A 112500-nucleotide genomic window follows, 5' to 3' on the forward strand; every position below is an offset into this window, starting at 1 on the left:
TCTTGTTAGTGCACCACTCTGTTTACATATATCCTCTGTGATGCAATATTTTATTGAGCTGGAGAAATCAGTGGGGGGAACAAGTTGGAAATTTCTGTTATGCATTCAGTGAGAAAAGATTAGCTTAATGCTAGCTAACACTCTTATGTCACTTTGTGAAAATACTGTCTCTGTACTCCACTGCCCCTGGTTAGAGAGGACGTGGGGAAGAGGGAAGGGTGGGGAGAGAAGAGGAAGGAGTGGAGAGTGAACTCTATGATAGTCTTTCTGCAAAGACCAAACCGTTACAGGGGGAAGAGAAGTGCTGTCAGGTCGTCATCATGAGTCCATCCATGCCTGAAAAATGTAATGAGATTATTGACTTGTTACAGCTGAGTAGTCTGAGGTAACAGGAAATGGTAACAAGCCTTTGAGCTGCAGTACAGAGAGAGCCAAAATTCCGGTGAGCCTCCCATGCTCAACAAAATAAATCCACTTTTCTTGCCTATATGTTCCTTTACTCTGTATCCAGTTCTTCCTCACATATGAACAGCTGAAGAAGATCAATGTGTGACTCAGAGAACGAGCCGGGGAAGAAGAGACGAGTATGTGCTCACGCTCCGAGACGAGCTAAGAGGACCAAAATCGCGACTGGCTGGATGGCGATGGATCCACTGAACGTGGGAAGGGGGTTGATGTAGACCCTTGTATGAGGGGTGGCGTGAAAAGTTGCCTAATTCCTGTTTGGGCTACATGTCTCCTAAATCCTGTGGCAAGTGTGGAAGACACTTAGTTTAGCTCATCCACACGCTATGTGATGCTTAACTGCTCATTTAAATCTGATAATGACCCCTTAGGTTCATGTCACCTAATTTATGGGTCTGTATATTGGAAAGAATAACAGTCCAAGACTCTTGTTTATGACAATTTTCTTCAGCCAGAAACTGCTTTTAAAATGGCTCTAATATCACAAGGGGTTTCAATCTTCTACACTAAAAAGTGGTCCCCAAATTGAGTGCCTTAGTTTGTGATACAGGTAGTCTGCAGTAGGTCCGAGAATGTGGGACAACAGCTGACAATCGCAGTGATCATTCCGTGTGTGTGTGTGTGTGTGTGTGTGTGTGTGTGTGTGTGTGTGTGTGTGTGTGTGTGTGTGTGGAATTATGTATTAGTTTCCCTTGAGTATTGACAGAGTTAAGAGCCAAAAATACATCACAGTGTACTGTAATAAATAACATCATATAAAACAGTCTGCCTACAATTGAGAATATGTGGCGAGACTAGTGGTCCCTCATGCCAGCAACTGCAGACAGAAAAAATAACCTGGGGCAGCTGGGGGTCCACTCCATATGTTCTTGTTATCATATGTTGCTGAAGCCTGCATATGATTTCCCTCACTGCTTTAGGTATAGACCATTGAGACAGATTAGGGTATCCAAAGTGCATAATTTGACAATGTTTGTTGCTCGAAGGCACTGAAACAACTGCACATGTTCCACAGTTAACTATTTTCATCTGCTGTATTTGCACGCTGTGTGCTTATCTGTGAGCTTTCTTTGTAAAGAATGAATAGGCTATCGTGTGTGTGTGTGACGTGCCATTGCTGCCAAAGTGTACTTTTGATGTTGGTGTACAAGGCTGCTGTCGGCCTGTATATTTGAAATAAAAGAGAAAACCCCAGTATGTCAGTGTTATGCTTTTTTTTCACCACAGTGTGGCACTGTGGAGCTTTACACTGGCCCACCACAACCCGACCCAGTTGAAACTAATAGCTGTTTATGAGTCTTCTTAAATTCCCAACCCTCAACTTTGAGGCCACAAATCTAGCACAGTTGTGTTGTTTCTGAGGGATTGCCCAGTTTCTTTATAACACACGCAACATCCCACAAACAATGACTTATGAATTATTTAGAGGAATCAAAGATGTAATTGATCTCTTATTTCTGTGGGTAAATTCCCAGTTTTCCTTCATCAGAGCTGTTTTGATGAGGACGTGAGCTCAGGGGTGTGCAGTGGGAAATGTTGCAGTGAACCCGCTGTGTGTGTGTGTGCGCGCCTTGTTCTTTTATTTAGGGAGCATCACAATGGGACTTATTACTTGTGTGAGAACTGTTATTGTTGGATCTGCCTCATCTAAGCCACCATGAGTTGCACTGCCATGTTATTGTTGGTGGATCTGCCTCATCTAAGCCACCATGAGTTGCACTGCCATGTTATTGTTGGTGTGACAGGCATGGCTGCGTTAAATAACTTAATTTTTAACAATGCCACAGAGCCTGATGGAGAACACGAAGGTCTGTATGCTGGTTTAAACACTTGTGTACAGTACATACACTATGGACATTTAAGGGCACTTTGCGTCACAAGTCCGGCTGACATTTATGTTGAATCAAGACACAAAACCCCCCCCCTCACTGTCCAAAAGGCTAGTTGAATGAGAGAATAAGAATAATGTGTGGTGTGTGCCAGGATTTGGCATCTATAAATTGGCATTATAGGCTGCTGCCTGGCATCACAGCTCTGGCATAGTCCTCTACAAGCTGGACAAGTATGGCCACGGGGGATTCCGGCAGTCACAGACATGCTGCATTATGGGTATTATTTGCTGCATGGCCCAAGGGTGCAGGGGGCTGGCTCTGTTGTGTTCCATGGATCAGAGAGTGAGCTTTTGTGTCAGAGAAATAAGGCTCTGCTCTGCTCCAAACACCCTGCCCTTTTTTTCCTCTTTTTTTGTTCTTTCAGACGTTTCTCAGATGAGAACATTGCTCGCTGCAACACGCGGATAAATAAATGGATGGATAAATGGGCGAGCGGATGGAAATGTAGACAAGGAGACAAATCTATCGTAGTCCGTTGATCCATCTGTAACAAGGAGCATGCTGCTTCTGGACTGCACAGTGCTGACAAATAAAAACAAATCACAGGTCTATTTCTTTTTGCTCAATATTGCAGTTGAGATATGGACTGAAATAACACAGAATAGGTTTTTTTCTCAGCATTTGAAAGATGCTCAGAAAATGCCTGAGTGCCTGGTTTTCCCTTCCTGAAAATACATTGTTTACACAGATTTTGCATAACATCAAAATACCTTGCTTAGGAAGCTGTCTGAAACATCTTTAAAAAAAATGTGCCGCCTCCTGCAATTTGAAATTGTGCCTGTAGTGAACATTGTGATCAATTGTAGGCTACAGCTACGTCTGGTCTGTGAACAACAAGCTGACAAAATGAGGATTTCAAACAAGGGTTGGCAATAGATCCTGCAAAATCTTTCCCTGAAAAACATCACAGGTAATTCTATAATAATTGCTTTAAGCTTTCTAGAAAACCAGCAAAAGAAAATGCTAATTAATTAGCATTTTCATTCACCACTGTTATGTGAATATTAGAGTTCATTGATGCTACCGTGCAGAAGAATAGAGAGAACGAGTTGACTGAAACGTACAATATGCCATTTTCTAGGGGTCTTTATAGGGGTCTCTTAATTGAAACACAGACTTGTTTATGACCTTGTGAAGTTGATGAATGATACACCAGCTTCTCCAACTCCAACAAGCCTAAAAATGTTTTTTTTTTGATATTTCAACTACGTTTTCGAATTTCTGATGTTTACAAACTAAAAATGTGCATAAAAACTGTTGGCTGGAAGTGCGCCTAATGAGTCTCCACTACTACAGTGTAGCATCTTGTCAGCTGGCTGTCTATCATCATTAATAAGAGACAGATTTGAGAAAGGTGCCTCCAGTTCTCGTCTGTTACACCCATAAACATGCACAGATGCCTGAGTCGACGATTCTTCTCGACTAAAACTCCTGATCCAAACAAACAACAGGCCTGCTAAATCACAGCTCAGCCGACCTACATTTACACTACACCACTGGAAGGGGACCGGGACCCCAGGGAGACAGGATCACAAGGATGAGCCGCTGGTAATGCTGCTGCATTGTTCCATTAAGACGGGAACAGGCCAACAGAGTGAATGTTAAAGGAGATAAAGGGATGGGAGATTTATTCAATGTGTTGGCTTGTTTGACTCTGTGACTCCAATAGTTAAGGAAAAGTTACGTTGTATCACTTTTGAAGACACTTTAATGTTATTGTGACATCTGTATGGTTTAAATGACCTTTTTGGTTCTTTTTAAGAAATGGTTCAACACTGTTGGTTTTGTTTACAATAACTTCCGGGTAGAAAACTCCTGTGTCAGACCGTTCTCATGAAGTGGCGTATGTATGACACGCCAATTCGTATGCCATTTTTGGCATGTTATCAAGACGCATACTGCTTTTTAGCATGTTTATCAACGCCGTTTGGCCTCCATTGACTTACATGACCTTGCGATTGCGTGTGCATTTACGCCGTAGCGAGTAGTATGAAAGGGTGAAAATCCACGTAGGAAGGTTGGCTGGGGTGGAGGATGGGTCAAACACAGGACTTTCACCCAGGAGACCGGGGATCGTGTCCCGCGTGTCACGTTTCCTAAACTCAACCGTCGCTTTCTTCTTTTCCTAAACCCAACCGGTTCTTCTTTTCCTAAACCCAACCCGCATGTCACGTTTCCTAAACCCAACCGTAGCGTTCTTCTTTTACTAAACCCAACCGGTTCTTCTTTTTCTAAACCCAACCTGTCCGCTGTATACAGCGCTCAAAATGCGTACAGATAACACACCACTTGGCTTTAGAAAGTGGGCGTGTATATTTACATGAAGTCATGATGTCATGTTGCCAGCGTCCCATACATACAACTAACGGTGCTGAGCAAACACTCTTAAAATGCATGTTTCATGCTTTCATATTTCGATACTGCCACTAACATTAGGTTGGAGACCTAGCTAATTTACCTGTTGGGCTACAGACTAAAGAAAATGACACCACCCAAAACTAGCAGTTTGCTAGATGTTGCTGTTTGGTTTATCAAAGACGCTAGCAAAGCAACACAGTACAGAATATAAGCACAGCAGAAACGTCAGGTGGACCCCCGTGTTTAAGAATATATCTTTATATCTTTAATGTTACAGTTACAGCTGAAAATAACAGAAATAAACAAGTGTGCCAGGGCGGCCTTTAGCTCACCCAGTAAGAGCGTTCGCCCCATGTTGGCTGAGTCCTGCAGAGAAATAATCCAAAAAAACAAAACAAGTGTGCCACTTTGCTAACACAGCCAAACATCAAGCAAGTGCAACAACACAAGCCAGCTAATATTACTTACTAGTCCAACAGCAAGATGACTAGCCCGCCACCTGTCGTGCAGCCTTTTATTTTGTTAAGCTAACGACTAAAAGCCAGTGCGAGATTTACTGTTGCTCTGTCACTCTCTCCTTAGCTTTTTTTTTTCTTAGCTTCTTCTGTCAACGTCCTCTTCGGTCTCTTTTCCTCTGCTATTATGTCCGTAGCGGCAGCATGACGCTGGCGCTCCCAGTATCCCCCCACCCCCGGGTCTGAACACCTCCTCCAAAGCTCCTGCAGCTAGCGATGTAAACACCAACTCTGCCACTGCTCAGCAGCATGGCTAACTAAGCTAACTAGCTGACGGCAGCTACAGTTGGCAGCAGTTAGCCTGAGCACAAACCACTTTAGCAAACGTTTTAGCAATGTAGTGGCAATTTCTACCTATATATAGTATAGTTGTGACATCACAACCTTACGGAAGTCCTGACGGCTCGTGTTAAAGGCACGTTTCTGATTATAGGCTGTGTGCTTTTCTTTGTGAATTGAGCATTTTGATACTTTCACAGTATTTATATAACACCTCAAACTGCTTTATAATAAAAAAAAGACATGGAAATCTCACGTTTTACAATATGGAACCTTTAAGGTAAAATAGTTACATTATGTTACTTTAACTAAAATAAACTTATACTCTCAACATGAGAGTGGTGTCAATCTTCTCATTTAACTCTACAGGAAAGTGAATAGGTGTTTTTCCCAAAATATCCTTATACACCTACAGGGATTCATGGTATGTCTCTGGTGATTTTTATCTCTGTAACACAGCATTATTTTCATAGCTCTTTCTAAAACATTGTTGTAGGAATGTACAGCAGGTTTTCCCTTATTGTTCTTGGGTTATCCTCTGCATCCAAAAACAGCAAAAAGCAAAAAAATAACTGCAGATGAGCAGGGAATACTGCTATCACCACGTCCTTGTTAGACGTGTTCAGTCTTATGTAATTCTAGAGGATAAACACTAGGCAGAGCTCATGTGCTGTCTTCCAGCTTAACATGAAAACAGAGGAGTAAACACACCATCTGCCTGTCCCCAACCACCAGTCTCTCTCTGCATAACCCGCTCAGTCACAGCTACCCTCATTAATATCCCAGCTTCTGATAAGGAATAAATATGCAAATATTCAGTGGTATCAGTTTCCTTGGACGCCTGATTTAAAATTCCCTACCCTCAGGCACAGCATGCACAATTCATACAAACACACACAAACAAACAAACACACACACACACACACACACACACGCACACACACACACACACACACACACACACACACACACACACACACACACACACACACACACACACACAGGGGCCTCTGATGTGTGTTGGTGGCGTTAGTGGGATTGCTCACTGACACCGGAGCCCTTCCACATACACAGTCAAAAGCTGCTGTTCTTTGGGTCATGATTCAAAACGAAAAGAAAACTTTATTGGAAATGGGAGAAAGAGTGCCTGAAGAAAAAGAATAGAAGATGACGAGAAGAGAAGACATCAGTAGGAGAGAGGAGGGGATGCAACACATGAGTCCTAATTCTCTGCTGCGCTCCAATTAGCATCCATATGAAGTGTTTAAGACAGTGGTTGTCAACCACTGTGCTAAGGACTCAACACAAATGGGCTGCGAGTCAAAGAGTTATTGGAACTGACATTTCTTTACTTGAGAACCAAGTGTTTTTTTTGTGATGCCAGCAAATATTAGCTAGTGCAATATTTACTCTTAGTCACTCAAACTAAAACCAGAATCTGACTCTCAAGCATATCCTAACAGTGAATGCAAAGATGTTTCTACAATAAGATGGTGAGTTTGGCTTTTATGATTAGGCTTGAAACTAACGATACGTTATTATGCAAGTTGATAATTTATAGAGAAAATAAGGTAAAGAGTGAAAGGGGATGTCCACTAATTTTACTCATGAAGGTCAGTTTACTTAGCCATGATGCTGTTAAAACATTTGAAAACTGCTCTGGAGGAGCTTTGTTTAGTCTGAGAAAATAATCCCAATGATGTCATAGTGATGTCATCAGGGTGAAACAAATCTATCACAAGCTGCATTCTGTTTCACAGCGTACATAAACAGTACTCCCTACTCCAACTGAGAATGTCAGTTAAGGGAACTTCCCTCGACAAAATTCCTCCATTTGGAACAACTTGCAACGTCACCAACGTAGATATCACTTCCTCCGTGTGTTACCCTGGTAATGTAAACACCTTGGATACGTTGCTGCTACTGTGGAAATTTCACACAACTGAAATAAAATATTGAATATGTATATATGTATAACAGGCAGCACGGTGGCTCAGTGGTTAGCACTTCTGCCTCACAGCAAGTTGACACTGCAGAGTTTGATCCCCATTCTGGGCAGGGCCTGTCTGTGTGGAGTTTGCATGTTCTCCCCGTGTTTGCGTGGGTTTCCTCCGGGTGCTCCGGTTTCCTCCTACCATAAAGACATGCATGCTAGGTAACTAGGACTACCGTTTAAAATTAGCCGACTGGCTAACAGTGGCGCATTTACAAAAATGTTGATTAATGTGCATTTTCCTAATCATGATCAAAAACTGATACCATTACAAAGTTAATTCTGTTGAAACAAACACTCGAACACTCTTAAATAATGTGGGAGTTGAAAGCATATATTCACAAAAAATATTTAAAATTAGGAGTATATTTGTGCCACTTTAACAATTTCCTTGCAGTCAAGAAGACATTTTCACACTGAGTGGCTTCATAGGTTCGACCATGAGTTCACCGTGGCAAATTAGCCAAACAGGCAAGACACTGTAGAGTTTCACAGATCAATAATACACACACACACACACACACACACTCTCTCTCTCTCTCTGAAGGAGAAAGAGAGATAGACACAGTATAACTCTTCTCCTATCTCAACCAAAGAAGAGTCACATGTCTTGTGAAGGCATGAGGCTTCATATCACGCAATAATCTGCTGAGGGAACAATCGCACCACTGTTGCTGCAGACTGTCAGAGGTGAGAAGTCTATCACAACTCTCTTCATATCTCTCTTTCTCTTAAAAGACACACCCCACTTCACAGGTGCAGTCTGACACAGTCATTGGCTGTGTGGCAGGAAGCTCACATGCCAAAATGTGATCATAAACAAACTTCTTCTGATCACACCATAGATAACCAACTTATTCCATTCAGACTGTGTTAAGTAAACATTTCTGAGTAAATACCAGCAGTCATGTGAACTAAAAAACTACTAATGATGTGACAACAGAAGACAAGAGTTGCGCTGATCAATAGGGAGCATTAATAATTGATATTTTCTTGCCTTTCAAAAATGATGATCTGTAAAAATTGCAAACAAGCCTCCTCCCTCAGAACTGTGCAGCTCTAAAATCCTCAATTCAGACACACAGAAACTCATACAAATGCATCGCAACACAAGTCACACAATTATGTCTTATTGAGCTTTTTTGACATCTGTTCATACAGAGGGGCCAGTGTATTTTTTAAAGAGGTTACTCTTTCATGGTTGAGACTCACACACTCTGTGTGTGTGTGTGTGTGTGTGTGTGTGTGTGTGTGTGTGTGTGTGTGTGTGTGTGTGTGTGTGTGTGTGTGTGACAGGTTTCCTACAAATTCTCAATTTACCCTACAAAATTTCCAAATTTAAATTGCTTGATTTGGTCTCTGTTTGATAAGTTGATGCCTTATGTACAACATAATTATTAACAATCAAAATGACTTAAGAGTCATGTCTCTTATTTAAAAAAAAAAAGCACATATAGTCAGAAATTAGCAGATAAAGAACTGACCAGCTAAGCATAAGCAGCATTAGGGAAATGGAATAATTAAATTAAAGTAAATGCTTTAGATGTGAAAGTCTAGAGCCATGCTAGCAGCTGTTAGGCACAGCTGTGCTTTTAGCTAAATGCTAACATTGGCATGCTAACATGCTCACAAAGACCAATGCTAAAGTTTGGCAGGTATAATGTTGACCTTGTTCACCATCTTGCCTGTTAGCATGCTAACATTGGCTAATTAGCACCAAATACAAATTTGAGCTAAGATTTCATTAGTTTTACAGATATTTGGTTTGAGTGTTGAACAAACAGACATTACGACCTAATAATGACAATTTTAAGGTATCACCAAAGTTATTACAATTCCTCCTGAGGGGGACATGATTGTGTGTCCAAAAATTCATGGCAACTATCTACTCCTTACTCTTACGGAATTGTTTATCACATCAGGGATCAATTTATCTTTTCATCGTATGAGTATATTGAAATTAGCATAAGGATTTCTCCTATTTTGGACTTAATGGTTGGTGAGTTTGATGCTCAATGAAAACCTGTTTGTCTTGGATTAACATGTGCAGACTCTGGCCATGATGGCAAAACAAACTCTGTTTTGCCTTCTCATATTACATTTGTAGTCATCTCCATGGATATTCAGCCTGTTCAGTATACCCACCACATTCCTAATTTTTTCCAATTGTAATGTTGTTGTTGATATTGAACATAGGAGATAATATCAGGGACACACACTGTACTAATATTTCCATTTTCAATTAAAACAATCCCCAAGGAGGAGATGCAGAAAAAGAAAACCACACTGGTCAAAGAAGGATTTTTAAGAGATGCAGCTGTTTTTGCACAAGCAAATCAGTATCAGAAGGTTAGTGCTGACACTTTTTGCATTCAATATAATAAACTCTACCAAAAGGAATGCAGAAAGCACACTTACATTTGGTTTGTATTTCTCTATTATCACGTGATAACCATCTGTGGATTTGAGTTATTCTCAATATCTCTGCTCTTCACCCAGGCTTGAAGTTGAAACCAGAACAGTGCAAGGACAGTTTATATATATATATATATATATATATATATATATATATATGATCAAAAATATATATGTGATCAAAAATCGCACCCTGTATATATATATATATATAAAAATATATGATATATGTGATCAAAAATCGCACCCTGTATATATATATATATATATATATATATATATATATATATATATATATATATATATTTGTGAAAAAAGCAGAGGGGTGGATGTTTTTTGATCATGCACAACAAAACAAAACGCGCAAGAATTATGTAAATCACCCTTCCAAATACCATGGATATAGGGCCACTCGGCCAGCCATGCCAAAACACTTATTTATGAACTTCAATATGAAAAATATTTATTTGTTTCGTGACAAAACCAAAATACTTTCACCCAGGAAACACTTGTTTGCTGCTCTGGAGTGTTTTAATCCAAACCACGATCTTTTCCCTAAACTGAACTAGTCATTTTGGTGCCTAAACCTAACTGTCACCGCCGCATGACGCTCAACCTTCTGGCTAAACTCAACTACCATGGCCCCTGAAAGGACTGCCATCTGGCAGTGCCTGTACCTGGCTCACAGTCACCTTTTGGCGGCTAAACAACTGCTGCTGATAGCCAGCATCCCAGAGCTCTTTAGCGGCTAAATACAACCAGCAACTGTCGCTCGGATTTTATCGTTCTATTAGCGAGCTGTACCCAGCATGCCGTTTGGCGGTGTAACAGTTAATAGATGTCCCCTCTCATACAGAAAATCGAAGGACAGACAGACAGAAAGTCAGTCAGACAGACAGACAGGCAGACAGACAGACACTGCTTCCATTTTAGTTAGATAACACACTTTGGCTATCCATTTCTAGAACATCCTTTATTAAATTAATGTGCTCAGTTTTGCTTTGGGTGGGTTTAATTCGAGAATAAAAGCAAATAATGGACTAACGATGTGTTTGTTTGTTTTTACCATTGTCAAAACATCATATATACAGTATTTGACAGATAAGAAGAATGGGTCAGTCATGAGATAGAGAGAAAGCTGTGCTGTTTGTGTGAAAAACCAGCAAATATGTTGTGTTTTTTTTCTGGGGAAGGTGATAGCCTGATGACTGTCTGAAATCAATGTGTGAGAAACAGAAAGAGAGTGTGACAGACCAGAGAGAAAGAGAGCCACCTTTGTGGCATATTACATGCAGTAAGCTGCTCTACACCATGTGAAGACTATTATGCGTTAAGTTTCACTGCTTGGGGGATGAATACTGTAATAATTCTTTTTGAACCGGTTTAATTACTGTGAGGGTTTCACTAAAGGACAAGAGACAGAGGGAGATACAGTAGAGGGAGAAATTGAATTAGGAAAAGTCACATTCCCCCATAGCGAATCCTTTATAACTCTCACAGTCTCAAGTCCAAAAGACATTGACACTGAAGCAAAATTACTGTTACACTGTTTTCTCCCACCGGGTGAGACTACATTATATCTTTTGCAAAGATAAGCACGGCTTCGGTGGTGATCCCAAACGTGTCCAAGGTGAAAGTGTGTCTTTAACCGATTCACACACTGCTGCTGCTGGTGGTTGTTGTTGTTATTTGTGTGTGAGTGAGTGAGTGAGTTCAATATTGGGCCTGTTGTTACTGGCTTCATGCGTTTCGTGACTGTATTTGGTCACAATTGCTTATCTTCATCTGACTCCTTACCTTTTTTTTTTATTAAAAAAAGTAAATAAATACAATAAATAAGGAACTAGTTACTTGTGTATTTGTTTGTTAAGAAACGCATACATTTTCAAGCAATTATCTGTTCAGACACACGGTCAAAATCATTTACGACTGTAAATGTTGTAGATTTGGCCATTATCGTGGCCTGACTCTGTGTGTGTGTGTGTGTGGCTACATGTAAAATGAACACAGCAGCTATTGTGGGAGGAGGAAGGAGAGCAACAGAGACAGGAAAGATGGATCTTTCCTTTAAGAAGGGAGGGAGTGAAAAAGAAATAAGGAACGAAGAAGGGAGGCCGGCGGTGTGATATCTTTATGGTGAGACAGTTCAAAGGATGGTTGAAGAAATGCATGAAGTGCATGAGATAATGTGTGGAGAAGTGATCTAAGAAGAAGGAGAACCACTGTGGAAAAAAAAACCTGCAGACAGTTTGAATCACTGCAGACAGATTGTGTTTAGACATGGACATTTAACATGTATTACTCAAAGCACATACAGTATACATGCATGCAAAACACACATCATGTAAAAGCTGATAATATCATATCATAGCTTTCTATCAAAGAAACATCAGCAGGTTTTGTGTGTTCTGTTACTCATGCACATTTGCTCTTTTGAAACATTGGGGAAGTCCTTTAGACTGAAGACACACACATAAGAGTGTATTGTGTTGATGTCAAGAAGGGCTCAGTGTTAATGGGCTATTATCACAGTAAGACAACCACACAGAGGGAAAGAGAGAAAAGAAGATGCCCTAAGGGGGAATAAACATGCACAATGACATACGCACGCACACACACACAAGCGCATGCAGTGTTGCCTCCTGGGAGCAGGGGTAGCCCCAGGGCTGCAGTTTAGTCATTTCATCGGTGCCTAATGTTGATGTGAGGGTCACAACGTCTTTTTTTCATCTCTCAACAGAGGAGAAAGTCAATCTCTGGAAATGGTTGGGGGTGGGGGGGGGGAGGTAAAGGACACAGACTGGACACTTTTTACAACAGGTTCCTACCTGTGTAACAAGGCTATTCTGTAATGACAACTACCCCAGCACCTCTCATTGTGGAAGAGCCTTGTAATTACAATATGTCTGCTTGCCTTTTAGTCATTTCGAGTGGTGGTTCTCAACCTTTTCGAGTTATGACCCCCCAGAATAATCAGGTTGGTGTTTGCGACTCTCCAACCCGCCTCAACGACGCCGAGAGAGAGACAGAGAGAGAGAGAGAGAGAGAGAGAGAGAGAGAGAGAGAGAGAGAGAGAGAGAGCTGCAAACTCTGATTTATAAAATGTAAATAAATAATGCAGTTTTGTTTGCAATTTAGTTTAGACTAGCACCTATTGTCCAATTTGCTCCAGGCACTTTTAGATGCATTCCGTGACTTTTTCTCTCCCCCTGACCTCCCGGAACAGCACCCTTTCTCTGTTCCAGGACCTCGTAATTTACAAATTAATAATAATAAGAATACATTTTTTGTTTAGCACTTTTCAAGCTGAGAGCACAACGTGCTTTCCATAGACAACATAAAAAGCTGTCCCAAATACAGAGAGTAAAAAACCTCAAGAACAGAAAAATAAAAGCACACAGTCAAAAAACCTTGTTAATAATAATTTACAAATAAATCCTCCAAAGGTAGAACCAGTCAGACTATTAAAATGAGCTTCAAATCAGGTTGTTGCACAACACAGCTCTAATATGTAAAGAAATTGACTAGTTGTCAGGCGAAAAGGCAAGTGTGTAAAATTGTGTCTTAAGACAGGATTTAAAAGTAGAAACAGTGCCAGCTGATCGAATACTAACTGGAAGACTGAGGTGCCAGTTCAGGAAACACTTGATCACCGTTTGACCTTAACCTGGACTCCGGAACAACTAGCGGGCCTAACCCTGCAGATCTGAGAGGTCTTTTTGGACAGTTAGGGGTTAAGACATTCTCACTCCAAACTCGTAAAATATGGACATTTGGACAGTGGCTGTCAGCGTCTGCAGCAACGAAAAAAGCGCCCTTCAGCGTGTTTGTAGAACGTACCAGGGAGCAGCATCTACACGGGGTTTAGCGGGGGAAATTCCACGTAGGGAGTTTGGTCGGGGTGGTGGATGGGTCAAAACACAGGACTTTCACCCAGGAGACCGGGGTTAGTGTCCCGCGTGTGTCTTTAACCCGTTATTGCTGCGTGTCGGAAGCCGCTTTCTTCTTTAAAGGAACACGCCGGCTTATTGGGACTTTAGCTTATTCACCGTAACCCCCAGAGTAAGACAAGTCGATACATACCCTTCTCGTGTCCGTGCGTGTTGTAATGCTGTCTGACAGTTCCATCGGTAGCTTAGCCTAGCACAGAACCTGCAGGTAACTGGTTCCAACTAGCCTACTAGAGGCGAAGCTCTGCTACTTCTGCTACTTGGGCGGAGTGATTTGCTTTGCAGCAAGCCTTTCTGAGAATATAGTTCACGGTTTGTTTACGGTTAGAAGATGGCTGTGTCTCATGTTACGTTGTTTTTTGTACACGCTGTGACTCTACAAATCACAACATGTAAATAGGAACATGTTGGCGTTATTTTGTCACTTATTCGGAGCAGTAAGCTAGTTGGAACCAGTTACCTACAGGTTCTGTGCTAGGCTAAGCTACCGATGGAACCATCAGACAGCGTTACAACCAAGGGGGTAAGCTTCGCTTCAGAGCTCAAACCTCCTATGGCGCCATTTTGATGCTACAAAGCGATCACCTGAGGTTAGCATTCCATTGACTGCCATTCATTTTGACGTCACTTTGACAGCGAATAACTTTACATCTAAAGCTTTTAAAGACTTTATTTGTCCGTTGTTTATTTCTAAAGAAACACGACAATGTATAAAAGGCTCCATTACCTTGTACCTCACGTTATGGCTCCGTAGCAGAGGTTTTTGTAAAAATAGGCTAACGATTGTGTCATAACCACGGGACTTACTGTCGCATAGTAAAGGAATTACCGTATAGTACAGGAGAAGTTCGCAGGCAGTTTCGACTTACATTCGCTGTTTAAGTTTAATTACTAATGTTAACTAGCATTTTAGTTAGCAATAATTAGCCTGTGTCTATGTTATCTCCTAACATATACCTACGCTCTCCGTCTCTGCAAGATTGGGAATGATTGAGATTTCTCTTGGCACAGCTACCAGAAGACTTACAACTTTCAGACACGTCACATTTACGTCGTCTCTCTCAGTTGGAGGCTGCGCAGTAACGCTCAGCACTCACCGGAAAAGTGCTTCTAATGGCCTTCACTGGTCTCCGTCCAGAGCAACGGATCTGTTGGTCCAGTTTATATAATGTCTATGGTTACAACACGCGCAGACACGAGAGGGGTATGTATCGACTTGTCTTACTCTGGGGGTTACGGTGAATAAGCTAAAGTCCCAATAAGTCGGCGTGTTCCTTTAACCGGCCTGTTCTTCCCGCGAGTCACGGAAACGTAAGCCCACCCACGAGCTTTTCCATAACCTAACTGCGTCAAAAGGCGTTTAGTTAAAACACGTTATATGACGCTAAAGGAGACTTTTAGCATCAATAACAATGACAAAGGCACCTGACCAAGCGTCCGTATTTTACATGGTTGCTGATGTAGCTACTATGGCGCCTGACCATGTAGAGCCTTGTAAGTGAAGAGTAAGATCTTAAAATGGATTCTTTTTTTAAGATTTCTTTTGGGGGCTTTTTCACCTTTATTAGACTGGACAGCTAGGTGAGAAAGGGGAGAGAGAGGGGGAAGACATGCAGGAAATTGTCACAGGTCGGATCTGAACCCTGGACCTCTGCATCGAGGCATAAACCTCCAATTATATGTGCACCCGCTCTACCCACCGAGCCAACCCGGCCACTTAAAATGGATTCTAAAATAAATTGGTAATCAGTCCAAGGGGTCTAAAACTGGGGTGATGAGACGAGAGCCAAGCACAAGGCACAAAGGACTGATAGTGTTAAGATAGGACTCAACTAGGAAATTCTTCTTTTATAGGTCTAATAAAACAGCAGCTAATTACCCTATTAACCCACCACCCAGATCACAAGGCAGAGGCCAGCCTGTTCTGCCTCTTGGGGACAAGGACACACAGGATTTACACACACAAGATTTATGCATACACACCGGCAGGCATACTTCAGCTGTAAAATGAGTATGTCCTGCTTCTAACAGAGTAAGCTCAGAGGGCGTATTGTGTGTTAGGTAAGGTTCCCTCTTGTTGACACTGAGGGCAATGAATCACTGCTTGTTCAAAACAAGTCAGCCCTTTGTCCTTGTTGGATCTGGTATATCGGAAGATGATTTTCTGCTGGGGTGGGGGCGGCTGGGGGCACGTGAAAAACATAGCCAATGCTGAAAAGAAATGCTGCTTTGCTTTTAATTGTAAGTCTGTTCATTGGGACATCAGTCACTGTCAGACCAACCCAGTGACTGCATGAAGTCCCATCCCTCACCCTTCAATTGTGAAGTGAACCAGGTGATTCCAAAATGTTGCGTTATCCGTGCGTAATGTTAGCAAGCCAGCTAAGAGAAAACACGTTTTCCACACTTCAGCCCATGTAGTGTACCAAGCTAGCAGATATCTACTGAACAAATCTGTCTTCTGTTCACTGAACGCACTGGGACCAAACTGATATCTACCCTCCTTACTAACAGTAAGATGGAAAACAAGTTAACCTACAAATTGTCGAAGTGACAGAGCATCACCGGGATTAGTAACTGTAACTACTGAATTTCAAATTGTAATCCCCTTACACATTACTAAATTACTAAAAAATTACTAAAATTACTGTAACACATTTTACTGTTAAGTTTGCCCAAACTTTATTAAACCCCTCTCACTCAAAGTCAATATTCCTTTTATGTGGAATTTTTCAACATGAAATGTTTTTTCCTTTTAAATCAAATGTTAATGATCCCCAAGCGAGAACACTTCCGTCTACAGACCAAAGTTACGGAGTCACGTAGGGTTTCAGTGTTCGATGCTTGTTGCCATTGGGACTTGAACCTGAGCCAGAGGAGTGTCTCCCTACTTAAAAGGCTCGCCTACTGCTCCTCACATCTTAGCCGTGATATTGGGATAGCTTTGCCATCACGTGGCATGTAGAATTTTTCACACTTTCAAACATAGCTGCAAGCAGTGGCAAACTGGAAAAGAAGCAACAAACAAAAAGTGATAATGTTGTTAAAGGGTGAAAGGGCATATGAGGTAAAATTTGTGATTAGCTGTGAGATCTAGATATTCTACAAATCTTAAAAACTGGTGGGATAAATAAACGTATAATATAATTAATGCCTAATAAAGTGAAAAGGATTTGCACTCAGCTAAAAGTACTTTAGAATTTGTTTTAGAAAAATGCACTTTTGAATGTAACTTACATAATGCTTACATGGCACAAATAATGCTCAAGTGACAAAGTAATAAGGCAAACAACTCAGTCATCATCATGTCTTTTACCAAACTCAATTCTTTAGAGGCGGAAGAGCCTTGATGAACTCAGTTCATCTCTCTGGACAAGTTTAATATTCTGGCATCCAACCTAATCCCTAAAGAAACGTCCAATATTGACCTTGGAAGTAGTAGTTTGACAAAATATTTTTTTTAGCAGAAGTTCCACTCAGTTAACCTTTTTTGGAGCTTTCAGGCACATCTCAGGTCTTCATCAGTGTATGGAGTTTGCCAAGCAGTCATTGTGCTGAACAGTGTCTGATGAAGGCCCTTCTGATAACAATACACACACACATACACACACACACACACACACACAAATGCACGCACGCACACACACACACACACACACACACACACACACACACTGTATATAGCCAATGTATACGACATACAGCCCAGCCCCGGTGAGTGTTAAATTATATATTATATAAAAATGTACTAATGTATTAATGTGGAAGTACTGTAGTATTTTAATGTTGTTTAGGCGGTGCTAAATTTGACTAGTTTATATACTGTTGGGTAATTTAATCTATAACATACTCAATGCATGCATATTTTATAACATTATTATATGTTGTGTGTATGCAAAATCTTAATTTGTAAAGTAACTAGTAAAGCAAAGTATAACATTTCCCTCTGAATTATAATAGAGTACAAGAACAAGGTATCATAAAATGGTATCATATATACGCATTTTAGTATATGTACTTAGTTACATTCTGCCACTGGTTCACATCACATGCAAGGCTGCATTATACAATCTATACAGGCTTATACTGTACAGTATATGCTGAGTCACTTTACATGATGAATTGTCGAGATAGCTTCTAGGAAGGTCATCTACTGAAAATCGGTTAACAATATTTCATTATCCACATCCACACATCTTTATGGTTTACAATTCAGCTGTATAAATGAAGTAAAGATTTGCAAATAAAACTTTAAGATTAGTCATCTTTCCGTGAACTTTGGTGAATTGATTTAATCAATATTACAATACCCTTCCTTATTTCTGACCCCTCTAACCCCCTAATAATTTTCATACAGTGCCTAAATTTACCACTTTAGCTAAAGAGGGAAAAAAGTAAAGCAGACTATGCAGTGTTAGTAAGTGGAACACTACAACAAGGATAAGCATCTCTTTCTTTGAACTCTATTGCTGAAGTGCACATGCAGTAGTCAAAACGTAGAAAAACACAGTCTATCTAATAGAAGTTCTTAAGGCTCCGTTGAGATGGTAATCTATCATCAGAAAAACACATCTGGTGCTGATGGCCGTCTGGCCTGTGAGTAACTCTTCTCAGAAAATCTGAGCCTCACAGGGAGGATCAACACAGGGCCAATACAGGTGTAGTCTAGACCAGAGATTCTCAAAGTTTATCATTTAAATTATGCAGGCTTTTCTCGTTCACTGTTCATACTTATTCCTACTTACTTATGTACTTAACTTACATAACAAACCTACTTATTTTAACCCAAACCACAATCTTTTTCTAAACCTAACCAAGTAGTTTTGTTGCCTAAACAGGTTCTTCACTGCAGGGGCTTGCGCAGGCACACTGATTGCTCACATTGCTGGACATTCCTAGGATAAGGCACGAAAAATTGTGCATGACTTTTCGTACGATATCATACAGAAAGCCTTCGTAGTTCAACGAATTATATATGTTTTTATTTTTAAATCTATAATAGTTCATAGATTACTTTTTAATCTATCAAATCTATTAATCTTAGAATCTGCAAATCTGTTTAATAAATGTCTAATACATTTCTCTTGTGTTGTCCTTTCACATAACTGAGACTAAAGAAGTGTAAAAAATAGTATATATTCTCTATCCTGCAAGGGACTTTGGCTGAAAAAAGATTGAGAACCTCTGGTCTATAAAGTACAAGAGACACACCTCAGGTCATTAATGTACAGTAATAAAAATGATACCTCGACCGTAAACAGATACATTTTGATTGCAATGGTGGTTAACAGTGAAGACAACAACTCCCATGATCCCACGCAACTTCACGACATCATCAAAAAGTCCTTGTTTCGATTGAGAGATCCCTATGGTGACCCCATAGCGGCAGAAAATTACGTATTGTACGTTATGCTGTGTGGCTTCCATTCCAGGTTAACAGGTTAAATACATACTGATAACATTAACAGCAAATGGAGCTCAGCACAAATTCTTTCAGGAAGACTTCTAAATAACTTCAATCACCACTAGCTCATCCTAAAACTATTCAGCTGTTAAGAGGTGTTTTCAGTAAACCAACCAAAATTGGCCACGAAATTCATTCACAGCATGACATCCTGCTTTAAATGTCTTCTTTCCTTGCTATCAGCTGTCTTTTCAGGCAAACGTGCAACCCTCCTCCTCCCCTTCCACCTCTGGTCATCGTCAACCACGGCAACCTGAGTCCCTTTCCGGCAGATAGCTCCTTTGTTCGGTCTCCGGGTTCCTTCTCCACCATCACCAGTGTCTAGGCTCCATCGGGGGGAATAATCCTCCAAAGACTCTGTACATTTACATTATACTTATGTACAATAAATCTTTGCATATCTGCAACAAAGTCTCTCCTGATTGAAATACTACAGAGAAAAAGTTCTAATGTGAAGACTCGTGTGTCCTTTGCATCTTTCTTTTTTTCTTTTTTCTTTTTTTTTGTATTTCCGCCTTTAATGGATAGGACAGCTAGATATGAAAGGGGAGAGAGAGGGGGAAGACATGCAGGAAATCGTCACAGGTCGGACTCGAACCCTAGACCTTCTGCGTCGAGGAATACACCTCTATGTATGTGCCCGGCCACCTCTGAATCTTTCTTGATGTAATTTCTCATTACTATGAGAAACAGCTTTGCGAACATGGTGCAGTTATTTACAATGTGACTACACATTGACAGCCTGATAAAACCCAAGTGATAGGGTTGTTGTGGATGTAGATTAAATGAAATGGCAAATAAATAAATACCAAATACTGGTTTTGTTTCACAGTATGTCTTATGAAAAAGAACAATGGCAGTGCAAAACTGAAACACTTTAATATGACAATTGAAATAGCAATGATCAATCCCTGTCAGAATATTAATAGTTAATGCAAAAAATGTACCATAAAAATAAAGTAAGGCACTAAAAACTCAACACTGAGTACCAACCACACACTATAAATCCTCATTAACTGATTTATGATTTAACCCTGTTTCTTGCATTAAAACGAGGGCACTTTGATGAACACAATAACTTATGAACATCCTGCCTGCCTTCCTCTGTCTTCCTCCACCCACTCCTCTCCATAAGAAGAGGAGGGGTTGGAGGGCAGGGATCAACTCAGCAGACTCTTGACAGTGTGTAAACTGAGACTCAGCAGCCAGTACTGGAGAAGAGTGAACTACCAAGAGGAGCGGACTGGAGCACAGAGTTGGAGCTTTTTCACTTTGACACCAGTGACGGAGAGAGAAGCTGCTGTTGGAGATGACTGGACTGTCACTTCAGGAACAGCATCCCTCCAATTTGGGAACTTTTCTCTGTCCTGAGAGCTTGAGAGTTACTGGAACAGTTTGATCTAAGAGGCACAAATACTGGAAGATTTCTACCTCAGCTGGGAGTTAGGTAAGTAAGAGCTTAAACAGCACTGACTGGAGAACAATAATTGACTGATTTAAGGGCTGTATAAAAAGTATTGGGGCGGTAAGGGGGGTTTTACTTTGTAAATGAAAGTATAAGTATATTAGTTGGTTCGACTTGTTTAATCATTTACCTAATTTAAACCTTATTATCTTAATAGAATATCTAATGAGCGTCACCAATATACACATTCGTAAAAACCCTGATACAGAGAGAAGTGTTGTCCCCTGATTGTGGGAAAGTGCACATTCATGAACCACGTGAAAGTGCAAGTTGTCTTTTGACGTTAATATTTATGGAACTATTAATATTGGGAAAAAAAAGATTTAAATAATGATGATCAACCCCTGCTCTCCCAAAGGTCAAACTACCCTATCTTTTTTTTTTTTTTTAAGATTTGTTTTTTGGCATTTCAGCCTTTAATGGAAAGGACAGCTAGATATGAAAGGGTAGAGAGAGGGGGAAGACATGCAGGAAATCGTCCAGGTTGAAATCGAACCCTGGATCTTCTGCGTCAAGGCATAGACCTCTATATATGTGCGCCTGCTCTACCAACTGAGCTAACCCGGCCACAGACTACCCTATCTTTAGCTAAAATAAAAATAACAATATTTTCCCCTTTCTAACTACCTCTCTTCCCCCTAATCATGTATGTACAGTCCCTAAACTAAAAATGACTTAAGTGTTTCTGCAGGGTGTGTCTGTAGATTTTAGTTGTGAGTTTTAGTGAGTTTGTATAGAGATGGCAGTGAGCTAAAGTCACATAATAAACCCTGGAGCCTAATATACCTAGTAAACAGTGAGGTTATTTTTTCATAAAGTATAATAATATTCCTGTTGTCAGATAACAGGGCTGAATACATTACTTGCTTGCCATTTTTGTTCCAGGCACACTCAGGATCAGTTGCAACCTTGTTGTATAAAAGCCATAGCTGCAACCAAACTCCAGGATGAAGATTCATCTCTTCTGCTTGGAGTTATTCCTCTTGGCGGGTCACGTCCTTGTGGCCAGTGGGCAGTTGGAGCCAAAGAAACAAGCACCCCAGGACCTTCTCACTGTTACCCAGAGACTTGGGCTCGTAGAGAGAGATGTGCAGGGTCCAGTGAGGCCCAACATCACCATGCCCCGCCGCCGGCTACCCCCCATGTGCACTGGACCCACAGAAATCCGAGACACCTTCAAGTACATCAATACAGTGGTGTCATGCCTGGTGTTTGTTGTGGGTATTATTGGTAATTCCACTCTGCTGAGAATCATCTATAAGAATAAGTGCATGCGTAACGGGCCGAACATCCTAATTGGCAGCTTGGCACTTGGAGACTTGCTGCACATCATCATCGCCATTCCCATTAATGTTTACAAGGTGAGCAATACCCTATAGGTTTACATTGATCTTTTTGGCCTGAACAGTATTTTTTTTCAGTCAATTCAAAACTCCCCTAGATATTGAATGAATTTTTGTTGCACTCTAGTTAAAGGTCATATGCAAATATTTTGCTGCATATTGGATTTTAAATCCTTTACACAAAAGCACATGCGAGCAGACACATACACACTCTTGAAAGGGGGCTTTTCCCATGTTATTACTTTACTAGATGCTGAGCCTCTCTATATCCCCTTATGTCTCTGGCATGTTATTGTCTGTTGGGCTCATTTTGCGTGTATGTATGTGTGTGTGTGTGTGTGTGTGTGTGTGTGTGTGTGTGTGTGTGTGTGTGTGTGTGTGTGTGTGTGTGTGTGTGTGTGTGTGTGTGTGTGTAAAGTGTCTGTATATTTGGGTAAGGGGGAGAGCATGTTAAAACAACTGGCTGCTGTTGCATACCAGAGCAAGGACAGTAGAGACAGGGTGGTATGTGGATATACAGGGCTACATATGATTCCAATTCATCCACACTTACATTCCAGTCACTCATCCAAAGCAGACATGAAAAGTCTTAATTGTTTTTATTGTTAAGGTTTAGCAAGGTTTTGTTGTTCTCCAAGAGCTACTGTACCTGTCTGGGTTACGGTGCCTTTTCAAGAAAAGACCAAAATATTTTTGACTTGTAAAGGAGAGAGAAAAAAGCTTCACAGAAACCGATAAGTTCAGGTTCACGCATATCTGGTCAACACTGGATGCCTGAGGCTATGGAGAACAACTTGGAGCCAGACGATTTGCTTCACTCCCTCTCATGGTTTAACTCTGTCATCAACTCTTTCTGTCTCTCTCTCCAGCTCCTGGCAGAGGACTGGCCTTTCGGAGTGACTCTGTGCAAGCTGGTGCCGTTTGTCCAGAAAGCCTCAGTGGGCATCACAGTGCTGAGTCTGTGCGCTTTGAGTATTGACAGGTAATTATGGCCACAGCCAATGGACAACACAAACTCACCCTTCCTTTCACGTTAGGTCCTGTTTTCATTTCCTAACGTGACATCAACAGTCAGGGATTAATTGCTGCTCTAGACATATTTACCGTACAGACATGAGAGTGGTATCATTCTTTTCAGCTAACCCTCAGCAAGAAAGTGAATGTGTATTTCCCAAAACGTCAAACTATTCCTTTCACTAATGTTAGTTTGTTGGTTGACTGACTGTACATGTTTGATCTTCCAGGTATCGTGCCGTGGCATCTTGGAGCCGTATAAAAGGGATCGGAGTTCCAAAGTGGATGGCTATCGAGATAGCGCTCATTTGGATATTATCCATTGTCCTGGCTGTGCCAGAGGCAATAGCCTTCGACATGATCACCATGGACTACAAAGGAGAACACCTGAGGATCTGTTTGCTTCACCCCATGCAGAAAACCGACTTTATGAGGGTGAGCTGCGGCATACAGACTTTGAGACATATAACTAAAAAATAGTGTGTTGACACAGCTGTACACTATGTTAACCTGCACATGCACATATATTACATACTGAAACATATAGACACACAAGGAGACGCAGATGTGCATGTTGGCATGCATGCTGACTTGTGTATGACTTACCATACAGTGAAAGAGTTCCTGGCTAGATTGGGGTTAGAGAGAGTTTACAGACAGTGAAGCGTCGTCAAATAGAAAAAACTGTATATCCCAGGAGTTATCGCTTTCTTGGCTGCAGACAAAAATGCAGCGCCTGCGTGTGTGTGTGTGTGTGTGTGTGTGTGTATATGTGTGTGTTCACGTCTTTTATTAATCATAAAATAACAGCAATGAACAGTCTTTATTCCACTGAGGTACTTTGATAAATGGATTTCAAGTCAACAAGTGAATTTGAGACACACCCTTGAGTCCCTCACTCCTGTCCAGAGTGGGGATACACTCCATTAAATTTACTTCTGACATGTTTCACCTTTAACTTTAAACTCTCTCATGCAGATGCTCATTCGTAATTCAGTGCTGTTTTCCTATTTTCTCTGTGTAGTTTTATAAATCAGCGAAGGACTGGTGGCTGTTCAGTGCATATTTCTGCCTGCCATTGGTCTGCACTGCTATTTTCTACACCCTGATGACCTGTGAGATGCTGAGGAAGAAGAATGGAGTCCAGATTGCTCTCAGTGACCACCTCAAGCAGGTTTGCTGATGGCTGACACAAGACATCATTGGAAATTTCTACTTTTTGTATAAAAGATTTCTTTGTATCCAAATTTTACCATGTCCCTATCTGGGCCAAACCTGTCATGATAAACTATACGGTGATTTATGTGTGTTTGTGTGTTCAGCGAAGGGAGGTGGCTAAGACTGTGTTTTGTCTGGTTCTGGTCTTCGCTCTGTGCTGGCTGCCTCTCCACCTCAGCCGTATCCTGAAGCTCACCATCTACGATGAGAAAGATCCAAACCGCTGCGAACTGCTCAGGTATGGAAGAAAATATGTTCCGCAGTCCACAAAAGAAATAAAGGACAGAGGAGACTAGATAATTTAGTAGAATAATAAATCACCCTCCAGGAAGGGAGAAGTTGACAACTAATGTGTCTATGTAACCTTTTTAGTTTCTTTTTGGTGTTGGACTACATTGGCATCAACATGGCATCTATCAACTCCTGCATCAACCCAATCGCCCTCTACATGGTCAGCAAGCGCTTCAAGAACTGCTTCAGGGTAAGGTGCAACTTAGTAACATATACCACGTGCAGAGTGAAAATATCTTTAAGAATTAAAGACATTTTGGGGAACACATTTATTTGCTTTCTTGCAGAGAGTTAAATGAGAAGATTGATACCACTCTCATTTTCATACGATTAATATGAAGCCGCCGGTTAGCGTAGCTTAGCATAAAAACTGAAAACAGAGGAAAACAGCTAGCCTGGCTCTGTTCGACAGAAAAACCATATACACCTACCAGCACCTATGAAGCTCACTAATTAACATGTTAAATCTCAATTGTATAATCTGTATAAAAAGCTAAAGACAACATTGTGGTTGTGTGACTGTTTCTTGGCCGGGTGCATTAACTTCCTGTGCTAAGCTAAGCTAACCAGCTGCTGGCTCCAGCGTCATTTGAACGGACAAACATGAGAGGGATATTGATCTTTTTTATCTAACTCTAGGGCAGAAAGCAAATAAGATTTCAAATTATTTCAAACTACCTTCAAGGCAATCTCTGAACCCATCGGCTATTGGTCTGATCACGATTTAGCCTCTGAGGGCAACAGCGAAATTTAGGGGGTTCCTGTGGAGCCAGCGGATATCCAGATAACGGATATCTGTGCCAAAACTTCCTCTTCCGTGCGCTGGTCATTGTTTACAGTTCGAGTTGATACTTTTTGTAGGCCTTTGTGTTTTAGGTCCAGACGATATATCGGCTAATCTCTTTCAACAGATATCTGCATATGAATGCAGATGAATAAATAAATAAAAAGCTAATAAAAAGCTAAATCGTCTTCAGACGATAGGTTCGAGAGATTGCATTTCAACCAAAGCGTTCTGCCTCTTTTACTCTACACACGGACTCTTTACCTGCATGCAACCAAAGCCTGCCCAAACGTGATTGGTTGATACTACTCAGACAACAAAACGAAAACCAGAACGCTTCCGATACTAAAATCTTGTCCTGTCCTGTTCCTCTAGTCCTGCCTGTGCTGCTGGTGCCTACCAGCTGAGATGTTGATGGATGAGAAGCAGTCATGCATGAAGCTGAAAGTCACAGAACGAGCCTCTGACCAGAGCAACTCCCGCACGACCAACAAGTCCACTTCAGCCTGAGGATGCGCATAGAGGTGAGAAAGGAGGAAATATGATGGCAAAAAAACCCCGAAATATTCAAGTATGTCTGACTGAATGAGGATAGGTGTTCATTTTGACCTTATCTACAACATCATATGATGTCTCCTTTAACTTCAACAGACAGTATTTGGAAATTAATGAGATGAAACGCTTCTATCCTAAAACTCTGAACACTTGCCATAATGGATCGCTGCACACTCACCCTGTCCAAGAAGAAATAAGCATCAGTGCATTCCAAAAAATGTATTCCTGCATAACAAGGTCGAGATGCCTGTGAAGCAGGCAAACTGGTGTTCAAAACACCAAATATTGAGAACTAAGCAGGGGCTAAGTTTAGCACAAGTGTTATGTAAAATTGGGGGTCAAGGGTCGATTATCAAAGACAGCCCATCGGGCTCGCAGCCTGGATAGTGAATGTTACTTTGACGCTATGAATCTTGCAATCATTTCTGCATTGTACGGACTACATTTGAGTGTGCCGCTGTGTTGCGTGTTGTTACCACACACTAAAGCAACTTGGAAGAGTTTAAACAGTGAATGTAATGCTCTTGCTTGAGATTGTTTACGTTATTTTGTTACGCATTTCATTTATAATATATGTATGTATTGAGCATTTTGCATTCTTTATCGCTTGTTACATTAGTGCCTTTACATGTATCATCTTGGTGTCATTTTCCCACTAGTTATTCGACTACTGATGTTTGATTTCAGCTGTGTGACCATTCAGCTATTGTATTATACGGTTCAATATTGGGCCTGTTGTTAAGGCTTCATGCGTTTCATGACTGTATTTGGTCACAATTGCTTATCTTAATCTGACTCCTTACCTTTTTTTAAGTAAATAAATACAATAAATAAGGAACTAGTTACTTGTGTATTTGTTTGTTAAGAAACATACATTTTCAAGCAATTATCTGTTCAGACACGGTCAAAATCATTTATGATTGTAAATGTTCTAGATTTGGCCATTTTTGTGGCCTGACTCTGTGTGTGTGTGTGTGTGTGTGTGTGTGTGTTTGATTTAAGCGTGACGGCAGGCGCCATCATGTGATGGTGAATGCCAACAGAACATTACTGTGATCTCTAATTTTCTTCCCACTTTTTCACTCTAAACACACACACACATACACACACACACACACACACACACACACACACACACACCTCTGACCTGGGAATGTTCCTTCAGGCTAAACCAGTGTCACGCATGTCATGTTAGTTGTCAAAGAAGCTCTCTGTCCTGTGATCTCTCACCACCCCTCCTCGACTCATCTCTTCATCTGCTCTCCTTGCCTTCACTCACTGTCTCACTCTTCTTTTTCTGCCTTTATTTCCTTGTTTATACCTCTTCTCTGTCCTCCACCCTCATTTTCCTCTCTGCATTCCTGTCTCCACTTCTCCAAATAACCCCTCTGCCTCTGTTCTTCCATTATGCGTTGAAACAATTCAGTGTGGTTTGACATTAAATCAAACCCAGTGCTCTAAGCAGCTGTAAGTGAAAGAAATCACATTAGGACATTCCTCCCTAAATTAACTCCTTTTCTACTCTCAGCAGAGTTAAACTGATATACTGTATCTGCTTGTGGATACTGGCATCGGCCCTCTAGTACTGATGTGATTGATTGTCCTCCAAGATCACTGCTAAAAGAAACAGAAAGTTGCAAAAGAAAGTAAATTTTGTGCAGTGAGCTACTTACTAAACAGTTTATAAATCCAAGTGTAATTAGCTCAGGGTCAATTTAGAATATCTCATCTTGCTCTACAAAACTTGTTTGAAATTGAAAGGATGTATTGGCCCAAGCAGCCCTGGTTTATGGTAATTTAGGAAGCAGTTGTAATCTATCACAGAGTTTATGCTAAGTAAGTCAACTTGATTTTAAAGGAATGGTTTGACACTTTGGGAAATACGCTTATCTGATTTCTGGATAAAAAATGACATGAGAAGATTGATACCAATGTATGTATGATGAGTGCGCTACCGCAAGTAGCCGGTTAGCCTAGCTTAGCATAAATACTCTCTTTTGCTACTCAACGTAACAAAATCTGCCCATCAGCATCTATTTAATCTGTTTTAACCCTGTTTAATCTGTACAAAAGACAACAGGTTGTGGTTTTACGAGGGGTTATTGGGCCATTTCTTGGACGGGCACAGTAACTTTCTATTCTAAGCTAAGCTAACTGGCTGCTAGCCCTGCCTTTTTACCAATCACGTACATACTCTGAAAAAAGATTGGAAACAGCTAGCCTGGCTCCATCCAAAATCTGCCTCCCGGCACCTCTGAAGCTTCCTGATTAACACATATCTAGTTTATTTAATCCCTACAAAAGGTGAAGTAAACAAATAAGATATAGTGGTAATTGCCAGTGCTGGTAGGTAGTTTTTTTTAACCTCTGGATGGAGCCTGGCTAGCCGTTTATCCCTTCTTCCAATCTTTATGCTAATAGTGCGTTTCATTTACCTCCGAAGCCAAAGCTGGGAATGACGTCACACCCGAGTTGAATGCGTTCCATTTACAAGTCAGATTTTCATTGTTTTCATTAGCTCTAGCCAGGTTAGCCATTGTTAGCAATGTCAATTTATAATAACGCATTACGCTGTTTTTGTGCATACAAACAGCACGGAGCATCAACGGTTGTCGGAAAATCCGAGTTCCGAGTACAAATGGAACACACTATAATGCTGTGTTCTATTATTCTCAACGAACCGACTTGGACCTCGGATATGACGTCACTTCCACACTTCAAGCGTTCTGGTATGTTTTGCGTGTCCGAGTTGGAGAAAAACATGGACGCCACCCAGAAAGCTGTTGTTGCGGTAGCACTGGCTGAGTACCAGGCCAATCGTACAAGTTTCTAGCACTTACATTACATTGTTTGATTATGATTATGACTATTACCCCACCTTATCAAAACGCAGTCATTTTGACTTTATTACTATTATTAAAATGTTCACTTTATTTCATGTTTTAGTTTATCTTCTATTAGCAACGCTAGCCATGTTTAGCAACACCCGTCATTCAATATTGCACTCACAACAAGACCGATTCCCATACCCACAGGCAGTGATATGGACGCAGTAAGGTATTGCAGTAATACGAGTGATTAAAATAGTCATTTAAACAACCAAAGCGGTCCAAAAACAATGAAAACAATTCATATTTCAAGTCACACAGTGCGCAGCCATCTTGGATTCCGTATCGGAATTCTTGCTCGGTGTCCTCAAGGGTTGTCCGAGTTCCGAGCTCGAAAATCCGAGGAAAGGGGGCGTGTTGGTGCGTGTTGCTAGGCAAAGTCTATCTTTCTAGTCGGAACTCCGACTCGGATAAATAATCGAACGCAGCATAAGTGTCTCCTGGCTGTAGCTTCATTAGCATACAAACATGAGAGTAGTATCAATCTTTACATCTAATTCTTGACAATATTTCTACATTTTTTAAGTTTATCCCAACTTTACTCTCACTGCTCCTGTGTATACAGACAAGATTCAGTTTTACAGTCTCTCAAATCTTTCTTCTTACAGCTGTAACTTTCTATTTCGACTTCAGCAAAGTTAACAGGAAAAACACTCCATAGTTCTGCCAAAACTGACATAATGCTACAGCAGTCTACTGTAGTGAGTTCATTTATCTTTTATTGCTTATAGGAGCCGGAGAATAGAGATGAAAACCTGCAGCAGATTGATGCCAAAAGGTTAATGAGAGATAGCACCTCATTTAGCAATAAAAACTACTGTAAACTTTTCATAGACTTATAATGTTAGCTTGGCCGAGAGGTTCTTTATAGTCAAAAAACGTTGTGGACTTTTCCTTTATTAACTGCATGTCCTTCTCAATACATACAGACACACACTGTCTCTCCATACACAAACACATACATGCAGTACATTTGGACACCACATACGCACAAACAGACCACATACCAGTACACACAGTGTGTTTTCTCCTCCCCACAGTTTTAGAAGCCAGCATAAAGTGCTGGAACATGGCAGGATTGGAGGGTTGATAGCTTTGGGTTGTGGGTCTCAGGGGTTGGGGTGTGAACAGACCTGGTTTGGCCCCTCTCTGCTCTCTCTTTCTCCAAACATTCTTTCATGTTTTTCTACCCCAACAATCTACCATTTTGCATATTTACACAGCATGTTCTGCAGACTTGCCAGCGAACTGCATTCAAAAACAATTTTCAGCAGTCGTATGAACATGATGTTTGACTTAATTTTTCAAATATTTGACAGGCCGAACTTGCTCCTTTTCTTAACATTTTGGTGCTTATGGAATAATCCTGCGTGGCAGAGCTAGCTATGCAATCAGCTTTCATCTGTTATCCAGATAAAGCTCTCACTCCTGTATTTTTGTGTGTGTGTGTGTGTGTGTGTGTGTGTGTGTGTGTGTGTGTGTGTGTGTCTAATTTGATATGCTGTTTTTGGTCACATTCCATTAATTTCACACTTCAAGGAATGGTTGATAAATGACACAAAAATGCAACTCATCACTCACTTTCCCAGATGTATAAATGTCACACACTTGAACACATGCACACAAACAAACACACACACACACACACACACAGTACAGCAGAAGCAGCAGAAGGTGAGCAGACGTGGCCAGCAGAAGGAATTCATCAGATTGACGTACCATGGCATTTCTTTCATCTATTTCCCACTCAGTTCTACATGCAAGTCTTGTGCCACAGTCCTGCCTCCCCTTTATTTCCTGTCATTGTCTGTGACAAAGTGACAAATCTATGAGACCAGAGGTGTGCAGGTCGGTCAGAGATAAATGCTGCAAACATGACAATTGTCAAAATGTAGCTTACATCAGGTAAATGTGTCGATATTTGCAGTTTGTCAGTAAGGTCAAAAGCCATCTTGTATAAGAGACACATGCCTACAAATACTGCCAATTGTTTTCACAATTCATTGTTGATTCTATAAAATGTATTAAAAAGTGAATAATGCCTGTCATAGTTTACGAAACAACATTTTCAAATTGCTTGTTTCATCTGACCCAAACCCAAAGATATTTAGTTTCCTATCATAGAAGACTAAGAAAACAACCAAATATTTAATTAATTTGATAAGCTGTACCCAGATACATTTTAACATTTTTCTCATACAAAATGACAATTAATTTTTTATCAAAATTGTTGACGATCAACTAATCAATTAATCGAATAAGGGACTGAATGAAAATTGTTTGGATGTTAAGGGGGGCTTAACTTTCAACCCAGTCTCACGGTAGTTTGTGAAATGGTCACGTTATTTAACCTATTGATTCGTGTTCACGGGGACGTTTTTCTCGTTTTTTCGTGGTGGCCAGCACGAAAATGTAAAATCACGTATTTCAATGGGAAGCATATTTTGTGATGTGTCGTTTTGGGTCCGTGTACTTGGTGGCCAACGGATTTTCGTTTTGAAAGGAAAAAAACAAAAACGAAAAATGGCCAGTTTCCCAATTACCATTAGTAAATAGGAAAACAAAAAACGGAAAACAACCCATTATTCGTTTTTTGTTTTGATATTAAAAAACGGAAAACGACAAACAATCTCGTTATCCGATTTTCTTTGATGTATTTGTAGATGGAACTCGGAAATTAAAATGTGTGTATAAATCTTATTCCTTTGTCAGTACCCGATCCGTACCGCCTGTAAAATCCGTTCTGTGCACTGCCTGATCAGTTCTACGCTTGCGCGAACACCGGCAAACTTCACAGCTCTATGCACGCATTGGCATAAGGATGTTTGGACATTCCCGGTTACCGGAAGAAAACATTAGACAGTGACAGTAGACCGTTATGATGGCAAAGATGAAGTTTACAAGGTGTTTGCTGGAGTTGCCTAAAGTATCTGTTAATGATATACGGAGCGTCGTCTGGCCATCCAGTACAACACCATGTAGCAAATTAAATAAAGGCTTCAAATTTTACGTTTCGTCATTTCTTTGCAACTTTGAAGGTAATTTGTTAACGCTAGCTAGCCTGAGCTAGAAGCCTTGCTTTGGTGTTTTAAGTCATGACTCCGTCCTGCTTCTGGTTAACCATGTTTTAAATAAAGTTTAAGCATGTGTATACCTCTCACTGTGTTTGTACTTTTATGAAAGTATCAGGTAAAAACAGGGCTACAAATGAGATCTCTGTGAGAGACCAGCATACTTCTAGCAAACTATTATGTAGCTCAATGCTGGACATTTCACCCCTAATTCCGGTCACTTTACTGTATTTGTATTTGTTTAGTATTTGGTTTAGAAGCCTTTATTGGTGATTTTTTACGGTACAAAGTCCTGCTACATACGTACATAGCTAGCTATATATGCTCCGCTATGTCGCGTTAGCATGCAGCTACAATAGTTAGCTATGAGTATGCTAACGTTAGATTGTAGTGGAACGAAGCAGCACTTTCTAACGTCAAAAATCGCGGACCAAACAATACACAATCGGACATGTTTCAGCAGGAATGTGACCCGGAATTGGGGAGAATTTAACAACATTGCCAGCTAAGATGACCGTTAGCATGTAGCTACTATAGTGTTTACTGCCGTTAGCATGTAGCTACTATAGTGGTATACAGCAGTGGTGGCTGGGAGAGCTGTCATCCCATCTTCAAAAGGACACTTATGTACGTTTACACTTCATCGCATTAATAATAGACAGTCTATGGTTATTAGTCAAGACGAAGTATTAGGTAAAAACATTAACGTAAACAACACAACAACGATGTCGCTACACGGTTTTGGATCAGTGACAAGTTTTGAATGTTTGTAGCTATGACTATTGTATAATAAAGATTTAATAAAAAAAGATTTAATAAAAAAGTTGTAATGTTTGGTCGTAAAGTGTTGACACATGTTACTTATATACAGTCTATCGTGCAGGCAGAACGGATCGTGTACCGACAGTTACAAATCGCACAGGGACATTGTTAGTTTTCTACTACGTAATTATGCGCATCCACAGAACGGATCTTACAGGCGGTACTGGCCAATAAATGCTATTGAAGGGCGGGTCTTGGCGTGGCGGGAGTAACTTCCGGGTCACGAAAAAAATACCAATGCAAAATTAAGGAATACGACTTATACACACGTATTTTAATTTCCGAGTTCCATCTACAAATACATCAAAGACAATCGGATAACGAGATTGTTTTTCGTTTTCCGTTTTTTAATATCAAAACAAAAAACGAATAATGGGTTGTTTTCCGTTTTTTGTTTTCCTATTTACTAATGGTAATTGGGAAACTGGCCGTTTTTCGTTTTTGTTTTTTTCCTTTCAAAACGAAAATCCGTTGGCCACCAAGTACACGAACCCGTTTTGTTTCCCCGTTGTTTTCCTAATCACAACCGTCCCGTTATTGTCGCACGTTCCCCGCGGCCGCCTCCCGGCGTGTGAGGCGTCCTTTCCCCGTTGTTTTTTTTCCGAAACCCAACCTCTGAATAGATGGTTCCCATTTGGTGCTGGCCACCATGAAAAAAACGAGATAAACGTGTTGTTGTACACGAATCAATAGATTAAAAATAACATGACAATTACACGAACTGCCGTGAGACTGTGTTGAAACTTTATGTTTCACTTTCTAAAAAAGCAAAATCTTTTTGATGTAACAATTATGTAACTAAAAAGGGACGGAAACAAAATAATTCAAGATGAGAAAAATAAAAGACCCTCCTTAGCTAAAGTCAGAATAGCCACCTTCAGCCAAAAGAAAATTACTAACCCATCCTACCTTTCTGACCCCTTCTCCCCCTATAATCATTTTCATACAGTCCCTCGTAATTTCAGCTTTTCACACTATGCATGTGAATTCAGCGTTTAAAGCTGAATAAAAACAAACTTATCAGAATTATGACTTCTTTGTATTACGTAAACTGAAAATAATGGCTGTAATTTGGGGTCCTTGGATCACTTGCAGTATGCACCCAGACACACACACACACACACACACACACACACACACACACACTGTAAAAACAAAATCCTGCCCTTTACTACTTTATAAAAAAAAATAATGGGAGTTAACCTTATTTTTTATGCCAAACCAGCAACATTCTTGAACCTGCCTGTTGTTGCAGAAGTGGGGGGAAAATGATGTAAAATGAAGGAATGAAGGGTAGGCTTGATTTTTTTCTGCCTTATCAGTCCATCTCCACCCACAGATATTGGATGTATATGGAAGAGATTAAAGGTAGACTAATATTTTCAAAAATGCTGTCCCTTCCACATATTTGAAAGATGCAGATGTTAAAATTCTCAAAACCTATTTTTGTAATAAACAAGGCACTCTATTGCATTTACAACTACAACACGTCCGTTATAGATCACCTCCCGCTCTTCAGTGTGGCTAAATAAAGCTCTTACGACAGCAAAGAACATATTAAATTGTGATTTTTGTCAAAAAATGTATCACACTACACGTTCCATTTGTATCTATGTATTTGTGATCATATGACGGTTATGCACGGCAAGCTAGTTTCTCTTATGTGAAGTTCACAGACAGGGTAGTTATGCGACCGTTACAACAGTGACTATACAGAGACAACATGGCTGTCTACAGAGGGCCCTGTTCTCATGAGAGAGCTGATGATTTCTAAGAAACAGTGGTGACAGTGATCACACAGCCTGTACCAGACCCCTGAGTATCACTGAGCCACACTCTGCGATGGGTGTTCATATAAGCTTTTGCCATTTCTCGTTTATAAAAAAAAAAGAGAGAGAGGAAGTAGAGGACATGAAAAGATTGCTCACGCAACAACCTTTGTTCTCAAGGGTGTTGGTGCAGAATTTTGCCACTAGGGAGCATCAGGAACTGAAAAAAGACAGATGTCTTTTTTACTTTATGCATCTATCTTCCTTTTTAGTCTTTTTGTCCATATTGTTTTGTCTCTATTTTTCAGTCTATACCTACATTTTCCATATAGGTTAACATTAACTGTACAAGTCATCAAAAAGCATGTTATAATATTGGAAATCTATTTAGTTTAGTTGAAGTCGACCTGCTGATTTTATTTGATATGTAGTGAGATCAACACACACACCCGCTGGCTATCCACCATCATATAAACCACTGGGCTGTTTGGAGATCAGTTGCTTGTCTCTCTGCTGCTTTACATTGCAAATACGCCCGTGTTTACATTTGCTCCACACTGACAATGGTCACTATGGGTTACCTTGACTCACAACACAGGTAACCAATCAGACCTCACAGGGGGGGAGTTCGCTGGAAAAAAAAGAGGAAGCAATAACTGGTAAGGTCTGAAGGGAAGAAGAAGAAGAAGAAGAAGAAGAAAAAATCTACTTCTACACTGATCTAAAGCCTGTATGGTACTCTCCTTGGTGACTGTAAATTCACAAGAGGAAACTGATCCCAGGTCTGTAAGCAGATTGTTCTCTGTTTGCCAAAAGGGATAAGAACAATTTCCGTTCCTCTTCTGGATCCTGCAGGCAGCTGCTGCTCTGCCACATACAGACACAAGCTATAAACACAAGGTAAGCCCACTGCTTCTTATTCTATATAACAGACCCACAACTCTGACAAATACTCAAAACAGCAAAAGAAAGTGCTAATAGCTCTTCGGGTGACTGTACGTGCATGACATGTGCTGAAGGGAAAGTGAAAGTATATTTCAGAGTGTGTGTGTGAGTTTCTGAGCATGGCTGTTTGACGCAGTTTAAACACCCTGCCAGAAATGTTCAGTAAAAAATAGTATACATAAATGACAGCTAAACCACAACCAAATGTGGACACGAAGGTTGCCACCTCCACCATTCCCTGATTCCCAATCTTTCCCCACACACACACACACACACACACCATATTTCACTGTGTTCATTTAACAAGGCCCGGTTACTGCAAGCAACATGAGGGGCTTATCAGCTGCTCCCTCACTTGCCATACTGTTATCAGCCTGGCCTAGTTCACACACACACACACACACACACACACACACACACACACACACACTCTCTGACCCTTTCTGTCAAACACAGCCGCACTCTTTCTATCTCTGACTCGTTCTTATACACACACACACACACACACACACACACACGCAAACTGGGGAATGAATGTTATGGGGGCTTATCAGTGTCCTTAAGGGCCTGGTAACCACTTCACAGGCTCAGATCCCAGTGCCGAGGCCACAGAGACAAACCTATGTGACCAGAGTACTGATGAACAAAGGCTCTGTACAGTGAGTGACTCCTCTATAGAAGCAGCAGGCTGCAGGGCACGCTGACAATGAACATAGGCCTAAATACACATGCCAAAATGGCAGGCAGTGGTGGCTATCACTCAAAGAAAGAAAAACAGCACAAAACACAAATTGCAAGCAGCATTCTTTATGTCTTGTTCTACATTTATTGATACTAAAAAAAAGCATGGCAGCTTACCATTCTGTACATACAGAGCCAGATTTTCAGGTAAGGAAGTGGAGAGTAGCTGATAGTTAATTATGTTTAACCTGCATTACAACTCAACATGAAAAGAGAGTCAGAATATGCATAATTTCCGTGTTAGTTAATTTTTTTTAAAGTCTGTGATTAAGATTAAATATCTCTCTCCTTGGGATGCAACTGCTTTTTATTTAAGACTAAGAAACCAGCAAATGTTCACATTTAAGAAGCTGGAACCAGAGAATTCCTGATATGTTTTGCTTAAAAACTGATTAAAACAATGAATCAATTATGAAAACTGTTACAAATGCTGTTAACTTTTCGGTTCAGCTCTAATCTCTCTTCTAATCAAGCTATGCATACTGCATATAGAACATTATCAAGGACTCCTCACTAACTATAAACCACTGCTCAGAAAAGTAAATTATCCTCCATTTTACTTGTGTCCTAAATCTTTGAGCAGCAAACAACTGCACACATCAGAGGAAGTCGAAAATGAGAAGGCCATTGCTGGCAGATGATGTTGGCAGCGGTTTGGCACTGGAACTCAGGAAACGGTGCCTCCTAACTGAGCTGTGCTTCCTGTGTGATAACTGACCCAAACATGTTGTGCCTCTATCACACACATACACATAAAGACAAAGAAGCGTGCTCAGGAACTGTGATACTACCAAGACTTTTCAAACAAACTGAGGATTAATGGGATTAAAATGTACTGTAGGAGCTCAATGATTATCAATATTACCTTGGAAGCAATTTGTTCACAGTGGGAGATCTATTGTACACAAAACCTAAATGCTGGCGTGATCTTCAACAGAGGAGGGCTGACGGTAAGTGCAGGGGTGCCAACAGTGTTTACAACTTAAATTTGACAGTTGGGAGGGGGAGGCCGCTGTACAGCAGCAACAGAAGAGACTGAATTCCCTCAACTGTTAACTTTAACCTCAGTAGAACGGACAGAGGAGCAGGGATGGCCAGGGCACTGGGACTGAGCGATTAAAAGGAATTAATAGCAGAGAAAAACAAGTGACAAGGAGAGAATAATGGGGAGTAGAGAAGAGGAGATGACTTTGTAGTTTTGTTCTGAATGTCTCCTTTACAGTCATGTTGTAAGGAAACCTTGAACATTGTGCAAAGACATGATCATTTACGTCAACACCAGTCACCTCCCCCCTACTCATACCACACACACACTCACACTGCCCGGGCACATATTGCAGTGCAAACGCTTCCTTCCTGTTGCTGGTTTAGCCTCTTTTATAAGCAAGATAAGAGCAAAAACATGAGATATATGAAAGAGGGAAGCAAACTGTGTTGTTTTTTTCTGCCTCTCAGATTAGAGTGACCACATTTCTTAATTTGGACATTTTATTTAAAAAGTCTGACTACCGGATATTCACTGCAGGTGTGGTACTCTCACTTTGTGTTTTACCTTCAACGGCTTACACATTTGCTCGTTTCTCTCTGTTCTTATCTGGCAGATTAAGTCAGACCACAGGACAGTTTAGCAGCCCCCACTTCCTCATCGAGAGTCGAAGCATCGAAGCAGAGCAAGTGAACACGAGTTTCCTGTGACGCCTCTGTGTCTCTGGTCAATACGTTTACTCACATCACTCTTCCACTGTTGAATTGTGCTGTTTGGTGGGAGCTCTCTGGTAGATCTACACTGACAGTCAATTGCTGTTCATCTGAAGATTTTCTCCAAAAACTGGATCTGTCAGGACGCAAAAACACATCAGACCTGTCAGTTATTAATAGTCGTCAGAGGAAAGCTGTGATGCTATTTTCAAGCAAGTAAAGGTCGTGTGTGGGTTTGGGATATTCAGCCATGCAGTCAGAGCTCATCTTTGACTTTGCCAGTGACCATGTCAACATGTCACAGGTAAGTAAATTTAAGCAGTGATGATTTTCTTTGTGTGTTGAAACAGGGCTGGTATGTGAAGCACACATTTCTATCTGACAAATTGTGATCTGATTTAATCTAATCTAAAAAAAATTGTGTTGCAGTTAGGGGGTTACTCGGATTACCCTGCAGTAATTGTGGAGCAGGTTCCCCATCCCCACCTGTTCTCATATACAGGTCTAACGTGTGAACAGTCACAGACAAAGCATCACCAGCAGCTGCTCAAAGGTCAGCACGCACGCACGCACACACGCACGCACGCACGCACGCACACACACACACACACACACACACACACACACACACACACACACACACAAGTCATATTAAATTAAAAGTCCCACCAGAGTCATGCAAAAGAAAGCCTGGAACTGCACATGCGCAGTCTCAACCCTCGCACATGGACCACCCTTCGCAAAAATTCAGGAAGTGAAACAAAACATTCCTGGCTTGGCTTGTGCCTGGGAAGACCGTTAATGAATCATATTAGGATGTAGACGTGGTCAGTTCGGGCTACAGCACACATGCTATGGCTTGTTCCTCACCAGTGCTGGGAATTAAAAGTAAGTTATATCACTGTATCGGGTTGTTTTCCAGACTTATTCTGGTTGGAGCGAGCAGTTGCAGTTGGGCATGGCGAGGCTCGTTTAACCTAGCTAACGGTAACGTCAACTGACAACGCTCGCAGACAGTCATGGGCAATTTACTTTACAATTACAGAAGTTTTGGGACAGCCACTTACCAGCCGTGTTTCTTTAAACGTGGATATTTGTTTTGACATGTCGTTTGCTGGTTTTCTCGACGGCAGAAAGTATTAGAGTCATTTGAGTTCACGACAACCAGCTGTTAGCTAGCTACAGTAGCAGATGTTTTCTAGCTCACTGCTTCACAGCGTGCTCACGTCACATAAATAAATGCGTACAAAACAACCCCCTTTTGATAATATTTTGCCTCAACGACATAAATGTGGCAAGATGTATGCTAATAGATGTGATAATTACAGAAGGCCAAAGCTGCCCATATTGTTTGTGTGGAAGTAAAAGCACTGAACAGTGAAACATCAGACTCGGATATTAGTTGGTATTATTTATCTAACTGTGCACTGTAGGAAAGTTTAGTGGACAAAATAAAAAGTAGGTCCATCTGTAGGGCCATCTGTGCACGCTGAGAAAGCGTGTCCAAACTTTTGACTGTGGTACCACAGATCCATCTCAGCCACAGTTTTCTCAATGGTGACTTGTAAAGGAAGCCCATCCTATCTATTTGGTACAATGAAGGGGTACTTGAACCCATCTGATAGGGTTGTGGTGGCACGTCAGACAACAAAAAAGGTTGGGAACCACTGCCCCTTATCCCTTAAATATCTGCCATTTCAGAGGCAGCTGATGTGATTTTCATTTGTGGTGGTCACAACTACTTTACCTTTTTTTTTTTTTAGATCAATTTTTTAATATTTTTATATTTTTTAACATAAGAACAGACAAACACAATTGAACAAGAACAAAAACCATCTCCCACCCCCCCACCCTCTGCGGTCTCGAGGAAAACAAAAACAAACAAATAAGCAAAAACAAAAACAGAAATCACACCTTGCCTAGTCACTCTCCTCTAATTCTTGTGATGCTGAGGTCATTAGGTCTGATACTTGTGCTGCTGCGTTTTTCCATATATCTATAGTCGATGATTTGGCTTTGTTAATCCTTGCTGTAGAGAGCTCAAGCATACCTATGTCTAGAAAATACGCCAACCACTGTTTTATACAACATCCTATCACATCGGATATTACTGATGTTGTTTTTTTCCAGAACTCGTGCACCTGTTCACACTCCCAGACCATGTGCAGGAAAGTTCCAGTTTGTTCAGGTTGACAGAACATGCAATAGGGAGTGGGAATGACTTTAGAGACGTATCTCTTCTGAGGAGTCCAGTATGTCCTATATATATCTATATATATATATATAGATATATATATATATATATATATATATATATATATGTATGTATGTATGTATGTATGTATGTATGTATGTATATATATATATATATATATATATATATGTATGTTGAAGTGGATCTGCTGGTGATTTGGGTTCTTGAAACAATGGAAAATGTCCCAAACTGTCTCCCAATTAATATTTTTACTCCCTTTTTTTTTTTTGAGTAAAATTCTCATCACACACACAGCCATTATACTTCCAGAGCTCGCCTCCCTACATGCACACATTCCACCAAGTTCCTTCCCTAGGCTATTTTGCAGAGGCACTGTACCTACGCCCGGCGCGTAGCGCCGCCCAAGACGATTGTGATTTGTTTAAAGAAATGGCAATAAACCAGAGCGTGTTATTCTCCTATCCGGGAATGTTGTGTGGACCAGCCAGACCTTCCTCCGCAGCACTGTGGAGATAGGTCTGGCAATGCGAGACTACGGCATCTGTAATCAGGCTTATCCAGCAAATGAAATACCTGACATATTAAGGTGATTCATCACATTGATGTTGCTGTCAGCTTTTTAATGAAATTCCTTTCCCCCCAATTGTACTGGCATGGCAGCAGAAAGTTCAGAGGCACATATCTTACAATGTTAAATAAAACCACCTGCGTGGTAGGGGTGGGGGGGGGAATCGATACATTATAGTATCGCAATATTGTGGCAATACTGTATCGATAAACAGACGTCAAGTACCAATCTATTATTATATATGTGTCGGTCAGTTTGTCTGCTTGACAATCGCATTTTGCAGCAATAAGTGAGATGAACAAATGGAGATAAAATCTTTTTAGATAAAACAGGTAGGGCTCGGCGATACGGAGAAAATCAAATATCACGATATTGTTGACCAAATACCTCAATATCAAGATTGCGGCGATATTGTAGGGTTGACATTTGGTGCTTTCACAAAATATTTTTACAATGAGAATTTTGATAAATCATCATTAATGTGGATTTGATGACTACGTGTGTAAAGGCAAATAATAGAACAGCTAGAACAGTCTGGTAAGTTCAGAAAATGACATCATTTTACTGTAATGCAGCCTTTAAAACCAGGAGAGACAACACTTGTGTCATATTACAATATTCAAAATCTAAGACAATATCTAGTCTCATATCACGATATCGATATAATATTGATATATTGCCCAGCCCTAAAAACAGATGTTGACAACGTTTCCTTTTGGGGACATAATTTGAAATTGGGAAAAATTTGAAGTTGGAAAAAATTTAATAAATTGCAATATATCGCAGAATATTGCAAAATGTTTAAAATCGCAATAATATCGTATCATGACATAACTATCGTGATGATATCATATTGTGATGCTTCTGGTGATTCCCACCCCTACTGCATGGCTAGATATCTCTAGCAGTGAGAGAATGATTTTCGTAATTTGGCTCAACCGTCATGCTTTTGATTATCATGTTTAATTTTCCTTTTACTAAATGCCACCTTATTCACCTGTTAAATTTTTTTTGTATGTTACTCCCTTTTCTGTGGTCTGCAGTGGAGCAATGTGAAAGTGGAGAGGAAGAGACCATGGAGACACTTGTTGCTGCTGATTCCCTTCTCAACATGGACTACCCTGACACCCTCTCTCTGGAACACTACTGTAAGCACACACACAAATAGACACACTCCTGTCTGAGTTAACACTACTCACATGCACACTAACAGAGTGAAGATGCCCTAATAAAACCTCACTGCTGCTTTTTGATGTAGTACATGTCTGACTGCAAGATGTTATTTTTAGACTTGGTGGTCACAGTGCTGTTCTCTTTCATTAAATCTGTTTATGCCCCCCTACAGCCCAGACCTTCTTACCATCACTGGGTGACATCATCACTACTCCTGTTACCCAGGTGACTGTGTCTGCAGAGGGGATTGTCGGAGCTTTTGACCAGCCACAATGGCACTCGTTGCACACAAAGAAGCCTGCCGCACAGCTGCAGTCCAAAAAGAGAGGTCAGTCACTTTCTGGGTTATCAGTTTATCTGAATCTAAATAACGGTATAATTGTAAATAATTGTGTGATTATATTAAATAGCTTGTAAATTAACTGGTTTTATTCTTCAACTACTCAGGAAGAAAACCTCGACATAGAAGGGCAGAGTCTCCCACACCAGACATTATAGTGAAAAAGGACAAATACAACAAAGGTATTCTCACACATAACAAAATTAGTTAAGCGCCTTTCAGACATGTGTCATACGTGAATGTCATGGCAAATGTACATGTTGGTCTCATGTCTGAATAAGCGCCAGAGTCACCTTTACATAAAAGTCACAACAGCAATCTCACTAGGTCTGACCTGGTAACGTTTCCATAACACTTTTAGTCTGAATTAAAGTCAGAGTAATGTAAAGGCTTCAGCGGTACGTGCACAGAGAGATCAGAGAGACCAATGTGGATCACAGGGGATCAGTCACTTGCAAGACAGCTTTTACAACAGTCATTTCCTATGTTGTTTCTTTGTCTTTCCTTTTCCATCGTGTTTTTTTGTGTTTGTGCTTCAGGAGGAAACACACTGTACCTGTGGCAGTTCCTGATGGAGTTGCTGCAGGACCGACAGGTCTGCCCCCGCTACATTAAATGGACTAATCCCCAAGCAGGAATCTTCAAGTTGGTCAACTCAAAAGCAGTGGCCAGACTCTGGGGCAAACACAAGAACAAGCCAGATATGAATTACGAGACAATGGGCAGAGCACTCAGGTACACTACCAAAAGAGGGCTAAAGCTAATTAAAAAAAATTCACTATTAAATTAATCGGTTTGAGTAATTTTTTATGAAAAAGTTTCCCTAATTCCAGCTCCTTAAATGTGAATAACTTCTAGTTCATTTTCTCCTCTATGACAGTAAACTGAATATCTTTGAGTTGGGGACAAAACTAAGCATTTGAGGATGTTTTTTTATTGGACTGATTAAAACTTTTCACCATTTTATAGACCAAACAATTAATCGATTAATCAAGAAAATAATCAACATATTAATCTACAATGAAAATAATCCTTAGTTGCATCCCTAATCCTAACATGGTCATGTTTTTGCATTAAGGAAAATGTGTGTGTGTGTGTGTGTGTGTGTGTGTGTGTGTGTGTGTGTGTGTGTGTGTGGATGTTGGGTTTGTTTTGTTAATGCTAAATCTCTGTCTTCCTCTAGGTACTACTACCAGAGAGGCATACTGAATAAGGTTGAAGGCCAGCGTCTGGTCTACCAGTTCACCTCTCTGCCCAAAGATATGATTTATATCACAGATGGAGATGGTATCAAAGAGGAAGAAGATTACGATCACAACGAAAATAGTGGTAATGATGAGGGTGTGAGTGATGACTCCGATGACAGCACTATACCTTCTAGTGACCAATCAGTGGAGGAGGAAGATTCCCACCCACCACAGAAGAAACCGTCATTCAGCTCTGTTCGATCCCCAGCTACCCAGCGGACCAGGCCAGCTCCCAGGCCCTCAGGCCAGCGTGACACAGTCCTGCGGTCTGCCAGCACCAGCTTGATCCAGGAGCAGCATTTGCCTATTGTGTCCGCTGAGATGCTGCGGACCCTCCAGAACCTGCAGAAGGTCCAGTCTCTGCAGCCTGCAGGTCACGCCTCTGTCTTCAAAACCGCTCAGCTGCTGGGGAGTCTGTGTGAGCGACAGGCTGCTGCTGAGGTGGCTGTAGACAGTGATGAAAAGTCACACCCAAGACTCAAAACTTCACAAGTGGAGACGCCACAGCTGGTGCCCCTAACTAGCTCTGACCAATAGAAAAGACCAATCGCCCCTAAACACACACACATATGCACACACATGCATATACACTCCACTGACTCAGGACCTGTTACAGAGCTGCATTTTGCTGTAGCAATGTCCTGCGCACCAGGGCCTATATTTCTTAAGTGTGAAAGAGTGGGTGTACTGATCTAAGCTTATTTTGTGTATTTTAGATTATATTGTTAATTGGTAACTAAAGTAATTCTAGATCACTGCTTCCTCCCTGACACCTGATTAGGCAGGAAACTGTCAGGAACCAAAATCTCACAACAAAGCAGTACTTTCTAAGAGACTTTAAAAGCGCATGTGCTGTATCTCAGCCTTCTGTCATTCTCTGAAACCGTTGACTATACAAGATACCAAAGACAGACATGCACTGCAATCTACGGCCTCTCTGCACCTTCTGCAGACACACCCTCTGCTTGCACTTCACCTCCAGCATCATGGATCAAATGATCTGATCAGCACACTGTGCCCTCCTTCTCTGCCTTTACTCTCACTCTTTCCCACTCTTTTTTTATCATCACATGCTGAATCATTCCTTTGCCTTAAAAATGGCTTTGCACTAGTGTTTACCCCTGCTGTATATTTCTTCTTTAATAGTGCCTGACGATCCATCCTGTCCCTGCTTCCTGTGTTCCTGGTAATCGTGAGGTTATTGAGGGAAAACATTCCATATTATTATTAATTTTTTTTTAAGATTACTGAATTATGTTTGTATTGTGAAATGTTGAAAATAAGGGAACACTGTTATTTCTAGAATAGTAATTTAGCACTGCTGCTGTTTGTAGTTAATGTGTCTACACAGTTGACCTTCTTTTTGTTGACAATCACCAGTGAAATGACCTTTTATTTAGCTACATTGCCTCTATAGAGTCATACTGCTACTATTTAGCCTTTCTGCTATGTACACATTCTGTTTAGTTATTACACGTATGCATATATGGACATCTAAAGCCTTGATATCTTTATGTATTGTGTGTTATATACTGTATGTCTGTGAACATGCTTGACTTTGTGCCTTGTTGCCATTTTCTCCCTCAGGTTCGTACAAAATTAGTTTTACTTCACAGACTGTATACTCTATGCAAGGAGTAAAACGCCTGGCCCTTTTATAATGAAGTAATGCTAAGTTCAATGTTTTCACTTTAGTTGATCTTAGTTTAGCCTCACATGCCTCACTCCAATGAAAACTGAGTTTGTAAGATTTAGGCTGGCTTCTGTGAGGCTAAACTTGGCTTAGAAGATGCTTGTAACTGTGCCTTTACCCCCAGGGAACCCTATGCAAAACTGTTTTCACTGTATTACAGAGTAAACCATTTCTTTGGAATCTCCTCACTTTATCTGGAGGTCTCTTGATACTGTAAGTTTTACTGATATTGATATGTAAGCTTGTAGCACAGGGAGAGGTGGAGTTTCTGTTGCCTTATTTTGGTGTGTTTGCTTTCATGCAGGCTGGCCGTGTTGAAAAGATAATATTCTATTATATGAAATAAACTTAATTTTGTCATTGTCTGTAAAATTCATTTCCACTCATTTATTCACCCACATATAGTTTACCAGCATCGGTGGTTAAAAGTACTTCAGGACAATTTTGAGGTAGTTGTACTTTACTTGAGTTTTTCCGTTTTCTGCTACTTTATACTTCTACTCCACTACAATTCACAGTGATATATTGTACTTTTTATGCCTCCGCGCCAGCGACAGCTGTGGCCGAAGGCATTATGTTTTTGGGTTCTCTGTGCATACTGTACGTCCCATTCTTGTGAACGCGACATCTCAGGACCCCCCCCCGGAGGGAATTTCTTCAAATTTAGCTTAAACATCCACTTGGACTCAAGGATGAAGTGATTGGATTTGTGAGGTCAAATGTTAAAGGTCACTGTGACTGTGATGTCTGTCTATTCCATTCTGGTGAATGGGATATCTCAACAACACCTTGACGAAATGTCTTCAAATTTGGCACAAACGTCCACTCACAGATACATTTATTGTATTTTGAAGATGAAAGATCAAGGTCACTGTGACCTCAAAAAAATGCTTGTTTGGCCATAACTCAAAGATGTATACCCCAATTATGAAACCATTTAACATAAGTCTCTAAATAGGATAAAATGACAAGTGATGACATTTTATATCCAAAAGGTCATAGGTCAACTTCACTGTGACATACAAGCAAAAATGCTTTTTTTTGGCCAATATTCATCGCCATAACTCAGAACAGAAAGGGCAGATATTTGGTCGGATACTGAATTGGTGACACTAATCTTGAAACGCTGGTGACTGTATAGCTCTTCTGTGCTGTCGGGTTGAATATTTGTGTGAAGCATCCATGTTTGCCAAAACCCTTTTTATTAAATGTCTTCAAAGTCTTCACTACATATATGATTTTGGACAGACACGGATGTAAACTGCTACTTGACTGGCTGGCGGAAGCATACAGCCGCATGGCGGTAATTGTAGTTACTGCATGTCATTAATTTTACAGGTTTAGTTACTAGTTACTTTGCAGATACATAATACAATAATACAAAATATGATGTTTTATTAAGATAAGATTTTATTGATGGCTGAGGGAAAATTCACTAGCAGTATATAAAGTAAGTCAAATTACCAGCACCTTTATCATCTGCACCATTAAAGTGATGTACACATTAATGCGTCAATAATTATAATCCAATTATATAATATATTATTATGAAATGGGCCATTCTGCAACATAAGTAATTTCACTTTTGGTACTTTATTTAAATGCAATACTTGATCTGATCTGAGTGCTTACCCCACTACATTTCAAAAATATTGTATTTTTTACTACTTATTAAGATTAAAATGTTACTTACAAAACAGGAATCAGCTTATAAAATCTGTATCATAAATTAAACTGTGTATGTAACAATGTATGTATTAGGATACAAAGTAGGTCACATTAGCCTCCTCTCTTGCACATTAAGTTTATCTATATCTAGTTTATCTATATCTATTGAAACAGTTGTACATTTTATTTCCAAATTGTATATATTTTAAATATTGCTTGTGTAGTATTCTATTATTATTTCATGTATATTGTTTTCCTATTATTTAATGTTTACTCTGTATGTGTGCTGTGTGTCTGATATTTTTTGCTGCTGTAACACCGTTATTTCCCATTTTTTGGGATCAATAAAAATCTATCTATCTATCTATCTATCTATCTATCTATCTATCTATCTATCTATCTATCTCTCTTCCCCAAGCTACATTAAAATGCTCAAATAGTTTAATAGTCCAATAATTTAATATATACAATTAACGGTATATAATTATTATTGTAATATGTTTAAGAAATACAGCATTTAAAGGCATACTATGTAACTTTTCCAGCTTCGGTCCTCCTACAGGTTGTCTGGAAAAGTTGCATAATATGCCTTTAAGGAATGGTAGCCCAAAGTTTGCTGTTAGAACGCTGTCATGTCATGACTCCTCCAGGACGTTAGGTGGAGGTGTGAGGGGTGTGCAGTTCGATGCCTGCTCCTGGGGCTCGAGCATAGGGCTCGAGCTGTGGCTGCTGCCTACCGCTATCACGTTTCCTCTTCAAGTCTCTCCATATTTTACTAGAACTTTCCTGTCACTCCTGAAACACTGTCCACATTCTTAGCAATTCCATGGCAACCGAACGGCAAGTGCAACTTAACATAATGAATTAGCTTTTCCCATTAATTTGTTTCTCTGCAGCCGATTAACTAATAGTCTTTCCTTTTGCTTTAGCAGCTTCCCCGATAGCTTCATTGACGAAGATCCACAGAAAGCTCTGGAGGTAAATATCAACGTTAGCTAGCTAGCCATAAACCACACAATATAGCAGGTGGCTCTTTCTAATCATATTCACCTTAACTTCCTCTGACTAATGTAAGTTGTTTTACAAAGGAAATTTGGTGTGGCGTCGGTGATAATATTGTATCTGGTGTTAGCACATATTTTGACTCTTAACTAGCTAGCTAGCCAAGTCAGCTAACGTTTCATGTTAGTATCACTTTGCAATAAGAGCAGGGAATAATTGACGTGACAACTTTAAGTAACGTTAACAGTGCCATTTCGACGGTAGCAGGACATGTTATGTTCTGTTGTACTTTACCGCCATTGCAAATGCAACATTTCTTAGTCATAAGGCGTTATTACTAGAAAACATTTGTAAGAGTCTTTAGATATGTCAGGCTATCAGCATGATAAGCATGCACTGTAATCGTCTAGTCAGTAACTAGCTAATTCTATTCACTAGTTTTATTAAAATGTTAACATGTAAAACATTTCATTTTTAGTTATTCCTTAGTTTATTATGTAAATAATGGAGACTGCTCTATGATGTCTCATTAATGGTACTCAGAACCAGCACTTCCAGTCCTACAATATTTGCCGAATAATAAAATAATATATCCTTTATTTGCCAAGTACATTGAACACACCCTTTGCATTTTTTTTAAATTATTTTTTGGGGGGCTTTTATGGCCTTTAATTGATAGGATAGCTTGAAGACAGGAAAGGGAAGAGAGAGGGGGGACTACATGCAGCAAAGGGCCACGGGTTGGATTCGAACCTGGGCCACTGCCAAGGACTTAGCCTACATGCATTGCCTTTGCATTTAACCTATCCTAAGTAAGAGCAGTGGGCAGCCATAGTCTGGACCAACTCCAGCTGTAATGCCAGTACCCATGTCAGGGGCAATGGCAGGAGTTCTTGGCATGCATGTTTATGGTAGGACTCAGAGGAACCATAACTACTTAAATTTCATCTCTTTCCTTGTAGGAACTTAATGAGGCCTTGCAAGGAGACTCTAACAACGCTGACTGGTGTTGCCAGCGTGCCTATGCCCATATACTTCTCAAAAACTACAGCTGTAAGTCTGTAAACTACATGCGTTGACAGACATATTAGTTATAACACAATCTTCTTCTTTTTTATGATTAACGTTTTTGATTTTGTTTTCAAAACAAAACATACAACTCACAACATGAACACATCCCCTCCCCCCTGAACCCCTACCACCCCCCCAACAAACAAAGATAAGATGAAATAATAAGCATAATATGCAAGACAATATATTGTCTATATAATAGACAACTGTAAACCAAATAAACATATGTATAGTGATGAAACAATAAGCACATAGTATACGGCTCTCCACAGTACATGGCTTCTTAGGAGCCCTCCAGAAGCGTAAGTACTTTCCCCATTTTCTAGTGTAGACATCCAGTCTTGCAAATGCTGCCACTCTAGCCATCTCACATATAACACAATCTTTTTGAATCAATATGGATGATTGTACTTGTTTGCAGGAAATATAAATGTCTTCAAATTCTATTGAAAACTGTGTTGTGTTTTTGGTAACTGCCTATGTTATGAGTATATTTTGGTATTGTCCCTCAAACACTGGAGTAGCCGTTGTGGTCTAGACTGCAGAAAAGAACATTTCCTATGGGAGACTTGAATTAATAATCTGGTACCAGTCATCAATCACTAGAGGAAATTTGGGTGGCATGAATGTTCATTTTCTAAGTGATACAGGCTGGGTGAATGTATATGTACGGTAAACATAGTGTTGTTTTCTCTCCGCAGGTGCTGTTGATGATGCCAAAAAAGCACAGCAGCTAAAACCCAGCCTTCCCCTTGCTTTCATGCGAACAGGGTGTGTACTGTAATATGATAAAGAAAATGAGAGAAGACCATACTTATAGGTGTTTGGTGTATGTGCTTAACTAAAGCTACTGTTCAAGGACCCAATGACTATGTATTATTTTGCAAAATCTGTACTATATAGTTGATTGGGAAACATGAGCCGTTCCATTGAAGTTTTTCACAATCACATCTGCTATGAAAGTTAAACACATTATTCCTGTTGCGAAAGTTTGGAGTCATGTTAAAAGCTAATATCAAGAGTTATGTAATGAGAAGTTCAACTTTTCTCTCCAGCCAGCCATACAGTTTATGTACGAGAATTGTTTAGTTATTTAATTTCTTTAACAAGGTACATGATCCAAATTTTGTGTGTGAGAAGACGTCACTTATGTTTTTCCAAGACTGTCTGATCTAAGTATATGTGGCATGTTTTTGTCTCCCAACTGCAGAATAGCAGAATACCACCTTAACCACTATGAGTCAGCACATGCAGCTTTCACTCAGGGACACCAACTGGATGGTGAGTACAGCCTATTTTGGCCTCGAGTACAAACTTTCCATCATCCCACTCTCTACCAACCACTGTTTGCAGCAGCATCCTGTCTGTTTCACTCTCCTCATTGAATACAAAGTGATTAACCTGTGTCCTTTAGCTTTAGGGATAAAATACAGTACAGTATTCTTAAAGTACAGATCGTATTTATTTCTTACACTATGGCCTTGAAAATACTCCTTTCTAATTGTCTAAGTGTATTACAGAACACTTCAAACATAGTTCTGGTCAGCAGTTTAACCACTATCTGAAATCAGTCCTTGATGTACTGTATATTAAACTGCAGGTAACATAGCAACAGCATTTTTCACTGACTGACTGTGGGTCAAACTGATTACAATGATCAGACATGCAGTCTTTCCCTGAAATGTGCAGGAATAATTCCTGCATGGGGTCATAGGTGAATGGGAACAGGATTCGGTATTCACAGAAATCCGTACCTCTAATTGCCCACCTCAAGACCTAGTAACGTTCCAGAAATTAAAACGGCTTTGTTGTGAATGCAAGCAGAAAGATCGCAGGGATAAGCACGGTTGGACTGTCCCTTCTCCCATCTATTCTGGCATTGCCATGGCAAGTGTAAAAAGGTGGAAATGTTCCTGGATGTGGCTGCATGTGTGAATAGTGAAAATCTCCAGCAGTGCCTGAAAGGTTTACTGGGAACTATGTGTGAAAGAACATTTTTCATATTTTCCTGTGGTATCTGCCCATGCTAACCTGAAGCATACTCTTCAGGTTATTCTGATCCACCTCGTCCATTATGTCTGTATATCAGGAGACCATGTTGTGTATTATTATTTACATATTTGATTCTGTAGTTGATGCTAACGGTCTTCATCTTCTCTACTGTCTTTTTTTTTTGGCACATTGCTGCATATCTTGGTGTGTTAACACCAGCTGTAGATCAGTGGAATAATGCCTGTGCGTGCAAAATCCATACCGCTACAAAAAAACATTTAAAAAGAGAACCAGTGTATATTTCTAGAGCCTAAAGCGTTAAGACCACATATTTATTTATATTTATTATGATTACATTGGAATAAGTTAAGCAGGTATAGCAAGAGTTTTTTTTTCTTCCTGTGCATTTAACTCCATATGATCACATGGTGTCGAGCCAGATGCACCTGAATGTTGGCCATAATACTGTAATATTTCAATTTGAGTTCACAAACATTGAGCTTCAGTTGATCTTCTATACAGTATTAGGGCTGCAACTAACAATGATGTTCATTATCAATCAATCTGCAGATTATTTTCTTAAGTTACTGATTTATCATTTGGTCCAAAAATAGTTAAAAATGACAAGAAAGATGTTAATAGCAGTTTGCAAATATCTTCTGGGATAGTTTCTAGTATAGCCTTATACAATAATTATCAAAAGGTTGCTTTTTTTTCTAGGTGGAAGTATTGCATCACATCCTTCAGTACGGCTGAATATGTTGATGGTTTAGTTTGTTTTCAGTTAAGTAATATCTGGCCACATGATGATGTTACAAAAGAGCTGTTGTGCATTTTGGGCTTTAAGGGCCCTGACACCCCAACCCGATTATCGGCTGTAGGACAGTCTGGTGAGGTCAGTGACTCGAGTCTGTTCGGTGTGTTCCGTGCCGTCGTCCGTCGGAGGAGCTGTCGGCCTTTATTTTGGCCGATTTGACATGTTCAGTCGGAGACAGGGCAGTCGGGACTCACCCGGAAATGGGGAGTGGATGAGCCTCTCAAAATCTGACGAAAATCTTTTAAACTGACCTTTGTCGATCTGAAATTAAGACAGATTCAGCAACTGCATGGCCTATTTCTCGCTTAAAATGTTTTCAAAAACACGTTTAGGTGAATTATTTTAGTACAATATGAGATCGTATTCTGAACAAGCCGCCCGCTTTCCCACGTGGGAAAAAAGACCCACGTGACGCGTTCGTCCTATCAGCTGCCGGTTTTCATTTTCTGGGAAACAATACAGAGAAGCGCCGCCTGCTGCTATGGAGACGTATTACATTTTGCGCACGCAGAGCGTACGCTCAAGTCGGTGTCGCCTCAGTGTGTTTTGAGGCATTTTTTTGGACCTCGGGGACCCGACTGATCAGTCCGACTGCCTTTTCTGCCAACGGTCGGCCGTCTGATTGGTGTATAACAGCTCTAAGACCCAGAGTAGCCCGGATTGGGTTTGGCTCGAGGGATCCCTCCAAGATGTAAGATAAGGACTAAAATATTTTAAACCAGAAACTACACAATTGTTAGTACACGTCCAGATCATGCGAGCTAGTGAAGCCAGTGTCTGTCCAAATTGTTCACCACTGTAGCCATTGTCAACCTAGACGCTATTACCATTTTCAATATACAGTATCAGTGACCATCATCTCATTAATGTCTTTTACTACAGCTATCTCCAATTCTGTTCATCAAACGGATGGTCCCCCAAAACCACACAAAACATTATTAACAACACATGGATTCTCACTTCATTATATTTGTATATACTTAATTTTCTATTTATCAATTAGCTAGACACTTGCACTATTTGTGTAACACTTAAAGCAGCTTTGCTATTGAAAAGACAGCTGGAGCTGGCCAGCAGAAGGCGACAAGGAAACACTACAGTAATGGCTGTAACGTCGTAGATATCATCAAGGTGCATGAATTGATTTTTATGGCCAAGTCATTACAGAACAAACTGTTATGTTAAAAAAGACTAGTGCTGCCACTAACGACTAATTTTCTAACGACTAATCTTTCGACAAATTTTTCGATTAGTCGACTAATCTAAACGACTAAAAAAAAAAAATCAAGTGTTTGTTATTTCGTCCATTTTATTTTGAACTCAACTGAAGGGCCAAAACATAAAATGTCACATGTGCCATAACTTAAATGTTACCAAATAAAAAAATGACATAAATGCAGTTATAAATGTAATTTAAAAAAAATAATAAATAATTATAGATTTTCAAATATTGCACCTGTCAATACAGAACAAAATATTCTGTAGCCTATTTTGCCGTCAATACTGCCAACGTTGTCTTTGCTGTAATCAAATCAGTATATGTTTATGTTTAACATGAAGTATACTACTGCTTGAGTGCAGTAATCAATGGGAAACATACATGTGTACAGACAAGACTAGCAGCAGAAGCGCAGCGTCAGACACGTTTCTGGTGTGTAAAGACAGAAAAATTCACGCAGCAGCCACGCAGCTGACACACAACATAAACACCACGCTCACACCACGCAGGCGGTGTGTAGCTGAAAGCAGGCAGACACACAGCTATGCTGCTCACGTTTACACTTGTGTGTATGGCGGGGTTTAAAACATTACTGCCAAAGTCTAAGTGGCCTGTTTAACATCCAAAGACAGTCATTGTACTTGTCAAGAGTTAATAAACAGTACAGACTTGCTTGCCGTTTCATTAATAATCATATACTTACGTTCAGAGGCGGAGTGGCAATCAGGAGAGTCGGGACTTTTCCCGGTGGGCCGCTAGTAGTAGTAGCCGCTCTGATAATAGTTATACATTGCAAATTCTTAGCAACACCATCCGGCAGCCTGGTGTGCCGCGGCCGCACCCGCTGCCCGCTGGTCAAACTGTGCATCCTCTGCACCACCCGTACGGCCTGTCTCCGCCATTTTTCAAATCAAAGCAGTGAAGGCGGGGTGGAGGGGGAAGAAAGAGGATAGCAGATTAACCAGCAGGGCGTGCACAGCGCACAGACTGGTGTGGAGGTGAATTACAATGAGCCGTTTGAGACGGGAGACCAAAAATAAATAGGCGGTCAATAGTAAAACGACGTTGACTAAAAAAATTGCCGTCTACTTATTTTAATGGTCGACTAATCGCGGCAGCACTAAAAAAGACATGCTGTGGGTCTTATTTGGAGTAAGTGGTCAGAATTAAGTCAATGGGATAGTGGAAAAAGATTTAAAAATCTCAGGCAAATCATTAGCACTTTCAAAAGAGCTGTGAAGCCATTTTTTAACAAATTTTGAGTTGAACAAATTTTGCTTATAAAATGTGCTTCCTTGGGCTGCTTATATAACCCATGGTAATTTATTAAACACATTTTCTGTAGGTCCTAAATGTATGACTTTAGCCTTCTACAGCACTTAGTCAAACCACTTTAGACTTCATTAACATCTAACTGACCTCCTTAAAAGTTTACACAATATTCTCTAATTGCCTTTTTGTATCAACATATATCACTTAACAAAGCAATGTAGGAAATTATTCTTTTTTGTGATTTCCACAGTTTCTGACAAATCTTTTGAGATCTGGATCAAGCGGTGTGAGGAGATGATGGGTGGTAAGTAGCTGAACAGAAACTTCTATAATGTGTATTGTAATGTATTTTTATTATTATTTTAGAGCTGATGTTGGTCTTTGATTTTAGGTTTATTAGAATATTAAATAGTCTTTATTTAAAGGTCCTATGACATGGTGCTTTTTGGATGCTTTTATATAGGCCTTAGTGGTCTCCTAATAATTTATCTGAAGTCTCTTTCCTGAAATTCAGCCTTGGTGCAGAATTACAGCCACTAGAGCCAGTCCCACAATGAGCTTTCCTTGGATGTGCCATTTCTGTGTCTGTAGCTTTAAATGCTATTCAGGAGGAGAGGGGGGGGCAAGGTAGAGGGTGGGGGTGTGGCCTTGATCAACTGCCACTTTGCTTGTTTGCAAGCCATGATGTCTCTCTCTTTCTCATGGGCGGGCCAAATTCTCTGGGCGGGCAAAGCAGAGAAAGGGGAGGTAATCTTGCTCCTTATGACATCAGAATGAGGAGATTCCAGATCGGCCCATCTGAGCTTTCATTTTGTCAAAGGCAGAGCAGGATACCCAGAGCTTGGTTTACAGCTATCACCATTTCTAGCCACTGGGGGACCATAGGCAGGCTGGGAGAACTCATATTAATGTTAAAAAAAAACTCATAAAGTGACATTTTCATGCCATGGGACCTTTAATTGTTTTAATGTATTTAAAATCTTCAAAGGTATTAAATATTGGTACACAATATTGCCTATGGCGGTTTTAGTTTAAAAAATAGTTTCAGACCTCCAAATCCATTACCAGTTGCACTCTAACTTCTATATGCTATTTACTGCTTGCTATCAAACACTAAGCTAAATGGCATATAGCTGAGCGCTGATCAGCCCATCTGATCAAACAAATGAGCTTTTCACACATTCATGAATCTACAGTGTGAGTGTTTAGGCAGAGCTGCTCAGTCCAATAAAAGATGCATGCCATGTCTGGGTGGTGTGTTTCTGTTTGCTGGTGATGCCTGGGCCCTCTGGATGATCTCAAGTAAACAAGAGCATGAGTTTTGACAAACACGCTTCACACCCGCTTGCACACATACTCCTGTGAGGGGTATGATTCATCAGAGTTAACGTTACTGATGTTTGAAAGCCCCCGATGAGACCCAAACTCCTTCATAAGCCTGCTCACAGACAGCACGCGCACACAGACAAATGCACACCAGGGTGTACATCACCCCAAAACTTAAAAGTACCCTACTTGCACTCGCTCACACTCACACCAGCAGCAGTTGTTTCTTCTAGTGACAGTGTGTTTACCACCAGCCAACCCATACGCGGCACCTAGTTATTCCATCACATGTGGCACCCTGCTTGTTTAAAAATACACAAACTCTGACACACAGTCTTTTTCTCCAAACACCCCCCTCCTCACCATTTCAAACGCGACCTCATTAAGACAACATTAACACGCCTCTCATCATCTTGTCTCTCTCTTCCCCCTCTGTACTCTCTTTCTTTAATGAATTCAGTGAATAATGTATGATAGCATACTGGTAAACGGTGATCAGGCTTGCTTGGGCTCACAGGGCTTTTAATGGGCGTGGATGGACCAGTAAACAAAACTGGTGGAGGATGGGAGAGTGTCTGTGTGGGCATATCTGTCTGCTAGTATTTATCTGCAGACAAAAGTGTGTTAAAAGTTGTTCTTATTTCATCGTCATAGATACTTGAGTTAGATTTAGGCAACTTAAGGGGTGTATTAAATGTTTTCGCCTGCCACTCACCCAAATTTTCCTTCTCTCTTTCCAGAGCAGACACAGATCGGCAGCATCGACAGGGTGAGTTTCTCTGCACGGCCACCTGGGGGCATTGTTGCTCTCAGCATTGACAGAGAGCTTCAGCCTTGTGTATGCTCATCATGTTCAAAGAAAGGAGCCTCACTAAGCTTCTTTTCTTATGTTTTCTCTCATTTTTATCCTTTTTGTTTCATCCCCCTGCCTTATCACCACATCCTCCTCTCAAATTGTCATTCTCTCTCGGGGGGGTGAATGACCCAGCAGACACCAGCGGTTCCACATGTGAAGTAAGTACATAAATGTAGATTATGTCTTATCTAGGCATCTGTTTTTATGTGTTTAATGTTTGTTTTATTATTGATGGCCTAATCAGTAATAAGTATGATTAACCAAGCCTTAGTGTGTTAAAGCAGTCCCATTCTGTATAATTGTGGAAACAGCGTACATAGACGAGACTTGTTAATGACGAGTTGCTTTTTGAAGTTTTTGTTGAAAGGTCTTCAGACTTGTTAATTCCTTTTCTGTGTGTGTTTTTTGCAGACATGACTGGTACCAAACAGAGTCTCAAGTCATTGTCACAGTCATGGCAAAAAACGTACCCAAGGATGGTGTGTGTGTAGACTTCATGGAAAAAGAGGTATAAACACACACTTAAATGCAGTTTCAAATGAAGAGAGTCTGTGTTTTCTCTGTGTGTGTGTGTGTGTGTGTGTGTGTGTGTGTGTGTGTGTGTGTGTGTGTGGGGAACAGAGATGGGTTAGCTTTTGGTTATTTCCTCAGGGGGGCCCATTAGATGGGTCTCATACACACTCACACACACACTCCCCATGGACCCAACTATGCCTCCAGTGGTGCCTTGTTAACATTGCCCCCAAAGTACAGATCTAAGAACAATTTACCCTCCCCAGCTTCTCCAACCTCCTAATTGTCTGTAGATAGAAGGCATAACTGATCTAGGATCAGCTGCAGTGCCCTCCAGGGACAACCCTCTTTCTTTCTCGTTTTCTCTTTTCCTTTGCATCTTTCCACTTCTTTCTTTCTCTCGGAGGGGAAACTGCAGGGCACCCCAGGGAATGGCTTTGTCTTTCCTAATAGAATAACAAACTGAGTTTACCCCAATTTTAAATGAAATAGTTCACTCGCTGCGGATCCCACAGTCACTTGTTACACTGCCTCTGTGGTGTGAAGTACAGATAAGTTCATATATTTTTTACTAGGTCAGTATATACAAAATAAATTAAAGATGAAAGGCAGTGTTTCCAGTTCTTTTCCCTGGTGACTGAGTATGCAGCAGCTGTATACCTACAGACAGTGCAGGAATTTAAATGGGAATTAATATTAAGGCTTTGATAGTTTTGTGAAAACTGCCCAAAAGCTACTTTAGCTAACTTTCTAAGCTTTTATCCCCGATGAACTACTTCTTACATACATTTGGTCCCAAATCAGAAAGTCCACTTTTAGTTAAATGGTAGGTGTTGAATTGCTGTTCCTCCGCTAAAAAAAAAAATGGATGATGAGATGATAACAGTCGAGTGCTTTTCTATATGTGGGCATCATTTGCAAAGGGACAAGTGTGTAAGGAGTGTGAGGATTTGTGCCACAGCCGAGTCCATGTCCCTCCTAAACCAACAAGCCACCCACCCACCCAGTCCCAGTGAGTGACAGGCAGGAGCTGTCTGCGCACACCCCCCCACCCCAATCATCACTGGTCACTCTGTGGCTGAAGGGGACAGGGTGAGGATACTCTTGGCTGACAAACCAGCCACATCAGATGATTATTCTCATGGACAAGCTGACCCCTCCACCCCTCTTACTTCTTTTCTATCTTTTTGTTTCATGTGTTTCCAAGAATTTAATTTATACATAAAAAAAGGAACCAAAAAAGCGAGGCAAGCTCTCACCTTTGACATTTCTTTTGAGACAATTATATAGTTGAGATGTGAGACATCAATTAAGTGAAATGAAATATTGGTGCTACAATTTCAACACGGGGATCGTTAAATTATATGTCTGGTGTCTGTGGTCTCTTCAGCTCTCTGCCAAGATACAGCTGGCATCAGGGGAGACCTATAACCTCAACCTCCACCTCCTGCACCCCATCATCCCTCAACAGAGCAGCTTCAAGATCCTCACCACTAAGGTATCCCATTCACTTTGACTTTAGCTAGTCCAGTTAGTGTGTTGTTGAAACCTAAATCAACAAGGAGCCCACTTTTTATGAAGAAAATGTTGATTTTTTTTTTAACCTCAGCAGCTCTGCATATTGAACATTCTGGCATACGTTTTTGATGATTTTGACGTGTTTTGACATACATTTTGCTGTGACAGATGACATGCTCATGAAGCAGAAACAAACTTTCTGACCTGCATGCTTTCAACAATACCAATTGTGTTTAATGGTCCATTGTGCACATCAAAGCTTTGCGATTTTTCTGATGTAGGAAACCACAGGACAAAAAACTGAATTGTTTTGTCCTTTCTGGGGTCAATATGAACACAACTGACCAACATTCAATGTCTTGAGATAATAAGACGGCCTCAAACTAAGCAGATGACGTAGCTGCCAGGATACAATTGGTCATGGTAATTTCATTTCTGGAATATCTGAGATTTCAGAGGTGTATTTAATTTGAGGGAAAGTCAATAAGTATGGTATTTTCTCTGTGGTGAGTCATAAAATAACACAGAATTTAACAAATAGATCATTTCACAGATTATACCACATAACCTGCTTCACACATACAGTAGTATGAGATGGTGGTTTTCAGATGTTTTTGTCCACAGCAAGCCGAGGTGTAGTGGAATATAAAAGTTTACCACTTTTATGAACTAAAAAAAACATAACCACACAAAGTAGAAACAGCATTTTTAGGTCATGGAAGCACTTTTGAAAGTCAACAAAAAGTTATTACATTTTACTCAGAATCAGTGAGAACGTCCCCGTAGTTACTCTCAACAGTAAAGAAGCAGACTATTAAACATGTCAGGGAACATTGTTTTACGTCCCTATAAAGAATATATGATAGTAGGTAGGTAGTCACACACTGGTGAAATGAGGGCCCTTCTCTGACTATGCTTTAAATCTCTGAATTGCAGTTTTGCCAGTGAGCATCAAATGATATTATCTGTATTCAGGCTTTTATTATCTAAATAGCTGATAATTAATTATAGTCGTGTTTTTGTTACAACTGTTAATGACTTAAATGTCAGATAACAGTAAATAAATCAAAGTAAAAGAAACCCATGCCGATGCGAGTTTAAGCAGCTCACTGAAATTGTGACTGATCCATTACTTGTGTAACCACTCTGAGATTAACATCTTAATCTCTTCAATAATTTAAAGCAGTGTAAAGTAGGCTGTCACTACCTATAATGCCTTAATGCTAGTAAAGCTTACTGTAGCTGGAGTAGAAATGAGAAAATCCAATCTCGCTGTATACAGTGCGGCTCCTGTGGAGACTTTGGCGCAGTTCATCTGAGCAGCTAACAGGAGATTCACACATATGCACAAATCCTCACTCCTACACACACACACACACACACACACACACACACACACACACACACCGTTAGGGCTGTACTCGCTGAGAGTTCCTCAGCACTGTTTAAGTTGATTATAGACCTAATGAGTAGGAAGGGCACTTTTTACCATAGACTAATTAGTGTGTATTATAGAGGATGTGGGCTAATGACTGTGCTGACTGAGTGTGTGCTGATTCAGGGTTTAGACCACTGTCAGGTTTTAGCCTGAGGATCAAGACACAGGTTTTGTGTGAGTTGTTTTGATTGTTTTTGTAATCGTTAAGGAGGAGGAAATCGTCTTTTAGGCCATTGATCGATACAACATTAAGCTCTGCTTTCTTCCTTGGGACTCTGTGTAGAACTATTATTCTGATGGTGGTGGTGATGATCTTTCCACAGTTTTTGGACACAGCATCTTCCAAAGCACATCCTATTATACAGACCCTTTCCAAAAAATTAGAATATCATGGAAAAGTTTATTTATTTCCATAATTCCATTCAAAACGTTAAACTTCCATAGATTATAGATTCAGGGCCCACAACTTAAACGATTTCAAGTATTTAGTTGTTTATTTGTACATAATTTGGGCTTCCAGCTCATAAAACCCACGAAAACAGGATTTCAAAAAATTAGAATACTGTGAAGAAATCACCATTTACTTCTCAGTTTTTGCAGAAAAAAAAGAAATTAGGATCACATCAAAGCAATCAAAATATGTCACTTTCAAAACGATAGGTCAATCTTCAATACTTGGTAGGGAATCCCTTTGCCTTAATCACTGCCTCGATGCGCCGTGGCATTGAGGCAATCAGCCTGTGGCATTGCCTGGGAGTTATGGAAGCCCAGATTTCCTTGATGCTTGCTGTCAGCTCTTCTTTGTTTTTGGGTCTGGTGCCCCTCATTTTCCTCTTGATAATACCCCATAGATTCTCAATGGGGTTTAGGTCCGGCGAGTTGGCTGGCCAGTCAAGCACTGTGATGGCATGGGCATCAAACCAGGTTTTGGTGCTTCTGGCGGTATGGGCAGGGCCAGGTCCTGCTGGAAGATGAAATCTGCATCTCCATACAGATCCTCAGCAGAAGGAATCATGAAGTCCTCTAAAACATTCTGGTAGACTGATGCGATGACCTTGGATTTAAGAAAGCAGAGTTTACCAACACCTGCACTGGACATTGCACCCCAAATCATGACTGACTGTGGATATTTCACACTGGACCTCAAGCAGCTTGGGTTCTGTTCCTCACCCGTCTTCCTCCAAACCCTTGGCCCTTGATTCCCGAATGAAAGGCACACTTTACTTTCATCGGAAAAGAGGACCTTGGACCACTGGCCAACAGTCCAGTCCTTCTTCTCCTTGGCCCAGTTGAGACGCTTCCTACGTTGGCTCAGGCTCAGAAGCGGTTTGACCCGAGGAACCCGACAGTTGTAGCCCATCTCCCGGATGCGTCTGAATGTGGTGGTTTTTGAAGCTGTGACTCCCGCCTCATTCCACTCTTTCTGGATCTCTGCCAGATTCATGAATCTTCTGTTTGATAATCCGCTGAAGCCCACGGTCAGCTCTTCTGCTGGTGCATCTTCTCCTGCCACATTTTGCCCTTCCACTAGACTTTCCATTGATATGCTTGGACACAGCACTCTGTGAACAGCCAGCCTCCTTAGCTATGAACTTTTGTGGCTTACCCATCCTATGGAGGGTATCAATGATGGTCTTCTGGCCAGTTGTCAAGTTTGCAGTCTTCCCCATATTGATCCTAACTGAGACAATTGAACCAAAGTGAAGCAATTTAATGACACCTGGGAAAACCTGTGCAGGTGCTTTGAGTTTAGTAGATGAGTAGTGTGTGACACTCAGTTTAAAACATTCATGCCCTGTAAAATTTGGGCTGATTTCTTCACAGTATTCTAATTTTTTGAAATCCTGTTTCCGTGGGTTTTATGAGCTGGAAGCCCAAATTATGTACAAATAAACAACTAAATACTTGAAATCGTTTAAGTTGTGGGCCCCGAATCTATAATCTATGGAAGTTTAACGTTTTGAATGGAATTATGGAAATAAATAAACTTTTCCATGATATTCTAATTTTTTGGAAAGGGTCTGTAAGTAACTCAACAAAAACTCAAAGGTTGTAATTTATAGTTAGTAAAGGGCTAATTACCCAGTTAATCACTTATTGTTGCTTCCCACAGGTGGCCTACTCATAACTAATTATACAGTATTACATAAGTACTATTGAATGTCAGAGCAAAACTGTAATCTGGTTTCCTCATGTAAATGACATTTTGACAATATTAGGCCAGATTTACTGAGAGAATGTGAGCTTATTTTTTTAATGAATTTGTTGATGCATTTGCATATTTTTAACTTTACTAAGGCAGCATCTCATCACACATTCAGTTGCTGGACTGATCCTCCAGATGCAGTTCAACCGTGGGATTCCTATACACCAAGTCTAGAAAATAAAATGATAATGTAGTTATCTTAACTCTACAAAGTTTACTTCTACTAAAGTTGAATCCCACATGAGGAAGTGTATACAATCTTAAGTAGTTAATCCAATAGTAAGCAGACGACCTTTATGTAAATGAAAAAGAGATATAATAAGACAAAATATTCACAAGCCACCTACATGAGTAGAGCGGAGTGAAGATGATATTGATACAGCTGATGATTCTCTAGAATACTAAGGGCCCTGACACACCAGCCAGAAGGGCCGACCGTCGGCAGAAAAGCCAGTCGGACTGATCAGTCGGGTCCCGAGGTCCAAAAAATGCCTCAGAACACACTGAGGCGACGCCGACTTGAGCGTACGCTCTGCGCGTGCGCGAAACATAATACGTCTCCATAGCAGCAGGCGGCGCTGCTCTGTATTGTTTCCATTAACAGTCTGATTATTTCCCAGAAAATGAAAACCGGCAGCTGATTGGACGAACGCGTCACGTGGTTCTTTTTTCTCCGGAAATACACAGCCAGACTGTCATGGCGGCTTGTTCAGAATACGATCTCATATTGTACTAAAATAGTTCACCGAAACGTGTTTCTGAAAACATTTTAAGCGAGAAATAGGCCGTGCAGTTGCTGAATCTGTCTTCATTTCAGATCGACAAAGGTCAGTTTAAAAGATTTTCGTCAGATTTTGAGCGGCTCATCCGCTCCCCATTTCCGGGTGAGTCCCGACTGCCCTGTCCCCGACTGAACATGTCGGGTCGGCCCAAATGAATGCCGACGGCTCCTCGGACGACCGACGGCACGGTACACACCGAACAGACTCGAGTCACGGACCTCGCCAGATGGTCCGACGCCCGATTATCGGGCTGGTGTGTCTTCTCTCTGAGGTAAATGCAGTCAAATGCGTTTACCTCTGGTACCTCAGGTCTGTTTCCAGACTGGGGGCATGCCAACTGCCATCTACTGTAGGTAATACACTCACTATGGATAAGTACCTCATACATAGGCCTGTAACAATAATTTTATAATTGTCTAATCGCATTTTTTTTTCATAATTATGGTTTCTTTGTTTAACCGTAATTAATTGCCAACATTAGCTAAGGTCCGGAAAACTATTTAGTACTGTATTATTGTAAATTTTATGTTCATTTAAGAAAGAAAATACAATGTTTTTATGATAATAAAGATGCATGGTTTACTTCATAGGCTGTGTACCTGTGTTATTACATTATCCTGGTCGCATAACAGTGATATAATCAAAACATTTATCCTGGAATTCATTAAAAAATGTGTTTGAAAAAGTAATATATAAAGAATTTTTTTTATTTTTTACTTGACTGAAAGAGAGACAATCTATATTGTGTGCATTATATCCACCGTCTACACTGTGCTGAGTGGAAACTGACCTGCACAGAAACTGCCCCCTCTCAAAAAAACATGCACTCTTAATCACTAACTCACTTTTCCATGGCAACAGCAGACACTGCATTCCAGAGGTGCACGTGGGTTGCAGCTTAAACAAGGGCTCAGTCTTAGAGAGAGCACAGCTGAAGATGGTCTTACACTCTCTCTCATATCTTTCTACTGTCTCTGTCTTTTTTTCCTCTTTCTTCCTCATTTATTTTCTTTGTCTTTGTTTTGTCTATCTCTCCATGTCCCCTCACAGACACCCACACCTTATGTCTTTCGCACATACAAACACATGCACACAGACTCACACACACACCTCTACCTCTAGGATAACGAAAAAGAGTGTTCAAAACCTCCTCCTCTCCCACAAAGCCCTGACTGTTCCCTGGTCCACTGGGCTCCTCCGGTACACATGGCCCCTACACACACACACACACACACACACACACACACACACACACACACACACACACACACACACACACACACACACACTGGCAATTGCATTGGCAATTGCAATTCAAGACGGCATAACAGCACCTAAGTCTTTTAAAACTCTACAGGTGAAATGTGTGTGCACACATGCACGACAATGTGAGAGACCCCAACAAACTGAGCAACTGTCTCAATGCATGTCTCATTTAAATATTTTGGAGCCGTTTCATTTTTCTGAAGCCAAGGAGCCACTGGGGGGGAAAACACATTCAAATGAACAACAGCATCAGCAAATCAAGTTTCTCCAGATTGGCATGCATCCCTAATGAGCGTTTGGAGGGGAAAAAAATGCATTGCCCTCGGAGCCTGTCGGCCTGTCTGTCTCTGTAATAGGCTGCCCTGCACTCTTTGCTCCACAATGTTTACGCTTCATCTCCTCGCTGTCTTTAAAGACAACTTAGCAGGGGGAGGCTAAGCCGGGTGTGAGTGTGCAAGCACGTACACACAAGCTCTCTCTCACACACACGCACACACACATACAAATACAAATACAGAGGCTGAATAGTAATCTTTCAACACAAAATATTTGCTGTGTGTGTGTGCGGGAGTGTCGTCTGTAGCACATTGTCGTCTATGCGACCTCCTCCTGTCCTCCACCACGACAGACATTCCAACCGCAGGGGTCACCGCGACAACGGGGAGCCAATTACACACCAGTGTGTTTGATCAGAACAGACGGCTGACGCACACACACTAAATGCAATTTCAAATCCACACTCGATCGTTCATTCACTTCCAAACTCATCTCTTTTGGGCAAATAGCTAAAGTGGCATCTCCGCTCTTTAATTTGCATGCCTGTCAACGTCTAAGAATGTTTATATTTATTTCATTTATGCGGCTTTCTTGCAGAGTTTGTTTTGAAATCTGCGGGGATCTGGAAAAAGAGGGAGACGATGCTGGGTGAGGAGTCGTGACAGGGAGGAGGGTGGGGTGGATGGTTACAAACACATGTGACAAGCCACATGGGAACCCAGTGCCCCTCTGTAAATAGCGTGTGTGTGTGTGTGTGTATGTGTAGCAGTGCAGTGCACGTGTGTAGCAGTGCACTTTTGTATAGTCCAGCCCATGGGGTCCTGTGGGTGGTGGCCCCTGTATGTGGCTCTGCTGTCACATCCCTTTACGAGCCATCTTTTCGCCTGTCACACACACACTAAAACGCACACAGAAAGACTCACACATGGCGCCTGGCCTGCCATGTCCCTTAAAAGCCAGGAAACACAGATGTGGCAGCAGATTAATGTTGTATGGCCCATGAGCACGCATAGAAGCACACACACACACACACACACACACACAGAGAGCTGTTGCTTGAGTCCTGCTGCCCTTCACACTATAGAAACATTGAAGACAAGAATGGCACCTGCAACACTGAATGGTAATTTTAAGATGGTAACGTTTAATTTACTTGGTCTATAGTCCTTTTCTGTTCTAAGACTTTGTCTCTGCCTCTATGATCATTAACAGATCAATTAACTAGAGACCATCTTGCGATGGGATCACAGCCACCACAACACCAAATCAGGCCAGGGGCGTAAAGTGTTGGTGGGGGGTTAATGGCCCCTTCCCTACTTCCCATCCCCCTACTACCTCCACCCTTGCTTAGACCACACCCATCTTCGAACTTGACCTACATTTTGATCTCAACTACACACCTGTAGCGTGTAGTTTCGTGACTGTATCTTGCACGGTTGCTATGCTATCGCGGTGACAAAATCTGTCCACAGACAGACATATAAACACCTAAGTACCCCAAACCAATAGGTGTTTCCAGGACCACATTTTCCATGACCCACACACACAGACTCACAAGGTGAGCCAGGCTGTTGAGTTGCTGCCTTGTTAAAATTGAAAACATGAACTATTCTGCCTAGATAGCTTGACTAAGATTATTTTAGAGTTAATATCAAAAACAAAATACAAAAAACAAATGAAAATGATTTATTATGCCAAGAGGAGCTGTCTCAAAAAGCGATTGAAATCAGTTTATCAAACACAAACAGTCACAACTGATGAACAGGGTTTAATAAATCAACATTGCAACACTGATGTATCCTGGATAATTTACCAATTCTATTGAGAAGCTGAAACCAGAGAATGTTAAGCATTTTTTGCTTGAAAAAAAACCTGATAAATAGATTGTCAAAATAGCTGCTGATTAGCTTTCTGTTGATCGACTAATTGAATAATCATCTAATCGTTGCAGCTCTACGCAATACATCACTGCTGCACAGAGTGAGTAAAAGGCATGTTGTCACCACAAGCTGGCAGGGCAAGCCAGAGGGGTGTACTATGAAGCGAGATTAGTGGGTTACCGAGATATGTTGAGCCTAGAGCCAGTGTTTAACTATGTTACGAAGGTGGCTCTCTTTTAATCTGACTAGATCGCCATAGCAATTTATGCTGCAGACCTAGTCCTGACCAGTTTATGATCAGTTTCACACTGAAATCAGCTGAAAAGCGCCTTTCACTAATCCACTCTTTTGGAAATAGCGTCACTCTATAGTTAGTCTGTATCCACGACGTTCCACTTCTCGGATTGCTCTGGTGCTGCCGCTACTCTTTTCGCCCGGATGTCCATTACCTACTTCTTTCTTTGTGTTGGAATATTAAACTCTGGTTGATTTATGAGGACTATGGTTAACTACTCCTCAGATCTCTGCACGGTAAATCCAGACAGCTAGCTAGACTATCTGTCAAATCTGAGTTTTCTATTGCAGGACTAAAACAACTTTTAATCAGACACGTTCCACCAAAACAAGTTAGCGTCCGAAGACAATTGTGATTGTGAGCACGTTTTTCTCCCATCCCGGAATGCTGTGTGGAGTAGCCAGACCCTCCTCCGCAGCGCTGTAGAGGAAGGTCTGGCAATGCGAGACTACTCTATAGTTTATCGTCAATCTATATGCGATACAGATTTTCGTTATATATGTTATAAATGCAAACTTGTTGAGCTGTAACGTTACATTAGTAATGCCACCGAACGAAGCTGTGCGATTACGGTAGCACAAACTGTGCATCTTTGTGGTACACGTTATCTTTAAACGAGACGTTGGGCTTTGTCAAGCCAACTAATGCATAAAGAAAGCGTGGCTCTGTCAAACGTGCTTCATAGTACACCCCTCAGATTAGACTAGGATAAGTTCATCTTTGAGTTGCATTTTTGTCGAAGCCAAACACAGCACCATAGTTGTCAAATTAACCCGCAATTGACCCAAAATCCGAAAGTGAACTGATTTAAGCTGCTGAATGTGTAAACTCTGCTTTCTACTCGCCGTATCGAAATGCCCCTTGGAAATTTTAGTTAACTTCTTTCCTTACATTTTTGTGCACACAGGCTTGTATCTTTTTGAATTTTTATTAAAGAACCAGATATTTTGTAAAACGGTAGCTGGTCTTTTGTATTGATGATTCAGCCAGGAGAGTTTCATGCAAATCCAAGCTTTTGAAGTGCTCCAACAGATGGTAACCTAACATTGTCTATGCATGAAATGAATTCACTGAACGAACCCTGGACGCCCAAAATAACTTCTTTCACTTCAAAACTCTATAGGGGATGACTAATTTGACACACCTTTGGAGCAGTTTGATTTAGTTACTTCAAAATCAAATTCATTTTCCATTCTATCTTTTATCATTTACTCCCTGTATGTACAGTATGATTACTGTAAGGGGTGGGTTATCCTCAAAAGAACTTCTTCCTACAAAGTGTTGTCCAACCTCATCGGAAGGCAAAAGTGTTTATAACTGATCCAAGCGGCCACATTTGAAGGTGGGTTGAAATGAGGGGCAAGATGTAATGAATTATTTAAATATGGATATAATGATGCACATTTTCAGGCGGTCTCTTCTGAAAGGCATTCAGAGTGTTGAGCTCTGTTCTACAGTTCAAAACCTGCTTACTTTCTCACCTCTTTACACCCTGGGGGGGGAGGGGGGTCCGAATTTAGATGAACTCACAGAATCGGATTGTATGCATAAACTTGCAAAATGTAAGATGTCCTATTCTTTTGAAGGATGAATATGATCTATTTGGGCAGTGACCTGTATTCTCAGCAGAGATGTTCTTTTTTTAGTTTCTCAGCCCTGCACAGGTGAGCCAAAAAGTTAATTTCGGACACTGCACAGACGCCTCCCTGTGCACGAGGCCCTTTGTGGGGCAGAAAGCGCTGACACATACCAAAGTGATCTATCAGTGTACCGAGTTCGCACTAGCTCATCACCCCGGTGGAGGAGGTAGCAGCGATCATCTTATTTCCCCTCAATCTGCTCCCCTCACTCACGCTTGTCTCGGTGCCAGTCAGCCTCTCTGCCTCCTCCTCTCCAACCTTGTCTACCTCTTGGTTCCCTCTTCTCCTCTGGCACCCTCATAAATGAATCATCACATCGACCAGCAGAGCAGAAATGTTCCTTAATTGCACCTACATAACCAGCGCTGTCTTTCACATGCACACATATCAAACGCACGCACCGTTAATGAGTGTTGGGGTGGGGGGGCTTGCGTGTCTCGCTGGTATGTGCCCTGTCAATGCAGCTCAGTGTTAAAAGCGTGTGTCCATGTCCTCTCTCCCCTCATTGTTTTCCTCCTCTCCCATGTTCTCCTGGTGTAATGATTTGGATCAGATGCTGCTGTGTGGAATTAGGATCTCCCCCTCCTCCTCACCCCCCTCTCCATCTCTTCCTCCCGCCCGCTCCGTCTCTCACACTGGCCCTCTGGCTGACAGGCATCTCGTTAGTGCAGTATGTCTGTCAGTGAGGTTCGAGATTGAGCTGTGCCCCCGCATATCCCTGATGTCTCTCTCTCTCTCACACACACACACATTCATATACACTTGCAGGCTGAGTTGACGGCGGCTTCAAACAGACAGCCTCTCTGGCCTCAATAATGATCTGAAGTCCTGTACTTCTAAGATGTCGCTCTAATGGAAGCACTATTTTTGTGCAGCGCACCAAAGACAATCATTTTGTTTAACGTTGTATCTCCCTTGTTCCCTTTTCTTCTTCTCCCCGCTCCTTGTCACCCTTCTCTTTTGGCAGGTGGAGTTCAAGATGAAGAAGACAGATGCCATGAGATGGGAGAAGCTGGAGGGAGAAGGACAGGAGTCCAACATCAAACATTTCAATCCAAGTCAGTCCACAGCTTCTGCATTTACAGAACTATCCTTGTCTCTGCTCTCATCTCTCTTCCTCTTCCTTTCACCCTTACCCTCTTCTTATTTCTCTCTCTCTCTCTCTCTCTCTCTCTCTCTCTCTCTCTCTCTCTCTCTCTCTCTCTCTCTCTGCAAAGATCGATATAAGCTCCTGTGTTTGTCCGTTCTGCACTAAAAGGAGAGTGGGCAGTCAAGCCCTGCTAGTCTTTGATTAGTCTGACAGCGAAAGTTTACAGGGAGAGGGAAAGGTATGACAGCAAAATATGACTCAGTATTTTAGCCCACACATTCACATTACTGACAGGATTAATTGCTTATGTAAGTGTCTGTGTGTGTATGTGTGGAAGGGGGAGTAGAAGTTAAGTGGGCAACCAAACCATCCTCTCCATGCAACCAGATCAGCCTCTTGGACGCCCTGTGTATAAGTGCCTGCTTATAACTTGGACTACTGTTACATTTAAACATGATATTTGACATCTGACTTTATGGGATCATATTGCCGCATGTCCACAATTGGCCTGAATATGTCTACTGTGCGTCTGGTGCTGTATTTATGTAAATCTGCATCTGGATTTAATTTCCCGCTCTCTATCTCTTGTTGGGATTACAGTGGGCGTATTTCATCCTGAAAATATAGAAATCAAATCACAATGTGATCCTTCAGCTTCTGAGTTGGATGATTCAGTAGCAAAGTGAGCAAAATGAATTCAGTCAATACACCTTGGTGTGATTAGGTGATAAAAGTCAATTCAAATCTCATTGAAAAAACTTTATTAACACGGTACTGTTTCACAAAAGCATTAAGCAGTTTGTTTCAGGGTGATTAAAGAGCTCTGCTTAACGTCTTGCCAAATGCCTCTCAGCTGGTTTAAAATCCCTCTGACTTGGTCTTATCTGAAACTATATGAAGTGTAGCCTTTTAAACACAGTTTCCCTTTTCCATCAGATCAGTACCCATCATCGTCCCTCCACGCCTGCAAATGGGACAAGGTGGTGTTGGACATCCATGAGGAGGAGAAAAATGAGAAGCTGGAGGGAGACGCAGCCCTTAACACGCTCTTCCAGCAGATTTACTGCGATGGCTCAGACGAGGTCAAGAGAGCCATGAACAAGTCCTTTGTAAGTATTATACTTTAGTGACGAGCCTTTTTCGCTAGTTATCACTTAAACCACCGAGCAATAGTAGCCAACTATATTTTGCACACAAGGATCCATGCTTCATCCTCTGGGGACCATGAATGTCTGTGCATAATTTCATGGCGATTGATCCCATAGTAGTTGTTGTGGTGGACCGGCAGGAAGACATTGCCATCCATAGATGGAAGATGTCATGAAGCACTTTAAAGGCTTTGTAGGAGTTGTAAACACTGTTGCTTACTGTATTGAGGGCTGGAATACAACATATTTGTGTATTTATGTGTACAGAAAGATATGCGTATGATGATTGCAACTAAATGTTTGATTGAGGATTGGGGTGAATCAGCATTCTGTTACTAAAAGTATGATTTTGGGACCCTGGAGCCCAACGGTAAACTTGAAAAAGGATTTGCTGTCATTTCCAACATACAGCCTAAAGATGATGGTGTTTTAACGTTCATGTCATTTCTGCATTTGGTTTCAACAACCTAGAGCAGAGGACTAGAGAATAAAGGTCAGTTTATGGGGAAATCAGCATTTTGAATTAGCTTATTGTGAAATAATGAGAACATTTAAATAAAACTGAGTTACTGGTCAAAAAGTCCACCTTGTGGAATCAATAATGCTGCCATGAAGTTATATAAGCCCTAAGCCTTGTTAAGCAGAGAGCAGGTGTTGCGTAACTACAGTACTGCCTCTCTTCCCTGTGCAGATGGAGTCCGGTGGTACAGTCCTGAGCACCAACTGGATGGATGTTGCAAAGAGAAAAGTGGAGATGAACCCACCGGACGATGTAGAGTTCAAGAAGTACTGAGCACCTGCCTGTCCCTCTCCCCACTGTTTGACATCATCTTTTTTCACATTTGTCCATCTGAACTCCAGCGGGACTCCTTGTTGCCCTGCAGTCTCCGTAGCCGCCCACCTCCTCCTCTTCCCAACCCCTCAGTTGTGCTGCTGCTCTGGTGTTTTCCCTAAGTGCAGGGAGCCTCAGTGTTCCCACTTTCACTCACCCAAACCGCTCATAGCCTATTCTCTGCAATAACCTACTACCTGATGGGGTCAGTTAATTTGAATAATCTGTTGAACAGATTGATATCTGATTTTTAAAGGCCAATGAACTCAAAAGGGAAGTCTGGATTAAAATGTGACTTGACAGACCTGAAATCAGATCATTCTTCTTTCTTCTCTCCTTTGCTTCTGCTGGTTTTCTCAAAAAAATGCCCACATCCTTTCTATTTGGGAGCCTTTTATGACTTTCTATTATCATCACTTGTATAAAACTTTAAAGTTGTTGAAAATAAGAACCAATTGAGATGTTTAAATTATAGCTATGATTGCATTTATTGGCTCATGCAGTCTTTTTTTCTGTACCCTCAGTAAAAAGTCAACAGCAATACTCTGCAAACTGACTTGTCTGGAATGTGTGCCACATTTCAGTCAGTGGCTTCGCACCAGTCGTTCCCTCAGTGTGATTCAAGCTTCAGTGTAAATAAAAGATTTGTTTGGCTCACACACCTTGTCTCCTGTTTTAGGAGTTTGTTGTCTCTGGAAACTGCTTTGGACAGGTTGGAAAGTCTAGGAAGGGATCCACCAGATGCCAAAACAGCAATATATTATGACCAAGAGCCATGCTCTGTGATTATGTGCTAGGAGGAATGAAATGTGGCATTACTGATATGAGTGCAGGCAGTCCAGATATGGCTGACAGCTTGAGGATGTGGTTTACGTATCATGGTTCGATTGGTATCAAAACGGAGAGCCCCGAGTTGTTTGGCCAGCAGGGGAGGATGCAGCCCTGAGGTGGAGTGGTGATTTACAGTCAGATGTGGGAGAGCAGGAACCTTCCCCGTTCTGTAACCACATATATGCGGCAGCATTAACAGTGAGGGGGCGTCCTGCCGCGGCAAGAGAGCATTAATATGGATCAGCCTCCTAACCGCATCATCAAGCCTCTCACACGGAGTTAAGTGTTAAATTCATCACACATCGTTTCATCTCTTGTGATGATCAAACGCCCATTTGTGGCTCTCGATGGAACTCTGAGCTTCATAACACACAAACACACACACACACACACACTCCTTTACTATCCCTGACACACACAAACACACCGCCCCCATCCTTACCCCCTACCCCTGCCTAAGGCGGCTCTGTGACATCAAAAGGAGCTAAGCGCTTTGCATCGTGGGTAAGATCTGGGAGCGTGACGGCTACAGAGTCTTTAGTCTCATTAAAGACTTCTAGAGCTGCAACTCTCATATTTAAGAACTCTGGAAACTTCATTCTGCTCATCTCTTTGGAGTAGCTACCAGATGTGACACGTCTCAAACTGAAAAGTGGGGGGGTGTGCTGTTCCCAAATAAACCCAATGATAAGTTACAAGCAATATGTATTTACAAATAGGATATTAAGTCATCAGGTCAATACAAAAAAAGAGGGATGACTTTAATGTTTACTTAAAAAAAGTTTATTCAGTGATATTGCACTTTGAGATAGCTTCTTCAATGCAGGTGGAAGCACATTTAGATGAAAGCTTGCGAGAGAGTGTACAGTACATTGTTTTAATGAGAGCAACTCATGAAAATAAAATAGAGTGATGAAAAGTAAAACAAACAATAGGTGCTATTTAAGCCAGCTGACTGCTATTGAAATACTTGCACCCTATACATTTATTTACATCAAAGAATGAAAGAAAAAGAATGATTACCAGCTCTATAAATACAAGCCTACATGCTGCATGTTGTGCTGTAGTCCAGAAGGATCTAAATCCAAATGTTTTTTTAATAAGACAAGCTGTGCAGCCACTCCGTACCTTTACATGTGAGAACATGTCTGTCCTAGATTCTGTACCATGCATTTGTAATGTGTGGGCACAGTTAACTGATGCTGTTCGTTTCGTACGAATCTGCTCAGACCGACGGGTAATAAGATTACAATAAGAAGCCACCATCTTCCTTTCCTACAATGTTCCCTTCATCTCCCCTCCCATGGAACCCCGTCCCTCCCTAGTTTCTTCCCTCCTGGACTCCACCATCTCCTAGGAGGATGGGGGGTGTTTACACCAGACCCATAATGCGTGCCACCCACCAGTTGCAGGGCATGATAACTCTACAGACCACCCTGCAGCCCCTGTAGTGGTAGGGCCACGGGTGGTACCCTCCCAGCGGCTCACAGATCCTCTGGCAGTGGGTGTAGCTGCGACGGCACTCGTTGCAGCACACGCCCTGGTGGTCCAGCATGGGGTCGATGTTCATGGTTTCCTGCTCGCCCTCAAGGCCTCTCTGAGAGGAGACAGACAGGACAGTAGTCAGAGTGTACACAGTGTTTGTGTGATGTGATACTGTACGTCTTTAGCGGCAGAGAAGACTTGTTTCAAACCAATTAAAAATGGATTTTCGACAGGCGGGATGGGTAGGGTGGGATGTTGTCAGATGTTGGTTTTTTGTTGTCAAATATTTTCTTTTTCAACGTGTTTACCCCCCTCTGTGGTTGTCAGGAGTGTGTAGCAGGGGTTGGGGGATGCTTAGAAAGGGAAGGGAGAGGGATTAGGAAAAATGGGGCCCAACATAAGGGGTGAGGATGGAGGGCATGGGTGGGGGGGGGGGGTTAGGCCATGTATGGGAGTCTGTGTGTGCTCAGCAGGGCAATGGGGCCAGAGCGGAGGAGGGGGGGATGTTGTGGAATTATTCATACAGCCTCAAAGCTGAAAGGAAAGCTTTGGACAGGCTCACACAGAAAACACAGCCACGCATACACTCAGATTTGCAGTGACAATCCGGGTCCCTCTGCTGTGACCCCGGCATCTGCTGCTGCCCGCACAGCTGTGAGAAACTCTCATCAGCGAAAGCCTTCTCAGGTAGTCCTCCGATCTGAACGGACAGTCGTGAACGCTGCAGCGGGATGTAAACTTAACAGAAGAAGAAGAGTGTGTGAGTTTGTCTGTGTGACTCACCTGATAGGGGTTCTCCGGGTTGAACTCTGCCTCCACGTCCTCTTCCTCCTCCCCGGCTGCCTGGCGCCGCTGGCGGGGGGCAGCCCTCCTCTTCCTCTGTCTGCCTGCACACACATCACAGTCTCAGTATCTGACAGCAGACCAAACTTAGGAACGGAGTGGCACTAATGTGGCACTGCTCCTGATTGCACAGCCGTTTCTCTGGCAGCATTTTGAAGTCCTCAGATGAAGTCGAATATAATTGTGTTTTGAGAACTTTTGACCCCACAGCATGCTAAAAATTGTACACTCTGTAGCTCTGAAACTTCAAAAGAACGTCTGCTGTTCTTTTTAACTTGTTTTTCTTCCTGTGGCTTAAACAACTGCAATGTTAAATGGAAATTCTACAGACCGTTTGACCCATATCCTCTTTGTTTTGTGAAAAATCACAGCCATGAAATTGGAGTGTTTAACTTTCAGTTTTCTTTGGATTTACATTTTCATATCTTTACCACGAGCTGTCTGATTGCTTACTGGTTGAGTAGGTGGGACGGAGCCAGAAGATTGGCAGGTCTCCACACAAGTCCTTTATCTTGCTGCTGAGGAAGGCGGAGTCCGAGAGTGGGGTGTCAGCCGCCACCCAGATCAGATCATCCTCAAATTTGGCCGGCATCACCTCATCCTCCTTTAGGGGTGAAGAAGGTAAGGAGAAGTGAGTACTAGATACCCAGTGCGAATGCAAACAAACATCACAACAAAGCATCTGAGGATGTCACTGGCTGCTGGAGGCGTAATATCACACTTTTTACTAGCCTTCCCCTTTAAATATTTGCATCCTGTCCGAGTCTAATCTGCATTAATGCCGTACTGTTAATGCTCCTTTTAACAACATAAAATCAAGTAGTAAAAGGAATCCCTTGAGGCTTCAGTAGACAGATTCCCTTTGTGCTAACATGTAGCTGTATACACAATGTCAGGATTCATCAAGATCTGAAGGGAAGAAGGGATTGGATGGCCTAAATTTGCAGGTTTCTGCAGATAAACTAATGAGTTTTCCAGAGAAGAGGCTATGTAAACATATATACTCTGTATCCACGGCCTGCAGGTAAAAGGGGAATTCTGTGGGGATGAGGGGATGATTTTGCTTAGAGGCATTTGTTCCTGATGGCTGCGTACTGCACTAGCCACAGCCATGTTTAGGGAACATTATCCTCCAACCTTTCAGAAATGCTCAAATGATTTGCTGGAGGGACAAATAAAAGCTGGGGTCCTTCCCCACTGCTCCACTGATAAGAGTTTATCTGACCCACTCTCTCTGTGTGTGTGTGTGTGTGTGTGTGTGTGTGTGTGTGCTCATCTAACCCATATTTGCCATCACTCTAAATTATAGCAAATGACCAGCCTGCAGCAACCATTACAACAACATCTCTCTGTCTCCACACACACTCATACACAAACGTGAGCCAAACGATCCTTTATGAGGCAAAGAGAGCCAATAACACAAACACACACAAAAGAACAAACGTGAAATAAATGATCTGTTATGAGGCAGAGAGAGGCAATAAGAGCAGCCCTGCGTGATAATTAATTGTGTGTGTGTGTGTGTGTGTGTGTGTGTGTGTGTGTGTGTGTGTGTGTGTGTGCGTGCGTTTATGCACATTCATAAGGGCAATTCTGGTGATGTGGATTTATGTGGATGTGAGGCTTATACAGAGCTAAATGATTATAATTATCAGACAGCCACACACAAGCACACACACACACACACACACACACACACACAAAGTGTATTCAGTGTAGTCCTCTGTTGGGTTTGTGAGTCCACCAAGCTGTTACATGATGGAAAGAACCCACATAAAAATCGCCCATGTGTTCCTGGTTTATCATTGGCTTTGGTGATTCATGCTAATACCTCAGCTAGCTATATATCAGAAGTGGGAACTTGTAGGGTAAAGGGTTTATAAGTTGTAACTCCTGGTTTTATACATTTATAAATGATTAAAGAAGTATTAAGTAATAAGGCATTTTTGAAAACAATGTTTGGGTTGCCAGCTTTGAAAATATCCCTTGATGATGACTTCTATTGTCCTTTTAGCTGTCTTGTTCTTAACAAGTGAAGAAAACTCATGACCATTTATTAATGACCTACTAACATTTGTATCTTCAGATTTGATGGTTTATTAGAAAGTGAATTAGTTGGTAAAGGGTGATCATATCTGCAGTTGTAACTGTTGTTAGTAGAGATAGAGATTCTCTGCAGCGCTTTCTAAGGAAGGTAAGTGATCAAACTGTCCAATCCATTCCTGATTAATCAAAGAGCTAAAATAACTACTTAGCCACAGCAGCGCATTGAGCTAAATGCTAACATGCTGATGTTTAATGTTTACCATGTTCACCATCTTAGATTGGAGTGTTAGCATTATAACATTCTCTTATTAGCACTAAACACAAAGTTAGCTAACCTATAAGTTCATTCACTTCAGATAAGCATTGGACAAATTTGGGCTTGATGATGGCGCTAAAGGAAAAGTTTAGGGATCACTTACGTGATTGCAATTCATCCTGTGTGTGACGTGATGTGTGTAATATAAAAAAAGTAACGCACACCAAGGGCTGTCGTGAGGTGCTGATCACTGAAAGTAAACTTGAAAGTAAGAAAAAAAGTGTTGCACCCTCTGGCTCCATTTGCATATCTCTATTTATTATGACGACGTTTTGACCCCTAGGCCTTCTTCAAATCAACAATCCTGACATGAATGTGTGTACCATATTTTGTGCCAATCCATCTAGTAGATGTTGAGATATTTCCCTGGATAAGTAAAAAAGAAAAATTACACTCTGGTGGTGCCAGAGGGAAAAAGGTCTGGGGGATCAACCAGGTCCGTATGATTCATCCTCTGGGGAGCAAAAATGTCTCAACATAATTTCACGTCAATCTATTTATTTCTTTTTCAGACCAAAGAGGAGAACCAACAGACATTGCCATCCTTTGGAGCCATGATGAAAATACAAAGTATGTTATGCTTTTAATCTCTTATTACTTGTCTATAAGAAATAAGTGTATCGCTCTTTTAAAAAGTATTCCTTATTAGATAGTGGTACCAAAAGGTCAGTCTTAATTTGAATAATGCTGGTTGATTAATGATCAGTGTCATTTCGTATTTTAACATTGAACTCTGGAACCAATGATTTACCACATGCAGATGGTGTTGGTGTTCATGTTTATGTTGTGATCACTTAAGAAATAAGTTAATAAAGGATCTCAATGTGCGCAGCAGAGTGGATTACAAAAACTAGGTCCTGTTTGTAAAACATATTGGAAACACAAGGAAGAACTTAGTACCAAAGCCTTACAGTTTGTTAAGTTCCTGCAGTGGAAATGGGCTATTGATAAATTCACTGAAAAACCATAGACTGTATAATATTATTACATTAAAAGCATCTTACAGCGTGGAGAAAACAAGCTTTCTCAGGACATACAAGACAGACAGGACCAACCCACCAGGGCGAATGTCATCGAGTCCTTGTTGAGAGTCTCCACATCAGGCAGACGAGCCTTCACTTGGGTCTTGATGTAGCACTTCTCTCCTCCTGAAAACCGGATCCCTGTGATCCCCTGGAGAGGTCAGGAAGGAGAGGGCACAAGCAAATATCTGGAAATTAGAACTCATTACACCTTCAGTTGTTGTGTCATCCTCAGCACTCTGCAGGTGTCTGGCACTATAGACATCACATGTAATATCACAGCTGATTTTGATGACATTATGTTCTAGCTTAAAAAGCATTACACTCACAGGGACACTATGATTAAAGGTCAAAATTGTAATAATTAAAAGGCCAAAACTGCTGCTTCACTAGTCTGATTGGCCTGGTTGGGGTACTTTAATTAAAGGTCAAAAACCACCAGTCCGCATTTAATGGAAATTGGAGGGAAGATGCATGTTGACACAGATTGGCCCAAAGGGAGACAACGTGTCTGTTTGCTGCAGTGAGCCAATCTCCCCACACATTTAGTTTCAACCAATCTGATTGACTTGCTCTGAATTGCTCGGTTAGCGATGATCAGTGTGTTGATGAGTCTGGTTTTCTGCACTAGAACCTCCTGATATTTTAGATTCTTTTAGGTCCAACTTACAATCTCAAAGTCATGGACCTCCACGGCCTCATCCGCCCCACTGCCGGTGCTGAATTTCTCCATGTTATTCGCCGTATCAATCTCCATTGTACCCTCCTCCACTTTGCCATTGATGCTCATGCTGTAATGGACATTGTAGACCTACACACACACACACACACACACACACACTAGGTTTCAGACTGGCATGTAAGGTATGAGAGTCCTGAGAGTCACCCCACCCCCAGCCCCCTCTCTTTCAACACTCTTCCTAACCCTCCCTCTGCAATCTTTTGCAAGACTTTTCCTCACACAAAAACCTTCTCATTTCTGGATTCTCTTTCAGACACACACACACACACACACACACACACACACACACACACACACACACATTCATTCAAACTTGGTGAGAGGAACAAATCTGTAAAAGCTCTGGGTTATAGTGACCCTTCTACAGAGGTGTTTCATCATGTCTTAATAGCATTTTTTCTAACTTCATAGTGGAAGAAAAACACTCAGAAAGCTACATTTTCCCTCTCATGTCCTCCACCTCTTGCCCCTGGAGCATCAGCCGGACCAAAGAAGCCCCCCACCACCCCTCTCCACCCTGTCAGGATCCTCTACACACCGCACACCACACACACCACACACACACACACACACACACACACACACACACACACACACACACACACACACACACACACACACACAACGCCTCCATTCACCAAGCTGACTGCACCATGGAACTGGAGTGTTTAATTTACATTTTACTGTTTGCCTACACTGCAAAAAAAAAAAGCCATCTTGGTAAAACGACTTTACTCTCGAGTCTCCTTTTAATTCAAACAAGTTAAAAATGTTTCCACTGGCAACTTAATTGCACTTGTCTCCAATTCAAAACAGCTTGTTTCAAGAATTTCTTCAATCAAGTGACATTATTTTCACAGGGTACGAGTTTCCTTCGGGTAGTACCACTCATTGTAGAAACGTTTTGAAAGTAGAGTGAAAAGGAATTATTTAACAGATCAGAGTGCATTTGATTTGACTTTTGATTGAAATCCCTCAGGGACTGTAGGCTACGAAGGTTACTGTGGTGGTGAGCGGGGCTGAACCTTATTTTTCACTTTGTAAAAAAAAAAAAAGAAAAAAAGAAAAGTCTTTCACAAGGTTATTATTGTTGTCTTTGAATATCTTATTTGTAATATTTTAATAGAATTTCTAATGTGTGTCACCACTAATGTATACAGTATGTCAATAAAAGCTGACACAGAGACCCCCCCCCCAACTCCCTCCCTAATAATTTCCGTACAGTCCTTAAACAAATGTAACAGTGTAAGTAAAAGCAACAACAACATATTAGACGTACGTGTTTTTCGTTGTTGTTCCAGAAGTAGAACGCTCCGACTGCCCCCAGTAGCAGTAGGAGGGCCCCGGCGATGAGCACCGCGATCCCGGCCTTCAGGAGGCGGCCGGTGGCGGCGGGCTTCACGGCCACGGCGGAGTAGGCCTACCGTAAAACAAACAATCCAAGAAAATGACAGCATGTCCATAAACACGACATCAAAAATAACAACATGCTTAAAGCAAGCAGCTTCTGCCAACCCAATTACCATTAGTTGTATCTGACTACAGGTTTTTGGTCAACTGTCCAGCATAAGGTCAATAACCGAACATGACTGGCCCCCACAGATGTATCTACAGTAGGCTACCCGTTATTATATTCCGGGATAATCCCAGCACACTGAGCTGTACTGGTTTGTGTGAAAACTCACCGGGGGCATGAAGTTATGCAGGTCCTCTGGTCCCGCCGAGGCGATCGGTACTTTCTCTGAGTTCCCGGCCATGACTGGAGCCAAACACCTGAGGGAACCCCAGTCCACTACTAACTTCTCTCTCTCTCTCTCTCTCTCTCTCTCTCTCTCTCTCTCTCTCTCTCTCTCTCTCTCTCTCTCTCTCTCTCTCTCTCTCTCTCTCTCTCGCAGGAGGAGGATGGGCACTTCTGCTCCTCCACAGGTCGTGTTTAATAACGCTGTGTTGAAACTGCGCACAACCTTTCCAAGTTTTGTGACTGCAAATAGAAAAGGTGTAGGCTAAAATATAACCGTGGTGATTATGAGCAACCACTAATTTAAGCCAAAAGTTCTGCTTTCTTTCAGAAAAGCATTCATCATGTTTTCCCTTTGAAGATGCATATAGCTGCTCCTGTAACTTACATGAGTTTGATTCCGGCTATGATCCTCAGAATATCATATCATTAAGCTGTATGGCAACCTCGATGGGTAGACATAAGATCTGTTCGGCAATTAAGAAGATGATGAAGGAAGAGTTGTCTCCTTCGCACACACCCCTCCTCGCTCCCTCCTCTCTCTCTCTCAAAGCCTCCACCGACTGCTGCAGGTCAGAGGTGACTGGCGGAATGTCGCGTGTTTTCTCCAGCTTGGAGACAGTATATTTTTGCATGACAGTGTGCAAAAGCAGCTTGTTGGACAGACGTGGGCCTTATTTTAAACATATCTTCTTTATCCGAGTCCAGAACTGCGTTGCTGTTATACAAAATGCCCTGAAGTCACGAATGATAATGGGGAGATTATGTAAGTGGCGCAGCGTGAGCGCGCATTTGGCAGATTGACAAAAAACATCGGGACAGGATAGCAGGAGGATTTGCTCACAAGGACTTCTTGTTCTTTGACAAAAAAAAAAAAAAAATCAGCTGTGTTTTGATGCCCATCAAACTTGGGTTGTTAGGCTGTTAGACTTTTATTTTATACATGCGAACTTGGTTTGGACACGAATAGTAAATGCACCTTTACGCATTTAGTCAACCTCATTATGAACATATCTTCTATGCGCGCATTTAAGGTGGTAATGATTTATGTAACGGAAGGTCTTCGCCAGTAAAATGCAGTTATGCCATCCATGTAAATGAGAAAGAATAACTCTGAAGGTGTTCGCTTTGATATGCATGAGGTGTGAGAGTGATTTGCTAGAAAACCTTGGCATTGCTCTGGCATCTCACCAGCAAAATCGTATTCACAAAAGAAAAAACTAAACTGACCTTCGTCGGTGGGATGCAAGGACAGTGGCTCACTACTGCAATAACAGCGACGCCTGTTGGCTTTATAGTGACTGGCCTGACTGATGTTCCTGCAAGGCATTCACAAACACCCTGCTCACCTCGCCTGGGTCTTCATCTTTTAGAACAAACACATCACTCACATGTTCAGAACAAATTATTTCAAAGTTTATTTTTCTCTCAGAATATTGTGATGATAAAAAACATTCTGTACAATTACTTATTATTGCATTCAAATAATTCCATACATCGTTATCAACTTGATACATTGTGGGTCACCGGCCATCCAACAGCACAGTTTCTGGGGCCATTTTAAATAGTCAGCGTGCTTAAAGATCAATAATTACAATTTATATGTACATATCTTTGCTTAATTATTACTTTTTATAAAAAATAAAATCTCTGTATGTACAAAACTTGCATATGATACACTTCATGTCAACAAAACAAAATGTATCAATTGATTGATTGAATGGCCATCAAATGTGGCTTTTACAATAAAACAGAAACACACGAATATTAGGATATAAACTTATATATGCACTCTCCACAGCAACGAATAACTTCAAAAAGTTACAGTATTCTCATTGTCAATGAATCATAAATTAAAACTTTGAATACACTATACATTTCTTTGAGAGTGAGCTTAATTGTGTGTGTGTATGTGCAATGTCTGTTTTAGACGTCATTGTTGGGACAGTGTGTTGGGGTGGGGGTGTAAACAGGGATGGTTATATCACTGATCTCCTGCACCCGCACAGGTCTGGGTGGGGTGACCAGAACGTAGTCGTACTCTCTGTGCAGCACCTTCTCGTACACGCTCTGTAGACCCACGGTTTTGGGGATGTGCGCCTGGTAGTAGTTGTCCCGGCGGTGGGGGTCCCGGGGCAGGGAGGCTGTCTTGGAGAGGCTGCTGAAAGAGGAGAGGGTGGGGGCTGGAGAGGGCGCTGCGTTGGCTCTTACTGCTGAGGGGCTCCAGCAGCGATCTGAGTGACCCAGGACCTTACATTCACTGGTGCAAGCCCACAGAGCTAGACGAGAGGGAGAAAAGAAAGTTAGATTGAGAACCAAAGCATGACAGCTATTTGACATCATTTTATATAGCCATTCAAATTAGCCATTGTTCTTACCATTTTGGCCACCCATGGGAGGAACCACTGCCCCATCTTTCTTCAGGCCAGTGTCCCCACTGACATCACTGTCACTGTCATTGAAGTCACTGTCTCCCTTGCCACTGTCTTTGCCACTGAAGGCCGGGTCCCTGGCAGAGATGGTGGTGTAAGAGTTCCCCTTCCAGATAGTGATGGGCCTCACAGCCTCTTTGGCGTTCCCATAGCCAGGCAGAGTGGAGTAGCCCTGCAGGAGGAGAGAAGAGAAAGCAAACAGAGGTCAGTGTCTGCTGGATGAACACATTGCAGATTACTCATTGTTGTGTGCCTCCACACCTCCCCTCCCCACCCGAAGGTGCATCTCACCTCGTGTTTATTCCCTCTAGGCTTGCTGTTGCTGTCTGAGTCATACACACAGGGCACTTCGCTGCCGTCCTCTGAGGCCGAGCACATGTCGCTGCCCCCGGGGTGAGCCGAGGTGAACCCACCGGGCTGGCTGCTGTAGGAGTGTCCATCAAAGCCCGCTCCTCCCCCGGTCTCGTGGAGTGGCAGAAGCGGGTTGTCCCCCACGTGGTTCCTGCCCCGCTCGAGCGTGCCCTTCTCCCCATACGAGTCGCTGTCTTCTCCGCTTTTGTCTCGCTTGCGCCGGTTGCAGGTGGTGGCGATGAGGATGATGGCGAGCAGCAGGAGCGTGCAGCTCCCCGCGAGGACAACGATAATCACCACGGACAGGTCCCATTGCGCGTACACCTCGTCCCCGCTGCCTGAATGGTACACTGTCCTGTCGCTCGGCGGGGAGCCCGCGATGATGAGGAAGTTGAGCGTGGCGGTGGAGGTGAGCGCGGGCCTCCCGTTGTCGCTCACCGTCACGGTCACGCTCAGAGTTTCGTCCACGTCATGGCTGAGCACCTGGTTGAGGTAGATCTCCCCGGTGGCTTTGTTAACAGAGAACACGGAGGGTTCACCGGTGGCCAGCCCGTAGGACACTTCTGCGTTCACGCCCTCATCCGCGTCCCGCGCCTCCACCCGTGTGATGACGTAGCCGCTCGGTGCGTCCCGGGGCAGGAGGACTTCAGCGGAGCCGTTATTGAGAGGCGGCTGAGTGATGACCGGTGTGTTATCATTCTGGTCCACTATCCTCACATAGACGTTAGCGCTGCCAGACAGAGGCGGGGAGCCGCCGTCGCTGGCCGTGATACGGAGCTCCAGCTGTTTCATCATCTCATAGTTGAAGCTCCGGAGCGCGTAAAGCGACCCGCTGGCGGGGTCCAGTGACACGAAGGTGGAAATGGGGGAGCCCATGAAATATGTGTCTGCCAGTTTGTAGCTGACCTTCCCGTTTGACCCCATGTCCATGTCCCGCGCCACCACAGTGGTGATGTATGCGCCAGGAGCATTGTTCTCCACCACGGCCACTTCATACACCGGTTTACTGAACACCGGAGCGTTGTCGTTCTCGTCAGTCAGTCTGATTGTGTACTGAGTGATGGTCCTGAAGGGAGGGGAGCCCAGATCCTCCGCCACTACTGTGAGGTTATATTCGGGGATTTTCTCCCGGTCTAACGGGCTGGTACTCACAATCATGAAGCTGTCCTCGTACGCCTGCTGTAGTCTGAAGTGATCGTGTCCGTAGAGCGTGCAGTGCACCTGCCCGTTAGCGCCGGAGTCTCTGTCCGAGGTGCTGACCAGAGCCACGAAACTCTCTCTGGCCGCCGCCTCGGTAATGTACGCTATCCCCGCCGTTATGGACGTCATAGGAGTGATGGAGATCTCCGGTGCGTTGTCGTTAACATCCTGCACCTGCACTACAATTTTGCAGATGGCCGGGCTCGGGTTCGGACCCAGATCGGTTGCCTGAACGTCAAACTCGTACGTGTTCTTACTTTCAAAGTCAATCGGGCTCTCGACGGTGAGCCGTCCGGTCTTCCTGTCCACTCTGAAGAGTTGCCGTATTTCTGTGGGCACCTGGTTACCGAACCCGTACACCACCTCACCGTTCAGCCCCTCGTCTGGATCCTCCGCGTTCAGGTCCAGCAAGAGAAAGCCCACCGGTGCGTCCTCGGGCAGGTCCACGGAGAAGCTGTTCCTGTCGAACACCGGGCTGTTGTCGTTATAGTCTTTCACCTTGACGTTGATGCGCGTTGTTCCGGTGCGGGACGGGTTGCCACCGTCCATAGCGACCAGCTCCAGCGCGTAAGAAGCCTGCGTCTCCCGATCCAGCTCCTTCATGAGCACCAGCTCCGCATATTTAACCCCGTCGGCCCTGCTGAGCACGTCGATTGAAAAGTGGCTGTTGACGGAGATCTGGTAGCTTTGGATGTAGTTCGCCCCAACATCCTCATCCACGGCAAAGTCTAGCGGTATCCGCGTGCCCACCGCTGTGTTCTCGGAGATCTCCAGACTCGACTCTTTCCGGGGGAACTCGGGGGAGTTGTCGTTGATGTCCTTGACCTCCACCTCGACGTGGATGAGTTTGAACTGCTCTTTGGAGAAGCTGACCACGTCAAAAGCGATGAGGCATTGCAGCATGTGTTTGCAGGTGCGCTCCCTGTCTATCCTCTCTCCGATGGTCAGCTGCCCGTCGCTCTCCCTCAGCCGGATGAAAGAGGAGTTGAACTGTTTCATCATCCTGAAATTGGTCCTGGAGCCCCCCGAGGAAGAGGCAGTGGAGGAGATGTCCTTGGCCAAGTTTCCAATCACTGTCCCTGGTGCGTCTTCCTCGAATGTCTGATATTTCACCGTCTTTCCTTGTGTGACAGCAGCCAGGCTTGCCCAAGAGACGCACGCTAGCACCAACAGCCCGTTCCACCCTATTTCTCCCATCTTGACACCTTCACTCCGAAATAATCTGAAATTCAGCAAACTGCCCGCACTAAATCCGATTTAAAGTTAAAACAAAACGCACCTACAAAAAGCTATTCTTTCCCCGCTCTCCTCGACTCTCTGGGGTTGTTTATTCTTTTTATAAAGCCAGTAATATATATTCCATATGTCTTTCAATGCGCACTCTGGATGCGCTCCGCTCTCTCTCTCCCTCTCTCTCTCTCTCTCTCTCTTCTGGAGGTGTGCTGCTCTTTCAGCGCAAGAGGGCTGCAGTGTCTGCAGGAGGGTTTATACGGCGAGCCATGCAAATGAGCCGCACTGTGGCCAATCCGGGCTTTGATAGGGGGGGAAAGAGGGACTTCTGAAAGACCTCTAAACCCTGTTTAGAGATTCCTGGACTGTGCGGAGAAACTTGGCACCCAATATGTGGGCTAAACGCGGGGCTTGATTTAATACAGCTATAGTTTCCGTTGCTTGTTTATCTTCCTCGGGCTGTTAAATGAGTCTGCGCACCGACACAGACTCATTGGGGGGGGGGGGGGAGAACAGAGATGCGCAGTGTCCCTGAGCTAGAGGACAAAGCATTTGAATAGGAGTGTCTGTTCAGGATGCTATAGCTATACCATAGGCGTACTTTTAGAATAAAGAGATTTATGCTTAAACACTGTTGGATAGCCACGCACGTGTCCTGTGTAACCCAGTCAAAGCAGTCACTGGCAGGCTGAGGTGTCCCAGTGACCTCTCCACCTCTGATAGGAGAATAACTTCATGCATTCAAGATAAGAATATGACGTGATTTGTCCTTTCCTCCAACATCAGAGTGCCCTGATCCACTCACCCAGACAGATAATATTTCATATAATGCACTTCTGATAGACCCATAATGCTGAGACAGCTTAACATGCTTAATAATGGCTAGGCCGGGGATTCAAAAGAATGTGGTGTAACTGGTGGTAATAGCATCATTTTATTGCTCATTTTATTCTCATTAATAAATTCCATACATTTGCTCTGTCTTCTATTATTCATTCCCTAGTGTGTTGTACTCCAATTGTTTGCCTATCAGATCATATCTGAGAGGACTATATCCTCTCAAACATTGATTTTTTTTCTAATTCCGTCTCAGCTCAGATCGGCTCACGAGATGTCTTGTGCGCGAGAGAGGGGATTTTTAATTAAAGCCGGTGTAACGGCCCGGTTTAACATGCGACTCTGCTTGGCCTCGCCTGCCAGAACAGAACAGAGCAGAGAGACGCAGGTGAAGACGAGACACACACACACACACACACACACACACACACACACACACACACACACACACACACACACACACACAGTCTTCCACAAACCCGTTACAAATGGGATTTGGCTGTAAACGCAGGGGGGATTTATCTGGATTTCAATAGTGAGATTATATCAAAGGCGTATGAAGCCCTCGTTAGTAGCGGCGGGATAATGGCATGGCAGGGTCTCCCTTTGCAGCCGTCCATGCCGGTATTGTGGGCCCTGAGCTGGTCTGTGGGGACCCTAACCCCCGCTGCCTCCATGCAGCCCTCCGTCTAACTGCAGCATAATGAGGCAGAGCCACATGCAGCCTTTGTACCATCCCTCCATCCCCATTCTCCCTCCCCTTCCCCAGACCTGCCCCGGTCCGGCCACGACTCCTTTCATTACAGGGAGATGGGAGATGAATTGCCCTGGACATCAGGGTCCCTCCTATTAAAATACATTTAGAGAGCGACTGGGGCCCTGTCACGGCTCTTTAAGAGATTTTCTTATTCTTCCCATTGGAATCAGTCTCTCTTTCACTCTTTCCCTCTCTTCCTTTCTCACCCCTCCGCCCCCTCCCCCCCTCTCTCTCACAGACACACACACACACACACACACACACACACACACACACACACACACACACACACACACACACAGCTTTTCAGGGGCAACACTTGCCTTGCAGTAGAAGCTAATATCAGTTGGCATGTTCTATAAAGAACCCATCTGCCACAGAAAGTCAAATAGAAGACACCTGAATGGATAACATCTAGTCAAGCAGCTTGCCTAGTTAGACACAGTCAGGCCTGTCCTTAACGATAAGGAGACATGTTCTGTGATTAATTAAGGACATCAGAGCAAAACTATCAGCCCTTATAGGGGTGTTATATAAACATTGGTAACACTTTCCAATCAGGCGCCTTTATAAAGAGTTTGTAAGTTGTGTCTAATGGGATTAATAATTAATAATAAATCATACAGCTTTATAGATCAGCTATGATCCATTAGAGCAGACGAGTGTCTTTTTTCTCTCTTAAATTTACATTTTGTTCCAGCTTTCCCTTGCAATATCAAAAAGACAGTTTGCACTTGCAGTATGACTCGTAATGTTCCACTTTGCCACATGCAGAAGACAGCAGTTCTGTCTTCTATCAGGTTTTCATTAATATATACAATGGCGTTGCACATTACAAGTTCTATTAAGACATTAAGCTTTAAATTGAGGTATGATTAAGTTGTACCAATTTAATACTGTTATTATTTTGACATGTTGTGGGAGAGTGTTACAGTTCTAAGTCAAGAGCAGAGTTAAAAAAAACAAAACATTAATAACCCTGGGGAGGACCTTTCTATTTAAAATTTCCATACAGTCCCTTAATAAGTTGTTAATGCAGGTTTTTGTCCAGATCCTCTGCAACCCGAAAGGTATTACCTTGCAGACGGCCTGGACAAAATACATTTATAAACAACTTACAGTGATTTTATTGATGCATTGCCAATATTTATAACTGCATTATTACCAAATAGAGGATACTTACCAGTCAAAGGCATTTTTCACAGCCTGATAACACTGAATGTGTTCCTAAAGGTTATTATAACTGATACATAAAGCATTAGTAAATTATTTATAAAAGGTGTAAAGCAGTGATCATATAAAGATAAGGTAACTGATGAATTTGTGTCAGCAGCAGCAACATTAAGTCTGATCCAAAAGATCCCTCTTTCACTCTCAAGCTTTGTGAAGAGCCCATTCTGTCCCATTCTATTGAACCACAGTAATAATAATGTGCTCACTGCGGGGCTGTTTTTTATTCCGCCGTGTGAGAACCGTCGTGTTTACTCTCATTTCTTTCTGTGTTTAGAGTACACAGGGCTCTAATACCGCTCAGCATTCTCTCACACACAGAAAGACCGAGCAATCAAAAGCAAATCAGCCTATGTTGAGTCTCGCCTCGCGGATTAAACTCCCTGCACGTGCATGTGCGCGTGCATTAGACGGACAGGGAGACTTTTGTCCTTACAATGAAAGCAAAGCTGCCATTTAAAGGACATACACATCTAAAAAAAAAAAAAAAAAAAAAATCATCATTCTCTCACGTGACCACCGTGTCGATCTCGCCCGTCTGCACGCGAGTTCAACAATAACAGAATTAGAGAGTCTCCGAAAGCCCCTCTATTCTTCATGAGACATATTAGCATTTTCTTTAACGTAGGCTATATAAATATGTCTTTAGAGGACCCCTCCCTCCCCTCGCACCCTCTCCTACTTTCTTTCTTTTCTTAAGCATTGTGGTCCCATTTGCTCTATTGATCGTCGGGTATTTGGGGTCTGAAGCTGCTCGCCCGATCCCTATGCCTCTCGTTGGGGCTTAACTCATTGAGATGGAAATAGGCGATTTGCGGTCTTTTGTCCATCAGATAAGCGGTGGAAGGAGAAAGTGGGGGGAGAGAGCAGGAGGGGGAGAAAGGAGAGATGTATGTATGCGTGTGTGGGGAGGGGGGTGTCTAAGATAATCGATCAGAGAGTTGACCCCCCCCCCCCCTCTCTCAGCTAACCTTTGCTTAACTCGCGTGCCATCACAAGCACAGAGTCCTAATTGGTTCCCTGCACTAATTATCCAATTATCGCCTCTCCACCGGAGAACCGCACTCAAGGGCTAGTCTGGCCTCATCCTCTACACTATTGATGAAAATGATTAGGAATGAATGCGCCCATCAGCTCCAGAGTGCAACACTTAAGAAACTTGTGTCACGGCCCCTGTATAGAGGTCTTAAGGAGAGGCTCGCACTTCACTTACAGAGGGGTAATGCGACTATTCAACCTGTATTTTTCCTAAACTCTTATCGAAAATTGAACGCATGATAAAGTGGTGTGCAGGTTAATTAGGCCCCTTTGTGTGGCCCTTGCAAAGTGAAAAATAAAGGTTGTTGGCTAAGACCATGAGTCTGCACTCGTGTTGAGGTAATTTCATAGTGAAATGTCCACGTGAAATAATAAGTTGTACATACAATGTTATTTCTTATAAACTAAAAGTGACAATACAAGTTGTTTCTTAACGTTTCTTTAAGGGACTGTATGAAAGCTATTAAGGTGGCGAGGGTGGCTGAACCTTATGTTTCACTTTCCTCGTGGGTTATTAACATTTTGTAGATCTGAAACAATTAATCGATTAGCTGATCCATTATTCTGGATGTTAATTCTTTAGCTGATTCCAGCATCTCCAGTGTGAAGAGTTGATGCATCTGAAGATGTTTGGTTGCTCTGGGAAGTTCTGATGAGGATTTTTAGGATTTTATAGGCAATATCATTAATCGATGAATGTAGAAAATATTTGATTAATCAATGATAATAAAATAATTGTTAGATGCAGCCCTAACTAGTCTTTGGACCTTTCTCTTGACTGACCCTTCCCAACAACATGCCAACATAACAATACTATGACCAACAGTTGCAATATAATTGTTTAATAGTGTACTCCAAATGTAAACCTTATTATGATATCTTAATGGAATTTTGGACAAGAGAAAAATAAGACTCTCCCCTGCTCTCTCAAAAAGTCAGACTAGCATATACCTTCCGCCAAAAGAAAAACGCCCTAAACTGCAGTGTAAATATGCTCGTTTGAAGGAAAATAACATAATTGATAATACGAGAATAAATAGACATGCTGGTAGACTACTTTGCATTCTGATTGCCTAACAGGGGACCAATAGTGTATGCCTGTAATGCTGCAACAGGCAGTGAACTGCCGTGAGCCAGATCTGAATGGAGCAGCAGGCATGGACTGGCACCAGAACGCCACCAGATTGATAACGTCCAGTTACATTAAACATTTATTCTCTTTTCTCCATCTCTTTTTCCTTTAGTTAACTTCTGCTCCGATCCATCACCTTCCAGCCCATCTGTCGCTGATAGCTGCAACACTTTGAATAAATTCCTTCCGACAAACAAAGCGGTTAACATCTCATGAATGCAGCTTTTTACACCCCACATACAGATTGTGGGGAAACTTTAGGGCCAGTGGAGTAACCAGCGCAAAGAAATCTGTCCTGGGACACTCCCTCTTAGCTTCCACTTCATTACCGGTATTGTGCTCGGGAGCGCGCAATCTGTGCGGCCGTCTCCGCCCGGCCCCGCCAGCTTTCTAATGACTTTCCAATGATGATTTAAAAGCTCACAGGCCCGTTTTCCCTCCAAACTCCTCCCACCTCCCCTCTCATTCTTCCTTTTACTGCTTTTGAGTCTCATCCGCTTTTGTCTAGAGCCGTTTCCATCACCGGCATTCTGGAGAGGTCAGGAGGAGCGCACATAAAGATTCACACATCAGGCCTGAATAAAAGGGGAGTTACGTTAAGTTTGGCCCCTGCCTCTGTCTGGTAATGGGAGAATCGGGGGAAAGAATTAGTGGCTTGTGTCTGGTCTGAGGATGTTTCTCCGAATACCTTATTTCCTTATTTTGAAGACAGACAGGAGCTAAAAGTTAGTGCGTGAGGTAACGAAGGGCTGGGGGGCGGTGTGTGCGCACACCTGATGGTTGCAGTGCGCCAGATTGTGCCGTGCTTTGGATGAACAGATGGAGGTGGAGGAGTTAAGAGAAGCATGGAGGGAGGGAATGGCAGAAGTCTGCATATCACTCATGTGAAGTTATGTCTCCCCTTTTTCTCTCCCCTTGCATCGTCCATGTGCATTAAAAAAAAAGGCATCAGCATGCAGATGAGCTGCATTTGATGTGTGAGGTTGATGCAGCTGAAAGAAAGTTTGTAGCAATAAGTGCCTGTAATAATCCATCACTCAATGGGAAAGACTTTAACTGGGCAAAATGGCTCCCTTAACAACCTTATGATGGAAAATTTAGACACAGCAGTAACAGAGGCGTAACACTGCATGGAAGATGAATATTTAGCTAAATTGCTAAATAAACATTAGATCAATGTTTATGTAAGAGTATTAAAGTAACACTTCTCACAGCTGCTCCATGACTAGCTCTATCACACAGTTATTTAGAGCTAACAAGTGTGAGGCACTCACTGAGGCACTGCTGCCCCCATTTTGGTTTGAAAACTCCAGGGTTGCTTTATAGTCCGGATGGGCACAAACGGAGACCTTTGGAAACGATGACGCACGCCAGTCAGTGTTATCAGCTAGGTAGGCTTACCTTTCCGTAACAGTTCCACCTTGTTGTCAGTTCAAGAAAATAAATCCCTGCTTTTCGCCACTGTTGTTCTTTCTCCAAAGTATTTTAACATATAGCCTACATCCATGATTTTCAGATGCAGAGTAATGTCAGACAATCTGCTTCCTGTTTACATCAGCATGTGCATGCCCAATGTTGCATGGTCATGTGATATGCTTTGTCAGACTGTTAACAGGCTCGTTCAAGATGAGCCAGATCTGCGCAGAATTGATCACCGACGATCGCCGCCCAATGCATGCCGGTTAGATTTGTGTCCGACTTGATTCCGACTTGCTCTGACGTCATGCACACGTGGGCAACGATAACCTCACGAGATCAAGGCGGCCGCAGTTTTTAGAGCCAGGCGCCGCAGTTGCTCTCCACCGACTGCAAGAGCCACGCGGACCCAGGCGGACCCAGTGCATGCTGGGAAACACCGGCCTCTCAGCTGATCTAACAGCTGATTGGTTCAGAATCGACTCAACATGATGACGTTTTATATAAACTTTTCATTGATTGATTGATTGATTTTGGGATTTTAACTACTATTTGTCTGATTTAAAGGCTTATTCTGTACAGAACACATGCTGTGTGGCTGATAGTGACGTTTAGAAGTCAGAGAGACTAAATCTGATCAGATTACAGATCATCTACAGTGTAAATCAGCAACAGATCGCATGCAGAGCATTTTAACAGCTACTCTGTCATAATCAAAACAACTGGAGACTATGTACAAGCTGATATATGGGTCTGTTAACATTTTATTAAATCGGAATCGGACCTAACAGGATGTGAGTGTTTCTGTCACTTCCTGTTCAGCCTGAAGGCTGCTGGAATCGGCTGGAAACTGTCCGACTTGACAGCGGATTTTTGTCACCGCCCCCGGCTGCTGCCGCCTGCTCTAGTCCACTTTACAGGCGAGGCGCAGTTCATCTCGAACGAGCCTAATGGCTGAGATTAGTTCTGCTACTGGAGCTAAAACTCTTGTGTGGACAGAGATCCTTTTTGTTTTAAAACGCTGCTTGAAAATGAAAACACAGTAGGCCTAGTGTAGATGTAGCCTGAAAAGTCAACTCAAAAGTTCTGTTCATATTTTTAGTCATGCTAGTATGCTAACATGTAGGCCTACTTGATGTATTAGCATACATTTTTGTAGCTACATTTATTTATCCTACTGACTTTGGTGATCCCCCAACTTTTCCTCCAGTGCCACCATGAGGTTGATATTTGTTGAAGACTGAAATGTCTCAAAAACTCTTGAATTATATGACTATTGCATTGCTATACAAATTTGGGGATGACTTTCATGCCCCCCTAAGGATGAATTGTAATAGTAATAATTGTAATAATAATAATAATTGGGATCCCTTAACTTAGCGCCATCATCAGGTCCAAAATTTGATTGGTCATTTGTGACCAAATTTCTGCAAAACTAATAATATTCCCAGTTTCTTATGTTAGCATTTAGCTTCTCTTCCGACTGCACCTTGGCTAAGAAGATGATGGTTATATATATAGGCTATGAAAGAAAAAAAGCTGAAAGCATGGCTCTTTGTCTTGTTGGGTAATATCGTGTTTGAGCATGGAATTTTATTAATGGATCACTTACCAGCTTTTGGGGCTTTCAACCATGTCTTACTGTCTTCATTTAGCGATTGGAGTTGGCTCAGGTGTCACAACTAAGTGTGGTTTAACTTTGGCTATATGATGACAGTATCATTACATTCACTCCCTACTGAATAGCTTTACTGCTCTTGTGTCAGATCCTCCATTTTCATTTTAAGAGGCTGTGTACTGGTACATTTGTCAAAATACGAGGCAATGCTCTGCTCAAATGCCTTCTTTATACTGAGCAGAGGCATAAAATGCTCCTGATCAAAGATTTCCATCTGCAGTCTAACAAACAAATACGTAGCCTAATGTTTTTGCCATGTGGGCTTATAGCATTTTATTTTTAATGACACATTTCATCATCACAGACAAACTTTGCGACAGAGTTTTTCTTACTGCAGTTATAAAGAAAAACATTTTGAGGCTTATTAGCTCTTTAACTTTAAGCAATAACCCACTAACCTACTTTAGACTCTATGAGTCACACAAGACAATCACAGAGTGCATTAGCAGCCAAGGTGGAAACGCTTCTTAAACTTGCCTATTTGATAGGCAACAGAACTCCCACTCTCACTTACTTTGTAATTCCTCTCTCTTATCTCCTCTCCCACTCCTCTTCCATCTTACCTTCCTATTTCTCTCTTGATTTCTCTACATTTTATTGTTGTTTCAAGTCCCCGCAGTGCTATTTAGAGCATGGTACGGGGCTTTATTAATGTGACTAAAGAGGATTGTACAGGTAACACAAGTCCAGCTGGCAGTAAACTCTATGGTGTGGTTCCTCTCTCACAGAGCATTAAAGCTCCCCTGTTTATGGAGTCACCCTCCATAAACAATACTATATAATTCTCTTTGAACGTTACAGCACATGGCTCATATAAAACAACACAAAATATGAGGGGACACCATGCACACCCACACATACAGTACACAGGCTCCACACGTGCGCACGCACACGCACACACACACACACACACACACACACACACACACACACACACACACACACAAACACAGAAGACAGGCTGCAGTGTGCACACAACCACAGCATTATGCGATCAGTGTGTCCTCTCTGCATGTGCCAGCAAGACTTTGAAGGGAAGGCATTGTTTTCCCTCAGGAGTAAACAGCCACCGAAGACAAACAACTATATTCAACAAATAGTCTATATGCACCAAAACGCCCCATACCATAAAAACTGAAATATATCTCTCCACACTATAGAGCTAATCAATATTTCAGCAGCCCAACCTTGATTGTTCATGCAGGCCATGAGAGGGCTAATGAGGCAAAGCTGCAAAGGCAATCTGGCCACCAAAGTAGGCTATCTACTAAAGCAGTGGTTCCCAACCTTTGTTCCTTGGCGCCCCCCCTACTTGTGTCTAAGAAAAGCTGAGCCCCCCCTCCGAAACCGAAGTTGAGGTAACTTTCCCTTACTTTCTTTTTTGATACAGAGGAGTTATCAGCACTTTTACGTTTCTCCTCCATGTTTCGTTCATAAAATAGTGATGCCGTGGCGGCAGGACAAACGAGGATGATAGCAGCTAGCAGCTGACTGATGACAGCAAGGGTCCCAGGTTAAGAGGTCCCGGAGGTTTGGTCTACTAAGTAGCCTGCCTACAAGTTTAAGCGACAACAAAAATATATAGTTTTTATACAGACTTTTGTATACATTATATATTCTAGTGTATTATCATAATTTGTTTAACATGTGCAAATATTGTTTTTTACCTCAACCTCAAACCAGATAAAGACTTGCGCCCCCCCCTGTGATCTTTGCCGCCCCCTTAGGGGTCCCCAGACCCCAGGTTGGGAACCACTGTACTAAAGGACAAAATTATCTTTCAGATCTCCTGGATCACTCGCGCTCTGCGCAGGATGCAATGCCACTGAAGTAAACCACTCTAGATCTTCCTCTGCATGACAGCTTATGAGTAGGCATACTGTGTGGGAGAGCACAGATGTGGTTTCCTCTGATCTGGTGTGTCAAAGTCCTCACCCCTCAAATGACATTGTTGTCAGTGCACTTTGAATTGCACCTAATGTGGGAAACATGGTATGCAAATAAATGACAACTGAGGGATTGACACCAAATTGATAGCTTGGAGTTATGAGGTTTTACTCAAAGTTTAGTCAACCACAAATAGATCTTTGAATATTGCATTATACTCTGGACGTTTTAGTTAACTATTTGAGTTTGAATATTTATAAAGGCAAAACGCTCACACCAGTTTTTACAAAAGGGACTGTACAAAAATGATTCAGGAAGGTCTTTTGTTTTTCAGCCTCTTCTTTGTAATAGAATCAATAGTTGCATAATTAGTTACATAAAAAAGACAACTTTCATTTGTACAGAGGACAGCAGTTATGTCACTGTAATAGGGTTTTCTTAATGTGAACATTGTTGAAGTTCCATTAAGAGAGTACTTACCATTGCACTCCCAAAACATTGGTGAACTCACGACGGACAGTTAAAAAGGAGCAAAATCGATGCAGCAGAACCAGAGATATCAGCTTTTTTATTCCACACATTCTCCGAGACTGTTCTCCCACGAAAAACAACCCCATAACGACCCACATTGTACAATCAGCAATTAAGATCCATATTTACGTTTTATTGTTAGGAGGCCCCCTCTAGTCGCCGTAGTAATTATGACGGGAGCAAAGCAGGAAATAAGGTGAAGAAGTATGAGAGTGCCAAACTCCACCAAAGAAGGCAGGTTGGGATGCTTGATTGGGTCAAACAAACATAGGATTTTGTTTGTCTGGGGTTCGTGTCCCATTTGGAAATAAAAGTAAACAGCGAGGTTTTTTTTAACTTAAGGGAACAAACTGAACTATATGTCACATTCTACATTACGGGCCTATAACCGCAAGTGAAGTAACGTAACAAATGTACTGATTTCAACCCAAACCTCGATCTTTTTCTAAACCTAACCAAGTAGTTTTTGATGCCTAAACCTAACCAAACTGCGACCGTTTCCCAACTGTAATAACTTCCGTGACTGTTAGAGGATGGAAAGCGCTCCTGTGGGTCGTATTTCCTACCACTGCTATGGGCGCTAATTTATGAAACGCTCCTATGGCTCGTATCAGAGGGTAGGAATAAACGACCAATATAGCCGTATGGTTTGGAGGACTTGTTGCATTGTCTTTCCTTGTAAACATCCATAGCCTACATTACCCACAATACAACTCAACTGCCCCTCAACCACCACCAAAATAACTTTTGTATAGTCCCTAAAAGTGATGTTAAATATTTGATCCCAGATCTGCACTTAACCCACAAAGAACCTTATGACTTTACACTTGTGTTATGAATTGCTGAAACAAAAAGTGTTATGGTTACAGGTCTATAAAATCAAGTAATAAGGTTATAAAACACTGTTAGCTTGCTACATTTTGGGTCTCCGTTGCCATAAAAGAGAAAAAAACAAGCTATGTAAACACAGATCCTTGCAGGCACACTAACACACACAGCAGGCAACACCCAATTATCTTTGCTCACAATAAATGAGAAGTAGTCAAATTAGTATTGGGTCTAGGAAGTATCTTAATAGAGTAGAATATAAAAAGTGGAGGAAAACATCCTCACTCACAATTCCTCACAGACCCTCGCTCGACACAAAGCCAAATGTAGGCTATTTCATAAAACTACAACCCCGTGTCATCAAAGCTCTCCCTGCGGAGGCGTTATTCTTGATCGCTCCTCCCGTCTAAGCGCCCTATTTCTCCACATAGTCATCTTTGTTTGCAACACACCGAGAGGAAAAAGCCCGCGTTCGATTTATCTTAACAGTTTGTGTGTCACTGGGGGGGGGCGCGGAGAAATGGGTGAAACTTTTTAAAAAATCTGGCTTTGTTGCCAGAGAACAGAAGGCTGACAAAGTTTTATAGAGGCAGCCATGAAGTTCTGCCTCATTAGATTGAATAGCTGTTCTATATTCAGGGCCTCTCTGGGGCTAACAAACGCAACGAGTGGGCCAAACTCAGTTCGTTCCGCTAGACCAAGGGCCCTTTTGTTTGTGTTTGGTGGCTGAGGTACAGGGGCCTGGCGGGTCCTTCAAAATCTGGATTTCACCACAGTTTAGCAGACTATATTAGGAAGAGAGTGTATGTAATGGACTAACTAAGAAATCCTGTAGGACTTGAAGTTGCACAACTTGTCCTTAAATGATCTAATCCACTCAGTTACATCACTGCAAAGACCCAGATTGATATCTACCATGAAGTGAAAAGTACAGCAGGTCTATTATTTTCCCACACTGTAGCACAAAGGAACCATAATCATTCAGCTGGAGGTGGGGTTCAAAAACAATGACTGAATAATGTTCTTGTCATGTGCTGAGATTTCAGACAACTTACTACCAGCCCAGTATTTGTCTTCATGGTAATACTGTATTTGTACTCACCAAAGAAATAAGATCTGGGAAAAAATAAAGTCTGAAAGGCGGGAAGAAACTAAAGCAGTCCGATGATCAGATGTGTTGTAAACAGATTATCTACACCTCGATATTTGGAGGTAAAACACCATTTTAAATTTAAACATTTGGCTAACTGGGGGGTCGGTTTAAAACCTGAATGATCTTCTGACTGTGTTTCTTGCCTCCTCTGACTTCTTTTTAGCAAAGTTACAGCATTCTTAAATTTCAGCAGTTAAATGCTGCAATCCATTGGAACTCGGAAAGAAAACTAACCTCAGACATGGAAAAGTGCAATGGAACTTTCCAATTGGGAAACTCAAGCAAGATCCATCTAGCCCGAATTCACAGGCACACACAGTGAACCGTTGTGAAAGGTAGTTGTAGGTGCCATTTCCATTCAGTTGATCTGTGCTTGATAAAAGTCTTTTTAATATAATTTCCACAGCCACATTAATGCAAGTTCTACAACTTTATGCTATTGGCTGTGATTCACACTATTATGCTCGACACCCATTTAAATGATTTTGAGCTGTTGTACGTCATTTGAATGAGCAAAGACGAGTAAGGGCCTTTTTACAGTCGCCGCAGCCGAGCTGGCACGCGCGAAAGTGACGTCAAAATGACGTAGATCTCGCTGGCGCGCCAGGATTTTGAGTGCGTGATCAGAGGGCGCGCACCACTCTATTTTTTTCAGCGGCGCGACAAAGCGGAAACAGGAAGCATGGATAAGTTCGAGGGCAACCGGATGCCAGGACTCTCTGAGTGACTACAAGTCTCTCTTGTAAACTTACTGGGTTACAATGAGTTCTTTTATGGCAAATGAAAGGCTTGATCCGACTTCAATGCACCCAGTTCTGCCGTTGTTGACCTTTTTCTTCTTCTTCTAGTCCGTAGAAATAGCAAAGTCGGTAGCCTTTCCTCATTAGCGCCACCTCTGTTCAGGAGAAGACCGCAACTAGTGTCGCGACCATCACGCACGAGTATCAACAGTTACAGCGCTCCCATCGTCGTTAACGTGGTGAAATGGTTAGGTTTAGGTACCAAAACTAGTCCGTCTGCGGCTGCAGGCCGTGGAGCTCACCGCCAGTGTTTTAGTTTGACTGTTAAAAAGTGTTTAGATAATTAAAAGGTATTTATTTAGAAGCGGATTGGCTGCTAGTTAGCTAACACTAGCATGCTATTCCACCAAGTTTCCATGCTACATAAATAAGCCAGACAGAGTTGTCCCTCATCTGGCGATAGAAACCCTGCTTTTCCTGTTCTGTTAGCTCAGAGCTCCACAGCCTAAGTCCACAGGTACAAATTAGTTTTGCACCAAATGTATCGTCAAGAGTGTTGTGAAAGTCGAGGTGCGCAGATTCGCCGCTTTGTGATGCGAGAGAGCACATATGTGAAGTTGCAGTGACAGATTCGAGAGGTTGTAATCACTGAGTTGTGGTTGTGATGGAAAATGAACCAGAGTAAAAAAAAAGAGTAAATGTTGCATTATAAGTTTGCAGCTGTCATTGTGTTCATGTAAATATCAATCTACACATTTGTGAATATTTTTTCTGTAACTTCACATTCAGAATACAGGTGTGTGAACATTTTCTACATGTGCAAATTTCAATTTACAAGTTCAGATTTTTTTTACAAGCTCTCATGTTTTTTTTCTTTGTATGACTTCAAATTCAGATCACATGTGTGTGAATATTTTTTACAAGTGCAAATTTTATTTTTACAAGTGCAAATTTTAACATACAAGTTCAGATTTTTTGTTCTGCAAGTTCTCACATTGTATTCTACAAGCTCTCCCTTTTTGCACCATATTTACCTTCATACAAAACTACTTTTAGAAAATGATAGTGGTTACTTCACTTCCGGTTATGCATGTGACGCAGAACTCGACATATTCCCTTTGTTCCAGAAGGAACAAAAATCACTGTTTACTTTTGTTTCGAAATGGGACACAAACCCCAGACTCCTGGGTGAAAGTCTTGTGTTTGTTTTGACCAATCTACCAACCAAGCCTCCCTTCTTAAGTGGAATTTGGCACCTTTATACTTTGTCACCTTACTTTCTGCTTTACTCCCCGTGACGACCCACACACACACACACACACACACACACACACACACACACACACACATACACTATAAACGTAAATATGAGTCGTAATTGCTGCTTGAACAAACGTCTTATGAGGACAGTCTCTGTAACTGATGTAGGTCCAGATGCTTGTGAAGATTAGATACTTGCCATACAAACATCAGTTTGACGCGGGGGTCCATGTTTTCCCAAGATGGTTCACTGGGACACATTTGGATCGGTCAGAAGTTGTGAATACAGACTCAGAATTATCGTTTACCTACTTGCAATAGACTGCAGCATTACAGTAACTTGGTCAGCACAGTGTTGTCATAACTGACAGAACTGATGGCCACACTTATGAATTGTAATAAACCAGTATTGTCCTTTAAAGCTGCTATAATCAATACTTCTACATTAACAATGGATCACATGACTGTGTGTAATGAAAATTAGCATCTGACTATTAAGTTCCTCTCAGCTTTACAGCTTTTATTTTAGTGTCTTTCAGCTCATTATTTTGGTTTTACGTCCTACAGCTTTACTGTTTTGGTTCAGTCTCACCGCTCTCATCAGTCACTATTGTATTGTCTTCTACTTCAATCTCTGTGGTTTGGAGGTTAGTTTCACTCCTGTGTTCATGTTTGTACTGTCAGATTTCAGCCTCATTTTACCGTTTACTGATTGTTTTCAGCTACTGGAGCTGTGTTAAGAAACTACTAGTCTGCATCCACGACGTTCCACTTCCGTGATTGCTCCGTTGCCGCCGGAAATTCAGCTGGATGTCACCTTACGCTTTCTTTTGTGTTGGAATTTGAAACTCTGGTCGATATATGAAGACTATGGTTAACTGCTCCTCAGATCTCTGCAGGGTAAATCCAGACAGCTAGCTAGACTATCTGTCCAATCTGAGTTTTCTGTTGAATGACTAAAACAACCTTTGAACGTACACATGTTCCACCAAAACTAGTTCCTTTCCGAGGCTATTTTGCAGAGGCACCGTGGCTCTATCCGGCCCAAGACGATGCCAATGCCAATAAACCAGAGCACGTTTTTCTCCCAGACCCTCCTCCGCAGCGCTGGCGAGGAAGGTCTGGCAAAGCGAGACTAAGAAACTACTAACGCAAACCAAACCGTTCCTGTTGTTGCCACTTCACATTAAAAGCTTTCCAACCGGCAATATGTCTGTCACTAAGATATTCTGCTCTGTTTGGTCAGCGGAGGAATAGTACAAAGAGAAACAGTCACTGTGAGCTGGAAACAGCTGCAGGCGACAGTCACTTAGTGTGGTTTGTGACCAGCATACCTCCAACACCTCATCAAGGTAAACAACTTAAACTTTATATGCGGTGCAGTGGGAAAATACACGGTTCGGCAAGACTTTTGATTATGAAACTGTGATATTTTTGTCATATGGCCAGCGTAGACTGTCATTTGTAATGTTTTAAACGCTTTAAACACTCCATGATGCAGCAGAAAAAGCACATCACATGTAGTTATATTGCAAGTTTGAGATCAATTTACAAATAAATGACATATATATTCTTATCATGGTATCACATCTTTATTTTAAAACAAAACCCATTGTATGATGAGGCTCTATAGAATAAGAAATCTCTTATTATTTGCATGTCCTTTGAATTTTCATTAATTTAAAATTTCATCTTTTATGGGTCATTCATAACATTTATGGAGCTATAATAATATGTATAGAGAAAGAGTGTTTATTTTTCAGATGCATTGCTATTTCTAAGAGTAGCTCTAATTCCAGAAGGCAGAGGCACTGTGTATTAAAAAAACTAAATCCACTGCCTGAGTTTAAGGACCCATCTCAGAGTTGTCCTCCTTAAAAAGATTAGAGGATTAGGAAACCATCTCGAAGTTGCTGTTTCATGTCTGTGTCCTAGATTCAGCTTGATATCCTTTGATTGCACAAAGAAAGATACTCAGGCTATAGTGCTTTGGGCCAAGCCAAGATAATGGGGAGAAATTTGTGTCATTATTTTGTAGCAATCACTTATTAGAGGAGAGGCGGTATTTCATTGATAACTAAATAGGCTTATTTTTCTATTCACGTCGGCTCGCTCATTAGGGGCTAATAATGCAAATGTTATACAGGCTATTAGAGGTATTTAGCAGGCTTGTGTCTGAAGACGAGGGTATTTGTTGGGCAGATGGACGCAGCTCCGGGGCTGCCCTCACCCCTGACCCCCCACAGATGTCCCAAACTCAGACAGAGCTCAGTCACGAAGCTGCGGAAAATCAGTTATACACCGGAACCGGCTTGTCAATACGCAGGACTATTAGACGCGTTTGAGCGCCAGCTCTGGCTGCGCAGCGGCGCTCGTTACTGCGTGAAAGACGCAGTGATTACAGCGGAGATGAAAGAGGGAAAGAGGCCATGCGGTGCCTTTCTGTGAAGGCCTGTTTGACCGATGGCTCTCTGCTGAATAGGGCTCTGGTGGTCATACATAAATTAAGAGGTTAAGTGAGCCATCAGGAACAAACGTTTGCATTTATTAACTAAGGATAATAGCTCCCAGCAGTGAACCCACAGCCTGGGTTTCGTTTTGGGTTGAATTCTTAAGCGTGGCCCGATTTAAAAATGACCTTCAGTTTGGTAGGCTATAAGGCAGTTTAACTTTAGCTATGGTCAGTCTATATGTGGATCAATCAAGTCTAATTAATCTCCACAAAGACAAACTCTTATTAGATGATGCAAGATCAATTGAAGACAATTCAGTAATAGCCTATACTGCTGTTAAATATCACATCAGAAGCCACTGAGGGAAACAACTGTTTGCATTTTCAAGGCAAACACAGTGTTCCAAATGGACAACCAGGAATCACATATAGGCCTAAGCTATGCAAATATGTTAAAAACAATAAATGCGACGCCATAAAGCCATCAGACTGAAATGTTCACAAGAGTCATTACAGAACAAACATTCCCATTCACATGTGAGGAGGGATCCCGCAGGAATGTATGAGGCAGGTGTAAATTTAAACTGTTAATGAGGCGCATCAAATGCATCAAAGGCGCGTCGTGCTGAGCCATTCTAACATTAGTCCAAACTAGACAAAAGCCATCAGAGAGTTTTCCTCGCTAAACGGTCCCGAATAGGTTCAAGCAGCGGGAGTTATATTGTAGCCGCAAACCCCCGCGGACTGCACCGAGCTAACCAGCCAAGTCTTATGAGTTTAGACTCTAACGAGACAGATGAAACGTCTTCTATTGGCCGAAGTGCAATGCATGGTCTGCATTTTCTGGGGAGACTGGCATGATGATGTCAGTACGAAGATCCATTCAGGGAAATTAATCAAGAAAGGGGATGATAGAAATACATATCTCATGAGTTGCCTCTGACATGGTACGTCATAATTATGAGTTACAGTATCTCAAACATGGCATAGTAGCTATTTTATTATCGCAGTCTATGTCTCATTAGACACAACGTCATAAATAAGAGGAAAACAATTAATATATGGCAATTTCATGAACAAGTGAAGGAAATGTGCTTTTCTCAACAAAAATGACCTACAGCTCAGTGATGTGAATGCCCAAATACCATAGATATTAGGTCTGACAAGTCAGACGGAAGTTAGAATATATCTAAAGAGCTTTAAATGTTTGCAGGATGAATGAAAGAGCCCCTTGTCTGTCCCATGTTTAGTTACAATCAGTGGCGGAGGAAGTATTCAGATCCCTTACTTTAGTAAAAGTATTCCCAGTAAAAGTCCTGTATTGAAAATGTTAAGTAAAAGTTATTTGTGTCGGGCTATTCGCAAAGTATTTGTACAGATTAAATAATGAGATATGATATGTTAATAAGTGAGCTTTACAGGTGCTGGTAGGGAGATTTTGTTTGCACAGACCGATGCTAGCTTTCCCCGCTGTTTCCAGTCTTTATGCTAAGCTAAGCTAATGAGAATGCATTATGGTGGTAGGTTCATTTAATCGACCACATATGAGAGTAGAAAGCAAATAAGCACATTTCCCAAAATATCAAACTATTCCTTCATCTATTTTATATACTGTTGGGTCATCATGCATTATATTTAAGAAGCTCATCATGTGTTTTGTATGAGATCTTGATTTGTGAAATAAATAAAGCTGCCAGATAAATGCAGTAATACATTATATTTCCCTCCAAATGGTAGTGGAGTAGAAAGTGTCAAGAAATGGAAATAATACAGTAAACGTACCCCAAATGTGTACTTACTGTAAGTTATTTTCCACCACTGGTTCCAACTGTAAAATCGACCTCAAAGAGTAACATTTCACCTTAATCCCAGATTCACACTGGCCCTCCAGTCAAATCAATACTGTGTAAATATGAAAAGCTCTCTGCTAAATCCAGAAACTAAAGTGCTCCTGAGACCAAAGCCACTTCCTTGATAAAGCACAAGAGATACTAACTTGGAGGAATAATAGAATATATTTTCATCTGAATGAAATTTACATCATCTATCACTTCTGAACCAGAAAATGCACTGTTATCTGCATAAAAAACCCTCTTTCATATTGCCAGAGTGACCTTTTCCACTTTATTTTCAGTGTGAAATTCACAGGTGCATGGGAGGGGGAAACTTTTCAATCTTGTTTCTAGCAGTGGAAAAGAGTATAATGCTCACTAATACACAGCAAATTGTCCTTAGGCGTCGGAATAACATATTTGAATGATGAAATCCAGCACGATTCCCTTTGGCAGGCAAATTCCCTTAAAACGTTGCATCTCAGCACATAGGGGTGGGTTTTGGGAAATTAGGTGCATGTGTGTCTGTCTCCCTGAGGGCTGATGGGAGGCTTGCGTGTGAGCATATGTGCGCGTGGTTACATGTGTGCGCGTCCTTTAAATAAAAGGCGGCTTATGCAAATGAGTTTGTGCGACCAAGTCGAGGGACGACGATGGCGCTTCACGCAGAGTTTTAATGTGTACCAGTGTTTTCCCTGAGACTAACAAGGCACAGTGTGCCATCCGGGATGAGCAGCAGCGCTCACAGCCATTAGACAAGTCAATGGCCTTATGTGAGGCGACACAGAGGGGCCCTGCTGAGCATGAGGATGAGGTGTGGTGGAAAGAATTAGCAACAGTCAAGGCTGTGGCCCACTTCTGGCCTTTGGAGACGTGATAGGTGACAACCAGAGTGTGTGACACATTGGCATGGCAGTCTGCCGTTTGTGTGGATTGTCAGGGGGACAACAAACAAGGGAGGCCATCTCCTTCTCCTCTCTCCGCTTGTCAGTCATTTCTCATCCCTAGGACAGCAAAGGTGGCCCGCCTCCAAAGCGTGGCCTACTTTCCTGCTCTCACACAGAATAGAAATGAGCTCAACTTATTTCTTTGCAAACGTCTGTCTGATTTTAATTAACATCACAGTCGTTGTGATAAAACAGCGCTCTGTCTATATCTTACAGCAATGAGATCCCACATCCGCCTTCTGTGTGTGTGTGTGTGTGTGTGTGTGTAAGGGAGTGACAGAGACAGTGAACTGAAATACATAATTTAACCACATGCCTACAAGCTGCACACAGCAGGACTGATTTCAACGCGCTTCTCTCAGGTCTCACACGAACAAGTTTTGCTGTGGGTGTTTTCTAATGCACACACATACTTACATGCACACACTCACACTCAACCTACTATTGTATTTTTAATTGTTGTTCGTGTTCTCCCTCCCTCAAACATATAGCATCATAGAGTTTGCTGTTTTGCAGCGTGGCACTCTCTCTTTCTTTCACTCACTCAGTGTGTTTGTCATACGGCACATAGAGTGTATTTATAGCATAATCTGTCAGAAAATGTACTGTATTTGAGTGTATTCATTTGGAAATAATAACATTGACAACTGCTTGAGAGATGGAGGGGTTGAGAGAGGGAGAGGGACTCATTTTAAGCATGTACCCACTAACGAGCTGTATTGTGCTCCAGGCGATGTGTGTGATAGCTTGAAGTCACTCTGTGTGTGTGTGTGTGTCTACTTATTGGCAGCTGAGGGATCTTAACAGTCTCTTTTTTTTCTCCTCTCTTCACCTTCTATCTCCCTTCTTCTTTTCTCTTACCATCTCCTTTCCTCTCCTCTCTTCCCATCTTGCATCCTCTCCTTTCCTCTCATCCTATCGCTTCTCCACCATTATTCACACTCAAAGTAGGTTTTGTTCTATTACGGCCCAAACTCTCTCTTCCGTGCATTTGTTTAGAGTGTAATGCATTATCCATCTCCATTCCACTTTGTTCACTCCACTTCACTTCAACTAGCTGCAAATTATGAGCAACACATGCTCACGCTGACACTGACACACATACACACATATGCAGGCACGCAGCGCTACAATCCCATTAGCTTTAATATTTCAGCAGCGTCATAGCATTCGCCAGCGGCCTTGTCACCGCCTGCTCCCCAGGGACACAGTTCCTAGATCAGCCCGGCGTGTCTTCACACTCCAACAACACCACTAGGACGGGAAAAGCACTCAGCTGACCGCCAAACTGAGTTTGCGCTGTACAAAACCCCCAACCCCCCTCATACACACCGTCCCGTCACCCTTTAACATTGCTGCTATCTCGAGGGAAAAGCAGGAAGAAGGGAAGGGGAGAAAATCAGAGGAGAGAGAGATGCATAGAGAGGTTGTGTGGGTGGGCTATAGGGTGCTGATTAGGCCCTTGGTTTGAAGTGTTCAGTGGCTTACCCTTGTCGATGTGCACGCACTCACTCTCACACACACGCACACACACGCACACAAGCACATATGCACACACGCACACATGCACACACACACACACACACACACACACACACACACACACACACACACACACACACACACATTGTTTCGCACTTTATAACTCATTCAGTGTTACAAAGGCTTTAGAAGTATACGGTGAGGACAGTGTGCTGCGTTTAGTCATTCTGTTAGAAATTCTCTGCTCTTTGAGGTGGAATATTTCCCTTTTGTTCTGAAATTCATGCCTGTGATCAATTGGATGGAGAGGTCTACTGCATAATAGAGCTCTGTGTGTGTATGTGTGTGTCTATATATGTGTGTAACTGTGTTTTGCCTGTCTGTGTCTGTCCATCTGTGAGTAAAGAATAGAGCTGAATGTGAAGAATTGGACTGAGATTTCTTATACGCCTAGCAGAAGTGTGTCTGTGTGCTCACCTGGGACATAACATCATGGCGGCACGCAGGGCTCTTTTGCTGGGACCACATAATGCTCTCACTGGGCTCTGTTTAGTCCTACAGCATCTGACGACTTGTTAGCTCTATGGAGGCTGTGATAGTGTGAGGACACACAAATCCAGACATACACACCAAAACAGTATAAGCTATGTCCTGTGAGTTATAACTCATGCATGATCACTAAATGGAAAAATTTGTTATCTCCACAACACTACAGCCAGAGGAGCTGAATCTTTTATGGCTCCCCAAAAGTCCCCCATCCCCCTCCCTCCCCACACACACTCTGATGCACACTATAAGACACACAAACTCTCACACACACACACACACACACACACACACACACACACATGTCTGCCACACGTTGCACATGCACACACAAATATACAAATATATCCCTATTGTCTTCCTATGAAATATTCAGGTTCTTGTTCAGACTGATACATGCTCTCTACGCTCATCCTCTATGCACATGGACTAAACATTCAGTTTATGGCAAAAGCTTTAGGGACCACCTCAAAAATGTCAGCATGCTAACATGCTTACAACCACATTGTTAACATGCCGATGTTTAGCTGCTGTAATGTTCACCATCTTATTTTAACGATATCATGCTGACATTTTCTAATTAACACTATACACAAAGTACAACCTGATGGGAATGTCATACATTTTGCAGGTATTTGGGGTCATGAATTAAAGTACTGAACAAAGTCAAATTTAGACCTGATGATGGTGCTACATAGCATGGGAACCAGACAAATCTGCGAGGTCATGTTTCTTTGCTCCGGCAGATTAGTGACGCCGGCTCTTGCTCTTTTCAATATCCTTTTTCTTTTTCTGGACAAAGAAGAAGATTCCTGTTCCTGAAATTTGGATTTTGAATACGTGTGGTCCTCCATGTTTCCTTCTTCAAACTTGCCGCGGCCGGGAAGCTACGATACCCATTAGCGGCACCTGTGAGTTTATCATGTGACACCGAAAACGCGAAAGGCGGAGCAGTATGTCCTGTATGTCCCTTATCAGCTAACGTATTTCAAGATGGCGCATGAATATGGAGCGTCTACCCCAGTTCATGCAAACGCAAATGTAAAATTTCAAGCCAATAGGAATACTTGGAATTGATGATGGTGGTAAATATTCATGAAAAGGACAAGTTTGTGAACAGGCAACACAGATTTTGAGAATGAACAACTAAAAACGTTACACACTGGACCTTTAAAGTACTATTTTCAAATTCTGATGTCAAAAATGGCAACAGACATTTTGATGACATGTATTATGGAGTGGCGTTGTCCTAACACATTTCTGCGTCAGCGGAATACTAGAATTAGATGAGTTTTAGTCTTGATTGTATGATACGAATGCAGACCACCTTGCTCTGTACTAGATTTCAAGCATTCACACATTAATGCATTGATTGGCTAAATGACCTCTTTATCTTAAGTGTTCCTGGTGATTATAGTGGGACACCTCTTGGTTTACTAAGTCTTCAGCTAATCTCGGCACTCTGTAGTCTGTCTACATTTGTCCGTTGCTTAGCACTATGTCACATGTTTCATTGCTCTGATTGGTTGTAAGTCTATCCAATTGGGTCCCGAGGCATTTTGGTCTAGGGCCATTGGTAACGCCCCTTAGAAACTGAAAATGAACTGAGAGGTTTCAGAATAACTCGCATTTGCGATTTGGTCTGGTGATGTCAGGCTTAGTGCTAAATGAAAAGGCATCAGATCACCAAAGTTATTACAATTAATTCTGTAGGGGACATCACTATCTAACAAAGTTCATGACAATTCACCCAATATTCCTTGAGACGTATTTATCAAGGCGTTTCTTCTAAAAAGTCAATACGAATCCATAAATCCAAAAACCATAAATGGTTGTTTAAAAATTCATGGCAATCTATCCAGTAGATTTTGAGACATTTCAGTCTGATGGACCGACAAGTTGGCATTTCCATTGACCCGCACAGCAGGATTTCACTGTATTCACCTTGAACAAATTCACTTTATCCTTTCTACAATATCCAAGGCTGCTTATTTTATGTCCCAGGCTTTATTTTCCAACAGTATTTTTTAATACTTTTTGTTTTTTTAACAGTTTTTTGTCCCACACATTTTGTATGTTGGTTTAACCTTGAAAGAGAGCCTTTCAATAAAAGGTTTTCAAAAAAGACATGAGAAATAAGTCTTACAAAATGTTCTCTGTGGTAACTTACTTTTTTCAAGCTGAAAAGCCTCTGCGAGTTGAATTCTATCTGAAATGAACAGAAAACAATTACTGTCTGGAAGGTAGGAAATTACTAATTTTTTATCGCTTTTGTACTATTATCACAAGTAAATGGTAAAACCTTACAACTCTCAGTACAAAACTCAAAGTAGATCATCAAAATGGCTGTTGACTAAGTACAACACACAGAATTAGACAGTAACGTTTCACCACACCTAAGTGTCATCAAAGACAATACCTTTCATATGAAGTAATTGGCTTTCACAATGCATTGCTCACATAACATTTCACCAACATTTAATTCAACTGCTCTTAAAGGTGCAATAGATAATACTGACAACTAGTGTTTAAAATAGTTAGTGCAGTAGAAATTCAAAATACTGGAGAGAGTCGTCTCCCCAGCCCCCTCCTCCCCAGACTCGAAGTTCACGGAGGTTGCCAAGCTGAGACCGCAGCATCCATAGTCTTGCTTTGCCAGACCCTCATCCGAAGCGCGCTGAAGGAGCATCCCCAACAATGTTGCTAGACGCTTGTCTCACATACCAGACATTACTTCACAGCACAGCGGAGTAGCTAACGTTAGATGCTGGCTGACAGTCATAGAATCCCGTGCTCACGCGGAGCTCTGTACCCAACTGACAGACACACTTTTTTGGCTTAGAATTACGGTAGGAACCACTAAAAACACATCAACCTCGCCGTCCTCTCCACCCGATGGACAGACACACTTCCTAGGCTTAGAATTACGGTAGGAACCGCTAAAAATAACACTACCTTGCCGTCCTCTCCACCCGACGGACAGACACACTTCCTAGGCTTAGAATTACGGTAGGAACCGCTAAAAATAACACTACCTTGCTGTCCTCTCCACCTGACTGAACACACTTTATTGGCTTAAATTATGGTAACAATCGCTAAACACACTGCAAACTCACAGTCCTCTCTTCCTAATTTACAGCCCCCCTCTCTTGGCTTAAAATAACTCACCGTTGTCGGCTACAGCCGTTGAATAGGCTACACGTTGTAAACAGCCTTGGCCCGCTTGCCTGGTCCTCCAGTAACGTTAGCAGGGTTAGCATGGCGGTGTTAGCCAGGACCAGTTGGGATCACTTTACTGGCTCTCTCTCAATTTGTTTTTGTGAGTAACCAACTAGGGTACTCTAGCTCTAGCTATATAATTCAATGTGAATACATGAATGTTGAAATGACATAAAATGCCCGTCCCTTTTAGCCGTGATAAATTAGCCTGAAGCTAATGCTTACCTGTTCAGGAGGATATTAGCCAACTCTGCGTCCTTTTGGGCTCTAAGCTGTCTCCATCTTTCAAATACGGTACATCTCCAATATTTTTTTAGGTCGGGTAGAATCTATCTCTGTTGATCCTGTTCGTTTGTTTGCTGCTTTCATGGCTGTACTAACATTACAGCTGTAGCGCGCTGGGTTTAAATTTTTACAGCTATATCTAGCAACGTGGCCTGGCTGTCAAACTGGGCAGTTTATAACAACACACAGGCCAAAACACAAACAGACATTCCGTCACGGAACGGAAATTTCAGAAGGAGAAAATACTGGCATTAGAATTGTTGTCAGAAAAGATAGTATTTCAACTTAGCATGTTTCCTTAATATCTGATGACGCATTGGGGTCATTTTTGGATTTATTACAGTAAATATATTACATATTGGACCTTTAATGGTTAATCACTGAACCATTTGGTAAACCTATAGATTTTAAACTAGTTTATCAGCTAGATAAAATGTGTTTGTATGAACATCTAAATTACATGTAACCCCACATAATGAATACTCGTTATTGCTAATTGATTTCACTTAGTGGTAACCACAAATGCTCACCCTATTACATTTAGGGTGGTGGGGGGGGTGTAAACTTTGGCAATTTTCTTCAACATGGAGCACTATAGACACCAAGGAATAGGAAGAGCTTGTGGACAAGGGATCTCTCAGAGAGGTGGGCAACAGAGAGGTTACTATAAATACTGTAAAATCTAATTTGGCCAAATGATTGTAGATGATGTCTTCATTGATCACATCTTGATTACACATAGGATAGATATTGTGGAAATGATAGATTCTGTAAATGTTGGATGATGTAAGTGTATTTCCTAATGGGAAAATTGTCTGTCTTTTACACTACTGTAGCATATTACACTCAGCATTACTAACGGCGATTTGAAACATGTATCTTGCATTGTATGTTACTGGATTCACTGGTAGTTAAAACGACTAAACTGAAAAGATATCATGTTGTGTTTTGGTGATTATATCAATATGTTCTCATGACATTTCACAAAAAAATTATATTTTGAATCAATGGTTGTGTGGTGAGAGCTGTTTACAATCCAAATGAATGCACAATGGCAAGTTTTGAATGAAAGGCTGGCTGTGTTACAAGTGTGATGAGTTTGGAGTAAGAGTTTTGAAATTGTACCACATAGTTGCGATAATAGTACCAAAGCGATAAAAAAAAAACTGTAATCTCAAATCTTACAGTAAACTTTGGGAAATGATCAGCAGGAACACAAAGTGCTGTATACACAATTTGTAGGCTTTAGCATTGATAGAAAGCTGAAAATTGAGAAACTTTTTGTTTTATTCATAGATAGATAGATAGATAGATAGATAGATAGATAGATAGATAAATAGATAGATAGATAGATAGATAGATAGATAGATAGATAGATAGATAAATAGATAGATAGATAGATAGATAGATAGATAGATAGATAGATAGATAGATAGATAAATAGATAGATAGATAGATAGATAGATAGATAGATAGATAGATAGATAGATAGATAGATAGATAGATAGATACACACTCAGAAAAGAACCACAAAGCAGAGAGAGAGAGTCCTTGGACACACACTTACAAACACACATACACACAACCTAATTCATCATTGGAAAATCATTAGAAATCTGGCAAAGTAGAGGGGCACAGATTGAGGGACAAACACCCCATTCAAGAACACACAAAGACAGGCCTGCACACACTCACAGAGAAGCAGCCGGCTGGAAGGGAAGAGGGGCGGTTCCAAC

At 41.8% G+C, this 112500-nt stretch overlaps 6 protein-coding genes across 11 annotated transcripts in view; 4 read left to right on the top strand and 2 right to left on the bottom strand.

Moving 5' to 3' along the window:
- Nucleotides 1-865, top strand: part of LOC116055099 (kidney mitochondrial carrier protein 1) — an 8235-nt gene extending 7370 nt beyond the window's left edge. Inside the window, exon 9 of the mRNA XM_031306879.2 lies at nucleotides 512-865. Within this exon, the coding sequence (XP_031162739.1) occupies nucleotides 512-553 (42 nt within the window). The 3' untranslated portion in view covers nucleotides 554-865. The remainder of the gene's footprint in view (nucleotides 1-511) is intronic.
- A 19622-nt stretch (nucleotides 866-20487) lies between these two features.
- Nucleotides 20488-26588, top strand: ednrba (endothelin receptor Ba). 2 transcript variants are annotated; one of them, XM_036005503.1, is made up of 9 exons: nucleotides 20488-20778; nucleotides 21682-22157; nucleotides 23009-23121; nucleotides 23384-23588; nucleotides 24178-24327; nucleotides 24476-24609; nucleotides 24744-24852; nucleotides 25822-25970; nucleotides 26098-26588. In XM_036005503.1, exons 2-8 carry the CDS (start codon nucleotides 21744-21746, stop codon nucleotides 25954-25956), a joined length of 1260 nt encoding a protein of 419 aa, XP_035861396.1. In that variant the 5' UTR covers nucleotides 20488-20778; nucleotides 21682-21743; the 3' UTR covers nucleotides 25957-25970; nucleotides 26098-26588. The 2 variants fall into 2 exon arrangements, with proteins under 2 accessions (XP_035861396.1, XP_031162750.2); XM_031306890.2 differs by having other exon boundaries at nucleotides 25822-26588.
- Nucleotides 26589-37996: 11408 nt separating this feature from the next.
- On the top strand, nucleotides 37997-45539 carry LOC116055090 (ETS-related transcription factor Elf-1-like). Of its 2 annotated transcripts, XM_031306860.2 has the most exons (7): nucleotides 37997-38239; nucleotides 38365-38488; nucleotides 41762-41866; nucleotides 42064-42219; nucleotides 42339-42413; nucleotides 42771-42966; nucleotides 43415-45539. In XM_031306860.2, the coding sequence occupies exons 1-7, from the start codon at nucleotides 38186-38188 to the stop codon at nucleotides 44013-44015; spliced, it is 1311 nt and encodes a 436-aa protein (XP_031162720.1). In that variant the 5' UTR covers nucleotides 37997-38185; the 3' UTR covers nucleotides 44016-45539. The 2 variants fall into 2 exon arrangements, with proteins under 2 accessions (XP_031162720.1, XP_031162722.1); XM_031306862.2 differs by lacking the exons at nucleotides 37997-38239; nucleotides 38365-38488 and adding an exon at nucleotides 38640-38823.
- Nucleotides 45540-47484: 1945 nt separating this feature from the next.
- Nucleotides 47485-71937, top strand: sugt1 (SGT1 homolog, MIS12 kinetochore complex assembly cochaperone). Of its 3 annotated transcripts, none has more exons than XM_031306863.2 (13): nucleotides 47485-47679; nucleotides 47769-47817; nucleotides 48804-48894; nucleotides 49614-49683; nucleotides 50123-50193; nucleotides 54463-54516; nucleotides 56279-56307; nucleotides 56527-56552; nucleotides 56806-56902; nucleotides 58298-58405; nucleotides 69176-69266; nucleotides 70235-70407; nucleotides 71138-71937. In XM_031306863.2, the coding sequence occupies exons 1-13, from the start codon at nucleotides 47666-47668 to the stop codon at nucleotides 71237-71239; spliced, it is 975 nt and encodes a 324-aa protein (XP_031162723.1). In that variant the 5' UTR covers nucleotides 47485-47665; the 3' UTR covers nucleotides 71240-71937. The 3 variants fall into 3 exon arrangements, with proteins under 3 accessions (XP_031162723.1, XP_031162724.1, XP_031162725.1); XM_031306864.2 differs by having other exon boundaries at nucleotides 47486-47679; nucleotides 56530-56552; XM_031306865.2 differs by having other exon boundaries at nucleotides 47515-47679; nucleotides 47772-47817.
- Nucleotides 71938-72876: 939 nt separating this feature from the next.
- LOC116055095 (leukocyte cell-derived chemotaxin 1-like) lies at nucleotides 72877-80432 on the bottom strand. The gene is made up of 7 exons (XM_031306871.2): nucleotides 80249-80432; nucleotides 79843-79983; nucleotides 78492-78632; nucleotides 77859-77972; nucleotides 74891-75041; nucleotides 74378-74481; nucleotides 72877-73706 (listed from the first exon to the last, which is right to left on the bottom strand). Exons 1-7 carry the CDS (start codon nucleotides 80318-80320, stop codon nucleotides 73482-73484), a joined length of 948 nt encoding a protein of 315 aa, XP_031162731.1. The 5' UTR covers nucleotides 80321-80432; the 3' UTR covers nucleotides 72877-73481.
- On the bottom strand, nucleotides 75928-86016 carry LOC116055094 (protocadherin-8). Of its 2 annotated transcripts, XM_031306869.2 has the most exons (4): nucleotides 83025-86016; nucleotides 82680-82905; nucleotides 82214-82580; nucleotides 75928-75996 (listed from the first exon to the last, which is right to left on the bottom strand). In XM_031306869.2, exons 1-3 carry the CDS (start codon nucleotides 85479-85481, stop codon nucleotides 82228-82230), a joined length of 3036 nt encoding a protein of 1011 aa, XP_031162729.1. In that variant the 5' UTR covers nucleotides 85482-86016; the 3' UTR covers nucleotides 75928-75996; nucleotides 82214-82227. The 2 variants fall into 2 exon arrangements, with proteins under 2 accessions (XP_031162729.1, XP_031162728.1); XM_031306868.2 differs by lacking the exon at nucleotides 75928-75996 and having other exon boundaries at nucleotides 81696-82580; nucleotides 83025-86012.
- Nucleotides 86017-112500: the final 26484 nt, after the last annotated feature.

The sequence above is a fragment of the Sander lucioperca genome, chromosome 9 (assembly GCF_008315115.2).
Source record: "Sander lucioperca isolate FBNREF2018 chromosome 9, SLUC_FBN_1.2, whole genome shotgun sequence".
Classification (NCBI taxonomy): domain Eukaryota; kingdom Metazoa; phylum Chordata; class Actinopteri; order Perciformes; family Percidae; genus Sander; species Sander lucioperca.

Excerpts from the sequence above, each read along its gene's own strand:
- LOC116055090 (XM_031306860.2), top strand. The coding sequence starts at position 38,186 with ATGCAGTCAGAGCTCATCTTTGACTTTGCCAGTGACCATGTCAACATG. Across the intron at positions 41,867-42,063 it reads CCTCTCTCTGGAACACTACT|CCCAGACCTTCTTACCATCA; the intron begins GTAAGCACACAC and ends GCCCCCCTACAG. Across the intron at positions 42,967-43,414 it reads ACAATGGGCAGAGCACTCAG|GTACTACTACCAGAGAGGCA; the intron begins GTACACTACCAA and ends GTCTTCCTCTAG.
- LOC116055094 (XM_031306869.2), bottom strand. The coding sequence starts at position 85,481 with ATGGGAGAAATAGGGTGGAACGGGCTGTTGGTGCTAGCGTGCGTCTCT. Across the intron at positions 82,906-83,024 it reads CTAGAGGGAATAAACACGAG|GGCTACTCCACTCTGCCTGG; the intron begins GTGAGATGCACC and ends CTCCTCCTGCAG. Across the intron at positions 82,581-82,679 it reads TCCCATGGGTGGCCAAAATG|CTCTGTGGGCTTGCACCAGT; the intron begins GTAAGAACAATG and ends CCTCTCGTCTAG.
- LOC116055095 (XM_031306871.2), bottom strand. The coding sequence starts at position 80,320 with ATGGCCGGGAACTCAGAGAAAGTACCGATCGCCTCGGCGGGACCAGAG. Across the intron at positions 77,973-78,491 it reads AGGTCCATGACTTTGAGATT|GGGATCACAGGGATCCGGTT; the intron begins GTAAGTTGGACC and ends TGACCTCTCCAG. Across the intron at positions 73,707-74,377 it reads ACCCGGAGAACCCCTATCAG|AGAGGCCTTGAGGGCGAGCA; the intron begins GTGAGTCACACA and ends GTCTCCTCTCAG.
- sugt1 (XM_031306863.2), top strand. Across the intron at positions 56,553-56,805 it reads CCAGCGGTTCCACATGTGAA|ACATGACTGGTACCAAACAG; the intron begins GTAAGTACATAA and ends TGTTTTTTGCAG. Across the intron at positions 70,408-71,137 it reads GAGCCATGAACAAGTCCTTT|ATGGAGTCCGGTGGTACAGT; the intron begins GTAAGTATTATA and ends TTCCCTGTGCAG.
- ednrba (XM_031306890.2), top strand. The coding sequence starts at position 21,744 with ATGAAGATTCATCTCTTCTGCTTGGAGTTATTCCTCTTGGCGGGTCAC. Across the intron at positions 22,158-23,008 it reads TTCCCATTAATGTTTACAAG|CTCCTGGCAGAGGACTGGCC; the intron begins GTGAGCAATACC and ends CTCTCTCTCCAG. Across the intron at positions 24,853-25,821 it reads GCTTCAAGAACTGCTTCAGG|TCCTGCCTGTGCTGCTGGTG; the intron begins GTAAGGTGCAAC and ends CTGTTCCTCTAG.